The sequence below is a fragment of the Mastigoproctus giganteus genome, chromosome 4, assembly GCF_048544385.1.
Source record: "Mastigoproctus giganteus isolate SK-2022 chromosome 4, ASM4854438v1, whole genome shotgun sequence".
Classification (NCBI taxonomy): domain Eukaryota; kingdom Metazoa; phylum Arthropoda; class Arachnida; order Uropygi; family Thelyphonidae; genus Mastigoproctus; species Mastigoproctus giganteus.
In genome coordinates, this window is record NC_143578.1 from 5,098,850 (window position 1) to 5,233,537 (window position 134,688).

The following is a 134,688-nucleotide window of genomic DNA, read 5'->3' on the forward strand; positions in this document are numbered from 1 at the left end:
ATGGTTTTGAATGAATTAAATAAACTAAATGTTGATGGTAGCCTTACTCTTCCATGGACACATAACACACATAAGCAGGGGCGGGCCACCCCGATGGTGCAATGATGCACTGCTGAAGGCAGGGGCCAATGTTCAAGGGGTGCCTGAAAACCTGAAACTTGCATACACATATGAAGAAAATTTTAAAGGTGGGTGGGTGCCAAATTTCAATTGACACCCAGGTACCACATACCTTTGGAATGCCCCTGCATATAAGAGAATACAAACTTAAATTGAAATGGTTGTAGGATAGATATGTGAAAGCTTCTTTTCAACCAGAGAGAGCAACTGATTGTTGGAACAAATTTCCATATGGCGTTAAGGAAATGGGTAGTTTGAATAAATTTAATATAGGATTAGACAAACCATTAAACAGGCTATAGAGATGAGTGGTGGCATTTAAAAATTTTAAATGCCACCAAAACAGCTACTTTGAAGCTACTGGCTTCACATTGGCTAGAATGGAAACAAATATAAACAGGGAGTAAGCTGCCGCAGAGCTTGGTCAGATTTGTTCTAGCCTGCTGCTACATTCTTAGTGGTCTGATGAGCTTTTTTTTTATATCCAGCATTTCATGTTAGATATAAAAAGCAGTGTTTTTTTATATGTAACATGAAATGCTGGATATAACCGCCAACATGCAGAGGGATTACAAATTACTGATGGGGAAGCAAGTCTCTCTCTCTCTCTATGCATACAGGTTTAAAACAATTACCATTTTCTTCAGTTGATTGTTCAGTCTGAAAATGACATCTCAACCCAAAAAAAAAAGCCTTCTGTGTACTTGCATAACACATAACAAAATCTGTGATTACTATTTTCCACAACTTTTGTAAAAAAAAAAGTAGAAAACACTAAGTAGGCCCTCTGTGTCTGGATGGTATCGAAAATTCATTAATTTTAATAAATTTCTGTTTATTTCCTAAACTAAAAGGGCTTAAAAAATTAAGTATACATTGTGACTGCATACATATTGAATTATTAGGGGTTACCAGATTTTCAGCATCGCAGTTCACAATGGGACAGATTGTTTTGGTGGCATACAGGTTCGAACATGCAATCTCCTTATTTGCGGTCATGCACATTCACTCCCAAATTATGGGCAGTTACTGGTTACACCTAAAGAAGAAAGGGCTAGTGCAGCAAAACAGCACATACAGAACGTGAATATATTTTAAATTAAGTGAAAACTTTTTGAATTCACCTTCATTCATCACTATTCGTTTTTTTTTTTTTTTTTTTTCATAGTAATTTTTTAAACTTGGCGTCGAGCTTATAATAATGAAAATCTTCTACCACAAACAGAAAAGCACTTACAATGTACTCTGGATACTCAAACATATAAGTCATTTCGCATTTATTTTCTTCGAAGTTTGTAAGGTAGTTGAATAATCCAAACATTGATAGCAAAAACGCTAAAACACAAAAAACAGATTTAATCCTTGGTAGCTCCCTAGTACTTTGCAAATTCCACATAGTTGTGACCTTATAATTTAAAAACCGCTCCGCTCGCTAAATACAAGCGGCTCTCGGTTACCAGGTTACCATGCCCTCAACAATCGAGAGGACGGTGAGTTCACGTGAAGAAAGCTATTTCATGACTTCTCCGACAGGGGGACTACTTAACGTAAATCAATGTGTTAAACACGCTGCCATGGTCTTCGGCAACCTACAAATTTGATTGTGTTTTCCTATTGTTTTCTTTTATACTCAATTCAGCTCCCAATTGGCAACAAAAGTTGTGAACTTTTGATGGACGCGTTTGATTTCGCGATGTGCGCATATACCACAACGTACATTAACCCCGCATCTAAGGTCAATCCTTGAAAACAGAAGTAGGTACTCAATCAGAGTCCAGATGGTTCCAATCTCACGATGACATACCAATGAAACACAAGTGATTTTTAAACAAAAAACTTTGTACCCACTCCCCTGCGTAACGCTTCGTAAAAACAGCTTTGATTCTTCTTCAGTTTACCGTTTGTAACGGTTTCGTGATAATTTGCTTCGTGATTTTTGAATAATAAAAAATAAATCACGTAAATAAATTTACCACAAATCTAGTAAATGGACAAATGATAAATAACTAGAGGAGCTCTCGATTTTCCGGGATAGATGGTAAAAAGAAATTCCCGGATAATCGATTTCCCGGTTAATCCAAAAAAAAAAAAAAAAAAAAAACAGCAAGTCCCGACATACGTAAGAGATACGTGCCAGGAGTTATTACGTAATTCGAGTTTTAACTCAGGAATGACTAATAAAATATTGCTACTATATCTCTGAAATGCCAACATTACAAAAACCACATAATAGTAGTAGTAGTGGCATGTGATGCAAGAAAGCAAATGTATGAGCCTATGCAGCATCAGCCAAAAAAAAAAAAAAAAAAAATCACACAATTCCCTCCAAATGCCTGTCCAGTTCCTCCTTAAATTTATTCAACCTATCAACTTCCACAACGACAGATGGAAGTTTGTTCCAGCAATTAACCACCCGCTGGCTAAAGACAAATTTCCGCACATCTATTCAACATCTGTCTTTTCTTAATTTGAATTTATGCCCCCTTAGGTTCGTAATCTAAACAAGTGGAAGGATCCCATCAGAATTCAGCGTGCTGAACCCAATCAAGGCCTTATACACCCCAATCAGATCACCGCGCAGGTGCCTAGTCTCCAGCCACTGCAATTAGCAGAACTTAAGCCTCTCTTGATAAGAGGATCACTTCATTCCCCTCACCAATCTTGTTGCCTTTCTCTGTACACGCTCAAGTAAATCTACATCCTTCCTAAAATGAGGCCTCCAGACCTGTACGCAGTACTCAAGGCGTGGCCTGACCATTGCCTTATACAGAGGGATAATCACCTCCTTTTCCCTGATAGCAAAAATCTCTATATATTATTAACAAAACCTCATGACCTGCCCTGGCAGCCTGTCTGCATTGCTCAGAAAACTTCATATCTGCCTGCACAATTACTCCCAGGTCTTTTTCATTTTCTACACTTTAAGTGTAGTACCACACAGTTGGTACGTTTTTCTGGGGTTACTTCTACCCATTTGTCTTCTTTGCATTTGTCAAGGTTAAACTTCAGTTGCCACTTCTTAGCCCATCTGCCCAAATTATCTAGATCCTGTTGCAGTAGCACACTGCCATTACTGTCATTAACAACCCTGCCAACCTTTGTATCATCTGCAAACTTCGACATTAAGCCTGATATAACTTCATCAATATCATTGATAAATATACAAAACAACAGTGGACCCAACACCGAACCCTGTGGGACTCCACTAATAACATTAGTCCAAGAAGAGAAGCACTCATTGATTACCATCCTCTGTCTTCTCCCACTTAACCATCCCTTTATCCATTGTAGCAACTTACACTTAATACCATTCTGCTCCAATTTGTACAATAGTCTTCCATGCGCAACAGTGTCAAAAGCTTTCCTAAAATCCAAATATATGATATCAAAATTATTTTTTGCATCCAGTTCCTTTGTAACCACATCATAATATCCTATCAAATTTGTCAGACAAGACTTTCCCTTAACAAACCCATGCTGTGTCTGAATTATTGCTGCAGTCTTGTCTAGATGATCCTGCAATGCATCTTTAACCAGCGACTCCATTATTTTACCAGGAACAGAAGTTAAACTAACTGGTCTGTAATTACTCGTGTCACCCTTCGATCCCCCTTTGTGAATTGGGGATACATTTGCACATCTCCAGTCCGTGGGAACCTCTCCTGAGTCCAAGGATGCTCTCATAATTATGACTAAGGGTTTGCTTAGTTGCTTTGCGGCCTCCTTTAATATAACTGGATAGATTCCATCCACCCCAGGTACTTTTCTTACGTTTAACTTCAACAATTCCTCTTCCACTTTGCTCCCAGTTATCACAAGATCATTAAGCACCCTGCTACAATTTGATAACCTTCTGCCATTTTCAAACCTTAATAATTCCTCACGTGTGAATGAAGATGCAAAATACTCATTCAGTTTGTTTGCTATCTGAGCAGGACCATCAACAGTCGAACCATCGATGTCAAGTGGACCAATCAAATTCATCCCCTTCCTTTTAGAGTTTATATAAGTAAAGAAATCCTTGCTGTTTTTCTTAGATCTTTTGCCAAGGATTTCTCGTAATCTGCCTTCGTCTGCCTAACCTCCTTTGTAACTTGGTTATAGATCAACTTGTAGCTATCATAGGCTTCTGTGTCACGTGTTAATTTGTATGCATCCCATGCATTTTTCTTCTCTGTTACGAGTCTCATTAGTTCATTTGACAACCATTTAGGCCTAAACCTTGAACAATATTTCTTAATAGGTATGAAACTTTTAGTAGCATCCACGATTAATTCCTTGAATGCTTCCCACTTAGAATTTACTGTTGGTAACATCATCAGTTGATTCCACTGTACAGAATTTAAAAACTGTCGGAGACCACTGTACTCGCCTTTACGGAAGCAAAAACCCTTTAATGGTAATTAAATCTTTAAGTAAATCCCACATCAATACACTGTGATCACTGCCACCTAGTGGTTCTTTTATCTGCAAATTCCTAATACAGTACATAAATGATCACTGCTGATAACCAGATCAAGAGAATCACTTTCTCTGGTGCCTCTCGAACATGCTGCTGCAGAAAATAATCATAAAATAAATCCAGAAATGTCTGACTAGTGTGTGAGTGCCCAACCCACAAATTCCAGTCAATATCTGGGAAGTTGAAATCCCCCATTATAAGACATTCCGATTTACTAGCCCACTCTATTTCTCTGTACAATTGTTCATTGTACTCATTCGAGTCATTAGGCCTATAACACACTCCTACTCTTATTTTTGCTTTCGCAGTGCTTATGTCACACCAAACTGACTCCACACTGCACTGTCCAGCGATGTCGACTGGCTTCACTTCCTTGGTTTTTATGTGTTTCTTAACTAATAGCATAACCCCCTCCCCCCTTCCTATCCTGTCTATCTTTTCTGTACACATTGTACTCCCCAAATTCCAGTTCGGCATTCCTTATGTCTTATGTCTCTGATATCCCCACAATATCCGCCTTTGATGTCTTGACCAACACTTCAAATTCATCAAATTTATTTACTATACTTCTAGCATTGGTATACATGCAAGCATACATGCTCCTACTCCTATTTTTTGTTACCCTAACACATCCCATATACCCACCCGTTCCACGATGACCGCCACCAGTCCCTGAAACCACCAACACCGCACGCTCCAGGTCGCTATTTATTCTAATAGAAATTGTGCAAGAATCACCTTCACCTCTGCCTACGGGTACTGTTAAACTATTAGTCCTTGTATCCCCCCAAGCTATCAGTTTTCCGACCCACTGCCTCGATAGCATCAGCAAATATTCTTGCACCCTTTCTATTTAAGTGTATCCCATCCCTTTAGAAGCAGTCTCTTCTGTTAACAAGTACAGTTCAAGCTGAAAAAAATTCTATCCCTTGAGCCTTGCACAATCTTTCCAGGGCCGAATTGATCGACAGGGCTCTCATCATATACTCCCTCCTATCGTGTCTGGGCAGAATTGCAGACACTTTCAAATTCAACCCTAATTCACGGCTTTTTTTTTCATCAGTGAAAAAAAGCCGTGAATATTTAAAAATTAAATATCCTCAGAAGAATGAAGAAAGTTATATATTTTTAATTAGTTCAATTAAAAACTTTATGTGGGAACAGCGGTGAAGTAGCTAGAACAGCACATAAGAAAAGAAAACACAAAAGGAAGAAAAAACGCATGTTATTGTAAAGTAAAAACTGATACGTGTTTCGTAGCCTTGGTTATTACAGTTGAGTTCATTGGTGCCGAATACTTCACCGCTTCTCATATTCTGTCGTTCTCCTTTATTGTGTTCAGTATTGCCACTGACAAATCTGAATTCTGCGCGATACTTGTTGATGTTTGGTCATTTTCATACATCCTTATTATTTTAATTTTCTGATCCAACTCGATCGCTTTCCTTTTCTTGATAGATTTACTAGTACCGCTGTCACTATTCTCTTAATCGGCACCATGATAAGTCAAAATTAAATTTTCCGGAAAGAACTTCACAGGGTTAAGGCGAAAACTCACTATTATTTCTAGGAATCAAACTCATACACCGACCATTGAACAAATTTTACTGTAACTAAAATTTTTACAAGTAATATAAAAATAATATAAAAATAATAACAAATTATTTACAATAAACTGATGATTGTATATTGCGGAATACTAAAAACTGTAATAAAATAAGCTAAAATATAAAATTAAAAGCGCTAAAAACCTGAAGCTTTCGAGAACGTCAGCTCTCTTCTTCAACAGTAATATGACTTCCTGCATCATCATCATCATCAGCCATTTTCAATCCACTGCAGGATGAAGGCCTCTCCAGCAACTTTCCAGTTCCTTTTGTTTTGAGCACTGGCCATCCATTTACTACCCAAAAACTCATGAATTTCATCTATCCATCTCCGACTTTGTCTTCCAGGTTTTCTTCTAGCTCCTCTTGGATACCATTCTGTTATTTTCTTAGTCCATCTGTCATCATATCTTCGAGCTATGTGTCCTGCCCAAGACCATTTTAGTTCTTTAGTTTTGATAAGAATGTCCTTTACTTGAGTTTGCTGCCTAATCCATGTGTTTCTCTTCTTATCTAACAGTCTGATGCCCAATATGATTCGTTCCATTCTTCACTGTGTAGTTCTCAGCTTCTCTTCCATTCTTTTGGTGAGTGCCCAAGTTTCACTTCCAAAAGTCATGGTGGGGAGTATACACTGGTTCATTATTTTACGTTTCAGACAAACTGGGATATTGCTCTTCAGTATGTGACTATATTTCCTGAATGCTATCCATCCAAAATTTATTCTTCTCTTGACTTCCAGCCATTTACCATTATTACAGCTAATAACTTGTCCCAGATAACTATATGACTCCACCTTTTCAATTACTGCTCCTTCAATCATTATTTCCCTTTCCGTGGCATACTTGTTCATCATTACTTTTGTTTTAGCCATATTCATCTTTAGTCCAAAATCCATGCTAGCTGTGCATAACTGATTAAGATTTTCCTCTAATTCTTTGGGATCGTGGCTTATAACCACAATGTCATCTGCAAATCGTAAATGGTTTAGGTACTCTCCGTTCACATTGACTCCTTTCTGTGACCAGTCTAATCTTCTGAAAGCTTCCTCAAGGGCAGCAGTAAATAGCTTCGGAGATATTGTGTCTCCTTGTCGAACTCCTTTCTCGATTTTAAATTTGCTACTGTCTTTGTCTAGTCTAATAAAGGAGGTAGCACTCTCATATATTTTCTTCAAAATCGTAATATATGGGGTATCTATGCCTTGTCTTTCCAGTGCCCGAAACATTGCCTTATGCTGTATGGAGTCAAATGCCTTTTCATAATCCACAAAAGCCAGGCATAATGGTGTTTTACAAATTTGTATATTCATTTGCTTTCTCCATTAGCTGTGATATTACTTAAAGGTGAAGACTTCCTGCAACATCTCCTTAAATAGCAGGTTCACGGTACTTCCACACGTGGTTCAATCGGCACATGGTCAGAACCGGAAGCGGAAATGTCTTGGGTACGTGGCAATGAAAATCGTTCATCCGAACTTAATACAATTGTTTCAAAAATAGGATGAATACGCATGCCTCTATCTCTATTCGTGGTATTCTTACTGGATGAACCAATCCGTAAACCCTCGAGCCATTTACGCTCCCAGTATCCGTGTGTATGATCCAAAATAATAGCGTCCTCCGGGGAGATTTGATGCTGCTTCTCCCAAAAATGTTCGGCCACGGCAGACTTACTTTAATCAGCGGTTCTTATGGCATTTAAATGTTCCCCCAGACGATCCCCTAAGCCGTCGTTTTGTTTCCCCCATATAACACTCCCCACAATCCGGGCATTCTATTCTATAAATAACTCCGCTACTGAGATCTTTTGGTATACGGTCTTTGACCTGAGACACAGCTGTGCACAGCGTGTCTTATAACCCCGTAAAATTCTTGCCAGATGCTCAGTAAGGCCCGGATAGTAGGGGATGTATGCGGTGGCTACCGGGACGAACGACTCCCTACGCTCGGACACCCCTCTACTATATCTATCCAGGATCCTCTGGGGGTATCCGCACTTTCTAAGTTCTGCCGTGACACGATTAATTTTTTTCTCTTTATCCTCAGAAGTGGTACAGTGTGATCTTACTCTGTCAAATACCACTTCTGAGGATAAAGAGAAAGAAATTAATCGTGTCACGGCAGAACTTAGAAAGTGCGGATACCCCCAGAGGATCCTGGATAGATATAGTAGAGGGGTGTCCGAGGGTAGGGAGTCGTTCGTCCCGGTAGCCACCGCATACATCCCCTACTATCCGGGCCTTACTGAGCATCTGGCAAGAATTTTACGGGGTTATAAGACACGCTGTGTACAGCTTCCTGGGCGGAGGCTGTGCACAGCTGTGTCTCAGGTCAAAGACCGTATACCAAAAGATCTCAGTAGCGGAGTTATTTATAGAATAGAATGCCCGGATTGTGGGGAGTGTTATGTGGGGGAAACAAAACGACGGCTTAGGGATCGTCTGGGGGAACATTTAAATGCCATAAGAACCGCTGATTACAGTAAGTCTGCCGTGGCCGAACATTTTTGGAAGAAGCAGCATCAAATCTCCCCGGAGGACGCTATTATTTTGGATCGTGCACACGGATACTGGGAGCGTAAATGGCTCGAGGGTTTACGGATTGGTTCATCCAGTAACAATACCATGAATAGAGATAGAGGCATACGTATTCATCTTATTTTTGAAACAATTGTATTAAGTTCGAATGAACGATTTTCTTTGCCATGTGCCGATTGAACCACGTGGAGAAATACCACGTGTGGAAGTACCGTGCACCTGCTATTTAAGGAGATGTTGCAGGAAGTCATATTACTGCTGAAGAAGAGAGCTGATGCTCTCGAAAGCTCCAGGTTTTTAATTTTATATTTTAGCTTATTTTATTACAGTTTTTAGTATTCCGCAATATACAATCATCAGTTTATTGTAAATAATTTGTTATTATTTTTATATTATTTTTATATTACTTGAAAAATTTTAGTTACAGTAAATTTTGTTCAATGGTAGGTGTATGAGTTTAATTCCTAGATATGAGTTTTCCCGACTTCAGAGGCCTCTTTCAGGATACTCACTATTATTATTACCCCACACAAACTCACATTTCACTAAAGCTCATTTCCAGCGGTCACTGCCATAAAACAATAAAAACAATTTGCACTTTCCGGATTATTGGGCTTTTCTGTTAGTGCAATTCATTATAAACGGGTAGTAAACTCGATGTTATTGCATTTGCGATAATACCGATAACTGGAATTCTGTGGGTTTTTACGTTATTATGGTGAAAGGTGTGTCTCCGTCACTGAAATCTTCAGTCATATAAAAATATATATATAAACAACGTAACGTAAGTCGGCGACTTACTATATCGAAAACTGATCAGCAATCTACGTAAAAAGTATGGCGATAGATAAACGAAAAAACTTACCACACACTAAGCGCGTGAATAGTGCGTTGTAAGTTCCGGGTTGGGTTTTTTTTTTTTTTTTTTTTAATTTGGAGTTTTGAAGTGCCCTGGTTAATTCGCTTCTCGGTTTATCCGATCCCGGTTAATCGAGAGTCTGCTGTATTTTCATGATCCTCTCTGTCATTGAAAAAAGAATTCATTTGTCGTTTCAACAACTTAAGCCTTCCATCATCTTCAGCTCATAAACTATTAGCCTATGTTAATCATCAGATCACTTTATCGTCTCTGAAATCACTTTCAATTTTTAACCAGAGGTCATAATATATTAGTTGAGAATAATGTAACGAATGAATGTAACTAAATATCTGTATCAATATCATCTCTGAAACCTGTTGTCCCACTATCAACCAGAGGCCATAATATATTAGATGACATTTTTATCTCTCCAGGGGCTCACATCTAGTGAGTATGGGCTTGGCACACCTACGGTACCGAGCTGGATATCATCATTCTTCTCTCTCTCTCTCAAGGTAACTCAGATTTTTTTTTTTTTTTTTTTTTTGTCTGGTGCAGCAAAATCCTCAGGCTTCCTTAACCATATGGCTGATAAGGATAGTGATAATGAATAATGTAACGAATGAATGTAACTAATTACCTGTATCAATACCATCTCTAACCACCTGCCTATCTCTAAGTTAATGATTTACCAAGTTATGATAATGTTAACTCGTGGAATCTTATAAATACCTCCCGGAAGGACAATTTTCAAGGCAAAATATTGAATCAGAAATACTGTCCCTCAGTATTATTATTATTATTATTATTATTATTATTATTAATATCCACATGATGCAAGGAAGCCTGAGGCTTATGCTGCACCAGGAAAAAAAAAAAAAAAAAAAAAAAAAAGTTCCCGAGTAACCCTGAGAGAGAGAGAGAGAGAGAGAGAGAGAGAGAGAGAGAGAGAGAGAGAGAGAGAGTCAAAAGTAGAAGGGAATCACCAGGAAAGAGAAGAATGATGATATCCAGCTCAGGACCCTGGGTGTGCCAAGCCCATACTCACCAGATGTGAGCCCCCGGGGTTATATAGTTCATATCGCGACGAATCCCGGCTAGTATAAGAGGTAAAGGGGGTTGATTGTACCAAAGAGCCTGGCCATTAAAAAAATTTTTTTTCAGCCTGGTCTCTACTTGTTAACAGGAGAGACTACTTCTACACACTTAAATAGAAAAGCTGCAAGAATATTTGCTGAAGCTATCGAGGCAGTGTTAGGCGGGTGCGAAAACTGCTAGCTTGGAGGTTACAAGGATGAATAGATTAATAGTAGCCGCTGGCAGAGGGGAAAATGATTCTTGCGCTGTTTCTATTGGAAAGAGCAACAGCCTGGAAAACAAGATGCAGGGTATTTCAGTGACTACTGGGAGTCATTGCGGTACAAATACACACATGGGTTGGGTTAAGGTAGCTAAAAATAGAAACAGGTGCATGTATACTTGTGTGTACACCAATGCTAGGAGTTTGGTAAATAAATTTCATGAATTTGAGGTGTTGGTCAAAACATCAAAGGCAGCTATTGTTGGGATATCAGAGACGTGGTGTCACACAGGTATAAGAAATGAAGAACTGGAATTTGGGAAGCACAATGTGTACAGGAAGGAAAGACAGGATAGGAAGGGAGGAGGGGTTATTCTATTAGTTAAGAAATATATAAAATCCAAGAAAGTGCAGCCAGTCGACGACGCACCAAACTTACACGACAGCGCACTTTTGAGTCAGTTTGGTGCCACATAAGCACTAGGAAATCAAACTTGAGAGTAGGAGTGTGTTATAGGCCTATTGAGTCTGATGAGTATCATAAAAAGCTCTACAGGAAAATAGAGTGGGCCATTAAATCAGAGAGTCTAATAATTGAGGATTTTAATTTCCCGGATACTGACTGGAATTTGTGAGTTGATCACTCACACATAAGCAAGGCTTTTTGGATTTATTAGATGATTGTTTTCTACATCAGCATGTTCGGAGGCAACTATAGTCAGTAATACCTTTGGTCTGATTATCAGTAGTGATTCTACATGCATTAATAATTTCCAGATAAAGGATCCACTAGGTGGCAGGGATCACAGTGTGCTGAAGTGGGATTTACTCAAAGAGGTAACAACCATCAATGGTAAAGGGAAGGGATTTTGCTTTCGTAAAGACGACTACAGTGCACTGAGACGGTATTTAAATTCTATACGGTGGGACCAACTGATAATGTTACTAACAGCAAATTCAAAATGGGAGGCATTCAAAGAATTAATATTGTAACCTACTAGGCTTTACATCCCAAGTAAGTAATATTGTTCAAGGTTTAGGCCTAAATGGATGTCAGATGAACTAATGAGACATGTGGCAGAGAAGAAAAATGCATGGCATACATATATAAATTAATGGGTGACATGGAAGCCTGTGATAGATATAAGATGACCTGTAACCAAGTTAGTAAAAGGGATAAAATCAAAAAAGAAGCATAATTTTTACCAACAATATTGGTATCGTGATCCCAGAATTTTAAGGATGAAAAACCTTAGAAAATGGGATAAAATTAAAAAGAAATATAATTTTTACTTAGAGTAAGGAGAAAGTGTGATTTCAGTATCAAATAGAAGAACTATAGTATTAAAGAAATATTTGGAGTGAAATAATTCATGAAATGTTTTGATTTCAGTCAGAGGAGCTCTTCAACAATCAGAAAGATAGGAAAATTAAATAGTAGTGAAGTATTCTTTTGGACTAAATGAACTGGGACTCATATTCAGCCATTTTATTGACAACACTCGTGATATCTAGTTGCTTTAAGTTGAAATGACTGTGTTTTATTGAAAATTTTATAATTTTTCAACCTAATCTTTTGGAGAAGAAGTTTACTTTCTGAATAAGTATCATGGAGGAGAAGAACGGAGAACTAATTAGCAGATTCAACTGAATGGACAAAATGAGTTGCAAGCTGCTTTACCGATACCCCATAATTGCTGGGTTCTCAAACTTGGTCCCTTTGTTTTCTGGATCGACAGAAGATTCGATCTCCCCGAGCCATTTCTTCACTAGTTTAGAGGAAATAGGTGTCTTAGCGGGATGGAATGATTTAGTAAAGACAACAGTAGCAAAAAGTAGATTGAAAGGACCAGCTTTTGATTTTTTATGTGAATCAACAGATCTTAAGGGAGAAGTAACTTATGATCAATTTAAACAAGCTTTTATTACTCGTTTTGAGAAAACTGAATCGTTGATAATTCAGTTGCAGAAGTTTAACTCTGCTAAACAGGTGAATGGTGAAAGTCTGGTTCAGTTTGCAACCAGACTGAAGAATTTATGTCACCATGATTTCAAAACTAGAGGAGATAATGAAGCAACAAGGAATTAAGAGATCAAACTCTGCTGTCACAATTTTTGGCTAGCTTACAAAGTAAAATCAAAAGACTCGTTATATCTCAGAACCCTCCTGATTTTGAGACTGCATTTACATGTGCTAAACTGGAGGAGAAGAATGAGAATCTGATGAAGAAACAATGTCATGTTGGTGTTTTGGAAATGTATGAAAAGAAAACTAAGAGTGATAAAGAGCCTACTTAGTCCTCTAGAAAACTGGACGAGTCGGACCACCACAGAGTTTTTCACAGAATAACGTGCAATATAGATATCAGAATCAGAGACCAGTGTCGTTTTATAATTCGAACGTGGATAGGTTTCGACCATGATTTGTTCTGAGAGAGAGAAGAGTATGTTTTGATTCCGAGTGGTCACGCCCACGAACGGAGCGCTTCTTTCTTCCAAATCGAGCCTATAGACATCAGGGTAGCTATTATCAGCAACCACTAAGGAGTGCTGCCTCGCAGGTTACTTCAGGAGGTTCAGGCAAAAGTAATAATCGAATGCATTACTGATCAAATCAACAAACGCGAGTAGAAAAGTACACAACATATCCAAAGGAAAAGTGGCCTCATAGACCTACTCAGTTAAAGAATGGTTCACAGTATAATCCACCTGTCAGTCATAATAATCAAATAGAAACACCAAATGTGTCAAATAGGGTCTATTCTTCCGATACCAGTCGTGAATTTAAGGAGAGGAAATCACCGACTGTAAATAATTTAAGCAAAAACGATTCTGAGTTAATTCCTACTAATAACGGGTGTTCTGAAAGTAATAATTCTTGACTAGGTAAGAAGGGGTTAAGGAAGAGAGGAAGTCAGGTGCGAAATCTAAAAGGATTAAAGTAGAATGTGGAAGCGTTTCTAAATTAAACAATGATGTTTTACCAATTGTTAAAGGTTTAGTTCAGGATGTCCCGACTGTATTTTTGGTAGATTCAGGTGCCTCTGTCACTTTACTCTCCCCTGAGATTTTTTCGAAAATTCCTCATAAAGATCAGTTACCAAGTCATCAAATTTTAGAAACAGTTTACACTGTTACGGGTCATGAACTTCCTGTACAAGGCAAAGTGATTTTTCAAGTAAATTGAGTGTAAATTGAGCGACAGATATCAAATTGTGCTAGGAGCTGACTTACTCCGAAAGCATAATTTTGTGATAGACTTGGGAACAGCATTGTTATGGGCCTATATGAGAGTTTGAAGGACAGGGTGGATGCCCTCGAAGGATCTAAATTGAGAGGCTCATCAAGCTCTCAGCTTCCCACATCAATGCCAGAGATGCACTTGGTCATGACGCAACACAGCGGCAAACCCCAAGGCAGAATCCGCTGGCCCCACAGGAACTAGTATTTGTTGGTGACTCCATTGTCAGAGAAACGGGGAACATGCTTTTTAAAAGGACAAGTGTAACAGGACCAGGGTATGTCTGCCAGGGGCAAAGGTTGATGACGTTGTAGAGCGGATATCATCTTTTCAGGGCACAAAAGGTGATATAGTTGGTCACGTTGGCACTAATGATATTAAGAGTAGGAGACCGACAGAATTACTTAACAAGTACAGGTCGCTATTGAAAAAAAAAGCCGTAAATTAGAGTTAAATTTGAAAGTATCTGCAATTCTGCCCAGACATGATAGGAGGGAGAAAAGATGAGAGCCTTGTAGATCAATTCGGCCCTGGAAAGATTGTGCAAGGCTCAAGGGGTAAATTTTTTTTCAGCCTGGTATGTACTTTTTAACAGGAGACACTGCTTCTACAGGGATGGGATACACTTAAATAGAAAAGGTAAAAGAGTATTTGTTGATGCTATCGAGGCAGTGTTAGGTGGGTCGGAAAAGTACGAGCTTGGGGGGACAAGGACTAACAGATTAACAGTAGCCACTGGCAGAGATGAAAGTCATTCTTGAACTGCTTCTTTTGGAATGAGCAGAACCCTGAAAAACAAGATGCAGGATATTTCAGAGACTGCTGGGAGACATTGCGGTACAAGTAAAGACATGGGCTGTGTTAGGGTAGCTAAGAATAGAAACAGGTGCATGTATACATGCATGTACGCCAATGCTAGGAGTTTGGAAAATAAATTTGATGAATTTGAAGTATTGCTCAAAGCATCAACGGCGGATATTGTTGGGATATCAGAGACGTGGTGTCACACAGATATAAGTAATGCAGAACTGGAATTTGGGGAGTACAACGTCTACAGAAAGGATAGACAGGATAGGAAAGGAGGAGTGGTTATGCCATTAATTAAGAAACACATAAACTCCAAGGAACTGAAGGAAGACGACATCGCTGGGCTGTGCAGTGTCGAGTCAGTTCGGTGTGAAATTAGTATTGAGAGATCAAAATTGAGAGTAGGGGTGTGCTATAGGCCTAATAACTCTGATGAGTATAATCAGAAACTGTACAGGGAAATAAAGTGGGCCAGTAAATCAGAGAGTCTTATAATGGGGGATTTTAATTTCCCAGATATTGACTTGAATTTGTGGGTTGGACACTCACACACTAGCAAGGCTTTTGTGGATTTATTGGATGATAGTTTTCTACATCAGCATGTTCGGGGGGCTCTAGAGGAAGTAATACTCTTGATCTGATTATCAGTAGTGATTCTTCATGCATTAAGAATTTGCAACAGTTATCTTCAATTTCTCCTCCACTTTACTCTCAGTTATTACAAGATTATCTAGCTTACTGCCAGAGTTGAATACACCTCCGGCATTCCCCTCGCTGAATAACTCCTCAATTGTGAATGTCGATGCAAAATATTCATTTAGTTTCTTAGCTACCTGAGCAGGATCATCAAAAGTTGAACTATCGATATCAAGTGGATCAATCTGATTAATCCCCTTCCTTCTGCAGTGTACATATGTAAAGAACTCTTTGCTGTTTTTCTTTGCATCCCTTGCCAAAGATTTCTCGTAATCTGCCTTCGCCTGCCTAACCTCCTTTGTAACTTGGTTACAGATCAACCTATATCTATCATAGGCTGCTGTGTCACGTGTTAATTTATGTGTATCCCATGCATTTTTCTTCTCTGCCATATGTCTCGTTAGTTTATCTGACATTCATTTAGGCCTAAACCTTCAACAATATTTCTTAGTTGGTATGTAAAGCCTAGTAACTTCCAAGATAAGTTCTTTGAATGCTTCCCATTTTGAATTTGCTTTTGGTAACATCATCATTTGGTTCCACTGTATAGAATTTAAATACTGTCTCAGACCATCGTAGTCACCATTACGAAAACAATAACCCTTCCCTAACCTCTGAGGGTAGTTACCTCTTTGAGTAAATCCCACTTCAACACACTGTGATCACTGTCACCTAGTGGATCCTTTATTTCCAGATTCATAATGCATGAAAAATCACTACTGATAATCAAATCAAGAGTATTAACCCCTCTAGTTGCCTCCCGAACATGCTGATGTAGAAAACAACCAGACAATAAATCCGCAAAAGCCTTGCTAGTGTTTGAGTGATCAACCTACGAATTCCCGCCAATATCTGGGAAATTTAAATCCCCCATTATAAGACTCTCTGATTTACTGGCCCACTCAATTTCCCTGTAGTTTCTTATTATACTCATCAGAGTCATTAGGCCTATAGCACATTCCGACTCTCAATTTTGATCTCCCATGCTTATTTCATACTAAACTGACTCGACACTGCACTGTCGACTGGCTTCACTTCCTTGAATTTTAGGTGTTCCTTAACTAATAGCATAACCCCTCCTCCCTTCTTGTAGACGTTGCACTCCCCAAATTCCAGTTCTGCATTCCTTATATCTGTGTGATACGTCTCTGATATCCCAACAATGTCAGCATTTGATGCTGGAGCTTAGTTAGATTTTTATTGGCGCAGTAGCATCTAAGGCTATAATGCGCAATTGCAGGAGCAATACCTCAAATTCATGAAATTATTTACCAAACTGCTAACATTGTACACACAAGTATACATGCATCTGTTCCTATTCTTTGCTACCCTAACATAACCCATGTATTTACTTGTACCGCAATGACTCCCAGCAGTCTCTGAAATATCCTGCATCTTGTTTTCATTCCAATAGAAGCAGTGCAAGAATCACTTTCACCTCTGCCAATGGCTACTGTTAATCTATTAGTCCTTGTATCCTCCTAAGCTAGCAGTTTTCTGACCCACTTAGTACTGCCTCGATGGCATCAGCAAATATTCTTGCACCCCTTCTATTTAAGTGTATCCCTGTTAACAAGTGCAGAAGACCAGGCGGAAAAAAATTCTACCCCTTGAGCCTTGCACAATCTTTCCAGGGATGAATTGATCGACAAAGCTCTCATCATATACTCCCTCCTATCGTTTTTTTTTTTTTTTTTTTTTGATTTGGTAGTTGTTGGCGCATCGGCTTCTGTGGCCATATTGCACCTCCCAAGGTTTTTGCAGTACTTTGATCCAAGCCCGAGGCGGGAATCGAACCCGCGACCTTTGGGTTGCCCGGCAGGTACTTTACCCACTCGGCTAGCCCGGTCGGCGACCCTCCTATCGTGTCTGGGCATAATTGCAGCCACTTTCAAATTCAACCCTAATTCACAGTTTACTCCCCAAAAGTGACCTGTACATGTTAAGTGATTCTGCCGGTCTCCTACTCTTTTTTTTTATATAAAAACCCCAAGCACGAAAGCTATTCAAACCTATAGTACTTAGTACCGTGCATGGGTTGAAGGAGAAGTAAGGGGGGATGGGGATGCCGGAAACTTTACTCTAGAGACTAAACATGGGTTTCCCCACTTGAAGCCTCCAATAAGCAAAGTTGTCCTATTTCACAGGTTGATGAAAGTCATCTACCATCCGCTCTACGTCATCATCCTTTGTCCCTGGCAGACATACCCTTGTTCTGTTCCACCTATCCTTTTTACAAAGCATGTTCCCCGTTTCCCTGATAATAGGATCGCCAACAACTAGTTCCTGTGGGACCAGCGCATTCTGCGTTGAATGTTGGCACTTTGTTGAGTGATGACCAAGTGCAAGCTCTGGCCTTGATATGGGCAGCTGAGAGCTTGATGGGACCCTCAATTTAGTTCCTTTAAGGGCATCCATCCTGTCCTTCAAGCTCTCATATAGGAGCATAACAAAGCTGAGTTGTTGCCTGATTTCCTTACACTCCTTGCATCACGCACACAAAAATACATCCCCCAATGGCAATATCATGTCCCGTACCCGATTGATCCACAAACATCATGCAAGCAGTGCATTTTAAAAGGCTGTGATTTAGAGGCCAACTGCCCCCCCCCCCCCTCAGTTCTCCTCTGAGTCACGTCATTCCCATTACCTTGAGCCTTTTGCTTTGCTGCTCTGGTCTGAGTCATGATTTCAATTTCAGTACAAAATTATAACCCTAAACTTGTATCCCAACAGTTATAACGCTATAAATTTTTTTCTCAGTGTGAAGTATTTTCTACGAGTTCCGTTCATATAACTTCCGTATCAAGTTATGTATTAATTAATTATGTTACGTTTTTAAACTAAGTCGTTATATGTATTTAGTTAAAAGTGCAATTTAATTGACAACGAAGTTTAACAAAATTAATAGATTTTCTGATTGACAATATTATATTATATACTATACTAGCGCTATCTAGGTCGTGATATAACGTATCGTATGACAATGGTGGCAAGTTAAGAATGGTAAATCTACGGACACTTAAGTATTAATTAACTTCCAAATCACGTTGTCTCAATTCGGAATAAACTAACCGATCCTAAGTCTATAAGCGTCTTATAGAAAATAATTTGATGTAACAATTGGTCAATAAAGCGGCCAAAAAACTTCTCGTTCAGCGCAGCTAGCTGCAACTTGTAACACGTGGATTTGACCCTTACCGATACTTTTATGCAATTACAAGGCCGAGTAAAGAATAAATACACCAGATTTATCAGAAAATCACAAAATAATTCTGTACTACTAAATTGAAATCAAAAGTTTTGGAAAAACAATAATTTCAAATCAATAAATAAGAAAATCCATTTAGCGGCTTTGAACATATATAGCTCCCACTAGCCTCGTAAGCGGCAATAAAGCATTACCTACAGGCTACCTGTATCAGCAGGACAATGCACCATGTCATGCTGCTTGCATTGTAATGGACTGTTTTGAGGGACATGAGTATTAAAACGTTGGACTGACTAGCCTAGATAACTCATATACAGAATCTCCCAGAGATGATCATTGGATGTGTTTGTGAGAAGAGATTGCTTGAAGAAGAGCTGAACTGGTAATCGCTTTGAAGGCTGACTGGTGGAAGATATCAGAAGACATTTACAAAAACTGGTGAAAAGTGTTCCAAGAAGGCTAGAGGCTCTCAAAGTCTAAAGGCTTCGTGCATTATTAGTTTTCCTGTAAATAAAGATTTATTTTATATACACAGGTGTCTGGATATTAATATATTTCTGGCAAGTGTATATATCATAAAATGAAGATTCATACATGAAACAACAAGTACGTAACCAATAGTTATGTTTCCTGTCTCAAGTTGCATCTGTAAGTGTAAGCAGTTTCAATGTCACCTCTAAAATACATTAACTGTGGATGTCTCCACAGTTGATGCATTTCAGAAGCAAACACCTGTTAAAAATGTTGGTGATAATTTGGCTAACCTGACTGCATCATTGCACATGTGTTGGCTGTGCTGTGAGTTCTTAACTTGATCAATATATATGAAGTGTGGTAATAAAGTTCCTGACTGGTGTAATAAAAAGAGCACAAAGGGAATGAGCTCAAAAATGGTTTTATTTTATTCAAAGTAATCACCACCTGATACAGAAATCTCTTCACAGGTTCTAAAATACTCGCGGGAGGAACCCTACTCTTTCTGCTTGAGATGGGTTTACTAGCTGATAAAAGAGGTCTTTAAGAATTCTTCCTGTCTCCGATGGGATTCGAACCCAGACTTCTCTAAACGAGAAACGTCCGCCGTAGCCGAGTGGCCAAGCACGCGGGTGTATAAGTACACGTGCCTTGAGTGACGGGGTTCAAGCCCGTGACTGCTAAATACGGGATGCCTCCGTAGCCAGGTGGGAAGGAGCAGCAGTGCGTAACACATGCTTCTTGATTAGACCGGGGTTCGAGCCCGTCACCGCCAAATACGAAGGATGCGGAAAGGTCAGGGAACGACCACCGCATATTCCCGGAGCAATATGGCCTTAGTTGCTAATGCTCCTAAAAATCAAATAACAAACAAGCTAAATACGGTGCTGTTTCTTGTATTCTGTCCATCTTGTGAACTCCTATGACCATTTGGTCGTCCTGGAGTATAAACAGAAAATTTATTTATTTAATTGGCTATACCAGTAGTCTCAACTTTTTTGGTCGGGCACCCTTATTTTACTTAAAAGGACTAGCCCGTATCCCGGAATAAAAAATTAAGTACATAAGTTTTAATCTATTTTTTTATTCATAAATCGTTTACAAACAAGGCATTTTATCTAAAATCATTTATAAAATCATTTGTTTGATTGTTTACTTTTGTTCAGTAAGTTAAACAAGTCTGTTGACGTGTATAGTATCTTATTAGTAAATTAATAAGAGGAGTTTACCTCAATATAGTACGTGGAACACTTCCGTATGATACCCTCCAGAAATTAAAACGGAAAAAACGAAAAAATCGGCAACTTACCGGTCCATTAAAGTAAAATATAAATAAAGTAAAATATAAATAATTAAATAATCAATTTAAACACAATTCAAAATCAATTCAAAACAATTAAAATTCAAATTAACGCAATTAAAAGAATAACGAAAATATTCAAAACGATCTTCCTTCCTGAAGCTGACAATGCTTTTCGACCGACTGTCGTGATCACAGGAATGAAAATCACCGAATCAGGCTAAACCTGCAACTTAAATAGTGATTATGTGTCTTCGCGCATGCGCGTAAAGGTCCACGCATCGGAGATCAAATATGGCCGCCGAACATTAACAGAATTCTCGTGTAATTTAATTTCAACGGTTTCTGCAATTAATAGTCGCGTATAATTACGTTGAACGTTAAGTATTTTGGCCTCGTTAAATAAAAAAGTATGTTTTTCGTTAATGGCATGAAAGGCTAATTCTGACGCTGCTGAACGAGAAGCACGAACTGAGGCTTCGTGTTGATTTACACGAATATTAAGAGAAAACCGCGTCGAACCCTGATAAGACGAGTCGCAATCACCGCAAGAAATGTTGTATACTAGATCATTAATTTGTGTTGCGAACGCGGAAAGGACCGAGCGATTGTTCAGTATAGTGTGTAACTTCCGTATAGGCCTAGCTATAATTTTAAATTCGGTATCTTTAAAGAATCTGTTAAGCTGTTTGTGCCACTGTTCAACGTATGGGACAGAAATAAAGTATTTTTTGATATTACTATTGTTGATTGGTGCAGTATTTTGTATCCTATCCTTAGCTTGAACCCTAATTCGATTTATTGTGTTAATGGGATAACCCCTGTTCACGAATCTGCTAGTTAATATTTGTATTTCTGAGTCCAAAGCAGAATCCGTCGTTGAATATTTATAGGCATTTAGAAATTGATTAAAGATAATCGATCTTTTGTAGGTGAACGGGTGGTAGCTATTATAATGTAGAAGCATACCGGTGTTTGTGGGTTTTCGATAGATGCTAAATTGTATTTTGTTCGAGTCCCGGGTAAGCGTGAAATTTAGAAAGTTTAATGATTTAGTATCCGTATCTTCCCTTTCCAATGTAAATTTGAGTCTAGAATGAATATTATTAAACGAATGTAAAATGTCTTGGATAGTACTACTATCGGTAATAACTAGAACATCGTCTAAATACCTCCCATAGTATGCGATACGGGGACGAAAAGGTGTCAAATGTATCTGCTCAATCGTTGAGAGATAGATCTCTGACATTAAGCCACTCAGGCTCAAACCCATTGGTAATCCAAAAATTTGTTTGTACACCTTGTCTCGAAAGGTGATGTAGTTAGCCTCAACTAATAGTTTAATTAAGTGAAAAATTTCCTTAATAGGCAGCTTCGTATAATTAATCGGTGTCGAGTTTTTATTTAACATATCCCAAATAATATCTAATGTGTATTCAACGTTTACATTCGTATATAATGAGGTAACATCTAATGAGAATAAATTGTCATTGTCGCCGAGTCTACAGTCTTTAAGATTATTAAATAATGTATCGTAATTCTTAATCCCAAATTGTATAACCTGTCTAAAAGGTTTTATAATGTTATATACATATGTGGCTAAGGCTGAAAATGCCGAGTTCCTGTAGGAAACAATAGGTCGAATCGGAAATCCAGGCTTGTGTAATTTTACCTGACCAAAAAGTGCAGGAATATTGTATGTTCTGGACTTCAATTCCTTCAACTGAACCATAGTAATGTAGTCGTTTTTACGATATGTGGTTAACGTTTTATTGTATTGATTTACCAAATTGGTAAACAGTGTCGGGTCCACTTCACGATAAGTGGAGGTATCAGACACAACTGAATCTAACTTATTAATATAATCATGTTTATCTAGTATTACCACTGTGTCTCCTTTATCTGCCTTCTGTATAATAATGTCCTTATTTTCTCGAAGTTCTCGTAAAGCTGAACTGTCATGTGTATTCAATTTAGGAAGTCGCGTTTCTTTTATGTTATTCACTACTTGGTTAACTTGTTGAATAAATACATCTTTTTGTGGAACACTACGAAGTCCAAATTCAATATCAATTACGCATTGTTTTTTTGGCAGCTTTCGAGGTGGTAAATTATAATTTAATCCTTTGGATAAAAGTGAAATCTGGTCCTGCGATAGTGTACACGAGGAAAGATTTGTAACCTGTTGATATGTCGGTTCGTTGGATACAGGGTGAGGGGGTGTTCGTGAACTAGCCGACATATTCTGTGGTAGTGCGTTATGTGTCTGTGGGGGGGATGTCACCCAACTCGTGTGAACTTGGTCGCAAGCTCGCGACAATGTGTTAGAATTCGCATTAACGTGTCTAGAACTATTCGATAATGTTTGCAACTTATTAACGTGTCTGTTTTTTATCTCTGAGGCTTGTGCTTCCCTTCGCAAATCTATGGAGGTCTTCAATACAGACCAATCGTTCGGATGTAGATAATTTTTTAATTTATCGCGAAGCTTCCTAACCTGGGAAAGGTATTTTTGTTTATCCGAATATCGAGATTTTAAGGCAAGCTTAACAATATTACGTGATGTCGCCAGTGATAGTTGTTTTATGCCTGAAATTTTTTGATTTAAATTCACCCTGGCAAACTTCGGAACGATGTTGTTTTGAAGGCAATATTTTAGGAAAGAAATATGGTAACTTTGGCCCGAGTACCTTAGTGTAGATTTAATGTAATTTTGTACCAAGCCATTCAAAAAATCTCCCATAATTGTGTGTATCGATTGTATACTACTGGAGAGACAGGAAGTGAATGAAATAGTCAATAAGAGTTTGGAAATTAATTAGATAGTATGAATCAGAGCTGTAATACTCAATATGTTCTACGTTGATAATAATATTAGTAAATTAATAAGAGGAGTTTACCTCAATATAGTACGTGGAACACTTCCGTATGATACCCTCCAGAAATTAAAACGGAAAAAACGAAAAAATCGGCAACTTACCGGTCCATTAAAGTAAAATATAAATAAAGTAAAATATAAATAATTAAATAATCAATTTAAACACAATTCAAAATCAATTCAAAACAATTAAAATTCAAATTAACGCAATTAAAAGAATAACGAAAATATTCAAAACGATCTTCCTTCCTGAAGCTGACAATGCTTTTCGACCGACTGTCGTGATCACAGGAATGAAAATCACCGAATCAGGCTAAACCTGCAACTTAAATAGTGATTATGTGTCTTCGCGCATGCGCGTAAAGGTCCACGCATCGGAGATCAAATATGGCCGCCGAACATTAACAGAATTCTCGTGTAATTTAATTTCAATGGTTTCTGCAATTAATAGTCGCGTATAATTACGTTGAACGTTAAGTATTTTGGCCTCGTTAGGATTACAGCTCTGATTCATACTATATAGTATCTTATGTAGGACGGTACCTGAACGAAAGTTCAACTCCGCCTTTGCACATTGTGATGGTTACAGAGCACTGTAACAGACCAGAAACGTGTGTAATATTATGTTCGTGCAGTGTGTGTGTTGTTCAGTTTCTGGCCGTTTTGTCACCAGGCAGGCGATCACCTGGAAAGCCTGCCCAGTGTCCGTTTACACCACGGAGAGGTAGGCCACAACTACGCACGAACCATGGCCAACCTCAACAGTCACGCACTGAATGTCCAAAGCGAGTTTGGAGCCATTCAAACAAGGATGGAAGATAAACTCCGAGCCCGAAGGAAACACGCGGCTGCTTCGGTTCGGACATGGGCGAAACCGAAGGCATGATCAAACAAAGCCGCATATTAAGTATTAAAAAAGCATTTGTTTATCATTTTTATTTTCAATTACCTTTCGAAAAACTAAAATTTTCGTAATTAATTAAAATTGATTTATTGCGGATTATCTCGCGATGGATCATTTCGTGAATCCAACTTTGGAGACCACTGGGCTATACCATTGTGTTCTCGTGCGGGACTCCATTCTTTGAAGAAACCAAGACAGTTGTAAACGGAAGAGATGGCATGTATTTGGCAATGTATGACTCCATAAGCCTTCAGCAAATTGAAAGCATAGTTAAATTTATAAACATGCTGTTTCGTAAGTCTTCGATAACTTCGTACAAGTGTGTTCAAATCTGTGGATGACCCACATCGTGTTTTTCTTTTAATTTTGGTTACTCTTTAAGTAACAAACTAAAAGAAAAACCCAATGTGGGTCATCCATAGATTGAACAATCATCTGTGGATAACTCACAGACTGAATATGAATAATCCATGCATTAGCAGTGAAATGATGTAAGAAAGCAAACTTATACAGCATCAGCAAAAAAAAAAAAAAATAAAATAAATAAAAATCATCAACACTATTTTCCATTTCACCTATTCATTCCCTCCAATAGTTTGTCTAGTTCATCCTGGAATTTGTTTAAACTGTTAACTTCCACAACGACAGATGGAAGTTTGTTCCAAAAATCAACCACCCTGTTTGCTAAGGGCAAACTTCTGCAACCGTCCTTCTTCACTTGAATTTGTGCCCCCTCATGTGCGTGGTCTGAGCAAGAGGGAAAATCTCATTAGTATTGAGCTTGCTCAATCCATTCAAAGGCTTAATTGAACATGTCAGTCAGATCACCTTGCAGGTGGTGGATGACTATCATCAACTGGTGAAATACCACCACTTTGCTTATTGGAGGCTTGAAGTGGTGAAACCCATGTTTAGTCTCTAGAGCAAAGTTTCCAGCACCCCCTCCCCCCATACTTCTCCTTAAACCCATGCACGGTACTAAGTACTATAGGTTTTGATACCTTTTGTGTCTGGGGTTTTCATAAAAAAAAAAAAAAAAAAAAAAAAAATGGGAGGAGGCATTGTCATGCAACAAGGATCAGATGCTTTCTCGAAACTGCGGCTTCAAATGGGAAATATGCTTCAATAGTCTTTGAAGCACCTGTATGTAGAACAAAACATCGACTCTCTCCCCTTCACGTACAAATTCCTTGTGAATTGCACTGTTTGTCGAAAAAATGCAATCAGCATCATCTAGATCCTGGCATTCTTTAGATGAAACTTTTTGGGCCTTGGTGATGATTTTGAAGTCTACTGCATACTCTGATGCTTTGTCTCTTAAGTCATAATGAAACACCAAACATATCTCCAGTGATAAAATAGTAGAGAAAATTAGGATTGTCATGACAAGTCTGGATGAAGTCTTGCTCGTCATGAAGTTCTGCTCGTCCATGAGGCTATGCAGCACAAATTTTACAGACCTACCTATTCCCTAAATCTTCATACATAATTTTATGAATTGTCTCCTTATTCATATCCAACTCATCAGCTATCATTCTGAGGGTCAAATGACAATCTCTTGACATAATTTCCAGAACTTTTGCAACTCTCCTCATTTTGAGAAATTTATGGAAGCCACTTCTTGGGTCATCGCAAACATCCTCCCATTTTGTCTTTGGGCCACTTATATGAAAAACTTTATATTCAACTGTTTAATTATATAAACACACTGGCATGACTTAATCATGTTTCATCACCATAACAGTTTTTAACATTTCATACATTTCTGTTGTAGATCTTCCCACCTTAAAGCAAAAGTTGATATTTGTTTGTTGCTCTGTTACAAAATCATGAAACAGAACATTAATGCTGCTAATGAAACTAGTTGTTATTTGTAACCTGTCAGCCTGCTGGACAGTCTTTGTACCACCATCTGTTGGAGGAACTACAACATACCATTTTCGTTTATTTTGAATCTCATAAAACATGACCACAACAGCACCAGTCCAGGAACTTGATTGCCACACCTTGTATTAACATTCATGTTTTTCAGTCTACAGTTATTCTTCGTAAAAAAACACAAATGCATATAGAAATAAGTTTTTAAGTTTCAATACTTGAGTCCAAAGTAAAGTTTTTCATATAATACACGTTTGCATTATATGAAAAAAACTTTATATTCTACTATTTAATGAAATAAATTCAATTATTAAGTGAACAGGTTGATTCAGCATATTTTATTTTAAAAACAATGCAGTTTCAAGTACTAAAGTAATAAAGCTTTTCACTAAATGTTTAATATACACTATTTAGGATTAGATGCTGCTATACAGAACTCTTTCATAAATTCAGTGAATAAAAACTTTCAAGATGGTCCAATGAGGTTATTTACAAAACTATACAACTGGTCATCATCAAGAACACCAACAAATTTATCAACAACTTGACCATCTTTGATTCCAAGTACTGCTGGTACTGCTGATACCTTGAGAAAAGAAACAATTACAAATTAAAATGTTAAACAGCCAGTTTGCACATAAGAAAATAATATTATTTACATCAATAGACAGGTATAATTTTAATCATAAATTTTTTTTCCTTTAAATAAAAATAGAAGAAAACAAAAAAAAAGGTGATTTATAAAGATGTAATAGCAAGTTTGAATGGTATTAGCCATATGATGCTAGAAAGCTAATGTTTCTAGCTGCACGAGGGAGGGAAGGAGAAAAAATTAATGTTTCCATCTTCCTGTAGGACTGATCCAGTTGGCTCATTAATATCCACAAGGTGTCAGTCAAACTACCCATGGGGAAACATTCTATGACTAATAACTTACTGGAAAATGAAACTTTCCTACAATCCAGTCTACAATTCTACTTTGGTTTGAATTTAAACTCTAGGATTTAGCATCATTTAATACTGCAAAAATTTCACATAAATTCATTCGACTATACCCTCTCAGAGATATATTTTTGATATCACTTAGAAGAGGAGCAGTCCCAGCATCAATCCATGACAGCCTCCTACCTTCCCTAACCTTAGCCCATTCTGAAGAATAAATTATTAATTAAAATCCTTTGCTTCCTGTCATGTAGCCAATCTGTAATCCATCTAAGGATTCATTACCCATAGTTCCTACATGAAGGAATTTATTTATGCACACACATCATTTCTACTACCAAGGTTGTATAAATGCATCGTTTGATTATATCTCATATTGTGAATATCTTCACAACAAGTTGCCATGGTACTGCATTACCTCGAATAAGTAATGCTTCACGTATGGAGAAGACTAATGTTACTTATTCTCGGCGGATACCGTCACCCAGACAGTGCCGTTTTGAAGCTTATTGATGTATTTGCGTGGGATAATAGCTCTATTATCCACTTGTCCCTATTAGATTTAGAAAGCAAAAAAAAGTAGAGGAAAGTAATAGTAGGAGAGAGGGGCCCCTCCATAGCCAGGTGGGAAGGAGCAGCAGTGAATAGCACACGCTTCTTGATTAGACCGGGGTTCGAGCCTGTCACCACCAAATACGGAGGATGCGGAAAGGTCAGGAAATGATCACCGCATATCCCGGAGCAATATGGCCTTAGTTGCTAATGCTCCTAAAAACTAACTAACTAATAGTAGGAGATGAAGAAGAAAAGAAAAGAAACGTAGAAGAATGAAAGGGACAGTAACTCCTTCAACTGACACCACTCAAACTCCTCAAATAGACAATGATTACCTATTCTTGAAAAAATCTGGGCAGCATCAAGCTCCCCCTAGTGACCATTTCGGACCTTATCGACTTCTCATCAGTGGGTAGGCAGGTACCATGTTGTTGCAATAGTGAAAACCTGGTTATGAAGTATAACTCCACAATATAAGAGATGCCTGATGGTGTGGTGGTTTAATCTAAAAGATATTTCTAGGCTAAATGCCTAAGAGTATGAAGGAATTTATTTATTGATGCATGGGTAAAGCACACGCATCATTTATCTACTATTAAGGTAGTTTTAATGCATCATTTGATTATATCTCATATTGTGAATATCTTCACGAGTTGCCATGGTATTGTACTACTCCGAATAAGTAATGCTTCACCTATGGAGAAGACTGATGATACTTATTCTTGGCGGATACCACACAGACAGCACGATTTCGAAGCTTATTGGCTTCTCATCAGTGGGTGGTGGTATCTGCCGAGAATAAGTAACATTAGTCTTCTCAAGGGTAAATTACTATAATACCGGTGTACCTGGTCTGCCTCCATGTGACGGAGTGTGGGAAACGTTGGATCCCATTAGGGACCCAGCAGCTAAATGACCAGAGGAACAATGGTACATGACACTACACACATACTGTACAAAATCCTTACACTTTTAAACCTCTGGCATTGACAGTGTTTTGTTTCACACCTACAATGTATACTATGCAGAGATGGAGGATATCCCTGGTACTGTTTGACACTAAACACACTCTACACTCTACTAGACTTCTCCATGGGTGAAGCATTACATATTCGAAGTAGTGCAATACCATAGGAACTCGTTGTGAATGTTATGGTAACTTGTTGTGTATACTTCATAAGTGAATTGTCACTATTACAACAACAGGGTACCTGCCCACCCACCAATAAGAAGCCATTGAAAATACCGTTTGGGTGCTCATTTAGATACTCAATTTTGGCTCCTCAGTTAGTGACTCATGACAGGAAGTTACTAATTAAGGCTACTTGTTGTCCAACAAGTAACTTAAATAGGTCTGAAACTGATCACAACACTAGTTTTTAAAAAAATTATGTATTTGCCCAATGGGTGATATTATTTGATGAAAAATAATATTAGTCACTTTAGGTTGACTCGTGGAAGAATGTAACTGTTTCTAAAGAACCCAGGCTCTGTTGCTGTCGTGATGAAACGGATAAAAGTGTCCTGGATAGTCACGACAGAAAAAAAATAACAGTTTGCAGTATTTTCTCAAACTATTTCAATACCTGCATTTAAACAGTACGCTGTTTCCTGAAATGCACAAAAATAATTATAAACAATGATTATAATTTATTATGATTAATTTCATTTCACTAGATTTTAATCCAGTAAAGCATCAGTTTACCACAAAACGTGGTTCTTTTTAGGGTCTGAAGCCTAACGAAGGACCCTTATGTCACTCAGTTATCTGTCTGTCCGTCCCTATATCTTTGGAACCACTCAACCTACTGACTTGATGGGTGTACATGGGTCTGTATGTCATGTGGGCCAACATAACACCATATTGATCGTTGTTTACAAAAATTTGTCTGAGAAATGGGGAGTATAAAATGTGGGGGGGGGGACAAAAACGTCGACAACCTATAGTTTATTATACACCATTGGAAAGAGCTCAACGAGTAAGTTTAAAATATAATTTTAAAATATTTTTAAAATTAAAAATCGCAGCACCAGACAGGAAAATGTGAGTAATTTTTGTATCTCCCCCCTTTATTTCCGTCACTAATGGAGCTAAAAATTTAAAAATCACATTAGCTATGCATTATTTGATACTTATCAAGGGAAAACTATTCCCATTGAAATCTATCATTTCCTTTTTGTGTTAAAATTAAAACAATTTTTTATTGCACTTCGATAGTGTGCTTCTTTGTGTTAAGTAATTCTCCCTTTGGTGACAAAAAGGTTGCTAAATAGTTAGTTAATAATTCTATAAAGGTCATTTATAAATTTTGCGATGAGAAGTATTTTTTAACACTTTTCAAAGCTGAAGTTGTCTCGGCAAGGAGGTACTCAGAGCCAGTGTTGAGGCAGTGGTGGGGAGGTGCCTGTGCAGAGTCTTGCACAGTCCTCACCTGCCAGTCGTTTCTCCCCCAAGACTTTAATTGCTTCTCCAGGAAGAAGTTGCAGTCACTTCTCCTACCCTTGTCATTCACAACAACTGGAAAGACTCAAATAGACATTTGTGTTAGTTCCTCAGTTTTAAGCGTCAAGGCAGGGTACTAGAAACTTTTTTCAGTTACCATAAAGCTCTCTATTTGAGATACTACACTAACAACAATTCGTGACTACGGACTCTTCATCCTGAATGCCCAGCATTCAGTAGTTGACTGATTTATTGGGTTCTAAAATGTGATTGGATCTTTGCACTTGCTTACCTTTCAACAGTTTTCCTGCTGTTATTTTAATTTTCTGCTGATATTCTGACTGCCACAGAACGTCAAGATGCAAGACAGACTGATAATATTACTATCTTTTGCAAAATCCCACACGCTTTCAAACTGCACTGAAATGCAAGTTAAAGTCTTTGATTACAAATTTTACTAATAAAGTAGCTTGCTTTTCAAGAATTTGGAAGGACTTTACCAATACAGAAACTTTACTGTACATGAATAATGCACTTGCCTGGTAGAATGTGTATCTGCCTACCATCAAATAGACTCTGGTTGATTTCTCAGCTTTTTTTTTTTTTTTTTTTAAATAATATATAATCACATTTATAACACTTAAATTAAACAAATGCTTTGCTAAGTTGATATTGCCATTTTAATGAAATATAAAAAAGTAGTTACTCAGAGGAAAAAACAAACTACAAATAATTAAAACAAGTTGACCTAATCCGGCATATTGCCCTGTAATATTAAAATTCTGTCTTCCATATGGAATATTAAACTTACACATACACTAAACTTAACTACAGTATTAACTCTTAACATTTACCAGCACACATTCTTAATAATATTTTTCAGTAAAGTAAAATTTTCAAAAATATTTTTTATTAAAAAATTAAAGATATGTTATGAAGGTCAAAAATGACACAATGAGGACAATAACAGAAGAGAAACAGTTTTGCTAAAAGAATGGCAAAAATGTCACAGAAATCTTCAACTGCCCATACATCAGGACTGCAAACCCCAGAAACCGGAGAGATTGAAATCCAGGAATCCCCCATGGAAGCTAGGTGAGAAGCTTATTAAGACACATTTTAGCGATGATCAGGCTTGGCATGAAGAATGAACCACTTCAAACCCTGACCATCTGGGTTTAATCAATGATCTATGTAGAGCTATAACTGGTTTCAACTTACCAAGAAAGGAATGGACATCCCTGAATAGAATCTGAACAAGCTATGGAAGATGCAAGTTTTGGCTACACAAGTGGGGAAAAACTGAAAACCGATTCTGTGACTGTGACAATGTGCCACAGACCATCCAACATGTTATCATGGAGTGCCCAAAGAGGAGATTTGAAGGCTCCATCCAAGATCTACACAGTGCTACTGAATTCTATCAACTGGCTGAATAAACTGGACATTACATTTTAATTTACCAAAATGTTATCTATAACTTACTTTGTAAATATTGTTTTTAGGCTTATTGTAATTTACCTATATTTTTAATACTGTTTGTTATAAACGTATCCTCATTTTGCCATACGAAATAAATAAATAAAAGGTCAAAAATGAGGCTCCAGTTTAACTTTCCATGGTTAGGTTATCTAATCAGTAATTCACTTTTAATGCATGCTGTTTTATTTATATTTGTTTTAAAATAAAATTTTTCCACCAAGGAATTACAAAGAAAAAAAAAATTCATCATGTTCATCTAAAGTAATAAAAGCATAAACAAAACTCTTATCCATTATGCTGCTGGTTCCACTGTTCACTGCTGTGCTTATAATATCCTCATTTGTAATGTCGGATAATCAATTACCCAAACATATGATTTATCTAAGTAGATGCAAAACTTGAGGCTTATATCATAAATACATACGTTCAAAAAGTTTTGATAATATATAACAGATTTTATTTAATTAATTAAAACTGTTAATTCCAAATTGTAAAAGCAACAATTTGTTACTGATGTGGAGTTAGTGTTTTTTTTTTAAATTTAATCTAATTTTAATTCCCAAACATGCCTTTCACTCAACATACAAAAACTAAAAGAAGTGTTTCCCTCACTGATTTTATAGCAGTGTTTTTGATAATATTCCTTGTAATTCATATATTTGAGGGTATTGTTATGTTCATTTCAATAGGCTTTGTTGAAATTAACAGTAATTAAAAATTAATATCAGTTTAAAATTAATGCTAGTAATAATATATGAAACAAAAATAATTTTTAATTTAAAATGTTATTTTTCATTCATTATTACTTACATCATATTGCATTGCTAAATTGGTGTTATCATCAACATCCACTTTAGCCAAATGGACTTTCTCTTCTTTAGTTGCAACAATAGCCTCTAGACGTGGGCCCAATATCTTGCATGGCCCACACCAACTAAAAACCACATATCAGAAAACATGTTAATAAAAAAAGCAGAGTAACCAATTAATTTGCTTCATTGCTAGATAAACTATAACATATTCTGTTTGATAAAAAAAAGTTCCCAGACTGTACTGGAAAAAAAAAAAAAAAAAAACCTTTCATAAACTGAGCATGTGAGAGTTTCTTTCATATGCTGAATGATGCAAGGAATTGAAGTTTTTCTGCCCCAATTTTTCATTTAAAAAAAAAAAAAAAAAAATCACTCAATTTATTTGTCACTAAAAAGCAACTGTCAAATTCCACTTCACATATATATGAAGAACTAGAAATTAGTGAAATAATTAGCACTCATCCTGTGTGGAGTTTAATTTCTTAAAGAAGCATGGATTATTCTTAGGCATTTTGTAGTACTAACGCTACCACTTCAGTGACTGTAAAGACAGCAGAACTGGCAAATTATGGTGATATGATTTACATAACATTGTTAATTGTGATTGCACATTAATTTTATTATATGAGGCCTATTCAATAAAGAATGATAATTTTTCATGAAACCATACTGCCTGCTATTTCTAGCCAAGCTGTGGAATTTAAGACCAAACCAAGCTGCATCACATAGCAATTGTGCCATTCATTCATGCACACAGTGTGACCTTGGTGATCGGTCAAGTTCACTCTGTTCAGTTTTGCCTAAGTAATAATGGATGTGATATGTGATGAACACTATGCTCTCAAATTTTGTTTCTTTCTTAAAAACACATCAGCTGAAGTGTATGAAATGTTAAAAGCGGCATATGGTGAATCTACACTTGCATATAGCACATCTCACAGGTGGTTTAGCACGTTTAAAGCTGGATGTGATTCAATCACAAAAATTAGGGATCCTGGAGCTCCAACCCTGCTGTTACCACAGAGACGATAAATACAGTTTCTGTAATCGTCAGAGAAGATCATTGTATAACAGTAAGGCAAATGGCAGAGATGGTTGAGAATATCAGCAGGAAGTGCACACAATATTCTGCATGACCATTTGCACATGACATGTTTGTGCATGCTGGGTTCCAAGATTACTCACACTTCAGCAACAGCAAGTTGGCATGGAGGTTTGTCAGGAGCTGTAATGGATGGTTAATAAAGATAGTGGGGTTCTTTGCAAGATTAACAGCTGATGAGACATGGCCTCATTTTTGACCCAGAGAGTAAGTGACAAAGTGCTGTTTGGAAGTCTATGTCATTGAAAACACTGACAAAAGCAAAAGTTGTGACTTCTGCAGGAAAGGTTATGGTCATCTCTTATTTTTGACATTCAAGGAATGGCTTACCTGCATGTTGTGCCACTTCATAGGAACCGTAATGAAGCAATGTGAGACCTCACATTGCTCATACTGTTATCGTGTAGTGAGCCAGCATTAAGGTCAAAGATATTCCTCGTCCACCATGCAGCCCTGATGTTGCCCCTGTGATATATTTTTTTTATTTTCAAAGTTAAAGCTGCAAGGAAAACATTTCCAGTTGTCAGAAGTTGTAAAGAAATTGGAGGCAATTCTCAAATGCATATCAAAAAATGGCTTCCCCCATTTTTTCAAAAACAGCAAAAGTGTTGGAGTAAGTGTATTTCATCAAATGGGGACTACTGTGAAAAAAGGCCATAGAAATATGAATGATTAATAAAGTTATGTTGTGAAAAAAAAAATTATGATCATTCTTTATTGAACAACCCTTGTAGATTATTACACATTAATCTGATTTTTTTGCTTTTTTTAGGAGCATTAGCAACTAAGGCCATATTGCTCCGGGATATGCGGTGGTCATTCCCTGACCTTTCCGCATCCTCCGTATTTGGTAGTAATGGGCTCGAACCCCAGTCTAATCAAGAAGCGTGTGCTACGCACTGCTGCCCCTTCCCACCTGGCTATGGAGGCACCTCATTAATCTGATTGCACATTTATTATTTAGTAGTGCCAAAAAATTATGCAAGAAAGCAAGCTTATACAGGGTGTTTTAAAAATGATGGTCAATAATTAAAAGGTGAAAAGTACAAACTAAAATAAACAAAAAAGTCCCAGTGAACATTGGGTTACAAATCAACCATTTTTGAGATAATGCACATTTTCTATTAAGATCAGCCACTGACTATGGGAGCACTAGTTTAGCAAAAAGCTGTGAATCCTTTGCTAAGGGTGGTTTAATTAAACACAAGATAATACATTTTTAATTTTTGGTTTCAATACCACAGGATTTTACAGATGTTACATGTTACAAAAGTTGCTCAAAATGCTGTCCTTGCACCCGTACGCAGCTTTGTAGTCTTCTCTGCATTGAGTTCCAAATCCTCTCAGGCATTCCTGGGTCATTTCTTGCTGAAAGGCTCCTTCAACCCAACACAGCAATTCATCAACTGTGTTAATGTCAGAAGTGTACACCAAGCTTTTTACATGACCCCAGATATAAACATCCATAGGATTTAAGTCTGCTGATCTGGGAGGCCACATTACAGGCCCACCTCTACCTATCCACTGTTGACCATACCTTCTAGTTATATACTGAGTCACAACTCGAGCAAAATGTGTCGGTGCACCATTATACATAAACCACGTTCTGGCATTGCTGAAGTGGAAATTATCATCATCAAGGAGGTCTGGAAGAACATTCTGCAGGAACTGAAGGTACAGCTCTCCTGTTAGCCTGTTTGGCAGAAAGTGTGGTCCAATTAGACGGCCTCCTAGTAGTCCTGCCCAGACATTCAACAAGAAACTTTGCTGATGTTGTGACTCATGAATTGCTTTAGGATTTTCGTCGGACCAAATATGACAATTATGAAAATTAAAAATACCGTTACGAGTAAACCCAGCTTCATCAGTGAACAAAATGTTATTTAAAAATTGGGGGTTCAGGACACACTGTTGTTGATTCCACTGGCAGAAGTTCACTCTAGGAGGATAGTCTATTGCTGAGACCTAGTACAGGCTGGATATGGTAGGAGTACAGTAATTGGTGATGTAAAATTTGCCACACACTGCTATGACAGTACACACTCTAGCAGAGCAACCCTCCTTGTCGAAATTCCTAGATTTTATTCTATTCTTTCTAACACCCTTTCCTCAACATCAGGTGTTGTGCTTCTGGGCCTACCTGTTCGTACTACATGTGTGAAGCGCCAGTGTTCTCTAAGGCGTTGTGTACCCTGATGAATGTGTGCCTTGGGCTGCTTCGGTGAAGAAATGCTTCTTGGTACAAACGTGCAGCCTCGAGTGCACTGCTGTTGTCTTTACCACACATGAAGTGCATACTCTTCATTGCTGTAACCTCTTTCCATGTTGACTATCCTTTGACAAGTACTAGTATGCCTGCTACATCTCAGAGCATTGAACAAACAAGTCAGTGATGGATCCTAACTAGAAATGTGCAATGTCTCAAAAATAATTCACTTAAGGACCCATGTTTACTAGGCTTTTTTTGCATATTGTAGTCTGTACAGTTCACCTTTAAATTATTGACCTTCACTTTTGAAACACCCTGTATAACATCAGACAAAAAAAAAAAAAAAAAAACCCACTTCACCCCTCTGTTCGTTCAAAATACCTGTCCAGCTGAGCCTTAAACTTATTTAGGCTATCAACCTCCACCACAAGGGATGGAAGTCTGTTCCACCAACCAACCACCCGCTGGCTAAAGGCAAATTTCCGCACGTCTATCCTACATCTATCTTTCCTCAATTTGAATTTATGCCCTCTCAGGTGATTATTCTGAGCTAGAGAAAGAATCCCATCAGCATTGAGCATGCTCAAACCATTCAAGGCTTTATACACCTCTATCAGATCACCTCGCTGGTGCCTAGTCTTCAGACACTGTAATTTGCAAAACTTAAGCCTTTCTTCGTAAGAGCACCCCTTTGTTCCATTCACTAATCTTGTTGCCCTTCTCTGTACTCGTTCCAGCAGCTCTACATCCTTCTTGAAATGAGGCCTCCACACCTGTATACAGTACTCTAGGTGTGGCCTGACCATTGCCTTATGCAAGGGAATAATCACCTTCTTATCCCTGCTGGAAAAATTCCTGTATATCATTGACAATACTCCATGAGCTACTCTTGCAGCCCGTCTGCACTGTCAGAGAACTTCATATCTGCCTGCACAACCACCCCCAAGTCCCTTTCATTCTCTACCACTGTCAGTGTAGTACCACAGAGTTGATACGTTGCTAATTTAACACTGCAATTTTTACGGTATAGTGTAACGCATACCTTGAACTTCATAGCATTGGGGTTGCTGTTTCCCATGTGTAGTACTTTACATTTGTCAATGTTAAACTTCATTTGCCACCTCTCAGCCCATCTGCTCAACCTTTCCAGATCCTGTTGCAGCAGCATAGTGTCAGTAGTGTCCTTGACAACCCTGCCAACCTTTGTATCGTCTGCAAACTTGGACATTAAGCTTGATATACCATCATCAATATCATTTATAAATACAGAAAACAATAATGGACCCAACACTGAGCCCTGAGGGACTCCACTAATAACATTAGTCCACGATGAGCAGTGTCCATTGATTACCACTCTCTGTCTCCTCCCCCTCAACCACCCCTTTATCCATAGCAGCAATTTGCCTCCAATGTCACAACGCTCCAATTTGTGTAGCAGTCTTCCATGTGCAACAGTATCAAAAGCCTTTCTAAGATCCAAGTATATAATATCAAAGTTATTCCCTGCATCCAGTTCTTTTGTGACTGCATCATAGTATCCAATCAAGTTGGTCAGGCAAGACTTCCCCTTAACAAAACCATGCTGTGTCTGAGCTATAACTGAAGTCTTGTCTAAATGATCCTGCAGTGCTTCTTTAACCAGTGCCTCCATTAATTTTTCTGGAACAGAAAATAAGCTCACAGGTCTATAATTACTTGTGTCAGCCTTTGATCCTCCTTTGTGAATTGGGGTCACATTTGCACATTTCCAGTCTATGGGTACCTCCCCTGAGTCCAAGGAAGCTCTCATAATTATGGCTAAGGGTTTGCTTACTTCCTTTGCTGCCTCCTTTAATATAACTGGATAGATCCCATCCACCTCGGGTGCCTTTCTTGTGTTTATCTTCAACAGTTTCTCCTCCACTTTACTCCCAGTTATTTCAAGATTCTGTAGCTTACTGCTAGAGTTGAATACACCTCTGGCATTCCCCACGCTGAATAACTCCTCATGTGTGAATGTCGATGCAAAATATTCATTTAGTTTGTTAGCTACCTGAGCAGGATCATCAACAGTTGACCCATCAATATCAAGTGGACCAATCTGATTCATCCCCTTCCTTCTGGAGTTTACATAAGTAAAGAACTCTTTGCTGTTTTTCTTTGCATCCCTTGCCAAGGATTTCTCGTAATCTGTCTTTGCCTGCCTAACCTCCTTTGTAACTTGGTTGCATATAAACTTGCATCTATCATAGGCTTCTGTGTCATGTGTTAATTTGTAAGTATCCCATGCATTTTTCTTCTCTGCCATATGCCTCATTAGTTCATCTGACATCCATTTTGGCCTAAACCTTGAACAATATTTCTTAGTTGGTATGTAAAGCCTAGTAGCTTCCAAGATAAGTTCTTTGAATGCTTCCCATTTTGAATTTGCTGTTGGTAACATCATCAGTTGGTCCCACTGTATAGAATTTAAATACTGTCTCAGTCCATCGTAGTCGCCTTTACGGAAGCAATAACCCTTCCCTTTACCCCTAATGGTAGTTACCTCTTTGAGTAAATCCCACTTCAGCACACTGTGAACACTGCCACCTAGTGGTTCATTTATCTGCAGATTCTTAATGCATGAAGAATCACTGCTGATAATCAAATCAAGAGTATTACTCCCTCTAGTTGCCTCCCGAACATGCTGATGTAGAAAACAATCATCCAATAAATCCACAAAAGCCCTGCTAGTGTGTGAGTAACCAGCCCCCAAATTCCAGTCAATATCTGGGAAATTAAAATCTCCCATTATAAGACTCTCTGATTTACTGGCCCACTCTATTTCCCTGTACAGTTCCTTATTATACTCATCAGAGTCATTAGGCCTATAGCACACTCCTACTCTCAATTTTGATCTCCCAATGCTTATGTCATACCAAACTGGCTCAACACTGCACTGTCCAGCGATGTCGACTGGCTTCACTTCCTTGGTTTTTATGTGTTTCTTAACTAATAGCATAACCCCTCCCCCCTTCCTATCCTGTCTATCCTTTCTGTAGACGTTGTACTCTCCAAATTGCAGTTCTGCATCCCTTATATCTGTGTGACACCACGTCTCTGATATCCCAACAATATCTGCCTTTGATGTTTTGAGCAATACCTCAAATTCATCAAATTTATTTACTAAACTCCTAGCATTGGTGTACACGCAAGTATACCTGCACCTGTTTCTATTCTTAGCTACCCTAACACAACCCATGTGTTTACTTGTACTGCAATGGCTCGCAGCAGTCTCTGAAATACCATGCATCTTGTTTTTCAGGCTTCTGCTCATTCTAATAGAAGCAGTGCAAGAATCTCTTTCACCTCTGCCAGTGGCTACTGTCAATCTATTGGTCTTTGTCTCCCCCCAAGCTAGCAGTTTTCCGACCCACCTGACACTGTCTCGATAGCATCAGCAAATATTCTTGCACCCTTTCTATTTAAGTGTATCCCATCCCTGTAGAAGCAATCTCTCCTGTTAACAAGTACAGTCCAGGCTGAAAAAAATTCTACCCCTTGAGCCTTGCACAATCTTTCCAGGGCCAAATTGATCGACAAGGCTCTCATCATATACTCCCTCCTATATGTAGCTCAAAGGTTCTAATCACTTATTGCACATATATCTTTTTTGTTTAGCTAAGGAATTTTTACTTTCTAGCAAGGATATAACTAATTTAACACTGCAATTTTTACGGTATAGTGTAACGTATACCTTGAACTTCATAGCATTGGGCATAACATAAAACTAGATAGCATAATACATATCACTGCATTTAAGAATCTATTAACTTAGTGTAGTGTTGTCAATCAAATATATTAATTTTCATTGTTAATCAAACTGCATTTAAATGGAATTCATGTCCGAGACTAGAGCAGCAAAGCATTGGGTACAAAGCAGCAAGAGTGCTGTGGTGGAAAAGAAATGAAGGAACAATTTTCTAACACATCACAGCCTAAAAAAATGTATAAACTGTGAAATGTTTGCAGACCTTTTTGGAACAGGATGTGATCAAGCCAAGGAGGATGTCTTTGTGTGTGTGCTAGGTGCACAGAGTGTGAAAAAATTAGGAACCAACTCAGCATTCCGATGGGCATTTATGAGAGTTTCAAGGGTAGGGTAGATACCCTTGAAGGAATTAAAATAGGAGAGCCCATCAAGCTCTCAGCTGCCCAACTCCATGCCAGAGCTCATTCTTGTGCATCAGGCAACACCGTGGCAATCTTCAAGGCAGAATGTGCTGGTCCCACAGAAGCTGGTTCTTGTCGGTGACTGTATTGTCAAGGAAAAGGGAAATATGCTGTGCAAGAAGGATAGGTGGATAAGGCCTAGGGTATGTCTGCCAGGGGAAAAAGTAGATGACATTGTGCAGATATCTTTTATTGGCACAAAAGGTGATACTTTTGTGCATGTTGACACCACTGATATTAAAAGTGAGAGATCTGAGGACTTACTTAACAAGTACAGGGCAACATTCGTAAAAAGTCATGAGTCAAGGACTGCATTTGAAAGTGTCTGCAATTCTGCCCAGACACGATAGGAAGGAGTATATGTTGAAAGCCTTGTCAATCAATTCAGCCCTGGAGAGAATGTGCAAGTGATTAGTTAATAATTTATAAAAAGAATATGAATATGTATAGCATAAATAATTTATGAAGACAGTGCATAAGGGTTCAATGAAGGGAAGTGTTAAGAATTTAACTTTTTTTTTTTTCTTCTTCCCCTCTGGAGTGAGCCTCCCAGGGATGTGTTTTTTTTTGTTGTTGTCTCACACTCAGACCCTAAGCATCCTACCTACTGGAACTAGCCCACCTTCACGTGATGTGGACGAGTACTCAGAAGCAGCTTTCCAGGTGAATTCTGCTTCTGGGTAGCTAAGCTGCCAGCAGAAAACAACACAACATGCACTAACTACAAAAACATAACATTACTACATGTTTGGCCCATTTTTACAGCCTGTAAAATTACAGTGATATGGGGCAGATCTGAACTGACATTCTGGGAGACACCCTTAATAACATGTCCACACATGTCAGAGCAGAGAGGGGACCTTAATGGCACTTTTTCTCTGCTCTGTATCTTTGTAGCTGTTAGTTAGCTATGAAGATAGTGAATTTCTTAGAATTTCTTATCATACATGAAGGAGAATGGCTGCAACAGGCTGGGGATCTGTTGTGAAGAAAGATAGGAAATACTGGGCAAAGTAAGAAGAATCATATTTTTGCAAGTTATTTAATGTAGTTTCAGCTTGTTTAAATAGCTATTGTTTTTGGTTTTTTGTTTTCCTTTCTTTCTACAAAGTAAGTAGAGGGGATAAAACTAGAACTCACAAGGTTACAAGAAAATTATTTCTTATGTTAAAAATTGGGCTTGATTACATCACACACCAGCAGAAGGGAAACCTAGTATCAATATTTTGGCCTAATGACATTAGAGATGAACAATGTTAGGCTAACCAAACAGAATTATAACTGACAGAATAAATATTATAGCAAACATATTTTTTTTTTCTTCCCTTAAGTAACTCTCGATTCAATGTTACTGGTTCCTAGAACCAATTTTGCTTATCATCACTATTTCAACCAAGTTAATGACTTTATTTAATCAAAAGGGGTTTAAGACAAGGACGTTCCTCCCCCCTCTCTCTCTGTCCCCCATTGTTCATTTACTCAGAACAGCATTAGCAAAGACACATAATGCAAGAAAGCAAACTTATGTAGCATCAGTCAAAAAAAAAAAAAAAAAAAAAGTTATTTCACCCATCCACTCACTCAAATGTTTGTCAAGTTCTGCTTGAATCTATTTAAGCTATCAACTTTTACAACGACAGATGGAAGTTTGTTCCAGCAATCAACCACCCGCTGGCTAAAGGCAAACTTTCTCACATCTATCCTACAACCGTCTTTCCTCAATTTGAATTTAGGCCCTCTCAGGCGATTATTCTGAGCAAGAGGAAGGATCTCCTCTGCATTGTGCATGCTCAAATCATTCAAGGCTTTATACAAGTCTATCAGATCACCTTGCAGGTGCCTAGTCTCCAGACACTAATTTTCAAAACTTAAGCCTTTCTTCGTAAGAGCAACCCTTTGTTTCATTCACTAATCTTGTTGCCCTTCTCTGTACTCGTTCCAATAGCTCTACATCCTTCTTAAAATGAGGCCTCCAGACCTGCATACAGTACTCAAGGTGTGGCCTGACCATTGCCTTATACAAGGGGATAATCACCTCCATATCCCTACTTGAAAAATTCCTGTATATCATTAACAAGACACCATGAGCTACTCTTGCAGACCGTCTGCACTGCTCAGAAAACTTCATATCTCCCTGCACAATTACCTCCAGGTCCTTTTCATTCCCTACCACTGTCAGTGTGGTACCACAGAGTTGATATGTTACTCTGGGATTACTGCTTTCCATATGTAGTACTTTACATTTGTCAATGTTAAACTTCATTTGCCACCTCTCAGCCCATCTGCTCAAGTTTTCTAGATCCTGTGGCAGCAATGTACTGTCAGTGTCATAACAACCCTGCTAACCTTCGTATTGTCTGCAAACGTGGACATTAAGCCTGATATACCATCATCAATATCATTTATATATACAGAACACAACAATGGACTCAACACTGAACCCTGAGGGACTCCACTAATAACATTAGTCCACGAAGAGTAGTGTCCATTGATTACCACTCTGTCTTCTCCCACTCAACCATCACTTTATCCATAGCAGCAATTTGCTTCCAATGCCACACTGCTCCAATTTGTGCAGCAGTCTTCCATGTGCAACAGTATCAAAGGCTTCTAAGATCCAAATATATCATATCAAAATTATTCTTTGCATTCAGTTCCTTTGTGACTACATCATAGTATCCAATCAAATTAGCCAGACAAGACTTCCCGTTAACAAACCCACGCTGTGTCCGAGCTATAACTGAAGTCTTGTCTAGATGATCCTGCAATGCTTCTTTAACCAGTGCCCCCATTAATTTCCCTGGAACAGAAGTTAAAACTAACAGGTCTGTAATTACCTGTCTCCCTTTGACCCTCCTTTGTGGATTGGGGTCACATTTAGACATCTTCAGTCCAAGGGTAGCTCTCCTGAGTCCAGGGAAGCTCTCATAATTATGGCTAAGGGTTTGCTTACTTCCTTTGCCATCTCCTTTCAGATAACCCGGATAGATTCCATCCACCCCAGGTGCCTTTCTTGTGTTTATCTTCAACAATTTCTCCTCCACTTTACTCTCAGTTATTACAAGATTATCTAGCTTACTGCTAGAACTGAATACAACTCTGGCATTCCCCTCCTGGAATAACTCCTCATGTGTGAATGTTGATGCAAAATATTCATTTAGTTTGTTAGCTACCTGAGCACGATCATCAACAGTTGAACCATCGACATCCAGTGGACCAATCGATCCTAACGTATATGATCCTCTACCTGATCCTCCCGTTAAAGTCTTGAAACGTCTGGAAGCAAATGTTAATAAACTTGTCCACGCATGGCTTAAAGATAAGAAGATCCCGACCGCGACTCACCATCTTCTGCGTGCTACTGGCTGCCAACTACCGCAATTCTACGGATTACCAAAGATCCATAAACCGGGTATTCCTCTCAGACCTATAGTGTCTTGCTGCAGTGCCCCAACGTATGAACTGTCCAAACACATTGCGAGCCTCCTCTCGCCTCTTATAGGTAATACATCTCACACCGTTAAAAACAGCAGTGAATTCATTAACACCATTAAGGACATTTCAATCCCTGATAACTCTGTCATGGCATCATTTGACGTGGTTTCTTTATTCACCTCGATTCCCGTCCAACAGGCCGTGCACTGCGCCAGAAGGCTCCTTGAGAGCGACTTAAGCCTCCAATCCAGGACGTCACTATCCACTGATGACATCTGTACCGCCCTCAACCTATGCCTCTCTAGCAGCATCTTCACCTTTGAAGACTCACTCTACAAACAAGTACATGGCACTGCTATGGGTGCCCCTGTCAGTTCCATAGTAGCTAACATCGCCATGGAAGATCTGGAGAAGCAGATACACCAGAACCCACCTACACCTATTACAACGTGGTGTAGATATGTCGACGATATTTTTACCATAATACCACGTGGTTCTGAAACCGTACTACTAGAATACCTCAACTCTCTATCCAATTTCATCAAGTTTACCGTAGAATCAGAGGTGGACGGTTCGCTCCCGTTTCTGGACGTGCTAGTGCATCGCGTAGGCCCACATCTAGAGACCTCAGTATACCGCAAACCCATGTGGTGCGGTCAATTCACCAACTAAGGGTCCGGCCACGCTCCAAGCCATCTCAATAGCACTGCCCGCACCCTGTTCTCCAGGGCCTGGAGCCATTCCAGCACCGACACAATTAGACGTAACGAGATCTCCCGTGTGAAGGCGGACTTAACCAGATGCGGTTATCCATCCCATGTACTAAACAGATGCTTGTTACAGGCACAAGAACTTACTTCCAACCCAAGACCTCCGAAGCAAGTCGGCATATCATCCGCCTACATTCCGTACTATCCAGGAGTGTCAGGACGTATCTCGAAGATCCTGAGAAGTTACAACATAAAATGTGTACAATTACCAGGTAGGAACCTACGTTCACTTGTCTCCAGTGTGAAGACCCCTGTCACACCTGTCTTACGCAGCAATGTAGTGTACCGTATCACCTGTAGGGCCTGTAACAGTTGCTACGTAGGTGAGACATCGAGACGTCTCCAGGATCCCCTCATGGAACACGACAGAGCAATCCGGCTTGCCGAAACTGACCAGTCCGCGCTTGCAGAACATTTTTGGGCTACCAACCACAATCTTGACCCCAAGCGCGACTTTGAGATAGTGGACCACGCGCGACACTTTCGCCACCGCCTATGGCTAGAGTCACTAAACATAATGAACAACCCTAAGGCATTAAATCGCCAGAAAGGCATGCGTATACATCCAATCCTGGAGACAACCGTTTTATTGATGGATGATCACTGGCGCAAGGCAGCACACGTCCGTGCTACAACAATGACGAATGAGTAACGTGCCACACTTTGCTTGTAATGTATTCAAATTTGTCAGTTGACGAAGGGACACGAGTTCCGAAAGCTACTGAAATATTTTATTTTATTTTATTTTATACTGGGTATACTTTAAATAAATATCTATTTGTTAAACTATGTACCCCAGTACTCCAGGCCCATTTGTCACTGAACTCTTTCCTGTTTTTGTTTACATCCTTTCCACAGATTTCTTGTAATCTGCCTTCACCTAACCTCCTTTGTAACTTGGTTGCAGACCAGCTTATATCTTCCATAGGCTTCTGTGTCACCTAATAATTTATATGCATCCCATGCATTTTTCTTCTCTGCCACATGTCTCATTAGTTCATCTGACATCGATTTAGGCCTAAATCTTGAATAATATTTTCTTTGTTGGTATGAAAAGCCTAGTAGCTTCCAAGATTAATTCTTTGAATGCTTCCCGTTTTGAATTTGCTTTTGGTAACATCATCAGTTGATTCGACCATACAGAATTTAAATAATGTCTCAGACCACCATAGTCACCTTTACGAAAGCAAACATCCTTCCCTTTACCCTTGATGGTAGTTACCTCTTTGAGTAAATCCCACTTCAGCACACTGTGAAGTGTGCTGAAGTGGGATTTATCTTTCCTTTTATCTGCAGATTCTTTCCTTTATCTGCAGATTCTTGACGCATGAAGAATCACTACTAATAATCAGATAAAGAGTATTACTCCCTCTACTTGCCTCCTGAACATGCTGCTGTAGAAAACAATCATCGAATAAATCCACAAAAGGCTTGCTAGTGTGTGAGTGACCAACCCACAAATTCCAGTCATTATCTGGGAAATTAAAATCCCCCATTATAAGACACTAATTTACTGGCCCACTATTTCTCTGCACAATTGCTCATTATACTCATCAGATTCATTAGGCCTATAACACACACCTACTCTCATTTTACCTTTCCCAGTGCTTATGTCACACAAAAGACTCAATGTTGCATTGTCCACCTACATCAATTGGATGCACTACCTTAGATTTTGTGTTTCTTAATTAACAGCATAACCCCTCCTCCCTTCCTGTTCTGTCTATCCTTTCTGTACACATTGTACTTCCCAAATTCCAGTTCTGCACTGCTTATGTCTGTGTAACACCATGTCTCTGATATCCCAACAATATCTGCCTTTGATGTCTTGACTAGCACATCAAGCTCATCGAATTTATTAACTATACTCCTAGCATTGGTGTACATGCAAGTATACATGCACATATAATAGTCCAAAAAACGCTGGAAAACAGGAAAAAAGAATTATTATAAATGGAATAACAATCAATAATTTAAGATATGCAGATGATATGCTATTAATAGCAATAACCTCCAAAATTTGTTAGAAGCAAAGGAAAAATAAAGTGAAACTCCTAGGCCCACGTACGTTGAAATTGGTCAACTGAAAGTACAATTGACAATAAATCAGTAAATGACGAGATGAATGAATGAAAAATATCTTTTTTAAAGTTCAACACACGCCGTACTAAGTAGTATAGCTTTCAATATCTATTGGCCCTTTAGATAGTATTTTAGTTGTTTTGTGATTATTACTTACGTTGCATGAAAATCTACTATGACCGGAATGTCACTCTGCAGTACTCTTTCTTTGAAGTCATCATTATCTTGAATATTAAAGCATTCTCTTCTGGAGACACTCAGACTAAGCTGTCTATAACAACAAGAAATACTCTTATTTGTTAGATTTGAGAAGCCACAATTATTTACACAGTCAAAACTACCTCGAGAGGCCGGCACGACCGAAAAAACGCAACGATTTGAATTCGTGATATTTATATTTTTCAATACACGTTTGGACAAAAGTAAAGGCGCTCGTTTCGTTATATTACTGTAACGAAAACAAATTCTAGACATATTCTTCACGCTTAAGTAAAGGCAAAAATTAAACGCAAAAGATAACACACGTGCCACACACCTCTCGAACTGTTAAATACTCAGTAAACTTTGCTATTGTATAGAGGGCCAAGACGGGATAATTAATTTATGAATTAATTGAGAAAAAAGCCCTCGCAGGTGGTTTGCGGATAGCGTCGTCGTTCCATTACTTTTTTTAAAAACACTGCATGAAAAAAAAGGCCTGCATTCCACTTCCAGTTGCCAGTTTCAATTACACATAATTCTACGTCGGGTGGGAGGAACTTTTATGAGCTATTTACTTAATGGAAACAGCTCATAGTTGACCTGGCATCAGGACACTATTGATTTTCCTCCAATTATCGGGTATGTTATCCCTAAAAACGCGCAGACTAATAAAAGAATGTTCTTGATTTACACTGAGTGGGCAGAAATCATGGGATTTCGCTCAAAATAATCACCTGAGAGGGCATAGATTCAAATTGAGGAAAGAGAGATGTAGGATAGACGTGCAGAAATTTGCCTTTAGCCAGCGGGTGGTTGGTTGGTTGGTGGAACAGACTTACATCCCTTGTCGTGGAAGTTGATAACCTAAATAAGTTTAAGGCTTAGCTGGACAGGTATTTTGAACGAACAGAGGGGTGAGTGTGGAAGTGGTTTTTTTTTTTTTTTTTTTTTTTGGCTGATGCTGCATAAGCTTGCTTTCTTGCATCAAATGCCTCTACTAATGCTAATGCTAATGATAATGATACCTACCTGGTATCGAATAGGCCCACCCTTCGCCCGGATGACGGCAATCACACAGCGAGGCATTGAATCTAGTAGTTCAAGAAAGCGTTCCACGGGTATTTCCATCCATGTTTGCTGCATCGTTGTCCACAATTCCGTCGCATTCTGAGTAGAGGATCAAATAGTTCGAACGTACCTTTTCATAGTATCCCAAAGTTGCTCCACAGGGTTCATGTCTGGTGAACGGGGAGGCCATTCCATGGTGGTAAAATCTTATTCAAGGTTTGGGCCTAAATGGATGTCAGCGAATTAATGAGACATATGGCAGAGAAGAAAAATGCATGGGATACATATAAATTAATGGGTGAGATGGAAGCCTGTGATAGATATAAGCTAGTCTGTAACCAAGTCACAAATGAGATTAGGCAGACAAAGGCAGATCCAAGTATATGCTATCAAAATTACTTTTGGCAATCAGCTCCTTTGTGACCACATCACAGTACCCAATCAAATTGGTCAGACAAGACCTCCCTTTAACAAACCCATGCTGTGTGTTAACTATTACTGCAGGTATGTCTAGATGATCCTGCAATAACCAGTGATTCCATTATTAACCGCGGAACATAAGCTAAACTAACAGGTTTGCAGTTACTTGTGTCACCTTTTGAACCCCTTTGTGAATTGGTGAGACATTTGTACCCTTCGAGTCCATGGGAACCTCTCATAATTATGACCAAGAGTTTGCTATCTTTTTTAATATAACTGGATAGATCCCGTCCACCCCAAATGCCTTCCTTATGTTTAACTTCAACAATTTCTCCTCCACTTTGCTCTCAGTTATTAGAAAATCACTTAGTCTCTGTTAGCGTTTGATAAACTTCTGACATTCCACTCATTGAATAACTGCTCATTTGACTGCACAATTGCTCCCAGGTCTTTTTTACTTTCCACTTCCCTGAGACAGTACCACCCAGTTGGTACGTTTCTCTTCGGTTATTGCTACCCATTTGCAGTACTTGGCATTTGTCAATGTTAAACTTCAGTTGGCTCTTCTCATCCCACTTGTCCACTTGTAGAAGACAAAGCTTTAGAAAGGATTCAAAGAACAACCAAATTGGTTGGGGGTGTTCACATGAAGAACGGCTTAGGATATGCTGCTGCGAAACTTGGGAACAGACATATCAGTGAAAATCTGGTTGAGGTATATAATGCCCTGAATGGAATCACTAAAGGGAATGGAGGAGTCTATTTTCACTTGTAGGAGAAACAAGAAGTGGAGGCTGCAAATGTGAAATTCTGATAAGTAACAAAACTTTGAATCTTTCATTTACCATCTCAATGAAAGCGGAGCGCTTTCATTGAGATGATTTTTTTTTTTTCAGAATCAAAAATCGATAGCTTCTTTGCAGCATTTAGCCATTATAATATTAGTAATAAGAGGAATAGAACAACTAGTGATGAATAGAGAGTGTTTCAAATATCAGTTTTGAAATTAATAAGATGCCAGCCCACACTGCGCTATCGGTTCACAACTTGACTGAAAGAGTAATATTTTGGGTATTTGGAGAACGTCCATGAGCATTAAAGGCAGTAAAATTGATATTAGTGTACAAGTTCTACTGTTATAAATTTTAGTTTAATTAATGTGCGGAAGTTTGCCTTTAGCCAGCTGGTAGTTGACTGATGGAACAGACTTCCATCTTTTGTTGTAGAAGTTGATAGCCTAAATAAATTTAAGGCTGCGCTGGACAGGTATTTGGAACGAACAGTGGGGTGAAATGGGTGCGGTTTTTTTTTTTTTTTTTTTTTGGCTGATGCTGCATAAGCTGGCTTTCTTGCATTGTGTGCCTCTACTAACGCTAATGCTAACCATTTAAAAGTTTTGCATATTTACAACCTTTGAGAAAGAGAAGAGCTGGTAGTTCTGAAATAACAGCAGAACAGTTTTTATAGAAAATGGCAAGTTATTTGCTGGAAGTAACAAAAAAAAAAAAAACCACCCTGCTACCCTTTGTATCCTATACAGATTTAGACAATAAGCTTGATGCGCCTTAATCAATATTGTCAATGGAAACAGTAATGGCCCTAGTACTGAATTATCTGGTACTTTGCTAACAACATTATAGTGACTGCTGAATACGGTGCTGCTTCTTATATTCTCTCTATCTTGTGAACTCCTCTGACCGTTTGGTCGTCCCGGAGTATAAACGGAAAATTTATTTATTTTTTTATTATTACAAGAAGAGAAGTGACGTTTATAACCAATCCTTTGTTTATAGCAATAACCTGCCCATGAAGCCACTTTGCTGCAGATTGTACAGCAGTCCTCTATGTAGAACAATATCAAAGGCCTAATTGTATATTAGAGAATGATGTCAAAATAATTTTCAGCGATATTCATGTCATGGAACGTGAATCATTTCGTGTACCAAAATGATTCACGTTCTTCCCAGAAGTTTATTATAGTGCGATTTTAGGTTTAATAAAATCTAAGATTGTGTGAAGGATTCTTCACGTAATCTTCAATTGTTTTTAACCAAGACATGATCTGGCGGGTTGAGATGCTGATTTGATAATTTTGGGCTACGTTTTACGTACCACAAAGATTAAAAAAAACTAAAAAACCCTGACAGTGATTTTATTCTAATCGCGCGCATTTCAAGTTTTGTACCAATAATGAAATGCTAAAGTGACAGAAAGTGATGAGATGTCATTTCCTTATTAGCAGTTATGGTTTGTGGAAAAGAAAGTTTCTTTCTATGCAGTAGAAATCAGTTATCATAAACAGGTGAAAGATACTGCTTTTATACTTGGGATGAGGGATGGGTATCTGAAAACTTTTTAAATGGGATGAGTACCTGAAAACTTAAAATACTGATTTATCAGAATGACGATGTCTTTTACACATTTATGTATTTTAGCAGTGCTGTATTCTAACAGAAGAGTTTCAATTATTGAGTATATTTGCAGGTTTCTGTTTGTGTTTCGTCTTTTGTGCTTTATCTCTAGAACTTTTAGTCGGCTATAATTGTATACTTGGGCGCACATTATGTGCCCCCAGAGGACAAGGGGCTTCAGGAACGTGTTTTTTGTTATGTAAATTTACATCATGTGTTGACGCTTGTAAAACCTACCGGAACGGGAAAAACAAATTTTTTTGGAATGGTGGGAGATATTAGGAAATTATTAGGAGAAATGATGTGGACAAATGGAAATGACAAAGTCCTATTCCGTGTCTCTTAATTTAGATGTTGAATACTGTAATTTTATATGCATTAATTACTTATGAGCAAATATAACACTACAGGGATATAACCAGAATTCACATTTTGGTGTACGAAGTTTTTGTTAGGTTAATAAGCCAGTGTGTATATCTGTTATATTAGTTTATTTTTATACATACAAAAAAAAAAAAAAAAAAATCAACTACCATTTTAAAATTTAATCTCATTTTGGAATTTTTCTCTCCAAATAATTACTCTTATACCATGCAGGTTTTTTAAAATTAGTTTATTTAGCTTTATTGACTAAATTACAGTTAGTTATGTCTCCAGGACCTTGCCAGAACCCACATTAATCCATACTTTGTTGTACTCTTAACAGCCTCCTGCCTTGCTGAATGCCTACATCTCTCATTGGAAATTAAGTGTAATTAAGTGTATCCCATCCCTTCTACAGGGATGGGATACACTTAAATAGAATGGAAATAAAAATATTTGCTGATGTTATCGAGGTAGTGTCAAGTGTCAGAAAACTGCTATTTTGGGAGGATACACAGACTAATAGATTAACAGTAACTGCAGGCAGAGGTTTAGACCTGTTGGAACATGCAACAGCCTGGAAAGCAAGGTAAGGTACTGGGGATTTCAAGGCCTACTGTCACTCAATTTGGAAAATGGAAATACATAAGCTGTGTTAGGGTAACTTATAAGCAAGAAGAGTTGCATGTAGTAGTAGTAGTAGTGGCATGTGATGAAAGAAAGCAAATGTATGAGCTTATGCAGCATCAGCCAAAAAAAAAAAAATCACACCATTCCCTCCATGTGCCTGTCCAGTTCCTCCTTAAATTTATTCAACCTATCAACTTCCACAACGACAGATGGAAGTTTGTTCCAGCAATTAACCACCCGCTGGCTAAAGGCAAATTTCCACACATCTATTCTACATCTGTCTTTTCTTAATTTGAATTTATGCCCCCTTAGGTTCGTAATCTGAACAAGTGGAAGGATCCCATCAGAATTCAGCGTGCTCAACCCATTCAAAGCCTTATATACCTCAATCAGATCACCGCGCAGGTGCCTAGTCTCCAGCCACTGCAATTTGCAGAACTTAAGCCTCTCTTGGTAAGAGGATCCCCTCATTCCCCTCACCAATCTTGTTGCCCTTCTCTGTACACGCTCAAGTAAATCTACATCCTTCCTAAAATTAGGCCTCCAGACCTGTACGTAGTACTCAAGGCGTGGCCTGGCCTGGCCATTGCCTTATACAGAGGGATAATCACCTCCTTTTCCCTGCTAGCAAAATTCCTATATATCATTGACAAAACCCCATGACCTGCCCTGGCAGCCTGTCGACATTGCTCAGATTACTTCATATCTGACTGCACAATTACTCCCAGGTCTTTTTCATTTTCTACCACCTTAAGTGTAGTACCACACAGTTGGTATGTTTCTCTGGGGTTACTTCTACTCATATGCAGTACTTTGCATTTGTCAAGGTTAAACTTCAGTTGCCACTTCTTAGCCCATCTGCCCAAATTATCTAGATCCTGTTGCAGTAGCACACTGCCATTACTGTCATTAACAACCCTGCCAACCTTTGTATCATCTGCGAACTTCGACATTAAGCCTGATATACCTTCATCAATATCATTGATAAATATACAAAACAACAGTGGACCCTGTGGGACTCCACTAATAACATTAGTCCAAGAAGAGCAGCACTCATTGATTACCACCCTCTGTCTTCTCCCACTTAACCATCCCTTTATCCATTGTAGCAACTTACACTTAATACCATTCTGCTCCAATTTGTACAATAGTCTTCCATGCGCAACAGTGTCAAAAGCTTTCCTAAAATCCAAATATATGATATCAAAATTATTTTTTGCATCCAGTTCCTTTGTAACCACATCATAATATCCTATCAAATTTGTCAGACAAGACTTTCCCTTAACAAACCCATGCTGTGTCTGAATTATTGCTGCAGTCTTGTCTAGATGATCCTGCAATGCATCTTTAACCAGCGACTCCATTATTTTACCAGGAACAGAAGTTAAACTAACTGGTTTGTAATTACTCATGTCACCCTTCGATCCCCCTTTGGGGATACATTTGCACATCTCCATGTATACCAGTGCTACAAGCATAATAAATAAATTTCATGAATTTGAAGTGCTGGTCAACTCATCATGCAGACATTGTGTGGATATCAGCAATGTGGTGTCACTAAGATATAAGGGATGCAGAATATGAGAAGTACAATGCATATAGAAAGGACAGACAGGACAGGAGAGGTTATGCTCTTAATTAAAAAGCATATAAATTCTATGGCAGTGCATACAGTTGACATGGGTGGTCAATGCAATGCTAAGTCAGTTAGGCTTGACATGAGCACTGGGAAAAGCAAAAATGAGAGTAGTAGTGTGTTATAGGCCTAATGACTCTGATGAGTACAACAAACAATATAGTGAAATAATGAACCAGTAAATCAGAATTTCTTATAATCGGGAATTTTAACCTTCCAGATATTGATTGAGTAACAAGTCACTGGAACTTGCGAGTTGCTCACTCAAATACTAGTAATACTTTTTGGATTTATGGGTGACTTTTCTACAGTGGCATGTTAGATAGGCAAGAGGAGAGAGAGCAATATTCTTGATCTGATCTGATCTGATTAGCAGTGATTCTTCATATGTTGAGAATTTGCAGATAAAAGAACTACTAGGTGGCAGTGATCACAGTGTACTGATGTGGGATTTACATAAAGATGTAACTGCCAACAAGGGCAGAGGGAATGGTTTTTTGCTTTCATAAACGTAACTGCAGTGATCTCAGACAGTTTTTAAATTCTATGCAATGGGACCAACAGATGATGTTACCAACAGCCAATTCAAAATGGGAAACATTTAGGAAAGTAATCATAGAAGCTACTAGGTTTTTCATACCAACAAAGGAATACTATTTAAAGTTTAGACCTAAATGATGTCAGATGAACTATTGAGACAGAAGGCACAGAAGAAAACTGCATGAAGTGTATATAAATTATGTGATGTGGTATATATAAATTAGTCTGTAATCAAGTCACAAAGGAAGTTAGGCAAGCTAAGGCAGATTATGAGAAATCTCTGGCAAAGAAACGCAGGAAAGACTTCTATTCTTATATTAACAGTGGAAGGAAGGTATTGAGTCACATTTGGCCACTTGATGTTAATGGGTTAACTGTTGATGACCCTGCTCAGGTTGCTGACAAATTGAATAGGTATTTTGCCAATGTGCCATCAAGCAACAAGAACAAGGTATTTTGCATCAATATTCACACATGAGAATTCTTTAGAATTTCGAACGAATGGAGGTGTGAAATGGAAGTGTTTTTTTTTTTTTTTTTTTTCTTTTGGCTGATGCTGCATAAGCTTGCTTTCTTGCATCATATGCCTCTACTAATGCTAATGCTAATATCAAAAAGCCTATCAATAAAGAAGTTGAGTATTACTGAAAATAATTATTGTAAGACGGGCATATTGTTTGTTATGCAAGAGTAATAATATAATAGAAAAGAACAAATACTGTGTAAATTATCATGTGTGAAATTTATAAGAGTAATTGAAGTTGCACATAGGACACAATGGTTGTGTCCTATATGCAACTTTAATTATGCTTAACTTTTGGAGCTACCTTGCACCCTGTTTCTGAGGCTTAACTCTTTAATTGCCCCTATAAATTTCTCACATGTTAATTATTCCACCTTTTATTCTTTTCTATTCTGTTAGTGGTGCATTGTAGGCCTACTTGTTGATGTGCCAATAAAACTCAAATGAAATCTAATTTTTTTCTGTTAGCATATGAATGTTTTTATTTTTCAATAAGTGGAGATTTTATAGTATATTTTAAAGTAATTATGATATAATGCATTGGCGTGCATACAAGTATATTATGACATACTTGCATGTAGGAGGCAACTAGAGGGAAGAATACTCTTGATTTGATTATCAGCAGTGATTCTTCATGCGTTGAGAATCTGCAGATAAATGAACCACTAGGTGGCAGTGATCACAGTGTGCTGAAGTGGGATTTACTCAAAGAGGTAACTACCATTAGGGGTAAAGGGAAGGGTTATTGCTTCCGTAAAGGCGACTACGATGGACTGAGACAGTATTTAAATTCTATACAGTGGGACCGACTGATGATGTTACCAACAGCAAATGCAAAATGGGAAGCATTCAAAGAACTTATCTTGGAAGCTACTAGGCTTTACATACCAACTAAGAAATATTGTTCAAGGTTTAGGCCTAAATGGATGTCAGATGAACTGATGAGGCATATGGCAGAGAAAAAACATGCATGGGATACATACAAATTAACACATGACACAGAAGCCTATGATAGATACAAGTTGATCTGTAACCAAGTTACAAACGAGGTTAGGCAGGCGAAGGCAGATTACAAGAAATCTTTGGCAAGGGATGCAAAGAAAAACAGCAAAGAGTTCTTTACTTATGTAAACTCTAGAAGGAAGGGGATGAATCAGATTGGTCCACTTGATATTGATGGGTCAACTGTTGATGATCCTGTTCAGGTAGCTAACAAACTAACTGAATATTTTGCATCCACATTCACACATGAGGAGTTATTTAGCGAGGGGAAAGCCAGAGGTGTATTCAACTCTAGCAGTAAGCTAGAGAATCTTGTAATAACTGAGAGTAAAGTGGAGGAGAAATTGTTGAAGATAAACACAAGAAAGGTACCCGGGGTGGATGGGATCTATCCAGTTATATTAAAGGAGGCAGCAAAGGAAGTAAGCAAACCCTTAGCCATAATTATGAGAGCTTCCTTGGACTCAGGGGAGGTACCCACAGACTGGAGATGTGCAAATGTGATCCCAATTCACAAAGGAGGATCAAAGGCTGACACAAGTAATTATAGACCTGTGAGTTTAACTTCTGTTCCAGGAAAATTAATGGAGGCACTAGTTAAAGAAGCACTGCAGGATCATTTAGACAAGACTTCAGTTATAGCTCGGACACAGCATGGTTTTGTTAAGGGAAAGTCTTGCCTGATCAATTTGATTGGATACTATGATGCAGTCACAAAGGAACTGGATGCAGGGAATAACTTTGATATTATATACTTGGATCTTAGAAAGGCTTTTGATACTGTTGCACATGGAAGACTGCTGCACAAATTGGAGCAGTGTGACATTGGAGGCAAATTGCTGCTGTGGATAAAGGGGTGGCTGAGGGGGAGAAGACAGAGAGTGGTAATCAATGGACACTGCTCGTCGTGGACTAATGGTATTAGTGGAGTCCCTCAGGGCTCAGTGTTGGGTCCATTATTGTTTTCTGTATTTATAAATGATATTGATGATGGTATATCAAGCTTAATGTCCAAGTTTGCAGACGATACAAAGGTAGGCAGGGTTGTCAAGGACACTACTGACACTATGCTGCTGCAACAGGATCTGGAAAGGTTGAGCAGATGGGCCGAGAGGTGGCAAATGAAGTTTAACATTGACAAATGTAAAGTACTACACATGGGAAACAGCAACCCCAGAGCAACGTATCAACTCTGTGGTACTACGCTGACAGTGGTAGAGAATGAAAGGGACCTGGGGGTGGTTGTGCAGGCAGATATGAAGTTCTCTGAGCAGTGCAGATGGGCTGGAAGAGTAGCTCATGGTGTATTGTCAATGATATATAGGAATTTTTCTAGCAGGGATAAGGAGGTGATTATTCCCTTGTATAAGGCAATGGTCAGGCCACACCTAGAGTACTGTATACAGGTCTGGAGGCCTCATTTCAAGAAGGATGTAGGGATGCTGGAACGAGTACAGAGAAGGGCAACACGATTGGTGAATGGAACAAAGGGGTGGAACAAAGGGGTGCTGACAGGTGGCAACTGAAGTGTAACATTAAGAAATTTAAACTACTGCATATTGGTAGCAGTAGAGCTACTAGAATGAGTACAGAGAAGGGAAAAAAGATTGGTGAGTGGAACAAAGGGTTGCTGTGATTATTATTTTTGTTGCACTTATATTATTTCTCTCTGATTGGTGGATTCCACTCCATGACGGGTACTGCTACCAAGTACACAGGATGGTTGTAATATCTGGTGTTACTGTTGGTCGAGGAACTCTCTGACTATCCTAGAGGTTTGCGACTTTCCGGAGTTCCTTGTAGGTGGTTGTTACTTCTTGCATATACCAAATCTCCTTGACCTTATGTCTCAGATTCGTGTACTTCCTATTTTTTTCTCATGGGTTAGTTTTCTTGACATTGCTAGTTGGACACTACTATGTCAATCGGGTAGGTAGCCTTTTCCATCTTGTCCACAAGGGTTATGTAGAGTCTGTTGTGCCGGATAGTCTTATTCGTTATGATGCAGTCCAGTACAGCTTGTGGGTTGGGGTCTCTAGTACTGCCTGGGGTTCGTACTTGTAGTATGGTACACTTTCTTTGGTCAACTGGTATTTCTGCTAGCTCTGATGTTTTATCCTGGCTACGTAGTCGTATCTATGAGCGTACTCAGTCAGGGTGATCATTTTGCATCCCCCCCTGTGATGTGTTGGATCGTTTCTGAGGCCAGGTGGCATTGTTGACATGTGTCATCTGACATTCCGGGCTCCTTTGTGATGTATTTTCTATAGCTTCTGGTGTTGATTACCTGGTCTTGGATGGCCAGCATGAATCCAAGCATGATGGTCATGCATGCAGCATGATGGTCATTTAGTGTCTGCCCTGGAGAGTCTTCTTTGTCCATCCTTCTAGCTTCGTTTCTTATGCCGTCTGGGTGGGAGTGGGCTTCTCACTTAGGTTGAGTGGGGTATACCACTCATCTATCTTCCTTAAGGCCTGGTGGAGTGATGTTGCATTGTTCTTGAAGTAATCCCTCATTATTATTATTATTAGCCATATGGTACAAGGAAGCATGAGACTTATGCTGCACCAGCCAAAAAAAGGAAAAAAAAAATTACGAATTACCCTGAGAGAGAGAAAGAGAAGTAGAAAGGAATCACCAAGAAAGAGAAGAATGATGATATCCAGCTCAAGACCCTGTGTTTGCCAAGCCCATACTCACCAGATGTGAGCCCCCTGGGGTTACCAAGAAAGGCTTAAGTTCTGCAGATTGCAGCATCTGGATACTAGGCACATGTGAGGTGTTAGGCCTTGAATGGTTTGAGCAAGCTCAGATTACTCACCTGAATAGACCTGAGGGGAAATAAATTCAAATTGAGCAAAGGCAGTTGTAGAATAGATGTGTGGAAATTTGCCTTTAGCAAGCGGGTGGTTGATAGTGGGAAGAAACTTTCAAGGCAGAACTAGACAAGTATTTTGAGTGAATGGATGGGTGAAATGGGGAGGGGATTTTTTTTTTTGGCTGATGCTATGTATGCTTGCTTTCTTGTATCGTATGCCTCTACTAATGATAATGCTAATTAGAAGCCTAATGTCTCTTTAGTTCTCTCTCAGCAAAATTGTTGGGTATGTCTTAGCATTAGCATTAGCAGAGGCATATGATGCAAGAAAGCAAGCTTATTCAGCATCAGCCAAAAAAAAACAAAAAAAAAAAAAAACCCCACTCCCATTTCACCCCTCCGTTCGTTCGAAATACCTGTCCAGTTGAGCTTTAAATTTGTTTAGGCTATCAACTTCAACAACAAGTGATGGAAGTCGGTTCCACCAACCAACCACCCGCTGGCCAAAGGCAAATTTCCGCACATCTATCCGACATCCGTCCTTCCTCAATTTGAATTTATGCCCTCTGAGGTGATTATTCTGAGAAGGATGAAGAATCCCATTGGCATTGAGCATGCTCAAACCATTCAAAGCCTTATACACCTCTATCAGATCACCTCGCCGGTGCCTAGTCTCCAGACTCTGTAATTTGCAAAACTTAAGCCTTTCTTCGTAAGAGCAACCCTTTGTTCCATTTACTAATCTTGTTGCCCTTCTCTGTACCCGTTCCAGCAGCTCTACATCCTTCTTGAAATGAGGCCTCCAGACCTGTATACAGTACTCAAGATGTGGCCTTACCATTGCCTTATACAAGGGAATAATCACCTCCTTATCCCTGCTAGAAAAATTCCTGTATATCATTGACAAGACACCATGAGCTACTCTTGCAGCTCGTCTGCACTGCTCAGAGAACTTCATATCTGCCTGCACAATTACCCCCAGGTCCTTTTCATTCTCCACCACTGTCAGTGTAGTACCGCAGAGTTGATACGTTGCTCTGGGGTTACTGTTTCCCATATGCAGCACTTTACATTTGTCGATGTTAAACCTCATTTGCCACCTCTCAGCCCATCTGTTCAACCTGTCCAGATCCTGTTGCAGCAGCATAGCGTCAGTATTGTCCTTAACGACCCTGCCAACCTTTGTATCATCTGCAAACTTGGACATTAAACTTGATATCCCATCATCAATATCATTCATAAACACCGAAAACAACAACGGACCCAACACTGAACCTTGAGGAACTCCACTAATAACATTAGTCCACGTTGAGCAGTGTCCATTGATTACCACTCTCTGTCTTCTGCCACTCAACCATCCCCTTATCCATAGCAGCAATTTGCCTCCAATGCCACACTGCTCCAATTTGTGCAGCAGTCTTCCATGTGCAACAGTATCAAAAGCCTTTCTAAGATCCAAATATATAATATCAAAGTTATTCCCTGCATCCAGTTCTTTTGTGACTACATCATAGTATCCAATCAAATTGGTCAGGCAAGACCTGCCCTTAACAAAACCATGCTGCGTCTGAGCTATAACTGAATTCTTGTCTAGATGATCCTGCAGTGCTTCTTTAACCAGTGCCTCCATTAATTTACCTGGAACAGAAGTTAAACTAACAGGTCTATAATTACTTGTGTCAGCCTTTGAACCTCCTTTGTGAATTGGGGTCACATTTGCACATCTCCAGTCCATAGGTACCTCCCCTGAGTCCAAGGAAGCTCTCATAATTATGGCTAAGGGTTTGCTTACTTCCTTTGCTGCCTCCTTTAATATAACTGGATAGATCCCATCCACCCCAGGTGCCTTTTTTATGTTTATCCCCAACAATCTCTCCTCCACTTTCCTCTCAGTTATTACAAAATCATCCAGCTCACTGCCAATGCTTACTTTACCTACATCATTCTCCTTCCTGAATAACTCCTCATGCATGAATGTAGATGCAAAATACTCGTTTAGATTGTTAGCCACCTGAGCAGGATCCTCAACTGTTGAACCATCAATATCCAGTGGACCAATCTGATTCATCCCTTTCCTTTTCGAGTTCAAGTATGTAAAGAACTCTTTTCTGTTTTTCTTTGCATCCTTTGCCAAGGATTTTTCATAGTCTGCCTTTGCCTGCCTAATCTCCTTTGTGACTTGGTTACAGACCAACTTATATCTATCATAGGCTTCCATGTCACCCATTAATTTGTATGTATCCCATGCATTTTTCTTCTCTGCCACATGTCTCATTAGTTCATCTGACAACCATTTAGGCCTAAACCTTGAACAATATTTCTTAGTTGGTATGTAAAGCCTGGTAGCCTCCAAGATTAGTTCCTTGAATGCTTCCCATTTTGAGTTTGCCATTTTGAGTCTTTGACATCAACTTTTGATTTATGCTTTCTGTATTGTTCATTGTGCTTGTGGCTGAATTCACAGGGTTTAATCATGCTTTAATTTCATTTCATGCAATCTGTATTTTTATTTGAACTAAAAATATTTATAATTTTGAGACTTGTAAACTTTGTATTTTTTATATCACATCAAATCTTTGAATATTTATTTGAAATTTAAATATCTGGAACATTTATATATATAATGATGTATTTTTTTTTTTTTTTTTAATAGAATGAACAACATTCATTCATTAGTTCCCCCTGATAGTAATATTTTTTCATTGCTTCAAGAATTCAATGATGTAAGATTGTCCAGTGGTGATAATCTTGAAAAAAATACAGAGAAAGTGTGCAAGGAGTATTCTAAAATACCAGAGGAATACCATTCAGGTGTGTATGTATTATTTATTTATATATAATAGGGGGCTTCACCCCCTGCTTGCTGCTTTCGCTTCTTTTGATAAAATAAAATACAGAAACTTTCGACACTGTACGCGTGTCTCTTCCTCAGTTACGAATACATAAATACGTTACTGTATAGATAAAATATCGGTACACCATAGACAACTCTTAAAGAAAAACTACGAGTGTGGTGTGAAAGGCATAATTTCATCTGCATCTCATATTGTGCTTAACCTTCTCTATGAGTTACCGCATATTGCACTACCTCGAATAAGTAATGCTTCACTAATAGAGAAGACTATTGTTACTTATTCTTGGTGGGTGCCACCACCCAGATGGCACTTTTTCAAAACTAGTTGGCTTTTCAACTTTTCTTTAAGAGTTGTCTATGGTGTACCTATACTGATATTATATAGATATAGAATCTTAAACTCTTAAAATATTGTCTTGTTGCATTTAGTATTTAAATAAATACGTTACATATAGAAATCAAGAATGGTACCACGTGGTCATATTAGATAAACCATGTGACCACGCTTAAACAGAAGCTTGTTTTACCACAGTAAAACAAGCTTCTGTTACGTATTTTTATATTTGTTACGTATTATCACATAACCCACATCTCTCTCTCTCTCTCCTCCCATTGGCTGAATAAATATCACTAGGAGGAAAATTATTTTAATGTATAGAAAGATTTTTTTTTATTTTTTATTCTTTTTTTTTCCAGTAAATTTCCAGAATTTCAGTAAAGGGGTCTATGACAGTTTAAGGCGTTACGTGGCATCTATGAATTTTGCAGATTGTAGAGGGATGTTGAATATATTAGAAATATGGAATATTTTTAAAGCAGTAATCACAGAAGTTATGAATGCCTATAGATTAGAGCATCAGTTATCTGGAATAATCGATGTCAGACCTCTTCCGGAGAGCCAAATTGTCTGGATAATTGAATGTAAAGTAAGATTAAATTTATTTAATCTTACCTTATGGTTAAATTAAATAATTAAGATTAATTAAATAAAAAAAATTATAAACCAATCCTGGGAAAACAGAAACATCCATCCAGGCATTTTTATACAAAACAGGAAAATTAGAAATATTTTTAAATGCGCTCAATTTTTTCGACTTACCGATAGCAAACACAGACAATCTGTGCATCCCAGTAGCAGCATTTGCACTCATAGCAATTGTAACTCGCTCTTTTCTCATCTTAAAACCTGGTGTAGGCATTTCTCTCTTAGTGGCTAGGGTTTTTCTCGGTAATGCTTTCCATAATAAGCTCGTCTCATCAATATTATAAACATTTCTTTCTCTTAATTTGCTATAACTGAAGCAAACTTACTTTTAAAGGACAGTGCAGAAAGTAAGTTTGCTTCAGTTAGAAAGTTTCTAAGACTGCAGAAAGTTTCTTGCCTTGAATATCTAGTTCATGTATACCGTGTCTTAGTTTAAAGTTTTTCAGCTAACCTGTGCTTGCCTTAAAATTTTTGTTACCTCTTAATTTTCGATTAAAATCCAATGCTTTTTCACACAACATTGAGCCAGACACTGGTTCACCTAAACTTTGCTTCTGAAGAAACCACTCTCTAAAGCAGCATTTTCAGGTTTCAGCATAGTCTTTTTCCTGCTAGATCCTCTATCCATAATCGACACATCCCATTATAGCATTCTAATTTTTCTTTATATCCTAAATTGTTGAAGGTCCCACATTAAATTCTTTGGAGAGATTGCCTAAATTTTCACCTTTTCTAATTCTATTAATAATTTCCTTTTTCTTTTTGTAATGTTAAAACTACTCGGTTTCTTTTTATTTACATTTTTCCGTAAAAAATTGAGAAAAATAATAAATCACACAGTTTTGGGCTGTATTATTCTTACCGAATATGGAGCTAAATTAATCTGAAAGTCACTAATGGTTTCCGAGAAAACCTGGTAGTCTCTGTGATATTTTTCTAAAGCAAATTTCTGAAGGTCACGTAGAATTCTAGAGGTCACAACCATAAAACAGTAAAAACAATTTGCAGTTTTCTGTTTATTGGGCCTTTTGTTTGTACAATCTGTTATAAATGGGTAGTAAACTCAATCTTTCTCTTATTAGAATCAAAATTCAATTTGCAGTCATGATCACTATAACCGGTGCTTACTGTACTACTGTTAAGAAAAGAAGAAAGTTCAACCTTTCAAATTATTCCTGATAACTGACTTCCGGATAGCCGATGTTTTATTATGTGATTAAGAGAATATAGCACGAAGAGGCTGCTGAGATGTACGAATAAGAAGCTGGCCAGTCTAATAAAGCAGAAAAAAGGTGGCAAAGTTATAAACCACTGAAGAGTACTGAAGCCTACAACAGCTCCAAGTTGATGTGTAATAGTAACAAGAAAAGATTACGGTGTCCAAGGTTAATTATGAGAAAACACTTGGCTAAGAGAGCAAAGAATGGGGACAAGGAATTTTTCATGTATCTGAATACAAAGAAGAAAACAAATCAGATTACATCCTTCTCTACTGAGTGTGGGAAAGTCATAGATGACTCTGTTGATGAATTGAATAAGTACTTTGCATTGATATTTATTAGCATTAGCATTAGTAGAGGCATATGCTGCAAGAAAGCAAGCTTATGCAGCATCAGCAAAAAAAAAAAAAAAAAAAAAAAACGTTCCCATTTTTTTCACCCCTCCATTCGTTCCAAATGCCTGTCCAGCTCAGCCTTAAATTTATTTAGGCTATTAGCTTCCACAACAAAAGATGGAAGCCTGTTCTACCAATCAACTATCCGCTGGCTAAAGGCAAATTTCCGCACCTCTATTTATTGACAAAAAATCCTTCATAGTGAGGAGAGGCCAGGTGATTGAAGCTGGATACCATGAAATTAATGATATTGAAATTAAAGAAAATTATTTATTAGAAAGACATTCAAGCTGAAAGGCAAGTAAGTATCCTGTAGTTGACTACATATATCCAGTAATTTTGAGGGAGGTGGCCAGAGAACGCATGAACCATTGAGGTTAATTATGAGGGCATCATTGGAGATGCTAACATATTGTCAATACATAAAGCAGTTCTAAGAGTGAAGTTGGTAACTTCAGTCTGGTTAGTCTACTTAAGTGGAAGACAAAATCTTGGAGGCAATGGTTAAGTGTTCAATCGGGTAGTTGGTTACTGGCGCCTCCGTAGCCAGGTGGGCAGGAGCAGCAGTGCGTAGCACACTCTCCTTGATTAGACCGGGGTTCGAGCCCGTACGTCCACCAAATACGGAGGATGTGGAAAGGTCGGAATGACCACCGCATATCCCTGGAGCAATATGGCCTTAGTTGCTAATGCTCCTAAAAAACCAAATAACAACAACAACAAGTTGGTTGGTGACTTCCATCCCTTGTTGTGGAAGTTGATATCCTAAATAAATTTAAGGCTCAGCTGGACAGGTATATCGAACGAACGGAGGGGTGAAGTGGAAGTTTTTTTTTTTGGCTGATGCTGCATAAGCTTGCTTTCTTGCATCATATGCCTCTGCTAATACTAATCCAGGGACATTTAGATTGAAATAGCATTCTGGACATATAACATGGTTTTTTTTAAGGAAATTTCCTTTTTGTTAAGGAAAAGTCATGTTTAACTAATCTGGTTACTTATTTTGACATAGTTACCCATGAGCTGGAGATAGATTTTGAACAATTTTGAACATTTTTTTTTTTTTTTTTTTTTTTGATTTTGGCAAAGCATTTGATTTAGTCCCTCATGAGAGGTTACTGTTTAATCTGGAACATATTGGCATTACTGGAAAAATTCTAAGATGGATCACAGGGTGGCTCCAGGGTAGAAGGAGGAGGGTTAGAGGGTTACGATTAATGGATATTCTTCAAATTGGTGTAATGCCAGAAGAAGGAGTCCTCAAGGATTGGTTCTTGGACCATTATTGTGTCTGAATTTCATAAACAATATTGACAAAACAGTAGAGGGCATAATGTTGAAATTTGCAGCTGTGCTGATTGGAAGAGTTGTTAATGATTATTGCCAAGTAGTGCTCCTTCAGGGTGACTTGAACAGCCTTCAGGAATGGTCAGAAAAGTGGCAGCTATATTTTAATGTGGCAAAGTGAAAGGTCTTCCCTTTGGGAAATAGTCACCCAAAAATAACTTATAAATTTAGTGGGATTGAATAAAAAAAACAGTAGAGGAAGAAAGAGATCTGGGAATTATGATACGGACAGATATCTGAGTGGTGTAAACAGATGATCAGGAAAGCCATAGTGTCTTGGATATAGACTAGCCTGGAGAGATAGAAAGGTCTAATTCCACTGTATAAAGGAATTGTAAGACTGCACTTGGAATACTGTGTCCAAATATGGAGACCCCATCTAAAAAACACTGAGTTTCTTGAAGGGATCTTCAAAGATGGGCAACTCACATGGTGAGTGAAGTTTATAATGCTGTGAAAGGGGTTAATAAAATGAATTTAGTATAGTTACTTTTGAAAGGGTTAGTAAAAGGAATTTTCACTGTTATAATGAATTTCAGAAGTAGGGGTCATAAATTCAAGTTACGAGGAAAAGAGGTTTAGACTAAATCATGGCAAGTTTTCTTTTATCCAGTGAGTTGTTGATTACAGTTGTATAAGTTGCTTCCACAGGTAGTTGAGACTGACAGTTTGAAGGAATTCAATGATCAACTGGATAGTTACCTAAGTGATGAGGAGGGAAGCACATAATTTGTATTTTCTTTTCTAATTTTTTTTTTTTGGTCAGTGCAGTAAAAGGCTTGACTAATACTGATCCTAATACTAAGTGGAGAAATGCCATCAGCATTTGAAGACTTGAATCAAGATTGTTCAGGATTCTTACAGCAGAGCTATTGGCTGAAATTCTGCCCATCCATACTTTCACTTCTGTTGCACCCGAATGACTTTATTGCATCCTGATCTTAAGATAAAGCTGCCTTACTTAACAACTTATTTTTCCTCAACTCGTGCATTGATGTTTTTGCTAAATCAGTAAATATCACACTGAGTGCCTTCTATATAATGTCTTCCTTAATTTTCCAAAGAATAGAGTAGATTCTTCTACTATAGAAAGGTACTATACAATAAAAATAATATATTAAATGTACTTAATGTTGCAAATTCGATGATTTTAATATCTATCTTCTTCAAGGGTCAGCTGTCAAAACATTACTTTTTGCTGCATTTCTGTTGGTTTTGATTGCTGACCCTTGAAGAAGACATCAAAATCATCGACTTTGCAACATTAAGTACATTTAATATTTTATTTTTATTTTACAGGTACCTTTTTTTTTTATTCCATAATTTCAACTTCTGGTTTCATTATACCTACTCTCCCTTTGCCACATTCATTATCTACTTATATATATATATATATAATTACTACTATAAGAGTGTAATTGGTACCCTATCAGTACTCAAAGTGTGTTAAAACTTTAGCATAAAAGTATTAGGTGGGTCATTAGGCCAAAATAACCTATAAAGACTAAGATAGCCTGTGCTGATTTACTTCGTTATACCCTAGAAATTAACATATAATTAGCAATAAAATAAAATAATGATTATGTGGCTAATTATTGATAATTGGATACACTGAATGGCCCTTTTTTAAGGGCTAACACTATTCAGTATATCCTATCAATACTTAGCAAGGCTATCTGTTTCAGATTGTTATCTGCCTGTTTAACTAGATCCAAATAATAAAAATTAAGGCAACTATACTTAAATTGAAATTTAACAGCAAACAGGCAAGATAACAGCTAGCCAGACAGATAGCTTTGAAACAAATAATACAGAAAATGAGTGCCATGAGTGCCAAACCATAATTTTCACTTGAGTTGTGGTAATTAAAACTATTATGCCATTAAAATTATTTGAGTAATAACTTGAATATGTGCCATAGCTAAAATATATATACATATGACTTCATTTTTATTTAAAATTAAAATGACATGTATATTGTTTACTCATAGCTTGGCTACCTGAACATCCACATTATGATAAAAGGATTGAGAATTTTGATAAAATAACGCAAAATAGTCTCGCTAAGCTAAATGAAATGATTAAAAGTAGTGAGAAAGAAACAGAATCTAAGAAGAAATGTGTAGACGTAGTAAGAGAAGAACTGGCTGATATAAAGAAAAATATTAAGGATTATGAAAAACAACTGAAAGAGTTACAACTTGAAAAGGAAAGTCTGAAGCAAGTAGACAGGTATGTAACTCAGAAAATTTATTTTCCTTAAAATGACAGATATTAGTAAAGAATTAACTTAATTTTTTTAAATTTGTGTTAGTAAATGAGTTCTCAACTGTTAGTACTATCTTTTAGACAGTACTAACTTTTAGACAGAGGAGGCAATACCTGAAATTTTGATAAAATGTCTGCTGTTGCCTCTGTCAAAACGTAGATGTTGAAAATCATTTTTTGCATGCCAGTTCCTTTATTATTATTATTAATAGCCATATGGTGCAAGGAAGCCTGAGGCTTATGCTGCACCAGGAAAAAAAAGAAAATTCCCAAGTTGCCCTAAGAGAGAGAGAGAGAGAGTCAAAAGTAGAAAGGAATCACCAAGAAAGAGAAGAATGATGATATCCAGCTCAGGACCCTGGGTGTGCCAAGCCCATACTCACCAGATGTGAGCCCTTGGGGTTCATAGTATCAATCAGAGTAGTCAGAGAAGTTGCCCCTTAACTAAATTATGATGACTGCAGTATAACTGCATTCTGTCTTGATGGTCCTGCATTGCTTCTTTAACCAGTGACTCCATTATTTTTTCTGAAATAGAAGTTAAGCTGACATGTCTGTAATTGCTCATGTCAGATTTTGATCCCCTTTGTGAATATGGGATTACATTTGTACATCTCCAGTGTATAGGGACCAACCCTGAATCTGAAGATGTTTTCACAATTATGGATAAGGGTTTTGTTACCTGTTCTGCTGCCTCCTTTAATATAACTGGATAGATTTCAGATGTCCTTCTTACATTTAGCTATAAGACTTTTTCTTCCCCTTTCCTCCATTATCTCAGAATCATTCTACTCCCTACCAGAATTTGACTTACTTTTGGTATCACCATCAGTAAAAAATTCCTAGTGTGAATTGTAGATGCAAAATACCCATTCACTTTGTTAGTAACCTGAAAAAAAAAGCAAAAACTGCTGATGATCCTGCTCAGTTATCTGAGCAGGATCATCAGCAGGTAATCCATTCATATCTAGTGGCCAAATGTGATTCAGTTTCTTCCTTCTACTGCTTACATAAGTAAAAACAAAATCTCTGCAGCTGCTCTACGCATCCTTGGTCAGATATTTCTCGTAATCTGCCTTAGCTTGCCTAAAGCAGATTACGACTCCTTTGTGACTTGATTACAGACAAGTTTATATCTACCATTGGCTTCTGATAATTTATTTGCATTCCGTGCATTTTTTGTTTCTGCGACAAATCTCATTAGTTCATCCATTTAGGTTTATGCCTTGAACTGTATCTCTTAGTTGGTATAAGATGCCTAATTGCTTCTACAATAACATCCCAAAATGCTTCCCATTTAAAATTTGCTGTTGGTAACTTCATCAGTTGATCCCACTGCATAGAATTTAAAAACTGTCTGAGACTGTTGTAGTCACCTTTACAAAAGCAAGAAATCGTTCCCATGCCTTTGACAACAGTTACATATTTAAGTAAATTCCTCATCAATACATTATGATCACTGCTACTTTTTATCTACAGATTCTTAATGTATGAAGAGTCATTATTGATAATCAGTTAGCATTAGTTTTTTTTTTTTTTTTTTATTTATGTAAACCCCAAACACGAGAGGTATTAGAACCTATAGTACTTAGTACTGTGCTTGGGTTGGAGGTTGAGAAGATGAAAGAAGATATTTGTTGACATTGGACTTGAATTTCTGTAGACTGTAATTTTCAGGAAATACGTATGAAGGAAGTTTGTTCTAGAAAATGGCAGTTGAATGAATAAATGAGGAAGATGAAAAGTTGGTTCTGTGAGTTTGAAGTTGGACAATAAATGGATGTTGCCTAGTGGCGGCACGTGTTCGGACTGTTTTGAAAGAGAGAGCGGGAATTATAGAAACCAATTCAGAACAGTGCCCATGGAAATATCTGTAGAAAAGGCATGTAGCAGAAACAGTAGGTCTATGAGACACCGAGTAGAGAGACACTGTTAGAGATGAGTCATTAATTAACCTAACTGCCCTCTTCTGAAGAATCAAGACGCCTGAGAGAGGTTTTGGGGGCACCACCCCAGATATGGGAACAATATTCCATGGTTGGGCGGATTTGTAAAGAGTGAACAGCTGTTTGGAAGAAAAGTAACGCCGAAAGCGACAGAGAAAACCAAGTTTATTAGATGCAGAGGAAGCAATATTTGTAATGTGCTTGTTCCAAGAGAGATTAGAAGTCAGGGTAATCCCCAAAAGAGATATATCAACTTGCCTAGAAATCGGAGCGTCACCAAAGATAAGCATAGGAGCAGAAGAATCCTTTTTGCGAGATATAAGACAAGACAGCTTTAGAAGGATTGAAATCAACTAAGTTGTTTTTGCCCCACTGGAGAATTACCTGGAGATCGGCATTTAAGGAATTGGTAGCAGATTTTCGAGAAGTTGAAGCTGATTGAGCAGGACAAGGTTTCTCAAAATGGAAAGTGGAATGCAATGTGCTATCGTCGGCAAAACTATGGATGGGATTTCCAGTCAATGGAAGAAGGTCATTAATATACAAGAGGAAAAGAGTAGGGGAAAGGACTGAACCTTGGGGGACACCGGCATTAGTGGAGAAGTTAGAAGACAGAGAGCCGTCTACCATCACCCCCAGTGAGCGATCAGAGAGAAAACTGGATAACCAATTACAAAAAACAGTTGGCAAACCATAAGATGGAAACTTGTTTAGAAGACCTTTATGCCGAACACGATCAAAAGCCTTTGAGATGTCAAGGCAACTGCTTGTGTTTCACCAAACTTTTCCATTGAATTATTCCATAAATGGGTAACATAAGCCAGAATATTACCAGTGGATTGACACTGACGGATTCCATACTGGTGATCTTTGATCAGAAGGAAGGTTTCTAGGTAGTTTAAGAGTTTGCGGTTAATTGATTTCTGCATTACTTTAGAAAGAGTAGAAGTAATTGCAATGGGACAATAATTGAATGGGAGGGATTTGTCACCCTTCTTAGGAACTGGCTGGATATGAGCAAATTTCCAAGCAGAAGGAAAAACACCTTTGGAATAAGAAAGTGAAAAAAAGGATGTCACCTACTGATGACGTCACGAACAGCAAATTCTAAGTGGGAAGCATTCAAGGAACTAATCGTGGAAGCTACTAGAACAGGAGTAAGTTCAGGAGCATAGGTTTTGAGAACAAGTGGAAAAATACTATCGAGACCTGGAGCTTTCTTGGCATCAAGATTCGTCAAAATCCCTCTGACATCCTTTTGACGAAAGACCAAAGGAGGCATTGAATGGAGCATGTTGGGAATGGTGGGAGGTCTTTTACCAAGATCGTGAATACGAGTTGGAAGAAAAATGGGATGCTAGCAGGTCAGCTTTATCCTTGGCCGAAGTGACAACAGAACCGTATGGTTTGGAAAGAGGTGGGAGCAGAGATGGGCAAAAGTTGTGGCCAATAGCCTTGGCAAGAAACCAGAATGATCGGCTACTATTAGGGCAAGAAGCAAGTTTTCTACTCTTTAGCCTGTTCACATTCTAGTTTGGACTGATTAATAACTGCTTTACAATTGTTGCAAGCTTTGGTGTAGGCAGAAATCGAAACTGAAGAATTAGAAATAAGCCAATTACGATATGCAACGTTCTTCTCTTGAACAGCCTTAGCACATTTATTTGAAAACCAAGGTCTAGATAAAGGACGAGTTAAAGTGGAGTGCAGGATAAAGGATTCCATTCCCGCAAGAATAATTCCACTGACATGATCTGAGCAAACAGTGACATCAGAAGTTTTGAAACGGTAATCGGCCAAGGAAAAGAAGAAATCTTGCAGGTTATCCCATTTTGCATTCGTGTAATGCCAAACAATACGTGGTTGGGAATAGTTATGAGATAAAGGCTCCATTGAAGAAGAGACAATCACCAAATTGTGATATGAGGTGCCTAAAGGACCTCTCACTTCAGCCATGTACTTAGAGGTGTTGTTTGTGAGAAAAAGATCAAACGTGTTGGCTGTATGGTTTGGATTGTCCGAAATGAACAATCTGTGCAAGGTCATTAGTAATTGCAAAATCCTCAGCATCTCAACCAGCTAGGTCGGCATGACTAGAAAATGGAAGCAAGCTGGAGTTGTGAACATTAAATTCACCAAGGAAAATTACCTCACTGTTAGGAAAGTTGGATTGGAGAAAGTCAAGTTTCAGAGAGAGGAAGTCAAAGAGCTCCAAGTGATTAGTGGAATTGGGAGAATGGTAGAGACAGCAGATGAATTTGACACAATGAGGTAGAGAGATTTTAAGTCACAGAACATCATAAAAAAGAATATTCAAAATTACCAAGTCTCTGACAGGGAATATTGGAACAGACATATGCACAAATACCACTTTTGAGGCAAAAGGAATCATACAGTGAATAATTTGGGCAACTGAGATGAGCAGTAGTTGAATCAACCGATAACTGAGATTCTGTCAGAAAAAGTACATGGGGTTTGGCAGACTGCAAGTGGAAATGGACATCATTGAGATTAGAATTGAGACCACATATATTTGTGAAATGGATTAGGAAGTGTTTGGGCAGTTTAGATCTTTTCGCAGATAAGCTTACTCTATTAGTTTGACAATTCATGGTGTATTCGATAGTAGAAAAAGTGGGTCGGACATGCTGTATGAAGTAATAAAATTTTTGGATATGGTGTACATATGGTAAGAATATACCCAGATCCTTGACATAACGTGGCCTCGACAATGCCCCCTTGCGTACTCACTACTCGGACTCCCTCTAGTCACTGTCTGTCATTGTAGAGGTAGCAAGATTATACACTAGCTGATCCGGAAGCCTCCTAGAGTTAGCAATAGGTTCGGTCTGGTGTACTAACTAGCGGCTGGCCTATGAACTCCGTTTTAGAGCTGTACCCTCGAAATGTAGGAAAAAGATTGGATCTTGCGACGATGTTCATCATAACCTCAAAAGTCATTGATCATACCTCATTATGGAAGAGATGGGGAAGGGTTGATTGGAACTTAGCTCTGGAGACTAAACAGTTGAGGCACATGATGCAAAAAGAAAAGAAAAGAAACCCCTTCCCATTTCATCCATCCGGTCACTCCAAAGAATTTATTTAAGCAGCTATCAACTTCCACAACAACAGATGGAAGTCTGTTCCAGCAATCAACTACCTGATGGCTAAAGGCAAACTTCCGCATATCCATTCTACGACTGTCTTTCCTCAGTTTGAATCTATGCCACCTCAGGTTCTTAATCTGAGCAAGCGGAAGTATTCCGTCAAAATTGAGCCTGCTCAAACTATTCCAGGCCATATGCACCTCGATCAAATCACCTCACAAGTGCCTAGTCTTCAGATGCTGCAGCCTGCAGAACTTAAGCCTTTCTTTGTAAATGCACCCCTTTGTTTCTCCCACCAATCTCGTTGCCCTTCTCTGTACCCGTTCTAGCAACTCTACATCCTTCCTAAGGCTCCGGGTGCCAAGCATTCCATGACCAAGTAATTTCTGTGTGTTCCTCAAAAGAGCCTTCAAGTGGTAGATTATATTTTGTTTCAACAACTGTTTTCTTTATTTATTAATTAGTGTAGCTCTTTCGCACTACAAGAAGTAGGCAAAGGCCCAGAAAGGAAAGTTACTTTTCTGTTTCTATTTCTAATAGTACTAACTAACTTAGCCGCTTGGTCACCTTGTGACACTGCTCCTGCCTCCCCATGGCAGGGCCGGAAACCTGGGTGGTAAAACTAATCCCCAGGGCCAAAAGGACAAAACATGGATTGTGACAATTTTCCACTGATTAGGACTGCAAATCCTCGTTGGATTTGCACATACCTGATAGTGACTCATCCAACCCAAAGAGACTGAGGAAGGATGCTCCCCGAATGGAAAACTCAAGTTTTCTCATTCTGCATTCCCTAACTAACCATTCGTTAGGCAATCTATCACCATTCCTCATTCAAAAATGTGTCTTGAGAGTGTTGCTGGCTCCCCGAAAATGGTACGACGCCTGAAATCTGGTGACCTGCTTGTTGAGACCACCAACTCCAAACCTTCTGAGTCTCTACTCAACTCACCTCATTTAGTGGAGTTCCCATTAAGGTGTCTCCACTGAATGGGACTTAATGAATGTCTCAGAAGAAGAAATTATTCAGGAACTGCAGAATCAGAAAGTCACACAGGCAAAATGAATTATGATGAAAAAAAGATGGCGAACCCCTTCCAACTCGCAGCATAATTTTGACATTCAGCACACTCAATTTACCTTCATCAGTAAAAGCAGGTTATTTGCATTGTCGTATTCGCCCATATATTCCGAACCCAATAAGATGTTACGTGTCAGAAATTCGGACACTCAAACAATCTGTCGAGGTGACCCCATATGTCCTAACTGTGGTTCAAAAGATCATTCCCAGGATGACTGTAATGCCCAGGCTCCGCTCTGCCCCAAATGTAAAGGCAACCATCCAGCCTTTTCTAAAAATTGTGAAAAATGCAAATATGAGAAAAAAAATCCAGAAATATAAAATAGAAAAGAAAGTTTCATTCCCAGAAGCAAGAAAGCAAATTCAGTTAATGACACCTAGATGCATGTATGCTGAAGCCTCTAAAAAGTTTCATTCAGTATCAGTCCAGACTGATACACCAATTCCTCCAAATATCTCTATTTCGTAATGGGCTTGTTCTCTGCTCAGCTCTGTACCTCAACCTTCAAAGCAACAGATTTCAAGCAGAGCTACACACCAGTCACGATACCACATTCTGCCGATGCAGCTCCCATAAGATCCGTCCAAGCAGATAATGCAGATTATAATCGAAAACAGACATTTGACTCCTCCCTTATGGATACTAATGAAATTTCCAGTCAAGGTGATACCGAAACCATTCTGGAGATCCATTCAGATGATGAAATAGACACAAGACCTGTTTTCTCAAAAAGAGATAAGATTAAAATTGACTGAGTCAAACAGACTTCCAAAAAACAGTCAGATTCAGTTCCTTCATCTAAATTGAAACAATGAACAACGTTGTCCGGTGGAATTGTAGAAGCTTTAGGAGCAATATTGATGACATATATATGACATAATTAAGCAGCATAATCCAGTAGGTATCTGCCTACACGAGACATATCTGATGCCTCAGGTATCTCCCTTGATAAAAAATTATACTTTTTTTTAGACAAGATAGACCTGTTGCAAATAATGCTCGTGGTGGAGTAGCCATTCTCATAGATTCACAAGTCCTTGCAGACTCATTTCTTTACAAACCTCTGTAGAAGCCATTGCTACCCGAATAGTAATTGGCATCACTCTGACTCTTGTTTTGATCTATCTACCACCCAATCATCCTTGTACTATTCACGAACTTGAAGATCTTATCCTGTGGTTGCCAACCCCTTTCTGTTTATTGGGCAACTTCAGTGGACACCATCCATTGTGGAGTTCCCCCAATGCAGATGGATGAGGACAACTCATTGAAATGCTCATTGACAGACAAAACTTAACTATCCTAAATACTGGTTCACCAACTTACATCCATTTCCCAACAGGAACAATGTCTGCAATAGATCTGTCTATCTGCTCTCTGATCCGCTTTCCTAGTATTGAGTTGGACAGTTCCTAAACAGTGACCACTACCCATTAATCTGTAAAATTCAAACATCACATTCTTCAACTGGAAAAAACCACATGAAATGTAAATTTTCCAAGGCAGATTGGGCCAAGTATACCTCTCATGTTTCATTTGATAAACAGATCATCGAATCTTTCCCAATTGACACAGTCACTGATCATATCACCAAACAAATTCTAGCAGCTGCATCTATTGCCATCTCATAATCACAGTCAGACCTCTGTAGACCCATAAACTATTGTTGGAATGAGGACTGTAAGAATGCCAAAAAAGAAAAAAAACAGAGTGTGGAATATATTCTGCAAATATCCTACCACTGATAATCTTATAAATTATAAGAAACTCAGAGCCAAGGCCCAACACATCAGAAAGAAAGCTAAAAGAAACTTTTGGATCCGATTTGCAACTTCAGTCAGTAAAAATACTGATGTAAGAATAATATGGAAAAAAATAAGATGACTAAATGGCAAATTTCCTCCATTATCCTCGCCAATTTTTAACTGGAATGGACAAGAGCTCTCTACTCCTATAGATATTGCAAATACTCTAGAGACCATATTCTTCCAGTTGTCTGCCTCGACCTCATACGATCCATCATCAGAAGATCAAAGCTTTAGCTGAAAAATCAAAATTTAACTTAAATGACCGCTTCTCTACCATACAATCAGATACTTACTATGATCGAACTTCAAGAAGCTATATGTACCTCAAAGAACAGTGCTGCTGGTCCTGACGGAGTGTATCATATAATGCTTCAACACTTAGATAATAAATCATTATACTTGCTGCTGACTTTTTACAACCGTATATTTATTGAACATTCATTCCCCACTCGCTGGGATCACTCCTATGTACTGGCAATTCTCAAACCAGGGAAAGATCATTCTATCTCTCACAACTATAGACCCATTTCTCTTACCAGTTGCTTGAGTAAAACTTAAGAAAAAATTATACACTGCCGATTAACATGGTATCAGAATTCAAAACATTTAATCGCTGATAACCAGTTAGGTTTCAGAAATAATCTATCATCCCTGGATCTCGTAGTCAAAGCTGAAACAAATATCAGGAATTCATTTATCCGAAATGAACATCTTGTTATGGTCTGCCTTGACGTAGAGAAGGCCTTTGACACGACCTGGTGTTTTGGTACCTTGAAAGATCTTCATTCCCTTGACCCGAGAGGCCACTTTCCTTGTTACATTCAAAATTTTCTTCAGTATAGATCTTTTCAAGTTTGCTATTGGCAAGTCTTTTTGCAAATCTATATACAAGAGGAAGGAGTCCCACAGGGCTCAGTTCTCAGTGCTACCTTATTTGCATTGAAAATAAATCATATTACCAAGCATATTCCCAACACTGTGAACTCATACCTCTATGTTGATGATCTGACTGTTTCCTGCAGTTCACTGAATATGAACTTCATTGAAAGGCAACTACAAATCTCATTAAACAATATTGAACTATGGATGACACAGAATTCCGACTATCTCATCAAAAATCTAGTGCCATTCACTTTTGTAACAAACGAGGGATGCATCATGACCCAGAGCTACGCCTGACAAATCATCCTATCTCAGTTATGAGTAGCATTTGCCTACTCAGTCTAATTTTTGATAAGAAACTTAATTTTTTAAAACATATCAAATATCTCCGGACAACCTGCCAGAAAAAAAATGAACGTTCTCATCGTTTTCTTCTACAACATGGGATGCAGACCGCTACACCTTACTTCACCTGTATAGAACTCGAATTAGGTCTTGTCTTGATTATGGGGCCCCGGTGTATGACTCTGCTAGGGAGATTGTGCTAGTAGGGCTTGCTCCTATTCAATATTCTGCCCTCAGGATTGCTACAGGTGTTTATAGAACATTGCCAGTACAAAGTCTCTACGCTGAAGCCCACGAAGTTCCACTCTATCTCAGAAGAAAGGTGTTAATTTTGAATTATGCTGCTAAAATTCAAAAAGCATGCCAACACATCCCATTTGGCCAATGCTTAGTGATCCACAGTTTAAAATGTTCTACAGAAATAAACCCAGAGAAGTTCAACCTACTGGTATCAGAATGCAGGCACTATCAGAAAGTTGGAATGTATACCTTGAAAAAGTCCTCCAAGATCGAAACACTTCAGTTGCCCCATGATCTTGTATTAATCCATCCTGTGACAATTACTTCCTACATTGGTGAAAAGATTCCCTTGCAAATATCAACATGCGACAACTTCATTCTGCTTACACGCTGACCCGGCTAGCCAGGTGGATAAAGTGCCTGTGTGGGAAACCCAAAGGTAAGTGTTTTTAGGGTCAAGTGGCATCAGAGGTTCCCCCCCCCCATCTCCGCTTAGTTTATGTTGTGGTGTATTACAGTACACTGTAAATGCCAGAGATTTAAAAGTGTATGGATCTTGGATCGTGTACTGTTGTTCTTCTGGCCATTTAGCCGCTGGACCCCTGTTGGGATCCAACGTTGCCCCACTTATGCTCCATGGAGGCAGGCCAGGAACTTCGTAGGCTTAGTTTACTCTGGCAGGTCCTGCCACTTAGATTTCGGGGGCTAGGACCAAAAGTAAAAAAAAAAAAAAAACTTTGGGTGGCATATTCCAATGGTCATCAAGAAAATAAAATAAAAGTGATTTTTATTATTTGCGTTGACATGGGGATATAATCGCTTTAATTTTTTAGGCTGAATGCTGGGCGTATGGCGGTTTTGATGTGTGGGACTTTCGCTAGTGTGAAGATAGAGGGGGGGGAGGCAGAAGACTGGGGGAAAAGGCAGAAGTATGGAGCCAATAGAGAAGGCGGCCCCAGTTTCAGTGGGGCATGCCCATGCCCCACCAGAAAGGAAACAGGAGATGGCGAGAAAGGGGGGGGGAACCTTGTGGCCGTCCCCTCCTCTCGGGGAGTTAGGAATTATAGGTGAAGAGGGCTAGAGTGCCCTCTTCAGGTCTCCAATATGGCCTTTGTCTCACGTCTGTTTCTCTTCATTGTCACTCATGGGGGCAAGCCGCATCCTTGTGTTCCTCTTTCTTTGGTTCAGCATCCTTCTCTGATTGTGTGATAGTTTTTTTTTTTTACTTCCCTATCAGGTGGGTTCTGTTATCTTAAACGGGTGGCATTCCATTCTCAACTTTGGGTGGCATATTCCAATGGTCATCAATCATTGGTTGATATCCCCGTCCTTAGTTTCTCGTATTCCTTGGTGTCCATATTTGGTTTCGTTACTCCTGTTGGCCTTGGTGGATGGCTATTTGTAGTTTTCTTCTGGAGAAGACGTCCTGAGCAAAGCGACTAAAGGCCGCAAATTCTTCTGGTGTGTCCAGGAAGATGGTGTTCCTGGGTGTTAGGGATGTATTTAATTCTCGTGATCATTTGACATCTGATGTCTTCATATATTTCACACTAATGCATAACGTGATGCCATGTTTCTAGTTTGCCACAGAGACAGTGTGATTATTCGATTATGCCCATGGCATTTAATTTGGCCTTGAAAGGCCCGTGGCCGGTGAGTAGAAAAGTAGTGTTTAGGCCTGGGTACAGTCATGCGGGAGCCTTGGGATACAGGTTGGTTACTTGGGGAATAAATTTTTTTGTTATCGCTCCTTTTTCCATGTCTGTCCATCTTCTCTGCCAAATTTGTACAAGGTGGTCCACTATTTTTTGTTTCTCGTTTTTCCTGTTATTGGTGATGTAAATGGTAATTCGAACCCGTAACCCAAAGGTCACGGGTTCGAATCCTGCCTCGGGCTTGGATCAGAGTAAAATGCAAAAACCTTGGGAGGTGCATTATGGCCACAGAAGCCAATGTGCCAACAACTAACAAAAAAAAAAAAAAAAAAATACTGCTCACACACAAAATTATCTGTATTTCATGAAAATATATACAGGTGGATCAAAGTCTGATAGTGGAGTAGGTGCCGCAGCAGTTTTCCATTTTAACACTATCTCTGTATCTCTGCCTACTGAATGCAGCAGTTATACACCTGAGTTATTCGTCATCAAGCTTGCTCTAGAAAATATTCTCCATCTCTCCATCAAAAAAAGTATAATATATACGGACTCACAGAGTACACTTATAGCCTTACAAAACACCTCCTCACCAACCAATCCTTTAATAAAAATCATAAGTAGTAAGATGGCTTGCTGGCATTCATATTCAGGAATGCCAGCAAGCAGTCATCTTCTGCTGGATCCCAGGCCACACTGGGATATCAGGAAACGAATGTGCAGACTATGCTGCAAAACATCCATCTAACTCAGTATTTTCAGGTTTTTGCATTCCCTATGTTGATTACAGATCTAGATACGAAGGATATGTAAGGAACAATGGACACTTCTGTGGCAAGCTTAAGTGGATAATAAGTTATTGCAAATTAAACCAGAACCACAGTTATGGACTTCTAGTTTCCATACTAACAGAAAGGAAGAAGTAATCTTAGCCAGAGCATGAATCGGTCACAGTCAGTTTACTCACCTATTTCTCCTCACAGGAAATGATCCTCCACAGTGTTTTCACTGCAACTGTCAGCTCACAATGAAGCACATTCTTGTTGAATGCACTCTGTACAAACAAGCTCGGCAATGCTCATTCAGCTTCCTTCCAAATCTAAAAGAACCTTTAAAACTCCCTCATATCATAGGCAACGATGCTAATCCCATAGAGTTATTCTGCTTTCTTAAACGAATAAAATTATATAATTGTCTCTGACTGTGGCCATATTGCACCTTTCAGTGATATGAAAGTTATCAATGGTGACTGTTATGCAATCAACAAACAAAATAACAACAACAACAACATTCTTTCTTAAATGAGGCCTCCAGACCTGTATACAGTACTCAAGGTGTGGCTTGACCATTGCCTTATACAACGGGATAATCACCCCCTTAGCATTAGCAAGGGTACATGATGCAAGAAAGCAAGCTTGTATAGCATCAACCAAAAAAAAAACAAAAACAAAACAAACGCCCCCTTCTCATTTCACCCATCCACTCGCTCCAAATGTGTGTCTAGTCCTGCCTTGAATCTGTTTAAACTATCAACTTCTATAATGACAGATGGAAGTTTGTTCCAACAATCAACCACCGGTGGCTAAAGGCAAACTTCCGCACATCTATCCTACAACTGTCTTTCCTTAATTTGAATTTATGCTCTCTCAGGCGATTATTCTGAACAAGAGGAAGAATCCCATCAAAATTGAGTATGCTCAAACCATTCAACCAAACATACACCTCAATCAGATCACCTTGCAGGTGCCTGGTCTCCAGACACTGTAATTTGCGAAACTTAAGCTTTTCTTCATAAGAGCAACTATTTGTTCCATTCACGAATCTTGTTGCCCTTCTCTGTACTTGTTCCAACAGCTCAACATTCTTCTTAAAAAGAGGCCTCCAGACCTATATACAGTGGTGTGGCCTGACCATTGCCTTATACAAATGGATAATTAGTTCCTTATCTCTGCTAGAAAAATTCCTGTATATCATTGACAAGACATGGTAGGCTACTCTTGCAGACCATTTGCACTGCTCAGAAAACTTCATATCTGCCTGCGCAATTACCCCCAGGTCCTTTTCACTCTACCACTGTCAGTGTAATACCACAGTTGATACGTTATTCTGAGGTTACTGCTTCCCATATGCAGTACTTTACATTTGTCAATGTTAAACTTTAATTGCCACCTCTCAGCCCATCTGCTCAACTTTTCTAAATCCTGTTGCAGCAGCGTACTGCCATTAGTGTCATTAACACCCATGCTGACCTTCGTGTCATCTGCAAACTTGGACATTAAGCCTGATATACCATCATCAATATTATTAATGAATATAGAAAACAACAATGGACCCAACACTGAACCCTGGGGGACTCCACTAATAACATTAGTCCACGAAGAGCAGTGTCCATTGATTATCACTCTCTGTCTTCTCCCTCTCAACCATCCCTTTATGCATAGCAGCAATTTGCCTCCAATGCCACACTGCTCTAATTTGTGCAGCATTCTTCCATGTGCAACAATACCAAAAGCTTTCCTAAGATCCAAATATATGGTATCAAAATTATACTTTGCGTCCAGTTCCTTCATGACTAAATCATAGTATCCAATCAAATTGGTCAGACAAGACTTCCCCTTAATAAACCCATGCTGTGTCCGAGTTGTAACTGAAGTCTTGTCTAGATGATCCTGCAATGCTTCTTTAACCAGTGCCGCCATTAGTTTCCCTGTAACCGAAATTAAACTAAGAGGTCTATAATTACTTGTCGCCCTTCGATCCTCCTTTGTGCATTGGGGTCACATTTGCTTATTTCCAGGCCATGGCTACCTCCCCTGAGTCCAAGGAAGCTCTTGTAATTATGGCTAAGGGTTTGCTTACTTCCTTTGCTGCCTCCTTTAATATAACTGGATAGATCCCATCCACCCCAGTGCCTTTTTTATGTTTATATTCAACAATTTCTCCTCCACTTTCTTCTCAGCTATTACAAAATCATCTAGCTTACTGCCAGAGTTTAGCCCACCTCTGGCATTCCCATCCCTGAATAACTCCTGGGTGAATGTAGATGCAAAATACACATTTAGTATGTTAGCCACCTGAGCAGGATCATCAACAGTTGAACAACATCCAGTTGAACAACATCAATATCCAGTGGACCAATCTGATTCATCCCTTTCCTTCAAGAGGTTACATAGGTGAAGAACTCTTTGTTGTTTTTCTTTGCATTCTTTGCCAAAGATTTCTCATAATCTGCCTTTGCCTGCCTAATCTCCTTTGTGACTTGGTTACAGACCAGCTTATCTATCATAGACTTCCATGTCAGCCATTAATTTATATGTATCCCATGCATTTTTCTTCTCTACCATTATGTCTCATTAGTTCATCTGACATCTATTTAGGCCTAAACCTTGGACAATATTTCTTAGTTGGTGTGTAAAGCATAATAGCTTCCAAGGTAAATTCTCTGAATTCTTCCCATTTTGAATTTGCTGTTGGTAACATTATCAGTTGGCCCCCCCGTATAGAATTTAAATACTGTCTCAGACCACTGTAGTCGCCTTTACGAAAGCAAAAACCCTTCCCTTTACCCCTGATGGTAGTTACCTCTTTGAGTAAATCTCACTTCAGCACACTATGATCACTGCCACCTAGTGGATCCTTTATCTGCACATTCTTAATGTGTGAAGAATCACTACAGGAGTATTACTTCCCCTAGTTGCCTCTCGAACATGCCAATGTAGAAAACAATCATCCAATAAATCCACAAAAGCCTTGTGTGTGTGTGTGTGTGTGTGTGTGTGTGTGTGTGTGTGTGTGTGTGTGTGTGTGTGTGTGTGTGTGTGTGTGTGTGTGTGTGTGTGTGTGTGTGTGTGTGTGACCAACCCACAAATTCCAGTCAATATCTGGAAAATTAAAATTCCCCATTATAAGACTCTGATTTACTGGCCCACTCTTATTTCCCTGTACAGTTTCTTATTATACTCATCAGAGTCATTAGGCCTATAACACACTCCTGCTCTCAATTTTGATCTCCCAATTCTTATGTCATACCAAACTGACTCGACACTGCACTGTCCAGCGATGTCGACTGGCTTCACTTCCTTGAATTTTGTGTTTCTTAACTAATAGCATAACCCCTCCTTCCTTCCTATCCTGTGAATCCTTCCTATACACATTGTACCCCCCAAATTCCAGTTCTGCATTCCTTATATCTGTGTGACACCACATCTCTGATATCCCAACAATATCTGCCTTTGATGTTTTGAGCAATACTTCAAATTCATCAAATTTATTTACCAATCTCCTAGCATTGGTGTACATGCACGTATACATGCACCTGTTCCTATTCTTAGCTACTCTAACACAACCCAAATGTTTACTTGGATTGTGTTGAAATTTTATTGAAATGGAATCGAAGTCATGACTCAGACCAGAGCAGCAAAGCAAAAGGCTCAAGTTAAATGGAGTGCTGTGCCTTTGGGAAGAACCGAGGGGGAGGGTTGCCCTCTGAATCACAGCCTCTTAAGATGCACTCCTTGCTTGATGTTTGTGGAGCAATCAGGTTTGGGACATGATATTGCCAAGGGGGGGTGATGTCTTTGTGTGTGCGCAATGTAAAGAGTGTGAGGAAATGAGATGGCAACTCAGCATTGTTATGGGCCTGTATGAGAGCTTGAAGGACAGGGTGGGTGCCCTGGAAGAATCTAAATTGAGGGCACCATCAAGCTTTCAGCTGCCCACATCAACGCCAGAGCTTGCACTTGATTGTCACGCAACACAGCGGCAAGGCCGAATGCGCTGGTCCCACAGGAACTAGAAGTTGTTGATGACTCTATTGTCAGGGAAACGGGGAACATGCTATGTAAAAAGCGTATGTCTGCCAGGGGCAAAGGTTGATGACGTTGTAGAGTGGATATAATCTTTTAAGGGCACAAAACGTGATATTGTTGTACATGTTGGCACTAATGATATTTAGAGTAGGAGACCAGCAGAATTACTTAAGAAGTACAGGTCACTGTTGAAAAAAAGCCGTGAATTAGGGTTGAATTTGAAAGTGTCTGCAATTCTGCCCAGACATGATAGGAGGGAGTATATGATGAGAGTCTTGTCGATCAATTCGGCCCTGGAAAGATTGTGCAAGGCTCAAGGGGTAAACTTTTTTTCAGCCTGGTCTGTACTTGTTAACAGGAGAGACTGCTTCTACAGGGATGGGATACACTTAAATAGAAAGGGTGCAAGAATGTTTGCTGATGCTATCGAGGCAGTTTTAGGTGGGGCGGAAAACTGCTAGCTTGGGGGGGGGATACAAGGACTAATAGATTAACAGTAGCCGCTGGCAGAGGTGAAAGTGATTCTTACACTGCTTCTATTGGAATGAGCAGCAGCCTGTAAAACAAGATGCAGGGTATTTCAGACTGCTGGGAGACAAACTTATAACCCTAAACTATCCCAACGCAGTTGTAACACTGTATATCTATGTATATTTTTTCAGTATCAAGTATTATCTTCGAGTTTCTTTATATAACTTCCGTATCAAGTTATGTTTTAATTAATTATGTTATGTTTGTAAAATATAAGTTGTTATATGTATTTAGTTAAAAAGTACAATTTAATTGAGAATGAAGTTCAACAAGATTAATAAATTTTACTGATTAATTGATAATATTATATACTATACTATGCTAAGCTAACACTGTCTAGTTCGCTATATAACGTTGTATTGTATAACAATAGCGGCAAGTGACGAACGGTAAATCTACGGACACTTAAGTATTAATTAACTTCCAAAATCTCGCTATCTCAATTCAGAATAAACCAAGGATCTTGACTAGATCTATAAGCTACTTATAGAAAATAATTTAATATAACAATTGGTCAATAAAGCGGCTAAATATAGCCAAAAAACTTCCCGTTCGCCTGCTCTGCAAAATTTGTAAAACACGTGGATTGGATACTTTAGACGTGTGTTCAACAAAGAATCATCTGATCAAAAGTCTATACAGAGGTATAGGACATTTTTGAACACCAGTAGCATGCAGAATCAACATGGAGGTGGTTGTCAAAGCATCTCAGAAGAGCAAACTGAAGAGGTACGTGATTTGTTCGTAGGCTATGGAAGTCAATCAGGTATGTATCAAGGGAAGTGAACATGCAACTCTGTTCAGGGTCATACACATATGGCTGTGTTTGTTATGCTTATAAATTGAAAATGGCCCAAGAAATCAAGGCAAGTGACAAACCATAGCAACAAAACTTCGCTATTGATAATCTTGATCGTTTCGACCAAAACCATGATTTTTTGAGTCATGTTATGTTTTCTAATAAGGCAACATTTCACGTTTCGAAAAAAGTTTAACTGACTTTACATCCCTGACACCTTGCTTTCCAGAAGCAGTGAAATAATCACTTTCACCTCTACCTGCAGCTACTCTTTGACTATTAGTCTGTGTATCACCCCAGGCTAGCAGTTTTTTGACTTACCTAACACTGCCTTGATTCTTCTTCCAGTCACATAGCTCCCCGAGGAGCTGTTGAGGCCACCAACAAATTCCTCCAACTACATTGATCGTGTGCAATACGAGCAGCATCGCAAAGTGTCATGCCCAGAAGTTCACTGATCTCATCCTTTTAACTAGTTGCAGGTGTTCCTCTGCACCTCTTCCCCCTTGGTTTTTCCTTCCATTATATTCTTCAACAGAAAATTTTCCCTTCTTACTATATGACCAAAAAACTTGAGTTTTCTTTGTTGATGCTATGAAGAAGAATTTTAGGCCTGCTAATTTTATTCAATACCCACCCATTTGTTCTTCGATCCAAGTAACAAACATGCAGTATTCTCCTGTAAGACCACATTTCAAATGCCTCAATTTTCTTCCTGTCAACTCTTTTCAATTCCATCCTTCACATCCATAAGTGGCGAAAATTAACCAATCAATGATTCTCAGTTTTGTCTTAGTGGAAGATCGTGATCTCTCCATAATTTTATCAGATCAGCGACCAATGTTTTAGCAATTGCCTGTCGTCTCTTTACATCGTTTGAGCAGTCACTATTTTTATTTATTCTTGACCCTAAGTATTCTAATTCATCAACTTCTTCGATATCTTGCCCATGTTCTTCACTTTACTGGAACTGAGATTATCACCAATCACCATAATTTTAGTTTTATACACATTCAGAAACAATCCTTTTTTCTTACTTGCTTCACATAATCTCCTCAGAGTTTCTTTAAGATGATCCTTAGAATTACAGATTAGCACAGTATCATCTCCATAATGAAGGTTGTTTATCTTCAGTCCTCCAATTTTGATGCTAGTCTCTAAATCTTCCAAAGCTTCATGCACAATATCTTTGGCATAAAGATTAAAAAGTTGAGGTGACAAAATACAGCCCTGCCTGACACCATTACATATTGTGAAAAAGTCTGTGTTTCCCATGAACAGGAATAGTGAGAACAGTTTGTTCTCACTGTTCCTGTTCCTGGTACAGTAGCTTAATCAGCTGAATTATGTGGATTGGGAAACCCATAATAGTCATTGTTTCCCATAGTTTTTCATGTTGAACACAATCAAATGCTTTTGCATAATCTATAAAACACAAACGACTGGAACATTGAATTCTTTGCATTTTTCAATAATCAGTCATAGACTTAAGATCTGATCTCTAGTTCCTCTACCCACTTCTGAAACCTGCTGCTCTTCTGGCATTTATTCTTCAAGTTTTCTTGAGATTCTGTTTAATATGATTTTAAGAAGAATCTTGCTAGCGTGAGAAATTAGGCTAATAGTCCTGCAATTTGAGCAAATTTTCAGATCTTGGAGGCAGTCCCGTTTCCCAAATTCTTACAATCATTTGGGAAACGGGACTGCCTTGATAGCATTGGCAAATATCTTGTACCCCTTCATATTTGAACATGCCACCATCATTGTATTGGAGCAGTGTGACATTGGAGGCAAATTGCTGCTATGGATAAAGGGGTGGTTGAGGGGGAGAAGACAGAGAGTGGTAATCAATGGACACTGCTCATCATGGACTAATGTTATTAGTGGAGTCCCTCAGGGCTCAGTGTTGGGTCCATTATTGTTTTCTGTATTTATAAATGATATTGATGATGGTATATCAAGCTTAATGTCCAAGTTTGCAGATGATACAAAGGTTGGCAGGGTTGTCAAGGACACTACTGACACTATGCTGCTGCAACAGCATCTGGAAAGGTTGAGCAGATGGGCTGAGAGGTGGCAAATGAAGTTTAACATTGACAAATGTAAAGTACTACACATGGGAAACAGCAACCCCAGAGCAACGTATCAACTCTGTGGTACTACACTGACAGTGGTAGAGAATGAAAGGGACTTGGGGGTGATTGTGCAGGCAGATATGAAGTTCTCTGAGCAGTGCAGACGGGCTGCAAGAGTAGCTCATGGAGTATTGTCAATGATATACAGGAATTTTTCCAGCAGGGATAAGGAGGTGATTATTCCATTGTATAAGGCAATGGTCAGGCCACACCTAGAGTACTGTATACAGGTCTGGAGGCCTCATTTCAAGAAGGATGTAGAGCTGCTGGAACGAGTACAGAGAAGGGCAACAAGATTAGTGAATGGAACAAAGGGGTGCTCTTACGAAGAAAGGCTTAAGTTTTGCAAATTACAGTGTCTGGAGACTAGGCACCAGCGAGGTGATCTGATAGAGGTGTATAAAGCCTTGAATGGTTTAAGCATGCTCATGCTGATGGATTCTTCCTCTAGCTCAGAAAAATCACCTGAGAGGGCATAAATTCAAATTGAGGAAAGACAGATGTAGGACAGACGTGCGAAATTTGCCTTTAGCCAGCGGGTGGTTGGTTGGTGGAACAGACTGCCATCCTTGTGGTGGAGGTTGATAGCCTAAATAAGTTTAAGGCTCAGGTGGACAGGTATTTTGAACGAACAGAGGGGTGAAGTGGAAGTGGGTTTTTTTTTTTTTTTTTTTGGCTGATGCTGCATAAGCTTGCTTTCTTGCATCAAATGCCTCTACTAATGCTAATGCTAATGCTAATCAATGTTCAAATATGGGTTCAGAAAATCTGCACTGCGTCCAAGACAATCAAGACATCCAAAAGTGAATGTGTGTTCTGGTCTTATGAAGGACATGATTATCAGTCCATTCTTCTTCTTAGAGGATACCATTACAGGAATTACCTAAATATGCTGGAACAATAATATGCGTTTCCTCAGATTGCACACTTACAGCCCAACATAATCTTTCATCTGCAAGCTCCAACAAGATGCTCTGAATGACATGATTCCAGACTGTTAAATTGGGTGAGGTGGACCGATACCATGACCCCCCTCATTCATCTGACTCTCTTAGATTTCTTCTTCTGGAGCTTTTAACACCACCGATTTACATACATGCATCATGCAAGCAATTGCCACCATCAGTGCAGCTATGTTGGAGCAAACTTAGTCTGAAAATCAAGTATTGTTTGGACATTCTTCATCGCATCCAAGGAGCTCATGTAGAAGTCTGCTGACTTTTTTTTTTATGCTGTTTGAGTTTTCTTTCCTCATAAAAGTTGTTAATACATTCTAGTTCACTGGGTTTTCTTTTGTGAGATATTTAAAATCTGGGATCTTCAAAAGAGATACCCTGTATATGTGCAAGGTAATATGCAAACTACCTGTTGTTGCACAATCTGGATGACTTTTTAGGGGGTTCAACAACTCAGATTGAAAGGCGGTGATAAGGTATTTTTTGTTTACCCCTGAGAAAGTAAACCAAATAGTAGGTATGCAATAATAGGTATTTTGTATATTATTTTGTGTGTATATATATATATATATTCTTTAACAATATAGCTTAAATTTACCTACTTACTCCTAGGTATGTCTGTCAGTGATTCACTACTTTTTGCCTATACTGATATGAGGGGAGGTCTGTAGCCAAATCTGATGAGTAGGATAGATGCTCCAATAGCTTGAACCTATATTCATGCAGTGTTGCCTGAGTTACAAACACTGTGTTTACACTGGTGCATTGTCTTGATTCCCAAGTTTACTCTTTGGCCAATTTCTTCTGCCTCTTGAGCTTAAATGTTACGTAGAAATGTCTCGGTAGGTTAGAATAATACTTGGCATTGATAGTGGAATCTCGTTCTAGGAAATCAACCATAATCATTCCTTCTGCATCCCAAAAGTTGGATGCTATGACTTTCCCAGTTGACTCCTGCCCTCAGAGTTTTAGGGGTGGAGGAGAAGAGGGATGTTTTCACTGTTTCGATTGTTTTTTTGTTGCAGGGCCGAAGAGGTGCACCCACATTTCTTCCATAGTGACATACTGCCCCTAAAACTGAGTTTCATTAGCTTGAAATGTTGCGAAATCTCATGACAACATCTCACTATTTCCCCTTTCTGATCTGCATTCAGTGCTTTAGGGACCCTCCTCAAAGAAACCTTCATTCCTAAAACATTTTCCACAATGTCATGAGTTTGCTCATGGGAGATGTTGAATGTTGTCTCAATGTGCTTTGATGTTATTGTGCAGTCTTGTATTTTAACAAAACAACCTGTTTTGTTAAACAGTATTGCTATTTAAAATTTAAACTATTTAAAATTATATTTAAATGCTGTTTAAATTTAAATATAATTTTTTAACGGAAACTGAACTTGGCCTGTTATAACGTAAGATCATTCATCGGTGAAGACAGGATATTAGAGCTGGAAAAGGAATTAGAAAATGTGAATTGGAATATCATTGGTTTGGCTGAAACAAGAAGAAGAAATGAAACACTTATAAGTTTATCAAGTGGAAATCTGCTGTACACCAATGGAAACAGTGAAAGGAGTGAAGGTGGAGTTGGGTTTCTGTCCAGAAACCAAAAGATTTTAAAAACAACATTTTGGAATTCAAAGTACAAAAGTACATCACCAAGGTTGTCAAACCAATATACAAGATTTCTAAGAGGTACAAGCTAAATATTATAATGATTTATGCACCAACGTCGAGCCATGATGATGAAGAGGTTGAAGAAATGTAAACCGAAATTGAGAGTCTTCTAGATGAGCAGAAAACCTATTATACTATTATTATGGGAGACTTAAATGCTAAGGTTGGAAAAAGACAAAACAGCGCAGAAAGGGGAACTATAGGAAATTTTGGAATTGGTGAAAGAAATGAAAGAGGTGAAAGACTTGTGGAATTTGCAGAATCTCAAGGACTGTCAGTAATGAACACTTTTTTCAAGAAAAGGATGAACAGAAAGTGGACATGGAAGAGTCCAAATGGATTAACAACTAATGAAACCAACTTCATCCTCACTAACAGAAGATATATTGTGAATGATGTTACCGTCCTGAATAAGGTAAATGTTGGAAGTGATCACAGAATGGTAAGATGTACAATTGATATAGATGTAGGAAAGGAAAGGAAAAAACTGACTCTAGTAAATAATACAAAGGTCTTTGAGATAACAGAAGAGGAGAAAAAGCAGTATGTACTGGAACTTAAGAACACGTTTGAGCTTCTGCAGACTGCTCAGGACCAAGATATCGACAAGGAATATTACAACTTTTTGAAAGTGATAAAGCCCAACAAACCTATAGGGAAAAAGAAATCCAAAGAAGAAAAAATTAGTCAAGAAACACTTGTCATGATGAACTGAAGACGACAAATGAAAAGCAAGAAAAACACTGACAGGGAGAAAATTGAGTATACTGAGTTATGCAAGCCATTAGAAAGAGATTCAGAGAGGACATAAGAAGATTTAACACACGAAAAGTAGAACAAGCATTAAGGGAAAACAAAGGATTTAAATCAGCAGCCATGAGCAGTAATACAGAAAGACAAATGATACTGAAACTGAAGAATAGTGATGGTGTACTTATAAATAGCAGACAGGCATAATTCAAGTAGCAGAAGACTACTATAGAGAATTATACAAGGAGCAGCGGAATGATGCCAGCAGTGGGGAAGATGGATTGCAAAGTAGCAACACATACAACATACCCGATATTCTTCCTGATAAGGTAGAACATGCATTGAAGAAAATGAAGAATCAGAAAGCCCCAGGGGAGATGAAGTTAGCATTAGCATTAGCATTAGTAGAGGCATATGATGCAAGAAAGCAAGCTTATTCAGCATCAGCCAAAAAAAAAAAAAAAACCCTCTCCCATTTCACCCCTCCGTTCGTTCGAAATACCTGTCCAGTTGAGCTTTAAATTTGTTTAGGCTATCAACTTCAACAACAAGTGATGGAAGTCGGTTCCACCAACCAACCACCCGCTGGCCAAAGGCAAATTTCCGCACATCTATCCGACATCCGTCCTTCCTCAATTTGAATTTATGCCCTCTGAGGTGATTATTCTGAGAAAGATGAAGAATCCCATTGGCATTGAGCATGCTCAAACCATTCAAAGCCTTATACACCTCTATCAGATCACCTCGCCGGTGCCTAGTCTCCAGACTCTGTAATTTGCAAAACTTAAGCCTTCCTTCGTAAGAGCAACCCTTTGTTCCATTTACTAATCTTGTTGCCCTTCTCTGTACCCGTTCCAGCAGCTCTACATCCTTCTTGAAATGAGGCCTCCAGACCTGTATACAGTACTCAAGATGTGGCCTAACCATTGCCTTATACAAGGGAATAATCACCTCCTTATCCCTGCTAGAAAAATTCCTGTATATCATTGACAAGACACCATGAGCTACTCTTGCAGCTCGTCTGCACTGCTCAGAGAACTTCATATCTGCCTGCACAATTACCCCCAGGTCCTTTTCATTCTCCACCACTGTCAGTGTAGTACCGCAGAGTTGATACATTGCTCTGGGGTTACTGTTACCCATATGTAGTACTTTACATTTGTCAATGTTAATTGACAAATGTAATGTCAAATGACAAATGACAATGTCAATGTCAAAGTTACTGTAGAGTTGTTAAAATTGGGAGGAAGAGAGACATAACACAAAAACTGGTAAGGCTCTTCACAAAGTGCATTAGAAAAGGTGTGACGCCTAAGCAGTGGAATAATGCAATCATAGTTTTGCTGCATAAGAAAGGAGATAAATCAGAAATTGGAAATTATAGACCAATTAGCTTGTTATCCCACATCTACAAGTTGTTCACAAGGGTCATTACTAACATATTAGAAAGCATACTTGATGAGAATCAACCGAAAGAGCAAGCTGGCTTTATGACAGGATTCTTAACTGTGGATCACCTTCACGTAATATCACAGCTAATGGAGAAAGCAAATGAATATAAAACACCATTATGCCTGGCATTTGTGGATTATGAAAAGGCATTTGACTCCATACAGCATAAGGCAATGTTTCGGGCACTGGAAAGACAAGGCATTGATACCCCATATATTATAATTTTGAAGAAAATATATGAGAGTTCTACCTCCTTTATTAGACTAGACAAAGACAGTATGAAATTTAAAATTGAGAAAGGAGTTCAACAAGGAGACACAATATCTCCAAAGCTGTTTACTGCTGCCCTTGAGGAAGCTTTCAGAAGATTAGACTGGTCGCAGAAAGGAGTCAATGTGAACGGAGAGTACCTAAACCATTTACGATTTGCAGATGACATTGTGGTCATAAGCCATGATCTCAAAGAATTAGAGGTTATCTAATCAGTTATGCACAGCTAGTAAGGATTTTGTACTAAAGATGAATATGGCTAAAACAAAAGTAATGATGAACAAGTATGCCACAGAAAGGAAAATAATGATTGAAGGAGCAGTAATCAAAAAGGTGGAGTCATATACTTATCTGGGACAAGTTATTAGCTGTAATAATGATAAATGGCTGGAAGTCAAGAGAAGAATAAATTTTGGATGGATAGCATTCAGGAAATATAGTCACATACTGAAGAGCAATATCCCAGTTTGTCTGAAACGTAAAATAATGAACCAGTGTATACTCCCCACCATGACTTTTGGAAGTGAAACTTGGGCACTCACCAAAAGAATGGAAGAGAAGCTGAGAGCTACACAGTGAAGAATGGAACGAATCATATTGGGCATAAGACTGTTAGATAAGAAGAGAAACACATGGATTAGGCAGCAAACTCAAGCAAAGGACATTCTTATCAAAACTAAAGAACTAAAATGGTCTTGGGCAGGACACATAGCTCGAAGACATGATGACAGATGGATTAAGAAAATAACAGAATGGTATCCAAGAGGAGCTAGAAGAAAACCTGGAAGACAAAGGCGGAGATGGATAGATGAAGTTCATGAGTTTGTGGGTAGTAAATGGATGGCCAGTGCTCAAAACAGAAGGAACTGGAAAGTTGCTGGAGAGGCCTTCATCCTGCAGTGGATTGAAAATGGCTGATGATGGTGATGCTGTTTAAAGAAATTTAAATAATTAAAATGTTATTTAAAATTTTAAAATTTAAATACTTTTCATGAAGTATTGCTGGTTAATATTTTTATTTTGAAGTATACAGCATTGGGAAAAAAAAAAAAAAAAACCTACTGCAACAGTGCATTTGCTATTTAACAACCTGTTTTGTCCAATGATGGCAAAACTGAAAAAAAAAAAAAAGTGTAATGAAATTTGCCTTGCTTAACAGTTCATGTATTTTATAGTTACTGTTTTATATTAAAAATATCACAAATATATTAAATCACATTAAAAACTTTTAAAAAACAAAGGCTAAATTTTATTTTTGGCCAAAATGCAGTTATCTTATAATGTGGATGTTAAAGCTGCCCCCAACATGTTATGTCAAGATTATACTGTACTAATATTAACATGATGTTTATTTATATCACTTATATGAAATTTTCAAATTGTTTTTGGTAATTTACTTCTGGGTAAGTTGCATTTCTTCTTCTTGGTAAACTGATATATGGCCCATTGTACTCAAAGAATTTCTTATCACATAACTGCACTTCAGTAAACCTTTGGTAGCACATAGCATGTCAAGACAGTAACTGATTTCATTCCAAGTGTTTTGAAGCCTCTCTTGAGAAATGGAAGTCACTGTCTGTTCAATCTGGTCTTTTAACTCTGTGACATCTATTATTATTAGCTATATGGTGCAAGGAAGCCTGAGGCTTATGCTGCACCAACCAAAAAATTAAAAAAAAAATTCCCCGAGTTATCCTGAGAGAGAGAGAGAGGACTAGAAGGGAATCACCAAGAAAGAGAAAAATGATGATATCCAGCTCAGGACCCTGGATGTGCCAAGCCCATACTCATCAGATGTGAGCCCCCCCCCCCCTCCGGAGTATGGTGCCTCCGTAGCCAGGTGGGGAGCAGCAGTGCATAGCACATGCTTCTTGATTAGACCAGAGGTTCGAGCCCGTGACCACCAAATACGGAGGATGCGGAAAGGTCAGGGAATGACCACCGCATATCCCCAGAGCAATATGGCCTTAGTTGCTAATTCTCCTAAAAACCAAATAACAAACCGTAACACTGGGAGTATGGTTAATTTTGTTTGCATACACCTTGTCCTTTATGTAGTGTCATTATTATTATTAATATATGGTACAAGGAAGCCTGAGGCTTATGCTACACCAGCCAAAAAAAAAATTTCTGAATTACCCAGAGAGAGAGAAAGAGAGAACAAGAATCAGAAGTAGAAGGCTATCACCAAGAAAGAGAATGATGATGATATCCAGCTCCAGACCCTGGGTGTGCCAAGAAAACTGTAGGTTTGATATCCAGGGAATGAGGAGGCCATGGATTGGGACCATCCTGGCCAATCCATTGATTAGGAAATTTTTTATTGGAAATTTGCACACATGCAAGCTCTAGTATGGCAGTGATGTTCCATCTCTCTGATAGAATAGGTGTGGCTATATATCTTCCAGCAGACGTGCAACATACAATTTGAGCATATCTAAGTAATTTGTGGAGTTCACTGTGAAAAAAATGGCCCTGTCACTTGGGACTATCATGCTCATGTTGACAAACTGAGTGGGAATTTTCAGATCCCCATATGTGGCAATCTGTTAACTTTACCAGAAAGGTGGAATGTCACTTCATCACCGAAAATGACATTTTCTAGAAAGTGCTCATTTTCATATATACTGTTGAGAATTTAAACAGCAAATTCCTCTCATTGTAATTTGTTGTGAGGCTTAATTTCCCGAACAGTTTGCGCTTTTTAAGTATAAAATTTCGCTCTCTTGTGAACCACCCTTTACAGTGTTGCTTGCAGAACTTGCTGCTGCAAGCTTGCTTGTCAAATGGAAAGTATTTGCAGTACTTGCTTGGAAAAATGGGATGCCAAATCACAGTGAATCACTGGTGATTTGGTATCCCACAGCCACAACACACATACGCATATTACTTTCTTCTGTACTGTAGACATTTTAATGCTATACTGTGCTGTGCTGTACTGTTCTGTTCTGTACTGTTCTGTTGCAATGCTTGCTGGGATCAAGGCTGCCAACTGCATGAGAATAAACTCATTGAGTTGCTTTGATAACTGCAACAAACCATTTTAAGATACCTGTAACAATAAAATTTTAATCAAGCTTCATGATTCGTTTCAGCTCTTTTAATTTTGTTGCTTTTTTTGTGTTGTAGATATAATGGCAACGAGTTGACCTAACAGTGTGCCACTGGCTAAGATTTAATGTACTGCCTTGCACATGAAGTCTTTTAAAAAGAATATTAAACTTATAATTGTAGTGCTAACTCCTAACACTTATCAGTACACATTCCCAAATGCATTTTAATAAAGCCAGATTTTCAAAAATATTTCATTAGCAGATTAAAAATATATGTAATTATTGTTAATAAATGAAAGAAAACAGTTATTTAAAAATTAGAATTAGCAACACCTTTATGTATAGTTCTTGAATTTTAGTTTAGTTTGGTTATTAGCAACATCTTTTGCTAAAATGCATTATGGCAAACATCTTAATGGAGGACTTGGAGAGTCATGCATTTGTGGGTCTACCAGATCCCATTGTCTTTTGGTGTGTCGCTACATGGATGATTTGTTTGTGGTCATTCCCTGGGAGTCGGGCAACCGACTTTTGCACCAGCCTTAACTCTCTGTTGCCTTTCGTTCAATTCCATCGAACTGGAGTCAGACAATACCCTTCCATACTTGGATACCATTGTTTGGGGTGAGAGCATGCATTTGAAGATAACAGTCTATTGCAAGCCAATGTATGCTGGCCAATTCACCAGCTACGGGTCAGCACATGCACACAGCCATCTTCTTGGCAGTGCGAGCAATGTTTGTTATTTGGTTTTTAGGAGCATTAGCAACTAAGGCCATATTGCTCCGGGGATATGCGGTGGTCATTCCCTGACCTTTCTGCACCCTCTATATTTGGTGGTCACGGCCCGAACCGTGGTCTTCAAGAAGCATGTGCTATGCATTGCTGTTCCTGCCCACCTGGTTACTGAGGCACCTCGGGAGCCCTGCTAACCCATGCCTGGACCCACTCTAGTTCTGCAGATGAGAGATGCACTGAGATTACTGGGATTAAGACAGACCTTGCAAGGTGCAGCTACTGTACCAGTGCTCTAGATAGGTGTGACCTACAGGCACGTGACCACGTAGCAACCCACAGGACCATGAGCAGTAATGACTCTGCCTTTATCCTGTTCCACCCGAACCTATCACAACAGATTTCTAGAATCTTAAAGGCTCATGGGATAAAGTGCTTACAACTCTCGGGCAGGAAGTTGCGATCCCTCATCTCAAGAGTTAAAACAACATTAAACGTATTTTTAACTACAACCTGTCATTTTCTTTCTATTTTTTCTCTGTGGCATGATAATTTTTTTAATATTAAAATGCATTACTTTTTAAAAAAAATCTCTTGTTAGATAATATTTTCAGTGTACCTGACTTTCCTTGAGAAGAAACGTTACTTTTTCTATGGGAATAACAGTTAAGATCCTGCAATTATGATTTTAGAATTAAAAGAACAAGTTTTTCAAAAAAAAAGAATAGCGTCTCTTAGCACTCCTCTCTGCTATTTTATGTTAACATTGATCAAAAGAACTTGCAAATAGATGGTTTGACAGGCAATTGATTGAAAGAAAAGTTTCAATTTAGTTTGACACTTTTATCAGTGTGCATCAAAAGACAGATAACCCTCTATTTACAATCATTTTCATGAGTTCACTTTTCAGCAGGTGCCTCAGTAGCCAGGTGGGCAGGAGCAGCAGTGCATAGCACACGCTTCTTCATTAGACTGGGTTTCAAGCCCGTGACTACCAAATACAGAGGATGCGGAAAGGTCAGGGAACGATCACCGCATATCCCTGGAACAATATGGCATTAGTTGCTAATGCTCTTAAAAACCAAATAACAAACAAACAAAAGCAAAAGTTGTGACTTCTGCAGGAAAGGTTATGGTCATCTCTTTTTATTGGCATTCAAGGAATGGTTTACCTTAGTTACTAATGCTCCTAAAAACCAAATAACGACAACTTTTCAGCAGTACGTAAAGCTGTGAGTGAGTATTTCCCCTGGTGAAACATCCTATTATACAAGATTCTATATCAGATTTGCTACATTTTCAATTAAAAAGCAGTTAAAAAAGTCAATTAAAAAGTTTTATGCAGAGTTTTGAAAATATGTTTTGGTAATATTTCATTTTGCTGTATTGCTTTCCTCTGTTTTATTTTGTGTGAAGGATTCAAATTCTTCTTCATACTAATAGAGAAGAAGTTTTGAATTTTGAATATAAAATGCTTAAACTGTAAATATGAATAATGATCAATTAAAATAACATCCTATTTTGAAAAATTCATAACTGGCCCTTTACCTTCATTTTATCTGTTTTTGCCCATAGTCAAATAAAGATTGGATTCCCCCTGACATATATCATAATTCTAGTTAAAATGCAATTTCCAGTTTCTTCTCAGCTGAAAGCTTATTTGTATTAAAAAATCACAAAATTAAAAAAGAAAAAAATTAAAAAGGAAAAAAATATGATTTTTGCTCATATACTAATAAGTGTGTTTACACATGGTAAACACACTTGTTTTTGATTATTTTTTTTTCTTCTCTTAGTTTGTTTACATTATGTATCAGTATAATTGGTTATTATCTTCCTTAGGTCTGAATTTAAAATGTATGCGAAAATCACTGGTATAACTTGGGATTTTGACTGTGAACCAGATGAAGTCAAAGGAGGTATATGTATATATATATGTTTTTTTTTCCTTTCATTTTTAATTTTTAGCTTTGCACTATTTATTACTGAAATATTTCTTTGAAGATATTAGTCTCATGGTACTTCACTTTACTCACTTATTGATAGATTGAAACAAAAAATAAGCTGAAGGAAAAACTTACTTTGTTATAATGAAACTTTCTTTTATATAGCAGGGACAAGGTGATTATCCCTTTGTATAAGGCAATGGTCAGACCACACCTTGAGTACTGCATATCTAGCGGCCTTAATTTAAGAAAGATGTAGAGCTGCTGGAAGGAGTACAGAGAAGAGCAACGAGATTAGTAATAGGAACAAAGCGGTGCTCTTACCAAGAAAGGCTTAAATTCTGCAAATTGTAGCATCTAGAGACTAGGTACCAAGATGGTCTGATTGAGGTGTATAGGCCTCCGTAGCCGAGTGGGCAGGAGCGGGAGTGCAGTAGCACTCCCGCTCTTTGAGTAGACGGGGGTTCAAGCCCCTGACTGCTGAATACGGTCGATCTGCCAACCCACACTGGACCAGCGTGGCAGATTATGGTCCATTTCCCTCAACATGAATTGTTGAGGAGGCTTCCATCCTGCAGTGGGTTGATAATGGCTGCAATTTACTTTTTTTTTATGCTTTGAATGGTTTGAGCAAGCTCAGTGCTGATGGGACTCTTCCTCTTTTTTTTTTTTTTTTTTTTTTTTTTTTATGAAAACCCCAAACACGAAAGGTATCAAAACCTATAGTACTTAGTACTGTGCATGGGTTGAAGGAGAAGTATGGGGGAGGGGGAATGCCTCTTGCACTTGAGAGAGCATAAATTCAAATTGAAGAAAGACAGTTGCAGAATAGATTTGTGGAAATTTGCTTTTAGCCAGTGAGTTTATTGATTGCTGGAGCAAACTTCCATCTGTCGTTTTGGAAGTTGATATCTTAAATAGATTCAAAGAAGAACTGGACAAACTGTTGGAATGAATGAATAGATGAAATGGAAAGTTATTTTTTTTTTTGGCCAATGCTGTATAAGCTTTCATGCATCATATTGCTGATGCACTTTGGCCATAGTTGCCGATGTGCCTGATAAATCCCTAAACCAACAACAACAGCATCATATGCCACTACTAATGTTAATGCTATATTTATGTGGTGTATTATGTAGGTAGATTACATTTAATGGTCAAATGTGTGATGGGGGAACAGACCTTGAAATGGAAACATGAGTACATGGCATATCCTTGTTAATTTCATATCAGATTATTTGAAGATATTAATATTTCCTGATTGATGATATAGGGTTTTATATGCCTTTTTAGTATAGGTAATATTGATATATACATGTGCAGTCAATTTTGAAGTCTGAATTAGGTCATGCAACTTGTGATTATTTTGTCTGCTTCAAAAAAGACTGCTCAGCTCAACTGCAGTCAAACACTTGTTATAACAAATTTGAAGAGGCCACAACAGATTTGCTCTTCTACGTAGTATATAGCGCCTCCGTAGCCAGGTGGGAAGGAGCAGCAGTGCGTAGCACACGCTTCTTGATTAGACCGGGGTTCGAGCCCGTCACCACCAAATACGGAGGATGCGGAAAGGTCAGGGAATGACCACCGCATATCCCCGGAGCAATATGGCCTTAGTTGCTAATGCTCCTAAAAACCAAATAAACAAACAAACAAACAAACGTAGTATATAGTATCATTTACAGTATGTTCGACCTTAAATTTTAATTTTTAACCATCTCTCAAGCTTCTTATGAGGTATAGATACAAAGTAAGAGAATTCATCTACTTCTGATCCATGCTATGATTACATGGGTAATTATGAAAAACACTAAAATGATTTGCCCATTTCACAACTTTGGTGCACATCTTTCTTTAAATTACTGCATGCAGGAATTTAGTATGAGAATGACAATAATTGTGTTTCAGAAAAAAAAAAAAAAATGAAACTATTCTTTTTAAGCAGTAATTTCCTATGAGATGTGTGTAATCTTTATCAGTTTTGTTTGTAATAATGTATTATGAAGAAATTAAATATTTCACACATGTAATAACAAAAATTGCCAGTTTTCATTTTTGTCTCCCTTATAACTAGGGCCATGCAGCTTGATCTTATAAGCTGAGTTGTACTTTAAAATAAGTGCTGTATTGTGTATTATGTATAATTGTATAATAATAATAGTAATAAGAGCTGAATTGACGGTATTCACCTCAATTTATCTGCTTAGTTACATGGTATTGAAGTGGAAATGAAATAAAATAAATAAAGACGGAATTGTTAAAAACCTGTAATTAAAATTTGCTCAAGGAAGAAGTGCACTACCTCGTCCCTGATTGTCATTTATAAAATATTAATATGAGAATAAAGTGAAGCCAATAGTCACAACGAGCGACTTTCGTGAAAAACATCTTCGGTTGGCAATGTAGGAGAAAAGGAATTATGTATTTAAAGAATTTTTATGTTCCCATAATGCATTTCGAGACGTGGGAACTTTACGTGCGTAAGGTTTCTCACCGGTCTGGATGGTTAGGACTGTCTGGAATTCTGATAGGTAAATGAACAATCTGTGCCAAGGTCATTAATAATTTCAAAAGCCTCAACATCTTGACCAGCTAGATCCGAGTACTAGAAAGTGGAAGCTAGTTGGAGTTGTGATCATTAAAATCACCAAGGAAAATTACTTCACTATTAGGAAAGTTATACTGGAGAAAGTCAAGTTTCAAAGAGAGGAAGTCAGAGTTCCAAGTGATTAGTGGATTTTTGACACTGATAGAGGCAATGGATGAATTCGATAGAATGTGGGTTTTTTTTTAATCGAAAACCCTAAACACGAGACGTATGAGAACCTATAATACTTAGTACCTTGCACGGGCTGAAGGTTGAAGATAAAAGAAGATACTTGTTGACATTAGACTTGAATTTTTCTGTAGTTTGTAATTTTTAGGAAATGCATATGAAAGAAGGTTGTTCCAGAAAATGGAAGTTGAATGATTTTAAACAAAATAAGATCGAAAAGAGGAGATTCCAAATGACTAAGTCTCTGACAGGGAATGTGAATGGACACACACACACACACAAACAAGCCTTGAAGCAAAAGGAATAATGCAGCGAATAATTTGGAGAACTGAGATGAGCAGTGGCTGAATCAACTGATAACTGGGATTATGTCAGAAAATGTACATGGGATATGGCAGGCTGTAAGTGGGAATGATCATCATCGAGAATAGAACCAAGACTATGTATATTTGTGAAATGAATGACGAAGTTTTTGGGAGATTTAGATCTTTTAGCAGATAAGTGTTTTTCTGTTTTTGGTGTATTCATGGTGTATTCAGACATAAGGAAAGGTTGCAAGGACATGCTGTATGAAGTTATCAAATTTTTGGATATGGTGTACACATGGCAAGAATATACTCAGCTCCTTGACATCCCTCCACTCACTATCTGGCAGAGCAGAGATTATACAGAGACAGTGAGATTATACACTAGCTGATCTGGAAGCCTCTTAGAGAGTTACCAATACTTTGGCTATCTAGTGTGTGGCCTGCCTGCAAATACTGTTTTAAATACATGCTTGCAAATGTACCCTTGTATTTGACCACTTGACTATGACTGTGTAAGTTGGTCATAGGCACTTCCATGAGCAGTTTTTAAAACAGCTCAGAGAGTGAGGTAGAACTGTATTCACATTGAACACTAGAAAGTCTTCAGTGTGAGTACAGCTGAAAAAATTTATATTTGATATTTTCTCGGTCTTGTGGAATTAAATCAATTTTTTGTATTCATAAATAAGTTGCTTTTTAAAAATAGAAGATATTAATCACAGAAGTCACTTGAAAAGAAAATATTACAGGCAACTGTATACTAAAGGAAAAAGTATAATCAAAAAATATATATACAGTCGATTCCGGTTATTAGGGACACATCGGGACTAGTGCATTTTGGCCTGATTAGGTGGCTGCCCCAATTATCCGAAGTTTCATGTAAATAATTAAAAATAAAAATACAATGGACCCGCTTTACAATTGGTTCACTGTACAATCAAATCACGTTATGATGGAGTCACCATCAGAGACGTGGTGTCACACAGATATAAGGGATGCAGAACTGGAATTTGGGGAGTACAATGTCTACAGAAAGGATAGGAAGGGGGGAGGGGTTATGCTATTAGTTAAGAAACACATAAAAACCAAGGAAGTGAAGCCAGTCGACATCGCTGGACAGTGCAGTGTTGATTCAGTTTGGTGTGACATAAGCATTGGGAGATCAAAATTGAGAGTAGGAGTGTGCTATAGGCTTAATGATTCTGATGAGTATAATAAGAAACTGTACAGGGAAATAGAGTGGGAAAGTAAATCAGAGAGTCTTATAATGGGAGATTTTAATTTCACAGATATTGACTGGAATTTGGGGGCTGGTCACTCACACACTAGCAGGACTTTTGCGGATTTATTGGATGATTGTTTTCTACATCAGCATGTTCGGGAGGCAACTAGAGGGAGTAATACTCTTGATTTGATTATCAGCAGTGATTCTTCATGCATTAAGAATCTGCAGATAAATGAACCACTAGGTGGCAGTGATCACAGTGTGCTGAAGTGGGATTTACTCAAAGAGGTAACTACCATTAGGGGTAAAGGGAAGGGTTATTGCTTCCATAAAGGTGACTACGATGGACTGAGACGGTATTTAAATTCTATACAGTGGGACCAACTGATGATGTTACCAACAGCAAATTCAAAATGGGAAGCATTCAAAGAACTTATCTTGGAAGCTACTAGGCTTTACATACCAACTAAGAAATATTGTTCAAGGTTTAGGCCAAAATGAATGTCATACGAATTAATGAGGCATATGGCAGAGAAGAAAAATGCATGGGATACTTACAAATTAACACACGACACAGACGCCTATGATAGATACAAGTTGATATGCAACCAAGTTACAAAGGAGGTTAGGCAGGCGAAGGCAGATTACGAGAAATCCTTGGCAAGGGATGCAAAGAAAAACAGCAAAGAGTTCTTTACTTATGTAAACTCTAGAAGGAAGGGGATGAATCAGATTGGTCCACTTGATATTGATGGGTCAACTGTTGATGATCCTGCACAGGTAGCTAACAAACTAATGAATATTTTGCATCGACATTCACACATGAGGAGTTATTCAGCAAGGTGAATGCCAAAGGTGTATTCAACTCTAGCAGTAAGCTACAGAATCTTGAAATAACTGGGAGTAAAGTGGAGGAGAAATTGTTGAAGATAAACACAAGAAAGGCACCCGGGGTGGATGGGATCTATCCAGTTATATTAAAGGAGGCAGCAAAGGAAGTAAGCAAACCATTAGCCATAATTATGAGAGCTTCCTCGGACTCAGGGGAGGTGGTACCCATAGACTGGAAATGTGCAAATATGACCCCAATTCACAAAGGAGGATCAAAGGCTGACACAAGTAATTATAGACCTGTGAGCTTAACTTCTGTTCCAGGAAAATTAATGGAGGCACTGGTTAAAGAAGCACTGCAGGATCATTTAGACAAGATTTCAGTTATAGCTCGGACACAGCATGGTTTTGTCAAGGGGAAGTCTTGCCTGACGAATTTGATTGGATACTATGATGCAGTCACAAAAGAACTGGATGCAGGGAATAGCTTTGATATTATATACTTGTATCTTAGAAAGGCTTTTGATACTGTTGCACATGGAAGACTGCTACACAAATTGGAGCAGTGTGACATTGGAGGCAAATTGCTGCTATGGATAAAGGGGTGGTTGAGGGGGAGAAGACAGAGAGTGGTAATCAATGGACACTGCTCATCGTGGACTAATGTTATTAGTGGAGTCCCTCAGGGCTGGGTCCATTATTGTTTTCTGTATTTATAAATGATATTGATGATGGTATATCAAGCTTAATGTCCAAGTTTGCAGACGATACAAAGGTTGGCAGGGTTGTCAAGGACACTACTGACACTATGCTGCTGCAACAGGATCTGGAAAGGTTGAGCAGATGGGCTGAGAGGTGGCAAATGAAGTTTAACATTGACAAATGTAAAGTTCTACACATGGGAAACAGCAACCCCAGAGCAACGTATCAACTCTGTGGTACTACACTGACAGTGGTAGAGAATGAAAGGGACTTGGGGGTGGTTGTGCAGGCAGATATGAAGTTCTCTGAGCAGTGCAGACGGGCTGCAAGAGTAGCTCATGGAGTATTGTCAATGATATACAGGAATTTTTCCAGCAGGGATAAGGAGGTGATTATTCCATTGTATAAGGCAATGGTCAGGCCACACCTAGAGTACTGTATACAGGTCTGGAGGCCTCATTTCAAGAAGGATGTAGAGCTGCTGGAACGAGTACAGAGAAGGGCAACAAGATTAGTGAATGGAACAAAGGGATGCTCTTACGAAGAAAGGTTAAGTTTTGCAAATTACAGTGTCTGAAGACTAGGCACCAGCGAGGTGATCTGATAGAGGTGTATAAAGCCGTGAATGGTTTGAGCATGCTCAATGCTGACGGGATTCTTTCTCTAGCTCAGAATAATCACCTGAGAGTGCATAAATTCAAATTGAGGAAAGATAGATGTAGGATAGACGTGCGGAAATTTGCCTTTAGCCAGCGGGTGGTTGGTTGGTGGAACAGATTTCCATCCCTTGTCGTGGAGGTTGATAGCCTAAATAAGTTTAAGGCTCAGCTGGACAGGTATTTTGAACGAACAGAGGGGTGAAGTGGAAGTGGGTTTTTTTTTTTTTTTTTTTTTTTTTTGGCTGATGCTGCATAAGCTTGCTTTCTTGCATCAAATGCCTCTACTAATGCTAATGTACTGTTCACTATACGATGTCTAGTAAGCGCTGGTCATTGTGATCACGTTTGTGAATTGAATTTTAATTCTATTAAACAGGGATTCTAATTAACGAAAATAGGAGGAATATTATCCACAGGCTATAAAAGTATAAAAGTAAAGATATATTAAGCACAAATTTACCCTTTATTACTTACCAATTAAAAATTGAAATGATACGTGAAAATCGGAATAATTAATATGTACGTACTAACTAGTTGAAATATAAGTCTAATGACTCTGAGTCATTACGCCTATAACACACTCCTACTGTCAATTTTGATCTCCCAATGCTTATTTCACACCAAACTGACTCGACACTGCACTGTCCAGCAATGTCGACTGGCTTCACTTCCTTGGATATTGTGTTTCTTAACTAATAGCATAACCCCTCCTCCCTTCCTATCCTGTCTATCCTTACTGTACACATTGTACTCCCCAAATTACAGTTCTGCATTCCTTATATCTGTGTGACACCACGTCTCTGATATCCCAACAATATGTGCCTTTGATGTTTTTAACAATACCTCAAATTTATCAAATTTATTGTCCAAACTTCTAGCATTGTTGTATACATGCACCTCAGTGGCGCAGCTACCATGTAGGCAGGCAAGGCAATTGCATGTGGGCCCGGGCACTTTAGGGGGCCTGACGTCTTTGGCTGTCTCCTTTTGCAATTTTCATTAATTAAGTAGGGGGCCCTGAACATGTTCTTTGCCTCCGGATCCGAAAAATGGAAGCTACACTAGCAGGGTATGGGCAACGTCGGGCCCCACTAGGGCCTGGCGGCCAGTAAGCCAGATAAACAATGGGCATAACATATCACACTGCACAGACACGACCCACACACTTTCAAGTCTCTGGCTTGACAGTGTACTGTCCTCGATACAGCGAAACACACGCGGAGATGGGAGAAATCCCAGGTGCCATCTGACACGAACATACCTGCCCGACCTATTTGGCCCTAGAACAAGTTATCAGCGAACAGCCCTATGTTCTGTTAAAATTACAACCGTTGCTCAAGAAACAGCGATCATCTCATTCTGAAATCTGGTCCTAGCCACTGAAATCCCAGGAAAGTAGGTGGCAGGAGCTGCCAGAGTACTCTAGCTACAGTGGTACACCCGGTCAGCCTCCCCGTGGCATGGTGTGGTAATGTCGGGTCCCACTAGGGGCTCGGTGGCTAATAGACCGGAGGAACAAAGGGCACAACACATTATACAGCACATGACCCCCACACACTTCAAATCTCTGGCCCCGATACAATGTACACCCGCGGAGATGGGAGAAATCCCAGGAGCCGTTAGACACTAACATACCTTATACCTTATACTGATGAACCTGTTCCTATTCTTAGCTACCCTAACACAACCCATGTGTTTACTTGTTCCGCAGTGACTCCCAGCAGTGTCTGAAATACCTTGCATCTTGTTTTCCAGGCTGCTGCTCATTCCAATAGAAGCTGTGCAAGAGTCACTTTCACCTCTGCCAGTGGCTACTGTTAATCTATTAATCCTTGTAACCCCCCAAGCTAGCTGTTTTCCGACCGACTTAACACTGCCTTGATAGCATCAGCAAATATTCTTGCACCCTTTCTGTTTAAGTGTATCCCATCCAACAGTCCCTTCTGTTAACAAGTACAGACCAGGCTGAACAAAATTCTACCCCTTGAGCCTTGCACAATCCTTCCAGGGCTGAATCGATCGACAAGGCTCTCATCATATACTCCCTCCTATCGTGTCTGGACAGAATTGCAAACATTTTCAAATTCAACCCTAATTCATGGCTTTTTTAAAACAGTGACCTGTACTTGTTGAGTAATTCCACCGGTCTCCTACTCTTAATATCATTAGTGCAAACGTGTACAACAATATCACCTTTTGTGCCCTTAAAAGATGATATCCGCTCTACAACGTCATCAACCTTTGCCCCCGGCAGACATACCCTGGTCCTGTTCCACCTAACCTTTTTACATACCATGTTCCCCATTTTCCTGACAATAGAGCACCAACAACTACTAGTTCCTGTGAGACCAGCGCATTCTGCCTTGGAGGTTGCCGCTGTGTTGCGTGATGATCAAGTGCAAACTCTGGCGTTGAGTGCAAACTCAACACCAGAGTTTGCAGTTGAGAGCTTGATGGGTCCCCCGATTTATGATAGATTGCACTAACAGAAAAGGTGCCTCCGTAGCCAGGTGGGCAGGAGCAGCAGTGCATAACACACGCTTCTTGATCAGACTGGGGTTCGAGCCCATGACCACCAAATATGGAGGTTGCGGAAAGGTCAGGGAATGACTACCGCATATCCCCAGAGCAGTATGACCTTAGTTGCTAATGCTCCTAAAAACCAAATAACAACTAACAGAAAAGCCCAATAAATAGGTGACTGCTAATTGTTTTATGGTTGTGACCTCCAGAAATCCCAATTAAGTTGTCCCAATTAAGCGAAGAAAACCCCTGGCTATTTTCTCGATTGGGTTCTGTTTTTTAAGATTTGCCCCAAATAAATGGCTGCCCCGATTAACTGGTGCCCAAATAACTGGAATCCACTGTATTACGTACACTGATGAACCAAAAAATTATGGCCACTGGGTCGTTATGCAAATCGAAGCAACTACAGGTGAACTATGGTGCATGCGCATGTTGCGACATGGTATAAAAAATACCTGATACTGAGCTCTGTTAATCAATGTTACTCTTGTTCTTCAGATGGGAAAGGCAGCGGACTTAAGCGAGTTTGACAAAGGCCAATTTGTAATGGCCAGACTGGGTCAGAGCACATCCGAAACAGCACGGCTGGTGGGGTGTTCATGGTCAGCTCTGGTTAGTACCTACTGAAAGTGGTCCAAGGTGGGAATATCCAAGAAATGCCGTGGAGGTGTTGGATGACCATGGCATGCTCGAGGTGAGTGAAGGTTCTCCCGGATGGTACGTGGCAACAGAAGGGCGATTATGGTGCAACTTGCTGGTAATTGGAATGCTGGTGACGGGAGTAATGTGTCAAAACAGAGTACAGTCAGTCCTCATATAACATGTGTTTACACTACACGAATTCGATCATACACGATTTATAAATAGGGGAACGATATTGTATATAACACAAAGAATTCGCTTATGCACGATTCGCCTTTGTGTTTACAAGAAATGGCAGTCGAACGCAGAATCACCCCAACTGAACACAACACGATAGGAATGAAGAGAAGATTCTGAAAATGTATTTATGTTTTTTATATCAGTGAAGGGGAAACACATTTCACCATAATAGTGTAAAAACCCACACAATTCCAGCTATCGGTATTATCACAAATGCAATTAGATCGAGTTTACTACCAGTTTATAACAGATTCCACTAGCAGAAATGCAACTGGAAATTGTTTTTATTGTTTTATGGTAGTAACCCCCAGAAATGTGCTTTAGTAAAATGTGAACTAGTGAGGTGTTCATAGTGTGTCTCTGCCTTCGGTGTTGTTTATTCAGTTGTTACATGCGTGCAGCTTTGTTTATGTATATCAAGCGTGCCTCCTCATTTTGTAATTGTGCTTTATTTCCTAAAAATGGGTAAAATACTTAAAAGGTGTGAAAAGGAAGCGTCCTGGTAAAGACACTACCGATCCAGAGAGAAAAAGAAAAGCAATATCGATAAACAGAGGCAGGCTGGGTCAAAAATTCTTACCCGGGAATATTTGTAGTGGCCTCATACTAGCGTTTATGGCCAAAATCACGCTGACCTCTGGCCTACCGGGGTTTCCTTGGTAAGGCTTATGTCTAGTCTGCCTCTGTCGATAGAGAAAAAATATGAAATTGTGAAATTCTTTGAGCGAAATGTGAAAGGCCATGTGATATTGCACATGCTACAGGTCTAAATGAAGCAACGCCGAGAATTACAAAGAATGCAGAGAAAATAAAAACAACTTTCATAGCAGGAACAGCTCAAAGTGTAATTAAAATCCATTAGATTAAGACATAATTAGATTAAGACATAAATTAGATTAAGACATAAGAGTAGGAGACCGGCGGAATTACTTGACAAGTACAGGTCACTGATGAAAAAAAGCCGTGAATTAGGGTTGAAATTGAAAGTGTCTGCAATTCTGCCCAGACACGATAGGAGGGAGTATATGATGAGAGCCCTGTCAATCAATTCGGCCCTGGAAAGATTGTGCAGGGCTCAAGGGGTAGAATTTTTTTCAGCCTGGTCTGTACTTGTTAACAGGAGAGACTGCTTCTACAGGGATGGGATACACTTAAATAGAAAGGGTGCAAGAATGTTTGCTGATGCTATCGAGGCAATGTTAGGTGGGTCGGAAAACTGCTAGATTGGGGGGATACAAGGACTAATAGATTAACAGTAGCCACTGGCAGAGGTGAAAGTGATTCTTGCACTGCTTCTATTGGAATGAGCCGCAGCCTGGAAAATAAGATGCAGGATATTTCAGAGACTGCTGGGAATCATTGGGGTACAAGTAAACACATGGGTTGTGTTAGGGTAGCTAAGAAAAAGAACAGGTGCATGTATACTTGTGTGTACACCAATGCTAGGAGTTTAGTAAATAAATTTGATGAATTTGAGGTATTGCTCAAAACATCAAAGGCAGATATTGTGGGGATTTCAGAGACGTGGTGTCACACAGATATAAGAAATGCAGAACTGGAATTTGGGGAGTACAATGTCTACAGAAAGGATAGACAGGATAGGAAGGGAGGAGGGGTTATGCTATTAGTTAAAAAACACATAAAATCCAAGGAAGTGAAGCCAGTTGACATCGCTGGACAGTGCAGTGTCGAGTCAGTTTGGTGTGACATAAGCATTGGGAGATCAAAATTGAGAGTAGGAGTGTGCTATAGGCCTAATGACTCTGATGAGTATAATAAGAAACTGTTCGGAGAAATAGAGTGGGCCAGTAAATCAGAGAGTCTTATAATGGGGGATTTTAATTTCCCAGATATTGACTGGAATTTGGGGGCTGGTCACTCACACAGTAGCAAGGCTTTTGTGGATTTATTGGATGATTGTTTTCTACATCAGCATGTTCGGGAGGCAACTAGAGGGAGTAATACTCTTGATTTGATTATCAGTAGTGATTCTTCATGCATTAAGAATCTGCAGATAAATGAACCACTTGGTGGCAGTGATCACAGTGTGCTGAAGTGGGAGTTACTCAAAGAGGTAACTACCATTAGGGGTAAAGGGAAGGGGTATTGCTTTCATAAAGGCGACTACAATGGACTGAGACAGTATTTAAATTCTATACAGTGGGATCAACTGATGATATTGCCAACAGCAAATTCAAAATGGGAAGCATTCAAAGAACTTATCGTGGAAGCTACTAGGCTTTACATACCAACTAAGAAATATTGTTCAAGGTTTAGGCCTAAATGGTTGTCAGATGAACTAATGAGGCATATGGCAGAGAAGAAAAATGCATGGGATACATACAAATTAACACGTGACACGGACGCCTATGATAGATACAAGTTGATCTGTAACCAAGTTACAAAGGAGGTTAGGCAGGCGAAGGCAGATTACGAGAGATCCTTGGCAAGGGATGCGAAGAAAAACAGCAAAGAGTTCTTTACTTATGTAAACTCTAGAAGGAAGGGGATGAATCAGATTGGTCCACTTGAGATCGATGGGTCAACTGTTGATGACCCTGCTCGGGTAGCTAACAAACTAAATGAATATTTTGCATCGACATTCACACATGAGGAGTTATTCAGCGAGGGGAATGCCAGAGGTGTATTCAACTCTAGCAGTAAGCTAGAGAATCTTGTAATAACTGAGAGCAAAGTGGAGGAGAAATTGTTGAAGATAAACACAAGAAAGGCACCTGGGGTGGATGGGATCTATCCAGTTATATTAAAGGAGGCAGCAAAGGAGGTAAGCAAACCCTTAGCCATAATTATGAGAGCTTCCTTGGACTCAGGGGAGGTACCCATTGACTGGAGATGTGCAAATGTGACCCCAATTCACAAAGGGGGATCAAAGGCTGACACAAGTAATTATAGACCTGTGAGTTTAACTTCTGTTCCCGGAAAATTAATGGAGGCACTGGTGAAAGAAGCACTGCAGGATCATCTAGACAAGACTTCAGTTATAGCTAGGACACAGCATGGTTTTGTTAAGGGGAAGTCTTGCCTGACCAATTTGATTGGATACTATGATGCAGTCACAAAAGAACTGGATGCAGGGAATAACTTTGATATTATATACTTGGATCTTAGAAAGGCTTTTGATACTGTTGCACATGGAAGACTGCTGCACAAATTGGAGCAGTGTGGCATTGGAGGCAAGTTGCTGCTATGGATAAAGGGGTGGTTGAGGGGGAGAAGACAGAGAGTGGTAATCAATGGACACTGCTCATCGTGGACTAATGTTATTAGTGGAGTCCCTCAGGGTTCAGTATTGGGGCCTTTATTGTTTTCTGTATTTATAAATGACATTGATGATGGTATATCAGGCTTAATGTCCAAGTTTGCAGACGATACGAAGGTTGGCAGGGTTGTCAAGGACACTACTGACACTATGCTGCTGCAACAGGATTTGGAAAGGTTGAGCAGATGGGCTTCGAGGTGGCAAATGAAGTTTAACATTGACAAATGTAAAGTACTACATATGGGAAACAGCAACCCCAGAGCAACGTATCAGCTCTGTGGTACTACGCTGACAGTGGTGGAGAATGAAAGGGACCTGGGGGTGGTGGTGCAGGCAGATATGGAGTTCTCTGAGCAGTGCAGACGAGCTGCAAGAGTAGCTCATGGTGTATTGTCAATGATATATAGGAATTTTTCTAGCAGGGATAAGGAGGTGATTATTCCCTTGTATAAGGCAATGGTCAGGCCACACCTAGAGTACTGTATACAGGCCTGGAGGCCTCATTTCAGGAAGGATGTAGAGCTGCTGGAACGAGTACAGCGAAGGGCAACTAGATTGGTGAATGGGACAAAGGGGTTCTCTTACGAAGAAAGGCTTAAGTTTTGCAAATTACAGTGTCTGGAAACTAGGCACCAGCGGGGTGATCTGATAGAGGTGTACAAAGCCTTGAATGGTTTGAGCATGCTCAATGCTGATGGGATTCTTCCTCTAGCTCATAAAAATCACCTGAGAGGGCATAAATTCAAATTGAGGAAAGACAGATGTAGGATAGATGTGCGGAAATTTGCCTTTAGCCAGCGGGTGGTTGGTGGGTGGAACAGACTTCCATCCCTTGTCGTGGAAGTTGATAGCCTAAATAAGTTTAAGGCTCAGCTGGACAGGTATTTCGAACGAACAGAGGGGTGAAGTGGAAGTGGTTATTTTTATTTATTTATGTTACTTTTTTTTTTTTTTTTTTTTGGCTGATGCTGCATAAGCTTGCTTTCTTGCATCAAATGCCTCTACTAATGCTAATGCTAATGCTAATAAAGAATTGGAAGAGATGGAACGGCTGTCGTCTGTTTGGATAGAAAATCAAACAAAAAACAAATTTGCTTACGATAGAAGCAAAAGCAGTAGCAATATTTTATTACGTAATAGTCGTAATAAAATACTTACGTATTTTATTACGATTATTTATTGTGTTTGGTAAGGTTTTCGTTACAAATGTATGTTCAGTCTTGGGTGGTCAGCATCTAACCCCATTTTTCCCATAGGGCCTGTTTATATTGCACGATTTTGCATTGCACGAGGGTTTCTAGGAACACAACTATCGTGCTATATGAGGACTGACTGTACATCGAACCCTGCTGAAAATGGGGCTGTGTAGCCACAGGCCACTCCGAGTGCCCATGCTAACCACAGTTCACCAGTGACAGTGCCTACAATGGTCATGCGAGCATTGAAACTGGACCTTGAGTGACTGGAAGAAGGTTGTCTAGTCTGATGAATCATGTTTCCTATTGCACCATGTGGACAGCCGAGTACATGCGCATTGTTTACCCGGGGAATTGATGACTCCTGGATGCACCGTGGGACAGAAACAAGCTGGTGGTGGTTTTATGCTTTGGGCAATGTTCTGCTGGGATACCCTGGGTCCAGTCATCCATGTGCCGGGCACTCTGACGTATACCACTTGCCTAAACATCATTGCTGACCAGGTACACTCTTTCATGGCAACAGTCTTCTCCTCTGGCAGTGCCGTCTTTCAGCAGGATAATGCGCCATGCCACACCACCCAGATTGTTCGAGACTGGTTTGCAGAACATGAAGAAGACTTCCAGGTATTGCCCTGACCTCCAAATTCCCCAGACATCAATCCCATTGAGCATCTGTGGTTTGTGTTGGAACAGCAACTCCAACCTGCAGTGTCTCAACCACGGACCTTACAGGATTTAAAGGATCTACTGGTTATATGTTGGTACCAGATACCACAAGACAAATTTAAAAATCTTGTAGCATCCATGCCTTGCCGTGTAACAGCTGTTTTGGCTGCACATGGAGGACCAACATCATATTAGGTAGGTGGTTATAATGTTTTGGCTTATCGGTGTATATACACATAGCAATTTATAGAGTGAACTGTCCAATTTGAATGTCAGGCATGTGATAATATTTTTATATCTTTGGTCTTTTAACCTGACTTGGTAAATTAGTAATGTAACATGTTTGCTGCTGCTTATATTTGCGAGGATCTTGTATTTGTGCCTTGGTATGCACGAATAAGTAGGCAGTGTTTTTTTAATAAATGGGTTTCATCTGTGAGGAATCATCATTCCAAGTAACACTGGCATTTGTTGTTTGTAGCGTTCTAACATCAACAGATGTATTTAAATGTGATTCAGAATCCACATCGCTTGAATAGAATTTTATTTCAGTATAAAATGACATTATAAAGAGCTGATTCAATGTTATCAGTGTCAATGTATTGCCCATCTCTGTTCCTTTTCAGTCCTGATGTCCTAGGCTGTACATCCATTACAACCCTTTAAGGTAAAATTTTATAGGAAAAAATTTTCACGCAAAATTTTATCAGCAAACACGCACCAAGGATGATGTTTTGCTTTCCACAAACTAAAGAAATAAAATTCAGCAAGCATACTCTTCAAAAGCTTTACTTTTTCTCTTTGTGGAAAATAGGTCATGATTCAGTTAGTGTTCTGATATTGCTTAGTTGTTCATTTTTTGTGCCTCTTCTTTACAGTGCTCATTTATTGATTGCAATGCATGCATATTTGCATATCATGAACTTATAGCTATAAGTAATATTGTGAACTTTATGGAATAAGCAATAGTGCCGAAAGAGAAATAGCATCCTTTTTTTATATGAATTATAAGTATTAGTTAGAAAATAATAATCCAAGATATGTAGGATACTCTCTCTCTCTCTCTTAGTAGATTGTATAATTATGCATAATTAATAACATAGTGTTTATTTTAGAGTACAGCATGGTCCTAGTTACAGTGGGACAAAAACAGAACTAAAGTGTTTATTTAAGCTATCAACTTCCACAACAACAGATGGAAGTCTGTTCCAGCAATCAACTACCCGCTGGCTAAAGCAAACTTCCGCACATCTATTCTACAACTATCTGTCTTCAATTTGAATCTATGCCCCCTCAGGTTCTTAATCTCAGCAAGTGGAAGTATCCCATTAGCATTGAACCTGCTCAAACTATTCAAGGCCTTGTACACCCCAGTCAGATCACCTCGCAGGTGCCTAGCCTCTAGATGCTGCAGCTGACAGAATTTAAGCTTCTCCTGGTAAGAGAACCGCTTTGTTCCTCTCACTAATCTTGTTGCCCTTCTCTGTATTCGTTCTGGCAACTCTACATCCTTCCTAAAATGAGGCTTCCAGACTTGTACGCAGTTCTCAAGGTATGGCCTGACCATTGCCTTATACAAAGGAATAACCATCTCCTTGTCTCTACTAGCAAAATTCCTATATATCATTGACAAAACTCCATGACCTGCTCTGGCAATCTGTCTGCACTGTCAGAGAACTTCATATCTGACTGTACAATTACCCCCCAGGTCTCTTTCATTCTCTACTTCCCTGAGTGTAGTACCACACAGTTGGTACATTTCTCTTGGGTTACTGCTACCCATATGGAGTACTCTGCATTTGTCAATATTAAATTTCAGTTGCCACTTCTCAGGCCATCTACCTAACTTTTCTAGATCCTGTTTCAGTAGCTAAGTGTCTTTACTATTATTAACAACCCTGCCAACCTTTGTATCATCTGCAAACTTGGACATTAAGTCTGATATACCTTCATCAATACCATTAATAAATACATACCAAACTCTGGGGGACTTCACTAATAACATTACTCCATGTAGAGCAGCGTCCATTTATTACCACCATCTGTTGTCTCCCACTGAACCATCCCTTTATCCATTGTAGCAACTTTCCCTTAATGCCATACCTCTCCAATTTGTATAGCAGTCTTCCATGTGCAAAAGTATCAAAAGCTTTCCTGAAATCCAAGTATATGATATCAAAATTATTTTTTGCATCCAGTTCCTTCATGCCCACATCATAGTATTCAATCAAATTGATCAGACAAGACTTCCCCTTAACAAACCCATGCTGTGTATCTGAACTTTACTGCGGTCTTGTCTAGGCGATCCTGCATCACTTCTTTAACCAGTGACTCCATTATTTTCCCCGGAACAGAAGTTAAACTTACAGTTCTATAATTATTTGTGTCACTCTTTGAATCCTCTCTGTGAATTGGGGATACATTTGTATATTTCCAGTCCATGGCGATTTCCCCTGACTCTAAGGATGCTCTCATAATTATGGGTAAGGGTTTGCTTACTTCCCTTGCTGCCTCCATTATAACTATAAATTCCATCTGCCTCAGGTGCCTTTTTTGTGTTTAACTTCAACAATTTCTACTACACTTTGCTGTGACACTACCTAACTGCCTCGATATCATCAGCAAATATTCTTGCACCCTTTCTATTTAAGTGTATCCCATCCCTGTAGAAGCGGGCGTCTCAGTAGCCAGGTGGGAAGGAGCAGCAGTGCGTAGCACACGCTTCTTGATTAGACCGGGGTTCGAGCCCGTCAAAACCAAATATGGAGGATGCGGAAAGGTCAGGGAATGATCACCGCATATCCCGGAGCAATATGGCCTTAGTTGCTAATGCTCCTAAAAACCAAATAACTAACTAACTCCCTGTAGAAGGGTCTCTACTGTTAGCAAGCACAGACCCGCTGAAAAAAATTCTATCCCAAGAGCCTTGCACAATCTCTTCAGGGCCTAATTGATTGACAAGGCTCCTATCATAAAAATTCCTCTCATCATTAACAGGACTTGAACGCAGGTCTATTCGTCCAGGTGTGGGGAGGACAGCGATTCTACCAACGGTGCTACCCACGAGGGCCGACTATTTTCAAATTTTGATTGAAAAATTAAACATTTCTTTTTGCTGATGCAAAATTAGTTCTCTTTCTTGCTTTGTTTGGGTTTTTAATATTGAAAAAGAACTAAATGATTCTTAACACTTCAAAAGGAAAGAATTTTTTTTGTAAAATCAGTGGTAGCTCATAACCAGCTTTGTGAAACCACCACTTTTATTTATTTATTTTTTTTAATGAAATGAAATTGGCATATAATGAAATCAGTACTAATGATATCAAGAGTAAGAGACCGGCAGAATTACTTAACAAGTCAGGTCACTGTTGAAAAAAAGCCGTGAATTAGGGTTGAATTTGAAAGTGTCTCAAATTCTGCCCAGACACAATAGGGAGTATATGATGAGAGCCTTGTCGATCAATTCGGCCCAGGAAAGATTGTGCAAGGCTCAAGGGGTAGAATTTTTTTCAGCCTGGACTGTACTTGTTAACAGGAGAGACTGCTTCTGCAGGGATGGGATACACTTAAATAGAAAGGGTGCAAGAATATTTGCTGATGCTATCAAGGCAGTGTTAGGTGGGTCGGAAAACTGCGAGCTTGGAGGGATACAAAGACTAATAGATTAAGAGTAGCCACTGGCAGAGTGGAAAGTGATTCTTGCACTGCTTCTATTGGAATGAGCAGAAGCCTGGAAAACAAGATGCAGGATATTTCAGTGACTGCTGGGAGTCATTGCGGTACAAGCAAATACATGAGTTATGTTAGGATAGCTAAGAATAGAAACAGGTGCATGTATACTTGCGTGTACACCAATGCTAGGAATTTGGTAAATAAATTTGATGAATTTGAGGTATTGCTCAAAGCATCAAAGGCGGATATTGTTGTGATATCAGAGACGTGGTGTCACACAGATATAAGGAATGCAGAACTGGAATTTAGGGGAGTACAAAGTCTACAGAAAGGATAGACTGGATAGGAAGGGAGGAGGGGTTATGCTATTAGTTAAGAAATACATAAAATCCAAGGAAGTGCAGCCAGTCGACATCGCTGGACAGTGCAGTGTCAAGTCAGTTTGGTGTGACCTAAGCATTGGGAGATCAAAATTGAGAGTAGGAGCGTGCTATAGGCCTAATGACTCTGATGAGTATATTAAACTGTACAGGGAAATAGAGTGGGCCAGTACATCAGAGAGTCTTATAATGGGGGATTTTAATTTCCCAGATATAGACTGGAATTTGTGGGTTTGTCACTCATACACTAGCAAGGGTTCTGTGGATTTATTGGATGATTGTTTTCTATATCAGCATGTTCGGGAGGCAACTAGGAGTGATACTCTTGATTTGATTATCAGTAGTGATTCTTTATGCATTAAGAATCTGCAGATAAAGGAACCACTAGGTGGCAGTGATCACAGTGTGCTGAAGTGGGATTTACTCAGAGGTAACTACCATCAGGGTAAAGGGAAGGGTTATTGCTTTCGTAAAGGCGACTACGATGGTTTGAGACAGTATTTAAATTCTATACAGTGGGACCAATTGAAGATGTTACCAACAGAAAATTCAAAATGGGAAGCATTCAAAGAACTTATCTTGGAATCTAATAAGCTTTACATACCAACTAAGATATATTGTTCAAGTTTTAGGCTTAAATGGATGTCAGATGAACTAATGACAGAGAAGAAAAATGCATGGGATGCATATAAATTAACACTTGACACAGAAGCCTGTAATAGATACAAGTTGATCTGTAATCAAGTTACAAATGAGGTTAGGCAGGCAAAGGCAGATTAAGAGAAATCTTTGGCAAGGGATGCAAAGAAAAACAGCAAAGAGTTCTTTACTTATGTAAACTCTAGAAGGAAGGGGATGAATCAGATTGGTCCACTTGATATCGATGGCTCAACTGTCGATGATCCTGCTCAGGTAGCTAACAAACTAAATGAATATTTTGCATCGACATTCACACATGAAGAGTTATTCAGCGAGGGGAATGCCAGAGGTGTATTCAACTCTGGCAGTAAACTAGAGAATCTTGTAATAACTGAGAGTAAAGTGGAGGAGAAATTGTTGAAGATAAACACAAGAAAGGCACCTGGGGTGGATGGGATCTATCCAGTTATATTAAAGGAGGCAGCAAAGGAAGTAAGCAAACCCTTAACCATAATTATGAGAGCTTCCTTTGACTCAGAGTAGGTAACCACAGACTGGAGATGTGCAAATGTGACCCCAATTCACAAAGGAGGATCAAAGGCTGACACAAGTAATTATAGACTTGTGAGTTTAACTTCTGTTCCAGGAAAATTAATGGAGGCACTGGTTAAAGAAGCACTCCGGGATCATCTAGACAAGTCTTCAGTTATCGACCGGACACAGCATGGTTTTGATAAGGGGAAGTCTTGCCTGACGAATTTGATTGGATACTATGATGCAGTCACAAAAGAACTGGATGCAGGGAATAACTTTGATATTATATACTTGGATCTTAGAAAGGCTTTTGTTGCTGTTGCACATGGAAGACTGGTGCACGAATTGGAGCAGTGTGGCATTGGAAGCAAATTGCTGCTATGGATAAAGGGGTGGTTGAGGGGGAGAAGACAGAGTGGTAATCAATGGACACTGCTCATTGTGGACTAATGTTATTAGTGGAGTCCGTCAGGATTCAGTATTGGGTCCATTATTGTTTTCTGTATTTATAAATGATATTGATGATGGTATATCAAGCTTAATGTCCAAGTTTGCAGACAATACAAAGGTTGGCAGGGTTGTCAAGGACACTACTGACACTATGCTGCTGCAACAGGATCTGGAAAGGTTGAGCAGATGTGCTGAGAGGTGGCAAATGAAGTTGAACATTGACAAATGTACATATGGGAAACATCAACCCCAGAGCAACGTATGAACTCTGCGGTACTACACTGACAGTGGTAGAGAATGAAAACGACCTGTGTGTAATTGTGCAGGCAGATATGAAGTTCTTTGAGCAGTGCAGACTGGCTGCAAGAGTAGCTCATGGTATCTTGTCAACGATATACAGGAATTTTTCTGTCAGGGATCAGGAGGTGATTATTCCTTTGTAAATGGCCTCCGTAGCCGAGTGGGCAGGAGCGGGAGTGCAGAACCCACGCTCTTTGAATAGACCGGGGTTCAAGCCCCTGACTGCTGAATACGGTCGATCTGCCAACCCGCACTGGACCAGCATGGCAGATTATGGTCCATTTCCCTCAACATGAATTGTTGAGGAGGCTTCCATCCTGCAGTGGGTTGATAATGGCTGCACTTTACTTTTTTTTTTTTTTATAAGGCAATGGTCAGGCCACACGTTGAGTGCTGTATACAGGTCTGGAGGCCTCATTTCAAGAAAGATGTAGAGCTGCTGGAACGAGTACAGAGAAGGGCAACAAGATTAGTGAATGGAACAAAGGGGTACTCTTATGAAGAAAGGCTTAAGTTTTGCAAATTACAGTTTCTGGAGACTAGGCACCAGTGAGGTGATCTGATAGAGGTGTATAAAGCCTTGAATGGTTTGAGCATGCTCAATGCTGATGGGATTCTTCCTCTTGCTCAGAATAATCACCTGAGAGGGCATAAATTCAAATTGAGGAAAGACAGATGTAGGATAGACGTGCGGAAATTTGCCTTTAGCCAGTGGGTAGTTGGTTGGTGGAACAGACTTCTAGCTCTTGTCGTGGAAGTTGATAGCCAAAATAAATTTAAGGCTCAGCTGGACAGGTATTTCAAACGAACGAAGGGATGAAGTGGAAGTAGTTTTTTTTTTTTTTTTTGGCTGATGCTGCATAAGCTTGCTTTCTTGCATCATATGCTTCTACGAATGCTAATAATTAAAATTATTTTAATTATTTGGTATCCTGCTAAAATCAGCTGTGATAAAACAATATTATTTACTTCTACAAACAAGTACATGGTGAAATCAAATATTTTGTGATCTCATTGGTGTTGCCACTTTCGTATTTGTAAATTACTACGTAATATCGAAATTCTAAAGTTAACTTACTGCAAATTCCCAAAGAATTGACCTATCTCATAAAACTTCCTTTTCATATGCAGTATATATGGACTAATAATAAAAAAAATATTTTTACTATACTCTAGTAGCCATACTATTTATTAAAAAACTATTTGTAATATTGGTCCTGTTTTTGCTATACTCCAGTAGCTATACTGGTTCTTTAAGAAGTCTGCTATTTCAGAACATTTAAAATTTTTCTTTAATTAACCTTTGTTATAGACCACTTTTGTAATCAACTAATTGGTATTAATTTTTTAATTTTAAAGTAAATTAAACATTTGATTCATTACTAAATTTCTTTTCTTTATTTTCAGTTGTTTTTCGTAAAAAGTCGTTGAAACCTTTCCATCTCAATACTTCACAGAACTCTCATTTCTTTATTGCAAATCATTTGTGGAGTCTTATGGAAGAAGAGTAATTATATGGAGTAATATTTCCATTTTTGGCTATGTAAATATGTAATTTATTATACTGAATTAAATATAAAAATCTTTAATTCTTGTTGGACATTGTCTGTTTTAATATACCTTTACTTTGGGATATTGCCCTTGTGTGTTAAATTGAATCATTTAAAGATGACTGAAAATATGAGTCAGTTGTATATCATGTAGGAAATCTTATTTTTGTCTGTCAACTTCATCTATAAGTTCACAAAAATCATATTAGTTTCTTTGTCAAGATAAAAATGTTTCACATGGCTTGTGAAGCCTAAACAAGCAAAATGTTACTTCAAAATTATATAAAAATTGTTTTTAAGTTACTAATAGCGCTTGACGTTATGTTTTGTTTATTCTGTATGTTTGTATTTTACTTTTGTTTTTAAATATTAAATTCCTTTTATTACGAGGAGTGGTACAAAAGTAATTTGTTCTATTTTTTTTTCTCAGAAAATTTAATTCCTACAACTATGCCCTTTACATCAATTAATCCTTAATCATTAATAAAGACACTGTTATTTTTCTGCAAAGTCACTATCATTTTCTATGCACTTTTGCCATCTCTGAATCAGATGCTGCATTCCAGTCCTGTAAAATCCTTGCTCTTTCTCTGGAGGCTTTGCGAATGCTGTGCTTGAGCTGATCATCGTCTGCAAAATGGGTTCCATGGAGTGCATCCTTCAGTGGGCTGAAGAGGTGATAGTCGGAAGGTGCAAGATCCGAGCTATGAGAGGAGTGAGGAAGAACAGTGCACCCCAGTTTTGCAATGGCCTCCATTTTGTGTAGACTGGTGTGGGGTCGTGCATTGTCATGGAGAAGAAGAACCTCATTAATGTTTTTGTCTGGTCAAATTCTATGGATGCAGGCTTTCAACTTTTTCAACATTTCCACATATCGATCTGAGTTGATTGTGGTGCCACGCTCCAAGAAGTTCACAAGCAAGACCCTATCTTTGTCCCAAAACACTGCCACCGTGACTTTACCGACAGAAGGCTGTCTTTTGAACTTCTTGTGTGGTGAATTTTGATGGTGCTACTCCATTTCAGAGTTATAATTGTGGATCCATATTTTGTCACCTGTGACTATGCGTGAAAGAAAAACCTCCCCTTCACTCTTGTGGCACTGGAGAAGTTCCATACAGATGACTTTCTGGGCTTCTTTTTACTCGTGTGTCAGCATTTTTGGGAACCACCAGTGCAAACCTTGTAGCCTAGTTCCTTTATGATGGCTTTCACAGCAAGTTTCCCTATACCTACTGCATTGTGTGTGTTGTGATGTGGCGTTCCTCTTTGATCAGTGCGTTGATCTGGCTCTTGTTGTCTGTTGTTACTGATGTTACTGGCTGTCTGATTTAGGGGTTGTCGACAATGTCATTTTCCTCACTTTAAAGTTTCTTAACCAATGTCTAACTGTTCTCACAGCTACAGTATTGCCGCCCTAAACATTTTTGAGATGCATGTGGATTTCAATAGGCGTCACTTCTTCCTTGGTAAGAAATTCAATCACTACACTTTGCTCGATATGTATATCTGTAACATCCACCATTTTGAATTATCCATGTGCTGCACTCATGAGACTGATCACAGTGCCACTCAGTATGATGAAATTAGAGACCTCTAGTGACCACTCACTGACACACAGAATGATCTATGGTGCCACATTTGAAAGCAAAAAATTAGAAGGCATTACTTTCGTACCTGTGCTTGTACGTACTCCACATGCCTGTTCTGACACTTAATGTGAAAAAAAATATTCAATCTATTCAGAGTTAAACTATTTCTTTGAGAGATTTAAAACAGAATTATTTGCTACAGTTGTGAGTTAAATGCATTATATATATCTGAATGTAAAAATGATAAATGACCATGCTACCTAGTTTTTTTCCAATATGAAAATAGGAAAACATTAAAATACATTTGAGTTCCCAACTTTCTTAAGTCTACACAAGTACCAAGACAAACCCTACCTCTCTATTGAGAGTTTAGATTATCCTTTCTAATCTATAGTATCAGCAAATACTATAGATTAGAAAGGATAATCTATAGTATCAGCAAATAATGCTTCCTTGCATCATTTTCCAATACTAATACTAATTGTATTAGCAGAATAATCTAAATAGAAAGAATCCTGTAAATAACTTTATAATTAGACAGATATGGTTATGTTTTCAAAACTACTAAGAAAAAGAAATACTAATTACTATAAAATTCAAATTGATGTACAATTAGTGTTATCCTTGACAGGGTGCTGTATCGCTACCTGAATGCTAAGACACCCCAATATTAAATTAAAATAAGGGGATGTGTGCCAACAGCTACCTAGTATGAAAGCCACTTCCAAATAAATAAATTAAATTAACCAAAGAAGGGAAATTCACCAGCACCACCTCTTCAAAGAGACAGTGTTTGTGAACTCAAAAAAGGACTGTATTTCAGTCATTGACTTCTATTGAACCAAATGCCAATAATGTCAAGGGATTCCACATAAAAATCCAAACACAAAAGGAAATAACAAACTTGAATAAGATTTGAGTTTATTCATTATTTCTTCTATATATGTCCCTATATTTATGTATCTTGTATTATGTCCTATACGATCTAAGCACAAAAAGAAATAATGAGAATAAATTGAAATCTTATGAGTTTGTTCATTATTTCTTTTTGTGTTTGTATTGTATAAGGATGTCTATTGATATTTACCTGAACGGGCAGCCAAATGAATCAAATAACATTCCTTTCACAGTTCAAAAGTGTTCATGTCCCTTTGAAGAGATGAAGTAAGTTCCCTGTCTTTGTTAATTTTATTTATTTATTTGGAAGTGGAACTCATTTGGTTGTGGGCAGGCATTTCCTTGGTGGGGGAGTCATTCACTTGCACTGATTAAGGTGGATAGTCACATTGTCATTTTCTTTGTTTCTCATTTTTCTTATTTTATAATTTTAAATTATAAAATAAGAAAAAAAAAAAAAAAATATATATATATATATATACAGGCATACCTCGGTTAACGTTACCTCTGATAACGAAGCCTCGATATAACGAAGTCCGCAATTTCAAGCCCCATTTAACATAAAAAAATATTCCAATTTAAGGCCAACGCCCGACAATCATCCGATTATTTTTGTTTAATCACCTGAAATCTAAACAAACTGAAGAAATTACGGAAACCTTTGGGGCTTCTCGTGGTTGGTTCGAGAAATTTAAAAAACGGGCCAGGATTCATAGTGTAAAATTAACAGGAGAAGCTGCAAGTGCAGATGTTGAAGCTGCAAATAAGTTTCCAGAAAAACTAAAGGAAATAATTGAACGTGAAAATTTTCCACCAAATTTGGTGTTCAAAGTTGACGAAAGCGGTTTGTTCTGGAAACGGCTACCAACAAAAAGCTTCATTTCTATTGAAGAAAAATCAGCTGCTGGATTTAAAGCAGCCAAAGACCGTTTAACGTTACTCTTTGGATCAAATGCCTCTGGTGATTATAAATTAAAATTGCTATTAGTTTACCATTCAGAAAATCCGAGGGCGTTAAAAGGTAACATAAAAATGAATTTACCTGTAATATGGAAAGCAAATAGAAAAGCGTGGGTTACCAAGGAGTTATTTACTGATTGGTTTGTTAACCACTTTTGTCCTGGAGTAAAACGGTATTGTCAAAAAAACAACTTTGAAGAAAAAGCTCTTTTGTTGTTAGACAATGCTCCGGGACATCCTACTGATCTTAACACGTTGGACACATGCATTCCTGTCAAAGTTGTGTTTCTTCCAGCAAACACAACTTCCCTGATTCAACCATTGGATCAGGGAGTAATAGCATCATTTAAAGCTTATTATCTGCGTCGAACTTTAAGCAATTTAACTGAACTAGAGGATAAAGTGGAAATGACAGTTAAAACTTTTTGGAAAAACTACACCATTAAAAACGCAATTGAAAACATTGATAGTTCTTGGAAAGAAGTCACTAAGAAATGCTTAAATGGAGTTTAGCGCAAAATATGGCCAGAAGTTGTACTAGAAGAAGAAAATAACATCCAAGAAATTAGAAATGAAGTTATCCAGATGGCTCAATCAATAGGTTTCGAAAATGTCGATGAAGAGGATGTTAGAAATTTATTGAATGCAGAAGATGATGGTTTTTCAGTGGAAGATTTAGAAAACCTTGTTAGCAACGAAGACAAAGATAATGAAGGCGAAGTTAAAGAAGTTCCTGCCGAAAAAGTGTTAACAACCAAAGATTTAAAAAGGTGCTTAAATGACATTGAAAACGTTTTAAATTTTTTTAGTGAAAATGATCCCGATTTAGGAAGAAGTGTTATAGTTAAGCTATCAGTGTTAAATGCAATAACTCCGTATAGGCAATTGTTAAATGAAAGAGAAAAAAAGCATAAACAATCAACTTTAACCTCATATTTTAAAATGTGATTTCACTTTGTATGTAAGTTGACTGTTTATTTAATAAAACTTTTCTTTGTTCGAAAAAAAGCTTTTCATTTTCTTTACGTAGGAACGTATCCCTATTCTGGCCATAGTATTTTTACCTCTGAAAACGAAGTTTCGCTTAACGAAGTAATTTCGTGGAACGCATCCTATTCGTTAATCGAGGTATGCCTGTATATATAAAATTTAATATTGGAACATCTTGGTATTCAGATAGCAATATAGCACCTTGCCAAAAATAACCCTAATTGTAACATTAACTTGTTTTGTGGTAATTAGAGTTTCTTTTTCATGATAATCCCCATAGTGTATTATGTAGTTATATAATCTCGCAATAAATAATTTTTTTTTGTTTTTTTTGTGTAGTGTTCATGAAATATCTCTTAAGTTGATTAAAACATAGGTGGTAGATGACACTCATCAACTGGTGCAATACCACCACTTTGCTTATTGGAGGCTTAAAGTGGTGGAACCCATGTTTAGTCTCCAGAGCTAAGTTCCGGTCAACCCTTCCCATCTCTTCCATCATGCAGTATGACTGATGATTTTTGAGGTTATGATGGACATCATGGCGAGATCCAATCTTGCTTACATTTTGAGGATACAGCTCTAAAACGGTGTTCGCAGGCCGGCCACTAGTTAGTACACTGGACCAAACCTATTGGTAATTCTCTAGGAGGCTTCCAGATCAGCTAGTATATAATCTTGCTACCTCTACTCTGCCAGATAGTTTGTTTGTTTGTTTGTTATTTGGTTTTTAGGAGCATTAGCAACTAAGGCCATATTGCTCCGGGATATGCGGTGGTCATTCCCTGACCTTTCCGCATCCTCCGTATTTGGTGGTGACGGGATCGAACCCTGGTCTAATCAAGAAGCATGTGCTACGCACTGCTGTTCCTTCCCACCTGGTTACGGAGGCGCCACCAGATAGTAACTGGAGGGAGTCCGAGTATGTGTATGCGGGAAGAGGGCATTGTCAAAGCCACATTATGTCAAGGATCTGGGTATATTCTTACCATGTGTATGCCATATCCAAAAATTTCATTACTTCATACAGCATGTCCCCCCCCCCCACTTTTTCTTTGTTGAATACACCATGAATTGTCAAACTAATAGAGTAAGCTTATCTGTGAAAAGAACTAAACCTCCCAAACACTTCCTAGTTCATTTCACAATGCATGGTCTCAGTTCTAATCTCAATGATGTCAATTTCCACTTGCAGTCTGCCAAACCCCCGTGTACTTTTTCTGACAGAATCTCAGTTATCGGTTGATTCAGCTACTACTCAAATTATTCACTGTATGATTCTTTTCGCCTCAAAGGTGGTACTTGTGCATATGGCCTTTCCGATATTCCCTGTCAGAGACTTAGTTATTTGGAATCTCCTCTTTTCGATCTTCTCTGGCTTAAAATCTCTCTACCTCATTCTGTCAAATTCATATGTTGTCTCTACCCTTCTCCCAGCTCCACTAATCACTTGGCACTCTTTGACTTCCTCTCTTTGCAACTTGACTTTCTCTAATCTAGCATTAGCATTAGCATTAGTAGAGGCATATGATGCAAGAAAGCAAGCTTATTCAGCATCAGCCAAAAAAAAAAAAAAAAAACCCTCTCCCATTTCACCCCTCCGTTCGTTCGAAATACCTGTCCAGTTGAGCTTTAAATTTGTTTAGGCTATCAACTTCAACAACAAGTGATGGAAGTCGGTTCCACCAACCAACCACCCGCTGGCCAAAGGCAAATTTCCGCACATCCATCCGACATCCGTCCTTCCTCAATTTGAATTTATGCCCTCTGAGGTGATTATTCTGAGAAAGATGAAGAATCCCATTGGCATTGAGCATGCTCAAACCATTCAAAGCCTTATACACCTCTATCAGATCACCTCGCCGGTGCCTAGTCTCCAGACTCTGTAATTTGCAAAACTTAAGCCTTTCTTCGTAAGAGCAACCCTTTGTTCCATTTACTAATCTTGTTGCCCTTCTCTGTACCCGTTCCAGCAGCTCTACATCCTTCTTGAAATGAGGCCTCCAGACCTGTATACAGTACTCAAGATGTGGCCTAACCATTGCCTTATACAAGGGAATAATCACCTCTTTATCCCTGCTAGAAAAATTGCTGTATATCATTGACAAGACACCATGACCTACTCTTGCAGCTCGTCTGCACTGCTCAGAGAACTTCATATCTGCCTGCACAATTACCCCCAGGTCCTTTTCATTCTCCACCTCTGTCAGTGTAGTACCGCAGAGTCGATACGTTGCTCTGGGGTTACTGTTTCCCATATGTAGTACTTTACATTTGTCAATGTTAAACTTCATTTGCCACCTCTCAGCCCATCTGTTCAACCTTTCCAGATCCTGTTGCAGCAGCAAAGCGTCAGTAGTGTCCTTAACAACCCTGCCAACCTTTGTATCATCTGCAAACTTGGACATTAAACTTGATATCCCATCATCAATATCATTCATAAACACCGAAAACAACAACGGACCCAACACTGAACCCTGAGGAACTCCACTAATAACATTAGTCCACGTTGAGCAGTGTCCATTGATTACCACTCTGTCTTCTGCCACTCAACCATCCCCTTATCCATAGCAGCAATTTGCCTCCAATGCCACACTGCTCCAATTTGTGCAGCAGTCTTCCATGTGCAACAGTATCAAAAGCCTTTCTAAGATCCAAATATATAATATCAAAGTTATTCCCTGCATCCAGTTCTTTTGTGACTACATCATAGTATCCAATCAAATTGGTCAGGCAAGACCTGCCCTTAACAAAACCATGCTGCGTCTGAGCTATAACTGAATTCTTGTCTAGATGATCCTGCAGTGCTTCTTTAACCAGTGCCTCCATTAATTTACCTGGAACAGAAGTTAAACTAACAGGTCTATAATTACTTGTGTCAGCCTTTGATCCTCCTTTGTGAATTGGGGTTACATTTGCACATCTCCAGTCTATGGGTACCTCCCCTGAGTCCAAAGAAGCTCTCATAATTATGGCTAGGGGTTTGCTTACTTCCTTTGCCGCCTCCTTTAATATAACTGGATAGATCCCATCCACCCCAGGTGCCTTTTTTATGTTTATCCTCAACAATCTCTCCTCCACTTTCTTCTCAGTTATTACAAAATCATCCAGCTCACTGCCAATATTTACTTTACCTACATCATTCTCCTTCCTGAATAATTCCTCATGCGTGAATGTAGATGCAAAATACTCGTTTAGATTGTTAGCCACCTGAGCAGGATCCTCAACTGTTGAACCATCAATATCCAGTGGACCAATCTGATTCATCCCTTTCCTTCTTGAGTTTAAATATGTAAAGAACTCTTTTCTGTTTTTCTTTGCATCCTTTGCCAAGGATTTTTCGTAGTCTGCCTTTGCCTGCCTAATCTCCTTTGTGACTTGGTTACAGACCAACTTATATCTATCATAGGCTTCCATGTCACCCATTAATTTGTATGTATCCCATGCATTTTTCTTCTCTGCCACTTGTCTCATTAGTTCATCTGACAACCATTTAGGCCTAAACCTTGAACAGTATTTCTTAGTTGGTATGTAAAGCCTGGTAGCCTCCAAGATTAGTTCCTTGAATGCTTCCCATTTTGAGTTTGCTGTTGGTAACATCATCAGTTGGTCCCACTGTATAGAATTTAAATACTCTTTCAGACCATCATAGTCGCCTTTACGAAAACAAAAACCCTTCCCTTTACCTCTGATGGTAGTTACCTCCTTGAGTAAATCCCACTTCAACACACTGTGATCACTGCCACCTAGTGGTTCATTTATCTGCAGATTCTTAATGCATGAAGAATCACTACTGATAATCAGATCAAGAGTATTGCTCCCTCTTGTTGGCTCACGAACATGCTGATGTAGAAAACAATCATCCAATAAATCCACAAAATCCTTGCTAGTGTGCGAGTGACCAACCCACAAATTCCAGTCAATATCTGGGAAATTAAAATCCCCCGTTATAAGACTCTCTGATTTACTGGCCCACTCTATTTCCCTGTACAATATCTTATTATACTCATCAGAGTCATTAGGACTATAGCACACTCCTACTCTCAATTTTGATTTCCCTATGCTTATGTCACACCAAACTGACTCGACACTGCCCTGTCCATCGATGTCGACTGGCTTCACTTCCTCGGACTTTATGTGTTTCTTAACTAATAGCATAACCCCTCCTCCCCTCCTGTCCTGTCTAACCTTTCTATACACATTGTATTCCCCAAATTCCAGTTCCGCATTACTTATATCTGTGTGACACCACGTCTCTGATATCCCAACAATATCTGCCTTTGATGTTTTGAGCAGTACCTCAAATTCATCAAATTTATTTACCAAAATCCTAGCATTGGTGTACACGCAGGTATACATGCACCTGTTTCTATTCTTAGATACCCTAACACAACCCATGTGTTTACTTGTACCGCAATGACTCCCAGCAGTCTCTGAAATATCCTGAATCTTGTTTTTCAGGCTTCTGCTCATTTCAATAGAAGCAGTGCAAGAATCACTTCCACCTCTGCCAGTGGCTACTGTTAATCTATTAGTCCTTGTATCCCCCCCAACTAGCAGTTTTCCGACCCACCTAACACTGCCTCGACAGCATCAGCAAAAATTCTTGCACCCTTTCTATTTAAGTGTATCCCATCCCTGTAAAAGCAATCTCTCCTGTTAACTGTACTTGCCCTGGACTGTACTTGTCCAGGCTGAAAAAAATTCTACCCCTTGAGCCTTGCACAATCCCTCCAGGGCCGAATTGATCGACAAGGCTCTCACTTTCCTAATATCTAACTTTCTCACTAACGCTCTCACTTTCCTAATCTAACTTTCCTAATAGCGAGGTAATTTTCCTTGGTGATTTTAATGATCACAACTCTAGTTGGCTTCCGTTTTCTAGTCACACTGACCCAGCTGGTCGAGATGCTGAAGCTTTTGCACTTACTAATAACCTTGCACAGATTGTTCATTTACCTACCGGAGTGCTGGACAATCCTAACCATACAGCCAACACAACCCTTTATATTATTTATTTTATCTGACATCCATTTAGGCCTAAACCTTGAACAATATTTCTTAGTTGGTATGTAAAGCCTAGTAGCTTCCAAGATTAATGCTTTGAATGCCTCCCATTTTGAATTTGCTGTTGGTAACATCATCAGTTGGTTCCACCGTATAGAATTTAAATACTGTCTCAGACCACCATAGTCACGTTTACGAAAGCAAAAATTCTTTCCTTTAACCCTGATGGTAGTTACCTCTTTGAGTAAATCCCACTTCAGCAAAATGTGATCACTGCCACATATTGGTTCCTTTATCTGCAGATTCTTAATGCATGAAGAATCACTATTGATAATCAGATCAAGAGTATTACTCCTTCTAGTTGCCTCCCGAACATACTGATTTAGAAAACAATCATCCAATAAATCCACAAAAGTCTTGCTAGTGTGTGAGTGACCAACCAACAAATTCTAGTTAATATCCAGGAAATTAAAATCCCCCATTATAAGACTCTCTGATTTACTGGCCCATTCTATTTCCCTGTACAGTTTTTTATTATACTCATCAACATCATTAGGTCTATAACACACTCCCACTCTATTTTGATCTTCCAGTGCTTATTTTAAACCAAACTGACTCGACACTGCACTGTCCAGTGATGTTGACTGGCTGCACTTCCTTGAATTTTATGTGTTTCTTAACTAATAGCATAACCCATCTCCCTTCCTATCCTGTCTATCCTTCCTGTACACATTGTACTCCACAAATTCCAGTTCTGCATTCCTTATATCTTTGTGATACACGTCTCTGATATCCCAACAGTATCTGCCTTTGATGTTTTGACCAACACCTCAAATTTATTTACCAAACTCCTAGCATTGGTATATATGCATGTATACCTGCACCTGTTGCTATTCTTAGCTACCCTTACACAACCCATGTGCTTACTTGTACCGCAATGACTTCCAGCAGTCTCTGAAATACCCTGCATCTTGTTTTTCAGGCTGCTGCTTATTTAAATAGAAGCAGTGCAAGAATCACTTTTACTTCTGCCAGTGGCTACTGTTAATCTATTAGTCCTTGTATCCCCCCAATCTAGCAGTTTTCCCACCCACCTAACACTGCCTCGATAGCATCAGCAAACATTCTTGCACCCTTTCTATTTAAGTGTATCCCATCCGTGTAGAAGCAGTCTCGTCTGTTAACTTTTACAGATATTTCCTGTTAACCGAATTTCGTGGTAAAATGTTTGATGACCAATTCCAAGTATGGAGAAAATCGGAAGGAACTGGGCATATAGGTGGGGATTGGTTTGCAGAAAATACTTAGTTGATTGGTAGGTACTGAAAATCCCAAATATCACATCCGCGATAACAAGGTTGCACCTGCAGACCCTTCTTTTCCCATCTTCCCAACCATTCTTTCATGCGAGGGTGGTAGTTCCACGAATTTGTGTATTGTTACCAAGATGCATCGCATCTTTCTTGCAAAGATAGTGATTCCAGGAATTTTTTTTTTTATTGCAACCAAAAATCCTGGAATGAAGAAAAACCTTTCCAGAGATCCATTCAAGCTACCACAAGATCGGAAAAGCATGAGTTGATGCTAAGATTGGACATCTTCGTCATTTTCTGTTAGCATTTGTGCAAACCTGTAGCTAGCGGCTTAGCCAGTGAGTGAGTGATTGTGCAGAGAGTTATATTATGTTTTAAAAGTGTGTTCAGTAAGGTTGAGATCAATTTATTTGTAACAGTTTAAAATTGTTATTATATATATCCTTATTTTTTTGAAGAGTGTATGATGCAGATTGTGGATGTTGTTTGTCCAAATAAAAAGTCCCATTTCAATAATAATAATACTATGACTTGTAGGATTGAGGATATCAGTGAAGATATTCTGAAGCAACATCAACTTTCAACAAATTTTTTTGCATTTTCACTTGCATTTGATGTGAGTACGGATATCAGTGACACAGCTCATCTTGTATTTATTCGTTGTGTTACAGAAGATTTTACAATGTTTGAAGAGTTACTGTCTCTCTAAAGTTTAAAATACAGAACTAGACAACTTGAGATATTTAATGCAGTGTGTCATGCCTTAAGTTTTAATAATATAAACTGAAATAATTTTGTTGGGATCACAACAGATGGAGTCCCAAGCATGTCAGGAGAAAAATCTCGATTGGTGACCCTCTTAAATCAAAATGTGGGTCACACTGGAACAAATTTAATTCGTTACCACTGTATAATTCACCAAGGAGCTCTTATTGGTTGTGTATTGGAGGTGTTGCTTAATTTAAAAAAATACTATTCGAGGTTTCATGTGACAATTTACTAATTTTGTGTAAATTTTTTGCCAATTATATTGAAATTTATTGAGAAGTGTTATTTTGTAATATGTATTTTGTGCAATGTATATACATATCAGATATCACAGCATTAACCTGATATGCAGTCCACCCACAATTTCTGTCATAGTTCATCAATATTGGCCCGCTGACAAAAAAAAGTGTGAGAACTGCTGCATTTATACCATTAAAATTGATAGGGTTGACAGTACAGGAATCCTTAGCAGGGAATGATTATAGGGTACTAAGTTATATGATGATTGTAATATTTCATTTGTTAAAAAGCAAGGGAGAGGTGGTCTCAATTCAGTAAAGGGGACTATCACAGTCTGGGGTGCTATATGGTCTCAGGCAAGTGGAAAGCATTGTTCAGAGGGTAATACAATTGCAATATGGGATGAAATATAGGTGACTTTAAGGTTGCTATCATAAAGAAAGCCAAAAAAAAAAGTTATCAGCATGGGGTCAACTTCTAAACAGTTTTGGAGCTATGGCAGCTTGATTAAAAAATAGCTATAGAGTTTATAATTAGATGGTATGAATCAGAGCTGTACTACTCAATATGTTCTACGTTGATAATAATATTAATAAAATAATAAGAGGAATTTACCTCAATATAGTGCGTAGAACACTTCCGTATGATACCCTCCAGAAATTAAAACGGAGAAAACGAAAAAATCGACAACTTACCGGTACATTAGAGTAAAATATAAATAATTAAATAATCAATTTAACACAATTCAAATCAATTTAAAACAATTAAAAATCAAATTAACGCAATTAAAAGAATCAAACGAAAATATTCAAAACGATTTTCCTTCCTGAAGCTGACAACGCTTTTCGACCGTATGTCGTGATCACAGGAATGAAAATTACCGAATCAGGTTAAACCTGAACTTAAATAGAGATTATTTGTCTTCGCACATGCGCGTAAAGGTCCACGCATCGGAGATAATGTTGTATACCAGATCGTTAATTTGTGTTGCGAATGTCCGGTATTTCGGTCCCATATGTTGAACAGTGGCACAAACAGCTTAACAGATTCTTTAAAGATACTGAATTTAAAATTGTAGCTAGGCCAATACGGAAGTTACACACTATACTGAACAATCGCTCGATTCTTTCAGCGTTCGCAGCACAAATTAACGATCTGGTATACAACATTTCTTGCGGTGATTGCGACTCGTTTTATCAGGGTTCGACCCGATTTTCTCTTAATATTCGTGTAAATCAGCATGAAGCCTCAGTTCGTGCTTCTCGTTCAGCAGTGTCAGAATTAGCCTTTCATGCCATTAACGAAAAACATACTTTTTTATTTAACGAAGCCAAAATACATAACGTTCAACGTAATTGTACGCGACTATTAATTGCAGAAACCGTTGAAATTAAATTACACAAAAATTCTGTTAATGTTCGGCGGCCATATTTGATCTCCGATGCGTGGACCTTTACGCGCATGCACGAAGACAAATAATCTCTATTTCAGTTCAGGTTTAACCCGATTCGGTAATTTTCATTCCTGTGATCACGACATACGGTCGAAAAGCGTTGTCAGCTTCAGGAAGGAAAATCGTTTTGAATATTTTCGTTAGATTCTTTTAATTGTGTTAATTTGATTTTTAATTGTTTTAAATTGATTTTAATTGTGTTAAATTGATTATTTAATTATTTATATTTTACTCTAATGTACCGGTAAGTTGTCGATTTTTTCGTTTTTTCCGTTTTAATTTCTGGAGGGTATCATACGGAAGTGTTCTACGCACTATATTGAGGTAAATTCCTCTTATTATTTTACTAAGAGTTTATAATGTTAAAAAAATAATAAAATAAATAAGGATAAGCAGACAAATACATAATAAAAAGTTTATTCTTACTAGATATGTTTGACATATTTTTTATTATTATTTTTATAGATCATAAACTCTAGTACTTTTAATGAAACTGTCACAGCTCTGAAGCCATTTAGAATTTTATCCATGTTGTCCTAACATTTTTAACTCAGAATGACTTTATAAATCACATCCTGAAGTTAAGTAGATTCCTCACAACTCTTCCTGTATATATAATATAGGAAATGTAGTGCAAGGGAATGCATGAATGAGGAACTGGCTAGTTTAACAAAATTAATTTCACCATTCTATAATCATGGGACAATTATAGAATGGTGAAAATTCTGAATGTGAATAGTTGTAAATTGAAATGTATTATTATCACAATCAGAGATGTAACTAACACACACACACACACACACACACACACACACACACACACACACACACACACACACACACACACACAGGTGATCATAATTAAGCTTCTCTCTTTAGAGCTGGTTGGAGTGTAGTCTGATGAAATAAATGCAACCTAAAAAAATGAGAGAAAGGTGACCACACCAAGGCACATATTAGGTACTGACTGACAAATCCAATGTTATAAAAGCATTATGAGTGATACATAATATCTGGCATGACTATTCTTAGCACGTTAGCAAGATTTATGGTATCATATTGCTTGTCCTGAGTGGCACTATTGAATTTGTCAGTCAGCATTTCATATGTGCCTTAGTATGTGATCACCATTGTGATCTAGCAGAACCTAAAACCAAGTAATGACACAGTCAATTGCAGAAAGTAATATATTGGGGGTGATGTTTCTCATGTGCAGTGGATGCTGTTCTTCAGGTCAAGAATGTTTTCTGCAATACACATTGTTCTTCAGATAGCACAGATCCGAAAGTTATGAGGAGTGAAATTAGGCAATTGAGGGAGCCATGCTATGGGAAATGAGCAGCTGGTTACCCTTCTCATCAATTCTTGTACATATCTTTATGTGTGGAGGTGTTCCACCTTTCATAAAAAACTGTTGTAAAAAAAAATGGGACAATAATGAGGATAAGTGGATTTCCTTTTGTGTGGGATGGTCTGTTACCCAAATCCTGGAGTTCTGGATGTTCACATTCCATTCAAGTGGAAATGTTCCACTCAGTGTCTTCTTCCATTTGTGCCAAGAAGCTGATAGCAAAAGTAAATATCAATCAAGTTTGGTATCTCCTGCTTATACTTGTTGTTCATGGTGGGGGTCTCTATGGGTAGCCTTGCAAAATCTTAAGCAATGCTTTGCATACTGTTGCTTATGGGATATCCAGCTGCCTTATAACTGCTTGTTCACTGGTTCTGCAT

General features: G+C 38.6%; 2 protein-coding genes across 2 annotated transcripts; one reads left to right on the top strand and one right to left on the bottom strand.

The window, feature by feature from the left end:
- Window positions 1-26,671: 26,671 nt before the first annotated feature.
- Window positions 26,672-46,810, bottom strand: LOC150086355 (thioredoxin, mitochondrial-like). The gene is made up of 3 exons (XM_090371325.1): window positions 46,457-46,810; window positions 32,509-32,632; window positions 26,672-26,862 (listed from the first exon to the last, which is right to left on the bottom strand). Exons 1-3 carry the CDS (start codon window positions 46,771-46,773, stop codon window positions 26,743-26,745), a joined length of 561 nt encoding a protein of 186 aa, XP_090227451.1. The 5' UTR covers window positions 46,774-46,810; the 3' UTR covers window positions 26,672-26,742.
- Window positions 46,811-50,251: 3,441 nt separating this feature from the next.
- On the top strand, window positions 50,252-119,704 carry LOC150086356 (uncharacterized). Its single transcript, XM_090371326.1, has 5 exons — window positions 50,252-50,290; window positions 60,566-60,723; window positions 66,705-66,945; window positions 97,055-97,131; window positions 119,595-119,704. The coding sequence occupies exons 2-5, from the start codon at window positions 60,567-60,569 to the stop codon at window positions 119,696-119,698; spliced, it is 579 nt and encodes a 192-aa protein (XP_090227452.1). The 5' UTR covers window positions 50,252-50,290; window position 60,566; the 3' UTR covers window positions 119,699-119,704.
- The last annotated feature ends 14,984 nt before the right edge of the window (window positions 119,705-134,688 follow it).

Coding starts and splice junctions, on each gene's coding strand:
- LOC150086355 (XM_090371325.1), bottom strand. CDS start 46,773: ATGTCTAGAATTTGTTTTCGTTACAGTAATATAACGAAACGAGCGCCT. Junction 32,633..46,456: donor ATAGTAGATTTTCATGCAAC/GTAAGTAATAAT, acceptor TGTGGTTTTTAG/TTGGTGTGGGCCATGCAAGA. Junction 26,863..32,508: donor ATTTAGCAATGCAATATGAT/GTAAGTAATAAT, acceptor TCTTTTCTCAAG/GTATCAGCAGTACCAGCAGT.
- LOC150086356 (XM_090371326.1), top strand. CDS start 60,567: ATGAACAACATTCATTCATTAGTTCCCCCTGATAGTAATATTTTTTCA. Junction 60,724..66,704: donor ACCAGAGGAATACCATTCAG/GTGTGTATGTAT, acceptor GTTTACTCATAG/CTTGGCTACCTGAACATCCA. Junction 66,946..97,054: donor AGTCTGAAGCAAGTAGACAG/GTATGTAACTCA, acceptor TATCTTCCTTAG/GTCTGAATTTAAAATGTATG.